General features: G+C 46.1%; 1 protein-coding gene across 1 annotated transcript; it reads left to right on the top strand.

The window, feature by feature from the left end:
• Positions 1-49,116: 49,116 nt before the first annotated feature.
• Positions 49,117-127,633, top strand: LOC146856390 (retinol dehydrogenase 16-like). The gene is made up of 5 exons (XM_085654516.1): positions 49,117-49,293; positions 64,697-65,022; positions 65,409-65,667; positions 67,904-68,067; positions 126,290-127,633. The coding sequence occupies exons 2-5, from the start codon at positions 64,707-64,709 to the stop codon at positions 126,508-126,510; spliced, it is 960 nt and encodes a 319-aa protein (XP_085510642.1). The 5' UTR covers positions 49,117-49,293; positions 64,697-64,706; the 3' UTR covers positions 126,511-127,633.
• The last annotated feature ends 16,546 nt before the right edge of the window (positions 127,634-144,179 follow it).

Below are 144,179 nucleotides of genomic sequence, written 5' to 3'. Positions count from 1 at the left end.
TGGGATGATTGGGGAGTACCAAGCATCTTCGGGGAAGACCTGTGCAGAAATATAAACCTTCTCAGGGGTTTCACTGATACACCTGCTCCTTTTAAACCAACAAAGAAGAGATTGGCACAGAAGCTGTAATATAAAAACAATGCATTTATTAAACCTCACATGAGGGAGATTGCGTCACACAGTATCCTCAAGTCACTGTAGGAGGCATTCTAAGGAGTACAGAGAACAGGTGCCTTATATATGCATAGGTTACATTAGTCAGCATAAAACCAAGGGGAGGTCCTGGCACATACAATAATACTTACTGACTAATATGGCTATACAGAATTTGCTTGCTCAACAAAGTGGGAGGAGAGATATTTCTCCTTACATCAGCAAGAATAGCCTGACAGTTATAACATAAGAGCAGGTGCTTTCTACTAGCTAGTCCTTTCTGAGCATATGCGAAGTTCTGAAAGAGGGAGAAAGCAAATGGCTAGCACATAGCTAACTAAAATGGCTGCCAAGTACAAAATGGCTTTCAGCTCATGCTAACAGATTCCTGCAATCTTTAACAACTGCACAGCATCTCTCACGATGAATGGTCCCAAGGTGTGTCTCAAGATGAGAATTTGATGTTAGTCATTAACTACATTCGTGTGGGTTGGCCTGAGAAAGCTCAATTAAGTAGTGACTTGCTAGCCTTTTGGGAGATCAGAAATGAGTTGTCACTAGAAAGTGGTCTTTTACTCAGGTGTGGCAGATTGATTCCACCACTGGATTTCCGAGACAAAATAAACAACCTCTGCCATGAAGGTCATCTTGGTATTGTAAAGAGCAAGTGCATGATTACACAGTCCTACTGATGGCCCGGGGTGGACAAGGACATTGAAAGGGTTGTCAGGGATTGTGTGTGGTGCACCAATTCTGACAAGAGTTTAGTCATCCACAGATCTCCCTTGCACTCTACTGTGACCCCTAGCATGGCTTGGGAGAGAGTGGGTATTGATATTTTTGGCCCTGTTAGAGACATCAATGGTCTACAAATACTTTTTAGTCTTAGTTGACCACTTCTCTAAGTGATGGACTGGATGCAGATTGTGTGTCGGGTTTGCACACTAGTACCACCGGAGAGTTAAAACAGTGGCACTTTAGGTGTGCATCTCACCATGTTGGTGAACAAAAATACAACTTGTAGTTGAGACGAAAGGTGTGCGCATCACCGTAGTTTGAAGCATCTCTGCCGGCTTATGCGTAAGTCTTGTAACGCTGGCTGTAGATCCAGTTGTCTGATACGCAAGGTGTGCGCATCACAGTAGTCAGAAGCAGCACTACTGGTTTCCGTGTACACGGAGACGTTCGTGGTGACACACAAGGTGTGCATGTCACAGCAGCTAGAACAACCCTTCCGGTGTAAGTAGAGGCTGGACAGCACTCGTTGGAAGGCAGGAACAAACGACACAGCTTCCTAACTTAGATGGCCGCCACGCTGTTGATGTGGCGAGCGTGACGTGTGTAGAGACGTAGCATGTCACCTCGTACCTCTGTCTAGAATACTCTTCCCTCCGTCGGAATCTTGAAGACGTCACAAGGATTGAGCTGTGGGAAATACCTTGTGCGTAACTCGTAAATCTCTAGCGGGCATGATGGTAACGGCCAGCTTAAATGAGGTAAGAAAGTAAAAATTAATAATAAATGTTGAGACAAACCTGGTTATAATGCAAGGAGTTCACAAATTCAACAAGTTTGTAGTAATGCCGCACCTCACGCTGTCACGAATAACATAAATTGCTGTAAGAGGGTGACGATGGCCAAATTAACGAGTGGATTCAATAGGATTCAAGTCACTCGTCGCCATTGTTGCGAAGCAAACAGTCAGAGGCGGTTGCAGTTATATTCATCTGCTTCTTTATTAACTTGAATCCAAGTACAGCGTCGAGGAGAACCGGCAGGAAAGCTCCTCTCACCCCGGTGCTCAGTCCTCTCATGACCTCATTGAATTCCACAGTCGAGGACAGCTCGAGTACTGGAATTCCATTAGCTCACCAGCAGACATGAGCTCACAACACAACAAACTGTAGGGTGATGAAAAAAAAAGTATGACGTGGAACCAAGGCTAAAATACTCTTGGTTTTCTAAAACTGTGGCATTTAGCAGCGCCATAAACAGTTTTCAGCACAATTGAGTCACTGCACTTATGTGTTTTTTTTCTAACATATTAAGCACCGCTTCCTGTGCTCTTTATGATAATTTGATAAAACTAATAAAAGATAATTTTTCACAGTGGGAGGAAGACGGTTCTATCCTCAGCTCATTTATAACTGGTAGTTTCACCATAGCTGGCGTCATAGATTGAAAACTGGAATGAAACACTGGCGTCCATCAATCCACACCCTGTCCTTGCCTCTCTTCTTTCTCTCTCTTATAATTTTATCTTTTTCAGCTTCTTCCCCTTTACTCTCCTTCACTTTCCTTAATAATTTTTACATCTGGTGTTTTTAGGGTCACATGTCCGCTATCTCTCACCTTCTTCTCTTTCCTTCCTCCCTCTTCTCTTCCCCCTTCTTCCTCTTGCCTTTAGCTCCTCTTTCCATACCTTTCTTTCTGCCCTCTCTCTTTACTACCCGAGTGATTCCCTTCTTTCGTGCAGCTGGACAAATTATAACTTCGGCTGACACAAAACTCGAGAGTCTGACTTGCTTGCCTAGAGCTAGCGTGCATGTGCTGCTCTGCGAGACTTATTGTAGAGGAGTAGGTAATAGAAGCCACGCCCACTCTCCGCCCTTATTTGCAATTGACTTGTGTCATTATCCATCCTAAATACTGGCTTCTGATTTGTTAACAGGCTTGTTAGTCCCTTCTTAGTACCGCCTCCTCTTCATTTGTCACCTCCTATGGCGACTGGCCCCTTTACTTCGGTTGTTACACAGTACGTGTTATTTAGACTGTAAGCACTATTTTCTTTAATGAGATTCTCCTACTGCAGGCACCACATGCTTTGCTACCTTCTTTACTCCCCCCTCTCTCCCGTTGTTGTGCCTTCTTCCCCCGCCCTCCCTCACTTTGTCCGTGCCTTCTCCCCCCTACCCGCTCTCCCGTTGTCCATACCTTCTCGCCCGCCCTCCCATTGTACGTGCCTTCTCCCCCCGCCCGCCCTCCTTCCTGTTGTCCGTGCCCTCTTTCCCCCCCCCGCCCCGCCTGCCCTCCCGTTGTTCATGATGCCTACCAATGCCTGTTATACGATATAAGGGAAACAAGCGTGCATAATTTACAAAGGGCACGCCACATATGAAATACGTTTTACGGCAGCTGCGTATTTGCATAAAAAGAAGGCAATTGTGATAAAAGATTGCCTGAAAAGTAATTTATGAGATGGTGTGCAAAAGTTATGTGTTCTGTAGCGCCCTGCCCAAACAATATTACTTTTATCCTGCCGCTGTGAGAGGAGGCTGATGTAGGACAAGAAAAAGCATGTGGCTTCAAACAAAAAAAAAAAGATTTGTTAAGCAGCTAGTGCAAAAGCTAATTGCTCTGGGCTGTTGATGTACAAATCCTTTCCAATATTTCTGGCAATATTCCTGCGATTTCTATAGTAAAGAAACGGCTTTTCCGCTGGGAGGCATTTCACAAACAGAGAACTGTTTGCCAAATGTTTAATCATACCAACTAAATATACGCTATTTATATACGGGTTAAAAACATGCTGCAGCCAGCACGTCGAGGTCCACAAACATGAAATACATCTTTAATAGTGTTTATTACAACGTGTTCCACTGGCTTTTCGAAGCAGCTACAATCTGGCATTGTAACACACGTACCCTGCGGAGAAAGCAACCAAAAGTGCACACAGTGTACTAGTCACGAGCCATACCTGCACGGACATTATGTGCAAATAATTACACATTTAAAATGAGAAAATACAACATAACCTGTAAAACTCTTTGGGGGATATTCTCAAGAACATGTGATAACTATTGCAAAATTTACTTAACGCAACTTTGCACATCGCAGTCTATCGCTGGAAAATAACGCCGTGTGAACGTTGTATTATCAACCCGGCGGCACCATGCAATAGTCTCATGATAACACATCAAATGACCGCGTGAAAAATAACGCGACGCAGAGTGCCACAAAAGTGATGCTCCGGTGACATAAAAGTGCAACAAGGGCATTGTAAATATGCCCCAAGGAACATATTTACAATATTTTGGCGTAGGGAAGTGATGCAAGCCTTCTAGCTGGGTTGCCCTACATCAAAAGAAAAGGGCAGGGATGCGTCGTATCTACAAGCTGTGGTGCATTCCTGTCCTTTCTGCCCGCGCACAAACTGCAGCCGAGCGCCAACACAGGCACCCTTGTACCATGGCTTGGCAGTTCGGGCTGGACTGTTCCCACAAGGAACAGGGTCAAGACTGATTTGCATATGGCTGGGTCCAAACTGGGGTAGTGTGGTGAGCAAAAGAATGATGGATTTAACCCAGATCCTTGCAACTGGGGCTGAATGTTTGCATTGTCCAGCATTCTGTCCATCAATTGTTTTTTTTGTTGTTGCATATGTCGCCCCAAGAGGGAAAGGTATGCCCAGACGTGGGTCCCGTGCTCACCACACCACTGGATTCAAGTTAGCCTGGCTGATGAAGGGTGATGCTCTAAAACAAGTCTCATGATGGTTGTTTCTGGTCCAGGGAGGACCTGGCTTGGCAGTTCGGGCAGGACTTTTACCACAAGGAGCAGGGTCAAGATTGATTTGCATATGGCTGGGTCCAAACTAGGGTGGTGTAGTGAGCAAAAGAATTATGGATTTAACCCAGATCCATTGTGACTGGGCGTGAATGTTTGCATTGTCCAGCATGTCCGTCCATCAGCTTTTCTTTGTAGCATATGTCGCCCTACGAGGGAAGGGTATTCCTAGTTTGGGTCCTGTGCTCACCACACCACTGGATTCAAACTACTCGGGCTGATATAGGGTGATGCCCTGAAACTGGTCCCAGGATGCTTGTTTCTGGTCCGGGGATGACCTGGCTTGGCAGTTCGGGCTGGACTGTTCCCACAAGGAACAGGGTCAAGACTAATTTGCATTTGGCTGGGTCCAAACTGGGGTGGTGTGGTGAGTAAAAGAATGATGGATTTAACCCAAATCCTTGTGACGGGGGGTGAATGTTTGCATTGTTCAGCATTCCGTCCATCAATTGTTTTTTTTGTTGCATGTGTCGCCCTAAGTGGGAAGGGTATGCCCAGAGGTGGGTCCCGTGCTCACCACACCACTGGATTCAAGCTGGTCTGGCTGATGAAGGGTGATGCCCTGAAACCAGTCCCAGGATGCTTGTTTCTGCTCCAGGGGTTACCTGCTTTGACATCTTGGGCTGGACTGTTCCCACAAGGAACAGGGTCAAGATTGATTTGTTTATGGCTGGGTCCAATAATAGATTTAACCCAGATCCTTGTGAATGTTTGCATTGTCCAGCATTCCATCCATCAATTGTTTTTTTTTGCACCTGTCGCCCTTAGTGGGAAGGGTATGCTCAGACGTGGGTCCCGTGCTCACCACGCCCCTGGATTCAAGCTAGTCTGGCTGATGAAGGGTGATGCCTTGAAACAAGTCCCATGATGCTTGTTTCTGGTCCAGGGAGTACCTGGCCTGGCAGTTCGGGCTGGAGTGTTCCTACAAGGAACAGGGTCAAGATTGATTTGTTTATGGCTGGGTCCAAACTGGGGTGGTGTGGTGAGCAAAAGAATGATGGATTTAACCCAGATCCTTGTGACTGGTGGTGAATGTTTGCATTGTCCAGGTTTCTGTCCATGAATTGTTTTTTATTGCATATGTCGCCCTAAGTGGGAAGGGTATGCCCAGACGTGGGTTTCGTGCTCACCCACACCACTGAATTCAAGCTAGTTTGGCTGATATAGGGTGATGCCCTAAAACCGGTCCCAGGGTCCTTGATTCTGGACCAGGGAGGACCTGGCTTTGGAGTTCGGGCTGGATTATTCCCACAAGGAACATGGTCAAGACTAATTTGCATGTGGGTGGGTCCAAACTAGGGTGGTGTGGTGAGCAAAAGAATGATGGATTTAACCAAGATCCTTCTGACTGGGGGTGAAAGTTTGCATTGTCCAGCATTCCGCCCATCAATTTCTTTTTTTTTGTGGCATATGTCACCCTAAGTGGGAGCGTAATGTCCAGACGTGGTCACCACACCATTGGATTCAAGCTAGTCTGATTGATATAGGGTGATGGCCTAAAAACTGTCCCAGGATGCTTGTTTCTGGTCCAGGGAGGACCTGGCTTAGCAGTTTGGGCTGCACTGTTCCCACAAGGAACATGGTCAAGACTGATTTGCATATGGCTGGGTCCAATCTCGGGTGCTGAGATGAGCATAAGATTGATGGATTTAACCCAGATGCTAGTGACTGGGGGTGAATGTTTTGCATTGTCCAGCATTCCGTCCGTCAATTGTTTTTTTTTGCATATGTCGCCCTAATTGGGATGGGAATGCCCAGACGTGGAACCCGTGCTCACCACAGTCCTGGATTCAAGCTAGTCTGGCAGATGAAAGGTGATGCCCTGAAACGGGTCCCAGGATGCTTGTTTCTGGTCCAGGGAGGACCTGGCTTGTTAGTTGAGGCTGGACTGTTCCCAAAAGGAACAAGGTCAAGACTGATTTGCATATGGCGAGGTCCAAACTGGGGTGGTGTGGTGAGCAAAAGAATGAGGGATTTGACCCAGATCCTTGTGACTGGGGTTTAATGTTTGCATTGTCCAGCATTCCGTCCATCAATTGTTTTGTTTTTACATATGTCGCCCTAAGTGAAAAGGGTACGCCCAGACGTGGGTCCCGTGCTCACCACACCACTGGATTCAAGCTAGTCTGGCTGATTATAGGGTGATGCCCTGAAACCGGTCCCAGGATGCATGTTTCTTGTCCAGGGAAGGACCTGGCTTGGCAGTTCGGGCTGGACTGTTTTCACAAGGAACATGGTCAAGACTGATTTGCATATGGCTGGGTCCAAACTGGGGTGGTGGGGTGAGCAAAAGAATGATGGATTTAACCCAGATCCTTGTGACTGGGGGTGATTGTTTGCATTGTCCAGCATTCCGTCCATCAATTGTTTTTTTTGCATATGTCACCCTAAGTGGGAAGGGTATGCCCAGACGTAGGTCCAGTGCTCACCACACCACTGGATTCAAGCTAGTCTCGCTGATGGAGGGTGATGCCTTGAAACCGGTCCCAGGATGCTTGTTTCTGGTCCAGACAGGACCTGGCTTGGCAGTTCGGGTTGGATTGTTCCCACAAGGATCAGGGTCAAGACTGATTTGCATATGGCTGGGTTCAAACTAGGGTGATGTGGGGAGCAAAAGAATGATGGATTTAACCTAGATCCTTGTGACTGTGGGTGAATGTTTGCATTGTCAAGCATTCGGTCCATCAATTGTATTTTTTTTCATATGTCGCCCTAAGTGGGAAGGTTATGCCCAGACGTGGGTCCCGTGCTCCCCACACCACTGGATTCAAGCTAATCTGGCTGATGAAGGGTGATGAACTGAATCCCGTCCAAGAATGCTTGTTTCAGGTCCAAGGAGGACCTGGCTTGGCAATTCGGGCAAAGTCAAGACTGATTTGCATATGGCTGGGTGCAAACCTGGGTGGTGTGATGAGAAAAAGAATGATGGATTTAACTCAGATTCTTGTGACTGGGGGTGAATGTTTACATTGTCCAGCATTCTGTCAATCAATTGTTTTTTTTTGCATATGTCGCCCTAAGTGGGAAGGGTATGCCCAGATGTGGGTCCCGTGCTCACCACAACCCTGGCTTCAAGCTAGTCTGGCTGATGAAGGGTGATGCCCTGAAACCGGTCCCAGGATGCTTGTTTCTGATCCAGGGAGGACCTGTTTCAGCAGTTTGTGGTGGACTGTTCCCACAAGGAACAGGGTCAAGAATGGTTTGCATATGGCTGGCTCCAAACGAGGGTGGTGTGTTGAGCAAAGAATGATGGATTTAACCTAGATCCTTCTGACTGGGGGTGAATGTTTGCATTGTCCAGCATTCCGTCCATCAATTGTTTTTTTTTGCATATGTCGCCCTAAGTGGGAAGGGTGTGCCCAGATGTGGGTCCCGTGCTCACCACACCACTGGATTCAAGCTAGTCTGGCTGATGAAGGGTGATGCCCTGAAACCGGTCCCGGAATGCTTGTTTCTGGTCCAGGGAGGCCCCGGCTTAGCAGTTCGGGCTGGACTGCTCCCATAAGGAACAGGTTCAAGACTGATTTGCATATGGCTGGGTGCAAACTGGGGTGGTGTGGTGAGCAAAAGAATGATGGATTTAACCCAGATCCTTGTGACTGGGGGTGATTGTTTGCATTGTCCAGCATTCCGTCCATCAATTGTTTTTTTTTGCATATGTCACCCTAAGTGGGAAGGGTATGCCCAGACGTAGGTCCCGTGCTCACCACACCACTGGATTCAAGCTAGTCTCGCTGATGGAGGGTGATGCCTTGAAACCGGTCCCAGGATGCTTGTTTCTGGTCCAGACAGGACCTGGCGTGGCAGTTCGGGTTGGATTGTTCCCACAAGGATCAGGGTCAAGACTGATTTGCATATGGCTGGGTCCAAACTAGGGTGATGTGGGGAGCAAAAGAATGATTGATTTAACCTAGATCCTTGTGACTGTGGGTGAATGTTTGCATTGTCAAGCATTCGGTCCATCAATTGCATTTTTTTTCATATGTCGCCCTAAGTGGGAAGGTTATGCCCAGACGTGGGTCCCGTGCTCCCCACACCACTGGATTCAAGCTAATCTGGCTGATGAAGGGTGATGAACTGAATCCCGTCCAAGAATGCTTGTTTCAGGTCCAAGGAGGACCTGGCTTGGCAATTCGGGCAAAGTCAAGACTGATTTGCATATGGCTGGGTGCAAACCTGGGTGGTGTGATGAGAAAAAGAATGATGGATTTAACCCAGATTCTTGTGACTGGGGGTGAATGTTTACATTGTCCAGCATTCTGTCAATCAATTGTTTTTTTTTGCATATGTCGCCCTAAGTGGGAAGGGTATGCCCAGATGTGGGTCCCGTGCTCACCACAACCCTGGCTTCAAGCTAGTCTGGCTGATGAAGGGTGATGCCCTGAAACCGGTCCCAGGATGCTTGTTTCTGATCCAGGGAGGACCTGTTTCAGCAGTTTGTGGTGGACTGTTCCCACAAGGAACAGGGTCAAGAATGGTTTGCATATGGCTGGCTCCAAACGAGGGTGGTGTGTTGAGCAAAGAATGATGGAATTAACCTAGATCCTTCTGACTGAGGGTGAATGTTTGCATTGTCCAGCATTCCGTCCCTCATTTTTTTTTTTTTGCATATGTCGCCCTAAGTGGGAAGGGTGTGCCCAGACGTGGGTCCCGTGCTCACCACACCACTGGATTCAAGCTAGTCTGGCTGATGAAGGGTGATGCCCTGAAACCGGTCCCGGAATGCTTGTTTCTGGTCCAGGGAGGCCCCGGCTTAGCAGTTCGGGCTGGACTGCTCCCATAAGGAACAGGTTCAAGACTGATTTGCATATGGCTGGGTGCAAACTGGGGTGGTGTGGTGAGCAAAAGAATGATGGATGTAACCCAGATCCTTGTGACTGGGGGTGAATGTTTGCATTGTCTAGCATTCCGTCTATCCATTGATTTTGTTTGCATATGTCGCCCTAAGTGGGAAGGGTATTCCCAGACGTTGGTCCTTTGCTCACAACATCACTGGATTTAAGCTAGTCTGGCTGATATAGGGTAATACTCTGAAACTGGTCCCAGTATTCTTGTTTTTAGTTCAGGGAGGACCTGGCTTGGCAGTTCGGGCTTGACTGTTCCCTCAGGGAACAGGGTCAAGACTGATTTGCATATGGCTGGGTCAAATTTTGGGTGGTGTGGTGAGCAAAAGAATGATGGCTTGAACCCAAATTCTTGTGACGGGGGTGAAAGGTTGCACTGTCCAGCATTCTGTCCATCAATTGTTTTTTTTTTTGCATATGTGGCCCTAAGCGGGAAGGGTATGCCCAGACATGGGTCTCATGCTCACCACACCACTGGATTTAAGCTGGTTTGACTGATGAAGAGTGATGCTCTGAAACCAGTCCCAGGATGCTTGTTTCTGCTCCATAGAGGAACTGGTTTGTCAGTTCGGGCTGGACTGTTCCCACAAGGAACAATGTCAAGACTGATTTGCATATGGATGGGTCCCAACTGGGGTGGTGTGGTGAGCAAAAGAATTATGGATTTAACCCATTGTCCGGCATTCCGTCTATCAAATTTTTTTTTTTTTGCATATGTTGTAAACTTGAGGCAGTGTCAAAAACCAAGGGGGATATTCACAAGGAGCTATCGCTGAGTTAACAGCACTTTATCGCTGCCAAAGTTGCGTTAAATCGATCGCCCCATTCACAAGCTGGAGTAAACAGCCCACAGCACCAGTTTACCTGCGTTAGAAACCGCAAAAAACATCGCCACAGAAGACCCCCACAACTATCGCTAATGAGATGCAGAGTAGGCGTTCCCGTGCCCAAATCGCGACAACACCACTCCACAACATTCACAAGGACCAGACAGAACTGCGATAAGAACACAAAACAGGCGATAAGGCGGGTCAGCAGCAGGAAAATAACACCTGCTCAGACCTGGTGCTAAGTCGGACTACAGCCTGCACCACAAAATGGAGACCAGCCCAGAGCCACACCTTAAGAACAACAGATGCACCCGGGCAACTGAATATGCAGCCCGGAGGGCCGAAAGGGAAACAACACCCGCCGCAACCACCCCCAGGACCCTCCTCCCAGGCACCCCCCGACCAAAGACATGCCACATCAGCTACACCCAATCACGTACAAAATTATCCGCATGATGTCGCAGAATCACAACTGGTGACATGCATGTGTCGTCACAAAAATGAGCATCACACATTCATTTCCGAAGCAACAAATCAAACTTTATTAAAATGAACACTGAAATGAAATGAAGACACATTGTGGCTCCCCTCGGGCCAATCCATAGGTCACAGCCTGCAAGACAAAAATCATGATGAGAAGGTGTGTTCTGCGCTCATCAAAGGACAGAGAGAGAGAGAGAGGAAGCGAGGGAGAGAGAGAGAGAGAGAAGAAGAGAGGGGGAGAGAGAAAGAGAAGAAGAAGAGAGGGGGAGAGAGAGAGATAGAAGAAGAAGAGAGGGGGACAGAGAGAGAAGAAGAAGAGAGGGGAAGAGAGAGAGAGAGAGGAAGAGAGGGGGAGAGAGAGAGAGAAGAAGAAGCGAGGGGGGGAGAGAGAGAAGAAGAAGAGAGGAGGAGAGAGAGAGGAAGAGGGGGAGAGAGAAAAGAAGAGAGGGGTAGAGAGAGAGAGAGCGCTGCCCCTGCGCACCCAGGCCACAGTGCTCACCTGCTGCAACCGGTGTGTCTCCAATCACTTGCCGGCATGTAGTGCAGTCCATTAGGTCACACATCTGAGACAGACCCGTCATCTGAAACAGAGTTCAGATACATGTTTGGCACAGTACACACAATTGCACAAGATAACATCGCCTACCCGCCCATGCACACCCAGACAGAGGCACCCCAGCCTTCCCGCCACCCATCGGAGCATGCCTGCCCATGCACACCCAGGCGGCACTGCTCACCTTCCGCCACCGGCGTGCAGACAGGAGGTCCCACCACGCGCCGCTGCAGGCAACAAACCCGGGGCCCGTGGACATAGCACAACTCCACACCAAGATGCCCCGCTCCGCAGGCCACCAGGTCTCACGTTTGGTGCTGGGTCTTGATTACTCCATGGCAGAGGACATACCAGGGCACCCGGCCTCATCGCAGGCTGCAGACTCGCTCAGCCCAATAGGTGTAACCAACTCTGTGATGCCGGAAGTGACGCCACGTGGTGGTAGGCCCACGCCGCCCGCTGGCTCTGGCCTACACTGCGGTCCAGCAGGGCACACAAAACCTGAGCTGTCCAGCCCGCCAGGACGGGGCATCATCGCAGGCTGCACACCCGCTCAGCAGCTCAAGGTGCCCCTAACTCAGTGCACCCAAAGTCACCGTCCCGTAGCGGGGTGCCTGTGCTGGCCGCAATGCTCCAGGTGCCACTAACCCTGTGCAACCCCAGTCAGCGGCACGTGGCAGCAGGCCTGTGATGGCCGCAAGGCCTCGGGTACCACTAACCCTGTGCAACCCCAGTCAGCGCCATGTGGCGACAGGCCCGTGACGGCCGCAAGGCCTTGGGTGCCACTAACCCTGTGCGCAACAACTCATGGGCCCTTTATGAATGCGAACCGTGGAGCGTCCGTCATCCAGTCACCACCGGCAGAGGGGAATGTGATGTCGTCGGCCACTTATGTTGGCGGAGTCACATGGCCTGTGATGCCTGTGCCGGATGGGTATGGTGTGCGTGCAAACCTGCCCTCAGGGAGTGGCTGTGACATGCTGACAACTAGACCAGTGAGTACGCTTGCGACGGGTAGCAATGAGGGCCCCCGTCGGAGCGTAAGAGGAGTGGTCTGGCCTGCTGTACGCCAGACCAACGCAGAGCTTGCAACAATGACTCGTGGGATCTGGGCGTGGTTCAGTCCATGTCCGAACATGGAAGTGGCTGATGAGTGTGTCCCTGTTGTAGTGTTCACGGGACCCGGTACACAATATGCAATGTAGCACCCTCTGACTGGCATCCCACAGGATGAGCATCATTGACGCAAGGGACATCACTGTCCCTACATTCACCCAAACATTCATACATGGATGATGAACGACATAACACAGCAGTGCGTCACTGGATGGTTATTGCACATCCAGTGCAGTCCTGCAGCTGGAGCGGTACAGGGCAATACCGAGCACACTACACAATATGGGCCGTGGAGGGCCAGCCAGAGTCCATCCGGGGATGACAAGTACTGCGGAAGAGGTAGGGTACAGTCCGCAGTCTGGTAGCCATGTCATTGGTCATCAAACAGGATATGGCAGTCCATGTCGCTGTCCAAGGTGAGTGCATCGAAGTTGATTCGGGGGTCAGTGGAAGGTCATGGGGCCATGTGCGGCACCAAGCAGGAACAGGCCAGGTGGCGGAAATGAAAGCTAGTGCCTCCTGATCACAAACCCATCCACGTCCTCTTCCCCGGATGTGTGCTCTGCACCACCTGTGGGTGTTGCAGTACCGGCTGGGGCAGTGTGTGCCACTGACACATCAAGGACCAGAGGAGGGTTGTCGGCCGCATTGTGTGGCAGTGACACATCAGGTGCCAGAGTGGATACGCCTGCCGCACTGTAGGGCACTGACACACCAAGGCGCGGAGATGTGGATGGTGTGGGGTCAGCAGCATTCATCAGCGCCACACCTTGTGGCAGCAATGCTATGATGATGGTATGCAGAACATGGTAGATTCCAGCTACATTTCGCTGATGTACAGCAGTGGCTGCCATCCTTTCTGCTTCCATCTGCACCATGTTCTCCATGAGCCTCCACATGTGTGCCAGCTCACGGCTGCTATCGCTGGAGCTCCTCTAAGCTCCCGCACTGTCATAGCAAACGGCAATGTCCCTGGGGTGGGCACCCCGGGACATTGCAGGAGCCGGCCCTAGGGGGTGGCGGTCCCCAGGGCCATCAAGGGCTCCTGGAGTGGGGCCCCCCTTCTGAATGTTTCTAAAGCCCCGCGGAGGTGGTGGTCCTCGGGGCCTGGCCCAACCGGGGGCTTTTAAAAACGAAGCGTGGGAGCAGGAGTATGTTCCGTATTAACAGTATGGGGCATGTTCTCAAGGACCTATCGCCTAGTTATCGGCACTTTATCACAGCCAAAGTAAATCTATTGCCACATTCACAAGCTGGTGCTAACAGCTGATATCACCCGTTTTCAGGCGATAGCATCCTCAAAAAACATCGCCACGGATGACCCCGGCAACTATCGCTAATGAGATGCAGAGTAGGCGTTCCCGAGCAAAAAGCCGCGACAACACCACTCCGCAACATTCTCAACGACCAGCCAGATCTGCAATAAGAACGCAAAACATGCGATAAGGCACGTTAGCAGCAGGAAATTAACACCTGCTCTGACCTGGTGCAATGTCGGACTACAACCAGCACTAGAAAAGGGAGCCCAGACCACAGCTACACCTGAAGACCAACAGATGCCATGGAGCCACTGATCATGCAGCACGGAGCCGCAACAGGGCCACAGAGTTTCACAGCCAGCCCTATCAAAGTTCATCAGTCTGGGAATGCACATGTCACAGTCTCACATTCAACATGCCAAACAACATGCCCACCCACCAGACACGACAGCATAACTTACTGCGGCAACCTGGGCTAGCCATGTACATGAGCAATCAATGGCATGGCACCTAAGCCACACAATGGCTGTATGTGGGGAGAGGTGGGAACCAGGCATGTGCAACGGAGGCAAGTGACCCATGAATGAGAAGGTACACAATGCCAAGTGTGGCATAGATGTGTTGGACAGACTCCAGTATGCAGACCACAGACATAGCCATGTCCACATGCACTGCTGGTGTATGGAGTGTAGTAGACAGTGGACGCAACCATGTCACCCCAGCCAGTGGGGAAGATCCCGGAAATGTAGCTTGTGACTTCCCCCCCTGTAAGCGTGTGCGGAGCGAGCTGGCCCGGCGTACACCAGGCCAGTGTAGGGGTGTGAATAAAAAGCACATAGCTCTGGGTGTAGTTCTTCTCCGGAATGCCCAACGTCTCTGCCAGGGCGGCGCCTCCCATCCCGCCATGAGGCCGACGCCGAATCCGTCGCCGTGAGCGTTGTTGCCTGCGAACCTGTGCGCCTGCTGCACCCCGGGCCGTTGGTCCCAGACCCATCATGCCCGCCCCTGCGCAGCCAGGCCTCACTGCTCACCTGCCGAAACCGGCGTGTGTCAAGGAGGACCCACCATGTGCCTGCACAAGCCCCAAGCCCGAGGCCCGCGAGCTTAGCAGTCTCCTCAGACCAGCACGGCCTCCGCGACACAGGCCCACAGTGCTCCTTTCTCGTTGACATACTCCACCAGCCTACACAGCTGCCAGGTTGGTCACACAGTTGGAACTAAGTCTTGATTTGTGTATGGCAGAGTTCATATCATTGAACTCATGGAGAGGAGTAATAGGAAGACGTGGTGCAGTCCTAAGGAAAAAAGGATCCCCGTTACAGAGGTGATCGAACACTACCAACAACTGCTCTGGTGCCACTAACTCTGTGCATCGCGAGCCAATGACACGTGGCTGTGGGCCCCTGCAAACCGCTGCCTCGGGCCTACACTGCGGTCAAGTAGGACACACATTGGGAACTCAGTCGATTTATTTATGGCAGCTTTTATATCATTGTACTGGCCTCATCGCAGACTGCATTCCCCTTCAGCTCCGGTGCCACTAAGTCTGTTCCCCGACAGCCATGGACACTTTCTGGTTGAACTTTGGTGGCGACTGAGTCTATGGACTGGGGGTTGTCTTCATCATCATGTCGGTGATACTGATTTTTGGGCGAAAACGAGGCAGTAACATTCCACTCCTCAATGTGCCGCTTCCGGATGGCTTCTACCCTCTGCATCATGCCCTGGAGGACACCTTCCACTGTCCCCCGCAACCCTCCACCACATTCACCTCGGACATCGATGAGGACCCGCTCAGCTCGCGTGGCCCATCTCACTGCACCACAAGTCTCCGTCCCGTGGCGGTGTGCCTGTGCCGGCCGCAGTGCATCCAGGGCCACTAACTGTGCAGCTCAAGTCAGGGACCCTGTCCGGTGAGATATTGGATGGCATCTGAGACGATGGCCTTGGGCTCCTCAACGCCATGTGTCTGCGGCCCTGCGCTGTCCGCTGCCTCTGGTCTCAACTGCTTTCCACCAGGGCTCACACATTAAATCGAGGGATGTATGACGTTACAACGCACACTTTTACAACGCATGCACTTACAACGCATTTTTTACAACGCATAATCCATTACAACGCATGACATTACAACGCATGACACTACAACGCATTTTTAAAAAATACCTTTACAACGCATTGCCATTACAACGCATACTACCTTTACAACGCATACCATTACAACGCATTATATTAAATTACATTTAAGGTAAGTATTAGATAGTATAGGGGCAAAAATTACTATTCTAACTCCAGGGGGTGCAACAGTAGGGTAAGTGTTGGATAGTATAGGGGTAAAAATTACTATTCTAACTCCAGGGGGTGCATCAGTAGGGTAAGTGTTGGATAGTATAGGGGTAAAAATTACTATTCTAACTCCAGGGGGTGCATCAGTAGGGTAAGTGTTGGATAGTATAGGGGTAAAAATTACTATTCTAACTCCAGGGGGTGCATCAGTAGGGTAAGTGTTGGATAGTATAGGGGTAAAAATTACTATTCTAACTCCAGGGGGTGCATCAGTAGGGTAAGTGTTGGATAGTATAGGGGTAAAAATTACTATTCTAACTCCAGGGGGTGCAACAGTAGGGTAAGTGTTGGATAGTGTAGTGTAATATTATGCGTTGTAATGGTATGCGTTGTAATGGTAGTATGCGTTGTAATGGAATGCGTTGTAAAGGTAGTTTTTAAAAATGCGTTGTAGTGTCATGCGTTGTAATGTCATGCGTTGTAATGGATTATGCGTTGTAAAAAATGCGTTGTAATGGTAGTGCGTTGTAAAAGTTGCGTTGTAAAGGTTGTTCCCCTAAATCGAGTTCTGACCGGCCCGGACGTCGCATCACCGCAGGAGGCACATATCACCACCGCCAGAACCACCTCCAAACGCCAACTGCCAGAGTCAAATCAGCTGTACTGGCAGACTAACGGAGTTGCTCACACCTGTCGTGGATGCCATCATCTGCCTGATACTCTGCTCAGCACTCCAGGTGCCACTAACTCAGTGCACCACGACTCATGGACCATTTCTGCATGAGTTGTGTGCTGTGGTGAGCTCACGCAGCAATGTCACCTCAGGCAGTGTGGGAGACCTGCGACGATGATGAGGAAGATGACGCATGCGTAACACACCCCGCTGCAGCTGCATCAGGAATAAACCGAAGAGAAACAATCCTAGACATTATTTTCACATGAGCACGCTCATCTCTAGTGACCCAACCTCAGTGCACTGCAACTCACGGACACTTCTGTTTGCAGATTGGGTGACCTCTGTCCTTGCACCGGCTACCACCATGATGCTCCGTAGTTGTCTCTGTAATGCTGGTGTTTTCTGTTTTCGTTTTAATGGTGTTTACTGTTCAAGTTGTTGCCAGCACCAACCACTCCGTGCAGGCTGGCTTACACTTAGCCCACACCCATCCACCACAGGAGTCACTGTACATGTGACCCTGCCAATAAAGGGGCCGGGCACACGTGCCCGTAGCCAGTTCCCCAAACTATCTGCTTGTGTCCGTGTGGTCATGATGTATGCATGAGTGTCCCGGGGCCTACAACATTACATTTTGCTGTGTACAGCGGATGCAACCATGCCACCGCTGACAGCGGGTTAGACCTTGGACATGTAGCTTTGTCGTCACCCACGGAGGTCCAGCATGGGGGTGTGTATGATGAATCCGGGGCTCTGGGCGTGGTTCATTACAGGAAATGTGCACATGCATGTGTATCTGTCACGGTATGGGTCTCCTTTGTGGGGTGTAGGTGGTCCCTGATTAAACTAGAACACCAACGTATGTGATCTACTTTGGCTTCCATGAGCTCTGACCCCACCCGCACCTGTTCGGCCACCTCCTTTTGGCATTCTGACACCTGGCATTGGAATACGATGTGTGCCTAGGTGAAGTGTTGGGAGCCAGCCGTGGTGGCGGGTGCTTCCTGCTGTGTGGTCTGTGCAGGGGCATGGGTCTCCTCTGTGTAGCTTGGCTGCCCTGCTCCTGGGGGTGGGTTGCGTAAGATGAACATGGGCTGTTGTAGGGCGTCGGTGTCGAAGGTGTGGTGGTCCTCTCCAGCATCAGTGATGAGTAGTCAGGTCTGCTCTGTTGGAGGTGTTGTTTGTCCCTCTGCAATGTGAAGGGGAGATGAATGTTGACATTGTGTTGACATGTATATTGGTGCATTGTTCTAGTTTACATGCAGACTGTATGACTATGTACATTGTGGCTGTTTGGGAGGTGCTGTGTATTTGATGCGGGACAGTGGACATTTGGACTACATGACGGATGTGTGGTTGTACAAATGCATTTCCATCTCACAGTTTCCTGCTATGTTAGATGTGATTTGCCTGTTTCTGCTCATGAGCGGACCCAGTTGTGTCCTCTGTTCTGCAGTGTCGGTGTTGCAATTTGTGCCACATTGTCGACGGATGTGCTGTTGTTGCTATGTGTGTGTGCTGCAGTGTGCCACGGGGATCAGGGACATGATCCAGGGTCATTGTGGGTGTGCAGTGTGCTGCACATGATTGTGCATGTGTGACATTGTGCCCTTTTTCCCCCCGTACCCCCAGGCCCTGGTAATTACTCACCCTGTTGATGTTGTGTCAGGTCCTATCGAGCTGTGTCCGGACTACCAACTAATTGCGCCGTCTCCACCCTGATGACTGTGGCCTCCGTTTCCTCCAGCTCCTCCTGTGGCGCAGGACTCCCACCTCCTGTCGCCGTTGCTGCCCTCCTGTTGGCAGCGGGTTTGTGCTTGGTTTGGCTTTTCGCATCATGCCAGCGCTTCTTCTCCTCTATAGACCTCCTCGACACTCCGACTGCATTCACGTTTGTCATTTTGACGTTCAGTGGGTGGTAGTGTTCTGTCACCTCCGTGACGCTGATCTGGTTTTCCAGCGGACTGCACCCCATCTGCCTCTTCCTCTTCTCCTTGGCCTTCCCTGACCACGAGGTTCCTTGCTGGTGGTCTGTAGGGCTTGTGGGGTTCATGTTGGCTTCTGCACTCGGTCCGGGTGCATCCATGGTGCTACGCAGTTTCTTTTTTTCTCCCTTTTTTTCCTCTGCTTTTATAGTGCATTTTCCCACATGACGCGTGGCAATTGCAGGCCTGGCGCTGGTTTTCGCCGATTTTTGTATCACGCTTGGCCTCATCACAGCTTTTTTTGCATTCGTGTTATGCATTTTTGCTGCGTCGCGTTGACTTTATCGCAACATTTGACGTGTTATCGTGAGGCTATCGCATGGTACCACCGGCTTGTGAATACCCCGTTACCACGGTGTTAATGTCCAGCGATAGACTGCGATGTGAAGAGTTGCGTTAAGCTAATTTTGCAATGAATATCACATGTTCTTGAGAATATCCCCCTATGTTTTCTATTTCTACTTGCACTAATCTTTACCAATACCTTGTTGTGATTGGCCGCCCTGAGTATAAGTGTAGTGATTCGTCACCAGCTTATCAGGTGATCAAGATCACTGTGGTGATCGAAACGCGTCTGGGGCGGACACTTGTCTGTTTCACTTGGGTGAATACAAAATAAATAATGGAACTTTGAACCCGTGCCCTTGGATTCATTGGAATACGTTGATGGTCCGATCCTGTGGTGTTTCCCTCTCGCTGGAATAAGAGGGACGGGACTTTGGTTTGTATGTATATGTTACTCTGCATAATTTAATTTTTTTTATAGCATAATTCAGTTTTTCCTCCGTTGCCACATAATTACAGTGGTCTTAGGGATATTTCAATTAGCAAAAAAGACAAAAACATGGGTGTAACCTCACACAACCAATTGATGAACAGGAAGACATTTTTATTACTAGACAACTGGACTTTAGGACTGAAACCAGATCTGTAAAAATCCTCTACTTAAAGGAGCAATATTTCTTGTTAAGAGGGTCGTGTAAATTATACAGTCTGCAGCACTATCTCTTATGTACAGAAAGCCATTGTGGCTGAAGGACATTACCAATATAATCCCCTATTTGAGGTGGGCACAGGGCAGACAGGGGCTAACGGGCTCCAATCATGGTTGCTATGGTTGTTTGCCGCTGGTGTTACTGGTCCATCCTACAACTCACTCTAAACTGGGCAAAGTACAAACCTTTCTGCACTTGATTTTCAGGATGGCTAGGGCGAGCAGTCAAAGGCTTCTCAAGATAGCAGCGTCAGTGCAATAGCTCAAAACTCTCAACAGTCAACCGACAGACACCATACCTCACTGTCCAGCCCAGTGTTCATCTTTTGATTTAAAAGAAACGTACTTTGATTACACATCATATGTGAAGAAGTGTGGCTCAATGATTAGAGCGGCAGACCCTGATGCAGAGGTCTAGCCCGGGACCAGGGTTCAATTCCCCGCCTCGGCGGGTTTTGGGCTCAAAATATTCCACGGACCTGATAATTCTTGCCTCGGTGTCTATTCCAATCATGGAGTCCCACTCTGCAACTCTGGGCAATAGCTTGCTTAATCTCCACAACGGCCCCCACAACGCTAAGGATGCCTGGCCTCCACCTTGGGGGTGCCCAGGAGTGGACGCCTCACAGGGAAAGCCAGGATGGGTTCCACAGCGGTATTCGTACAAGCGCCTTGAGACCCTTGCGGGTGAGTAGTGCGCTATACAAGTATCAATTTACAATAATACTATACAGTATAGTTAGGGAATCAGGCACAGGGTTGTAATCTTGTTTTCCATCCTTCTTGAGGCGCTACACCCTTCGGTATACTCCCTCCCAAACATGGAGTTCCCCAGGGCCTGTAAACACCAGTGTACAACTCAGGAGTAGGTCTTTCAAATCACACCCACGGCATAGGTGCACCCAACAGTTCAATTTGCTTTAATCTTTTTACGATTACAAGGTAACGGTTTTAAGTATGTTCCAAAGACCTCGGTCTGCTACTCAGTCTCTCATTCACTCACAATCTTTAAGCCCCACAGTTACTCTTCTTCCATTGCTTCAGAATGGGACAGAAGTTTGCAGTGCAGTGGTCCTGCTTCGGTGGTAGTAACTTGAGCTGGAGTGGCAATAGCTGTGGCCTCTCTTAGAACTTGATGACTGAATATTTCAACGCTATGCCTCTTGCGGCAAATCTCATCTTTAGCAGTTGTGGTACACCTAGGCCAGGTGTAGATGGAAACTAAAATGGCAGGTGCCTCCTCTGGGCTGATCTTGACCTTGTGGATGTTTCTGCGCTGTGCCGCTGGAACAATAAGGGCTCCCACCTGGGTAGCAACAAAGAGTTCCGGCTACAACGTCGGCAGCAGCATCGCCAGTCTCTCAGTCACAGAAGAGTGGTCCTTGATACTTGCAGAAGGCTAGATGTAGTTCATTGCAAGAACCATGCAGCAAGACCGGGACACGCCATGCACACCTGTCAGCCACTGCAGTGCAATCAATACACTTCCACTGCCTGGGGAAATTGTATCCATTCTCCAACTTGTGCCATGCTAAACGAGTGGCCAACCACAATGGAAACCACATGTCCTAGTACTTAAGACTCTTTTCACATGCCAAGTACCACTACCATACATTGCCACACAATTACCTCAAATAAAGGCACTGGACACACACTTGAGACATACAGTAGGATGTCAACACATGGGTCTGGAGTTGACATACAACCAGATCTTTATATGTGCGGGGTTGAAAGGCCAGCCTCTCACTGAGACAGAGGAAAAGTCTGGTCAAATTACTGATTTACTAAAACTCAGTATGCTACTACCTCTGCTACACATGACTTACCCTTGGCATAGACAGTAGTCCTGTGCCACCCCACTCCCTCCCCCAGGCACAGTATAGGTTCTGGACCTCACATTACCAGGGATAGGTCTCTAAGCACACCAAAGATTTGAGTGATTCCAGGGCCAAATAAAACTCATGAAACCAGTGTTACAAGCAGTCCTGTACAGGGATACATGCTCGTTTTGCAAGCAGGGGCATACCCAATTCCAACAATAAGCTAATGGTGCAACTCAACCCAAGAGGCAAGCCGCTGAATGGAAATTACCACTGTCATTCAGATCTCAAAGTAGATACCAATAGATGCAAAAAGGGGCATTTCTAGGCCGCCCACGTGCCCAACACCATAGACCAGAGATCTTCAATCTGTGGGGCGAGACCCCCAGGGGGGCCCTGGAGTCCTGGGAAGGAGGTTGCACCTTTTCAGGCCTCACTTCTGCCTGGAATCTAAAACATGTGCTCTTCCTTTTGAAAACCGTGACTCTTCATTCTGCTCCTTAAAATGCTTCAGCTGAGGGTAATTGAGTCTCCCGTTCTGTGAAAGGAAGAGGCTGGGCAGACAGGTGAAATAATCCTTCATTCCAGGGTGCCTGCTTGCCTGAATGAAATGCAAATGTGCGTTTTGAGTTAATCTGCAAACGTAAATGGTGCTTGGGAGCGGTGTGGCTTTAATTGCTATTGTGTTTTTTTTACTGGTAGTAAGAAGAGTTAACAACTGGGTGGTAAAGTGTTTTTAATCACTAAGGGGCATATTATCAAGGACGGCGTTAAAATTATCGCCGCTTTAGCAGCAGGAAACTGCCGCTAAAGCAGCGATAATGGGCTTGATAATATGCCGCCGAGAATTCCAATAGAAGCCCATGTTCACACCAGAACATGGGCTTCTATTGGAATTCTCAAGGGCATATTATCAAGCCCATTATCGCCGCTTTAGCTGCAGTTTCCTGCCGCTAAAGCAGTGATAATTTTAACGCCGTTTCTTGATAATATGCCCCCAAGTACCTCTGAAGAGGTGTTAAAGGGAAAGTTATGCAAAAAAAAAGCATTACTTATGTTCTAATTTTATTAAAATCTCCATATGGGAAGCTCCATTATATCCTAAAACTATTTTCACAGTTTGTAGCAGTCTACCTTATAGTGTGTGATGCTAGAATAAATTAATGACTTACACTTTCACAGTGCTTTCTGTCACAGGCTGTGACCTCGTAGCACTTAAAATCCACAGGTCACTATTCTCCACTGCACCAACCAAATATAAATCTGTGGCTCTCTGGTTACACACAGACCTCTGCAGTGCATTAACTAATAGAGGTTTACTAATGTACTACAGTGCATTTCCCACAGAGTAACAACTTTTTAAAATATATTTTTCATTTAAGTTACCCATTATTTTATATGTAGCTACCTAATGGTGAAAGACCTAAAAAACTAGCAAAATATTTTGGGGCTGATTTATGAGAGGCTTGAACTGCTGGAGCAACATTTTTTTTAAGCTCCAGCTGCACAATCGTCGCAATCGTATCTATGAGGTGACGCAAAGTCACCCTGTGTGGCTGAGTGGCCACATACATATGGAGTAAGACAAAGCAGTGCAAGTCGCTGCCTTGCTTTAGTCTGTCAAGTAGGAGTTCTATGGGCACTGCGATGGGTGTTCCCACACAACACCCATGGATTTTGACACTGCCCCAGATTTTAAAAAACAAGTAAACCTGGGGTAGTGCCAAAACCTTACGCATCCCCACTGCAGGCGTAATGAGGAGAAATGTTTTCATGTCTCCTCGTATTTTTTCATCTTTTTATGTGTGCTGCATTCTGCAGCTCACAAAGAAAGAGGGAAACCCCTCTCGGGGCACGTTCCTGCACAAAAACAATCCTGCCTATATTGGCGCTAGGCAGCAATTTGTGCCCCAACACTGAGGGAAAGGACAGTAATGCACCATATTTCATAAATAAGGTGCATTCCTGCCCTTTCACATTGGCATAGGGCAGCGCAGCAAGAAGACTTGCAGCGCTGCCCTAGGCCAATTTCTCATAAATAAGGCCTTTTGTTTTTAGCCACACCTTTGACCACGCCCCCTCACTCACTGTTATTTCGTTTGATAAACACTGTTTAATAATATTTCCCCATTGTAAAAATGATTTGCTATGGGAATTGGGGGCTTTTATGGTTGCCGATAGTTGTCAATGATGAGGAGTACCAAGTTCTAGAAATATTTGTCAGGAGGGGGCCTTATGCCTAAACATTTTTGACAATGGGGTCTCAGCATCAAAAAGTTTGAAGACCTCTGTCATAGACTTTGCTCATTCTCCAGCTCTGTCTTTGCTCTTAAACTATGACTTGAATCTGTAGGGAGTATAAAACAGTGTTACCCTGAATAGGGTGTCCTTGTGCCGATAATAAAAATAGGCACGAAAAGTCAAAAGGCTAAAAAATAAGGGGAGGAGAAAATACATATTTTCTGGACTTTCCAGGTGCCATATCTTACAGGGTGACCTTAAGGAAACAAGGAAGTGAGTTATGGAATGATTCAGGTTAAATAAAATCACATTCCCATAATGATGTCACAGTGATTCTGTTCACTAGACAGTGCAAAAGTCAGGCAGAAGGTGTTAAATATGTGCAGCAAAATAAAATTTCGCTAAACAAATGTGCCTGTTGTTGACAAGTTAAAATAGGAAGGTCAGTTTTTACAGTGGTCACCACTTTGAGGTATTTACATCGGACTTGCCTTTACATTGCATGGCATTACATCGGGAGTACATTTACATCTGCAGTCCTTTACTTTCCTTCGATATGACCATTGAAGTAACACCAACGAAGTAGAGATAATATGCCTAAAAAAGGTACAATAATTACCTCTGAAGTTTAAGACCATAAATAAAAATACCTGTCCCCTAATCCATATCTATGTGAATCTACTGCCGACGAGCAGGTAAATAAACAGGGGCGGCTCCTCCACTAGGGTAGAGGAGCGTCGCCCCACTGCTTCTCTCAGTGCAAGAAGCAGAAACATAAAATGGTAATAAATAAAATGGTAATACCTTTCAGTTATTACCACTTGACGTTTGGTTGCGTGCAGGCGGGTGGGGCTGCTCTGAGAGCAGGGGAGGGGAGGAGTGGTGTGCCTGCCCACTCTCGAATGCGCAAAGACTGTTTGGTCGCTCCCCTGGGGCCACCAAAACCAGTTATGCGTACTCTGCCTTTTTTCCATGTAGGCTACATGCAGCCTACATGGAGAAAATGGCCTTCCCATTAGCCCCTGGCTGATCAACGTCCCGACCAATCACAACGCTGCTTGAGCAGTGTTGTGATTGGCTTAGGGGAGGGAGGGAGCCTGGATGCCTGCTTTGGCTTCCTGTTCCTGGAGAGCAGGAGAGCAGAGAAGACGTGGGACCCGAGATCCGGGACCCGGCCGTCGGAAAGGTAAGTTTCATTATCTTTATTTTTAAAGAAAATTAAATTAACCCCCCTGCACGACCCCGGGAGTCGTGCCAGCTGCAACTGTAAATAAATACAGTTTAAACTTCCTGGAGAAATGACAGGGCCAATAAATCTTTGAGTGAGCACTGTGAGCAACTCACATAGCCTCTTCAAAGACCAGAAATGGAAGAGGCCCCACTTTTAAGGCTATGCAGAAATCTGACTGCGGTATTTTGGCGAGGCACTGAACGTGATAAGCATGGGGGCTAAGGTAAAGTCAGTTATCGTTGTCTAGGCGGGCCAAAAACAAGACCTTAGAGTACTTATTGTGCACTGCATGGGAACACCATAAACTACCTCCTTTACGGGGGAGTGGAGGAGTGGTGTTCCTGTCCACTCTTGAATGCGAAAAGACTGTTTGGTCGCCCCACTGTGGCCGCCCAAACCAGTCATGCATACTCTGCCTTTTCTCTGTGTAGGCTGCATGCAGCCTACATGGAGAAAATGGGCTCCCCATTAGCCCCTGGCTGATCGACGTGCTGACCAATCACAACGCTGCTTGAGCAGTGTTGTGATTGGCTTAGGGGAGGGAGGGAGCCTGGCTGCCTGCTTCTGCTTCCTGTTCCTGAAGAGCAGGAGAGTAGAGAAGACGCGGGACCCGGCCATCGGAAAGGTAAGTTTCATTATCTTTATTTTTAAAGAAAATTAAATTAACCTCCCCCTGTGCAACCCCGCGAGTCGTGCCAGCCGCAACTGTAAATAAATACAGTTTAAACCTGCCTGGAGACATTACAGGGACAATCACTCTTTGAGTGAGCGCTGTGAGCAACTCACATAGCCTCTTCAAAGACCAGAAATGGAGGAGGCCCCCACCTTTATGGCTAAGCAGAAATCTGACTGTGGCATTCTGGCGAGGCACTAAAGGTGATATGCATGGGGGCTAAGGTAAAGTCAGTTATCGTTGCCTAGGCCGGCCAAAAATAAGAGCTTAGAGTACTTATTTTACACTGCATGGGAACACCATAAACTACCTCCTTTACAGAGCCGGCCTTTGCTAAGATAGCACCCTGGGCAAAGAGAAATATGGCGCCCTTGCTGATGCTAATTAATTATATTAAGCAGCAGGGGGTCCCTTTTGTGTTCACTGATCAGTCGCTGGATCAGCAGTGACAGGCCCTGAACGCAAACATCCCCAGACACCCCCAGCTCACCTAAATCACCGATAGCTTAGCTGCCTCACGGAGATGATCGTTTTGTTGGTGTGAGTTAGCAGGGGTGAGACATTGAAGGGAGGGCACAGAAGGGGGCTAAAGGGGTGCCATGGCGGCCGGCATGGATCTGGGGTGGCAGGGCGGGGGGCAAGAGAGTAAAGAGATGTAAAAAAAAAAAAATAGACTAACTACTCGCCGTCAGTCTCAGTCTGCCAACCAGAAAGCAGCCAGGCTTCCTCGAGTCAATCACAATGCTACATTGCAGCGTCATAATTAGGCGCTCAGACAGGGACTGGGAGCCTGGGCATGTTCTCCACCCAGGCTGTAATACAGCCTGTATGGAGAACATGCAAAGTGAGCAATGACTGTTTGGTCGTCCTGAGACGGCCGGCCAAAGCGTCATGCACACTTCAGAGTGCCCACCACTCCTCCCCTGCCCTATTCTGTGAGCAGAGAAGCCCCGCCCCACCCTGTCCGGATACTGTTGCAGCAGGAAAGTGTGAGAAGTTGCCTGGTATATGCTGTCCATTAATTAAAGTGGGCACCTTGCACCAGTCCAAACGACCCTTAAGCTGTATGAGGTCAAAGATAACCTTTAGAAAGCTATCCTAGTGGTAGCTGTGGAAAGCAGCCTTCAGGCTTAATCTTGAAGGAATGTAAAGCAGCTTGTTTTACCAGAATATCACCTCCTAAATGATTAAATGAGGGAGAACCACACAGTAGTTATATAAAAAAAATGGATTTATTAATATAACACTCTCTACTATTCAATACACGAGGATAAAACTCAAAGCACAAAATACGAGATCAATAGAACAGTTGTAAGTAACACAATACACAGTGTGCTCCAGGGGGAGACCAAACCATATACTAAAATAGTGGTATAACAATCACGGCTTGACTAGAGACAGTGCCCAGTGCACGTAGAATCACTGGGACCCCAAGGAACCACCCCAGGTGATGACAGAGGGAGCCCACGGAGGACGGGTGCAGTGAGTAAACACAACTGCTTGCTCCGTACAACTCTATGGGAAAGTCGCGTTGGAAAGTTAATGTTTAAGGACCCTTCTAGGAGGACTTCGAGCAAACCCTTTGGAACTTAAGAAGTTGGAGAGCCACCCCATCCGTGGATACCGTAGTACCAGAGTTACCTATCCCAGGGGAGCCGGGTGCATAGGTCTGAAGTGGTGTCGGAAACCTCAGTTGTTCTCTATGGAAGGAAGAGAAGAAGTACTGCTGCCGTGAAGGTAAAAAGGGTCCGGTGGAATCCAAGCCTGGATTCTAGAAGGAAGGAACCTGAAAGCAGAAAGGACTGAGTCTGGGTCACTTCAGAGTGACCAGGGGCTCGGTAGACGAATGCCCACTGATGTCGGGTGCTTCAGGTGCAAAGAAGAGATGCTTCACTCTGCAGCCACGAGGACCAGGAGACATCGAGGACAACCAGGAGCTGGATGCGAGCTGTCCCACGAAGGATGTCGAGTGCTGAGGGGTTGGTGTCTGGCGGGAGCACCAACTAGCCTTGGCAAAAGCAACCCACGCAGGAAGGTCCAACAGGTTACGGTGTGGACCAGCAAGGTCCAGGGGACTCACCAAGCAATGGGGAGTCAGGGCACATCTGGAGCAACCAGGAAAGCCCAAGAGAAATCAAGCTGACCCTCAGGAGGACCCACAGGCCGAATGACCAGGAGTCGCGAGGGGACCTTGAGCAAGATTGCAAAGCACCAGCCCACGGAGCACTCGGTGCGAGTAGGCTTGAGTTCTTTGGTGCAAATACTGCTCAGGATCAGGACTACATGGAGTACAATGCACAAGCTCAGGAATTGCCAACAAGCATATGCAACAAATGGACGCGGTGCACAGGGGTCGGATTATGCAGTCCCCATGAGGGATACAGGCCTCAAACTTGGTGAGAGGGCAGATTGACCTCAGGGACCTTCAGAAACCCACCTCCTGTGTTGATGAAATCTTCGGAGTCTGCAGGAGCTCATGAGCAGCAGACCGGTCAGTTGCGGTTCGGTGCCTTCAAATGCAGGGGAGTGACTCCTTCAGTCCAAGGGAGATTCTTCAGTTGTCTTAAGTGCACCATAGATCCTGCACAGAGTCTGTATGGAGCAAAGGCACAAACTAAGCTTTGGACGGAAAGGGAGACGAAGTCGAGCCCAGTCGAGGTCCAGCAAAGTCCAGATTGTCCAGACAGCCGAAGGTCAGTGGTTTCTTTCTGTCGAATCTTGTCCACGTAAAATCTAAAGTCTTACAACCAGATAAGCCCTTTTGTACCCATGGGAGAGGGTTGGACAGATTCAGGGGACCCTCCTAGGGGAGGGACAAGGCAGAGGGGTGGCTACACCCATGTCCTTTGTCCAGTTTCACGCCAGAGCAGGAGCCAATTGCTTCCAGAACTGGTTTGAGCTGGACTATGCACAGGGACACCAAATGTGCCGCAGGTGCAGACTTTCAGGCACTCTCAGAGTGCACCCACCCAGCCCCAATACACTAAACCCTGTCTGGGAGATGGTCACACCTCCCTGTGACAGGATGCCTATTGTGCTGCCTTCCTCTGCTCGAGCTTGGCTCAGCAGCAGGAGGGCAGAAATGTGTCTCTGGCTGGCATCATCCATTATGTCTGGGTTTAGAAGGCTGGCACCGGATAGACCAGTGACCCCAAGAAGCTCACTTCAGAAGGGTGGAATCATACCTCCCACACCAGTTACAGGTGTGGAGGTATGATTTCAAGGTGTTTGATACCAAACACGATATGTTTCTATGCAGCTGTTTTCGAGATGGCATTTACTGCAAGGTTATAATGCACCTCTACCTATATGTCCGTCACAGACAACCCGGGAGAATGGTCTCCGAAGGCTGCAGAGGGGCTCTGCTCATGCAGGGGCACCCGCTCACATAAAACCCAGCACCCTGCCTTCAGGATTGTTAAGGCCTGCTATCAGGGTGACTTATAAGTTTTAAGTGTAGTGACCAATAGATATAGTGAACCTATATCTAAAGTAAGTGGTACAAGTACCATCTTACTCAGGCTGCAGTAGCAGACCTAGAGTTCTATTTTGCATGGCCTCTTATGCGTGAAATAATACTTGCTTCAGCCCATGGGAGGCCTCTGCGGGACCTATGCCCTGGGTACATGGGTACCATCTACTAGGGATTGACAAGGGAACCCCGGTATCCAATCTGGAGTGTATCAAGGTACATGTATGTCAATTTAAGGGAGAAAGCAGGTAGACTGGGGTCCTGATTAGCAGGATCCCAGTCAGACTAGTCAAAAACAGTGAGACATCAAGCAAAAGGTGAGGGTACCATAAGAAGCAGATCCTACTCTCCTACAGAAGGAACAAATAAAATGATAATAACGTTGTTCTCATTTTCTTTTTTCTCTACTTCGCTGCTGCCACGCAGTGGGGCGACGCTCCTCCGCCTTAGCCGAGGAGCCGCCACTGGAGGGGTGTTGAAGACATTGCCCGCCCTATGATAATGAAGGATAAAAACACTTTAAACTGGCAAATCAGACAGAAATGAACAGGCACGGACAAGTACATGGCTGGAGCAGGATGAGACGGGCGCTGCTGGTGGCATAAACTTAATGCACACAGCGCCATGCGTCCCTCCGAAAATTGGCGCCCCAGGCCTGGGCCCAGCGCGCCCACGCCTAAGGCCGGCCCTGCTCCTTTCTGGCCTTGAGCTTCGGGAGTTCCGTTACTGATTTTACACCTACCGCTCCTTTTGGACGGTAATTTCTTATGTCTGTGTGTTTCAAACGGTTGTACGATTTAAAGTTGAGAAGAGTCCTATAAAAAAATATAACACAAATCATAAAAACCTGCACACACACTGCTCTCTGTTTCCCTCGGCCTCTCGCGCGCCCACACACACAGACACGCAGGCACCTACGTGTTTAATTCTCACCTCCCCCTGTCCAAAGGCAGCGCCTCTCAGCCTGGCCTCTGCCCCTGAGTGGTCAGCCGGTCAGCCGTGGTCACCAGACCGCGTTCGGTGCCCAGAGTTGTATTTGCCCCGCCCAGGCCGTCAAGAGCGGGCTGCCGCCGCGGGGTCCGGACAGACCTCCAAAGCCTTTCTGAGCGGTGCGAAAAGCAACATTTGCAGGTAGGTTTATAAATATTGCCCCCCCCCCTCCTCTTCATTTCTCTCCTGATGTCACCTACTTCAATTCTCCCCCGTCACCCTAAAGTCTCTCGCTGACCTTTGTCTCACACTGCGCCAAAGTACTGCAAAGTTAAAAAAAATTATCTGAATCTAAATTATGAGTCTCCTTTCTAGACGCAGGAGTCAATGAACTGCGTGCTCCGACTGGGTGGCATCCACGCGTGAAATAAATCAAATGTTAAAGTCTGTGGATGGGAAATGTAGCACGAAACATAGGCTGTCTGTATTATTGTCTATTACAGCATGTGTCTGCATCGTGAATTTTGACCAGTCAACAATTTAACAAAGAAAAACAATTACACCAGTCTAAAATATCACATTTTAATAAACATGAATGAATCAACAAATGTAAATAATTACTTAGGTATTGTAAAGTCGACCTCATAAAAGCTAAAAAACAAAAAAACGTATCTTGATTTCTTTATCGACTCTCAGAAAGAGGGCCATTATTGCAATGAAGGATACTGAAGGTTGGTGGGCACGCTGAGTCAAAGAACAAGGGGGCATATTATCAAGCCAGGCGATAAAATTATGATGTTAAGACGTCCTTCACATTTAACATGGGCTTCAATTGGAATTCCATAGAGCATATTATCAAACCCATTATCGCCGTTTTAGTAGAAGTTTTCTGCCTGGCTTGATAATATGCCGCAAGCTTCTTTAGTCACTGGGTACCCTCCAGGTAATTATTTACGTATTGAATTTGTAACCATGCCATGAAGCTAAAAGCCACCTAGAGAAGAGGATAGGGTGTGGCTGTATGAGAAGTAGCGATCTGACCACTGAGGGAGGATGGGAAACCCATGAGATAGACCAGGAGGGTCATGCACGGTCAATATAATGGCTACACGTTGGGATTGACCTTAGGTATCTGACCAGACTGAGGTGCTTTGGAAAATCTCCAAGGGACTGAATAAAAGAGAACATTGTAGTCATAGGCTAAAAGGAAGCAGGGGCGGCCTCCGACCATAAGACGGAGGAGCGTTGCCCCACTGCTCTCTGAGCCGGAAAAATAAAATGATAATAACATAGTTATTTTCATTTTATTTTTCGCAGGTTTGAGGCTGGGTTAGGGCAGGGCTGAAGGCACAAGTGAGCAGTGGTTTGCACACTCCAAGTGCGCATGACTGCTTGGCCGGCTGTCTTAACCCGGCCAAACAATTATGTCTGCATTACACAGCCTGATAGGGAACATGCCCAGGCTCTCATTCCCTATCTGAGCGCCGATCCATGGTGCTCAGACCAATCACAACACTGTATTGCAGCGCTGAGATTGGCTTGGGGGACCCTGGGTGCCTCCTGGTACCAGGACTCGCTGGAGTAGCTGACGAGAGACGCGGTGGACGGAAGAGGAAGTGTTTTTAATTTTTTTTTAATTTTGTACCCTCTACCCCCGCCTCTCCACCCTCATTCACTGCCAGCTGCTACTGAATGGAAGACGTGCGTCTTCAGACTGTTTGTAAACTTCAGGAAATCTTTGTTTAGTCTCAGGTATATACAATGTTGATCATTGAGAATCCTTGCACACAGACCAGTCTATCACCATAGTAAGTCTATCTTTAACAATTAATTCGAGAAAGCTGCATTTCATGGAAGCCCAACCATGAACACTCACACACCCGATCCTTCCTCATGAAACCTCAAAATCACATTACTCCTCACATACATTCTACCAGTCTCTCCACATTCCATTGTGTATTTTCAAATTTCACACCTAAGAAGGGAAGCACAAGGCATGCTTAAGGCACAACCTGCCATTTTCCTCATTAACAGCACAATATGCAGGACACAACTCAAGAAACAGGACACATTGCAGCACCACATTTAGGGTTCTGTGCACGCCCAAAAGCGCATAGGGATATAACTGATTCAAGTTCGACATTCTGACTGTTATATTATGATCTGATATGTTATAGGTTCTGTTATGTTATGTCTATATGTAGAGTGCACCATCAACAGGGAGAATATCTAGGTGCTGAGCAGGTGTGAGTCGACCTAACCAAGGGCCTAGTGGGATTACTCCAAAAACCAGGTCTTCAGCTTCTTCCGGAATTTAAAAAGTGAGGAGGAGGCTCTTATGTGTCATGGCAGGTCGTTCCATGCTTTAGGAGCGATGTATGAGAAGGATCGATTTCTAAATTTGGTTTTCCGTATGCATGCAGTGTGTGCAAGTAGACGTCTGGATGAGTGAAGGTGTCTGTAAGGTTTATGAAAGCAGATGTGATTTTTGAGGTATGTTGGACCAGTGTTATATAGTACCTTGAAAATGTGGGTGATGATTTTGAATTGTGCTCGTTTGTGTATGTGAAGCCACTGGAGCTCCTTCAGGTGATGCGTGATGTGAGTGCTGTGTTAGAGGTTGAGTGTGACTGTGGCCGCCGAGTTCGGAATGGTAGCAGCCTTCTGATGAGTTTTGTTGATCCCGGTATAGAGGGTATTCCCGTAGTCCAGCTTGCTTGTGATCGGGGTGTGCATGATTGTTTTCCAGGTACTGATTAGGAGCCATTTGAAAATCTTCCTCAGAATCTTCAGGGTATACAAGCATGAGGCGGTGATGGTATTGACTTGGGCAGTCATGTCAAGTTTTCGTTGATGATGATCCTGAGGTTCATGGCGTAGGTGGTGGGGTGGGTGTCAGTCCTAACTCTGTTGCCTACCAAGTGGAGTTCCATGGTGAAATGCTCTTCCCGAAGATCATAATTCCGGCCTTGTCGGCGTTCAACTTCATACAGTTGGTCTCATTCAGAGGGCAATTTCAGTCATGCTGGTACTGAGGGGCAGATTTACAAGCCCCTTGCGACACTTTTACACCCCCGTTGCGTCACTTTTCTGACGCAGCGGCGGCGTAAACCATGCTCCACGTTGCGACTTATTTACAACGTGACGTATCTAGCCAGATGCATCACGTTGTAAAGCCCTGCGCCACATGAAATCTGCGTCAGGTTTCATGTGGGTGTTCTGTCGCAGGGTGGGCGTTCCCTCACAGGAAAGCCCCGTAAAGCTGACGCAGTGAAATCTACAAGATTTCACTGAGTCAGTTTTATGACGCTGCTGCATCAAATCCTTACGCCTGCTTGAAGCAGGCGTAAGGAGTGACGCACCACGTTAAGTATGGGCAGCCCCTGTGCATTGCAGGAGTTGAGTCGCGCTTGCGACGCGACTCCTTCAATGCACCGCCCCTACGCCACAAGATGCGTCATGCATCTTCCCCTCCTTGCACCATGGTGCACCGCATTGTAAATGCGACGCATCCGTGGTGGCGCAAGGGGGGATGACGTGACGCATCTGTTCTGGCCCATCCTTGCTGATTTGCAGAGATGCGCCAGAAGTTGTAAATCTGCCCCTGAATGTTTTGTCCTTAAGGGAGAGAATGAGTTGAATGTCATCAGCATAGGAGAGGATGTGGATGTCCTGAGATCTGAGGATGCTTGTTAGAGGGACCATGTATGCGTTGAAGAGGGTAGGGCTCAGGGAGGATCTTTGCAGATAAGGCTGATGTGTACGGTGCCAGGCTGACTGACTGCTTCTTTACAGTCAGGAAGGAGCAGATCCATTGGAGTGTGTGTTCTTGGATTCAGATGTTGTGTAGGCATTGGATGAGGATGGGTTAGGAGTCTGTGAAAAATGCTGCAGAGAGGTCCAGGAGGATGGGGGCCACGGTGTCTCCTCTGGCCAGAGTCATTTGGATGCCATCAGTTGCAATGATGAGGGCAGTTTCTGTGCTGTGGTTGGGTCTGAAACCAGGTGGAGTGGTGTCAAGGAGTTGGTAGGTCTGTTCATGGCAGTTTGCAGCCCATATACCACCAGTTTTCCTGCCAGACTTTCTCAACATCGAGTCTGGGGTGCGACTACGTCCCCAAGACTTCACAGTGGCAAGGTGGGGTTGGAAGGGGCAATCAATGAGCTAAAAGAACTCTAAGGATCCTGCAGCACATGTGTATAATGTCGAATATGTAAGTTGTGGGATGTGGTGCCTGAATGCAAAATAACGCTAAAGTAAAACCAGAGACTTACAGTTTAAAAAGCATTATGTCACATGCTCTTAATATCCGAGAAGACACTTGCCAAATTGCAGAGGGACTAGAACCATGTGACTCAACTCATTTAGCTTAAGAAATAGTCAAATTGTGCCTGCCTTAAAGTAAATACATTGGATCTTGGTTAAAGAGATAATTGAATGCAAGACCATTTCCATCAACCACAAGTCACTCCAATCACTCCCCAGGTACCTAATTAAACACTTTCGTCTTCAAACCTCCAAAACAAGGTATCTCTCCCTGAACCTACTGGCTACCTACTTGCATAGGCGCAGTGTTTGGCAGATCACTCCATGTGCATTGATGTACTCTATGGATGCCTCCTCGCTTCTCAGCTTCCCTTCAGCTCACAGCCCAATTTCCTCTACAGTGGCTCCTTCCCCTACTCTCCAACAGTAGGCTACTTCTAACAGTCCTCCTGAAAGGCAGCCATTTCCCTAGGCCTCACTGTCATTCCCCGAGGTTTGGGATTATTTATTGTGGGAGGAGGTGCACATCATTCTGTGCTTGCTGAGGCCGGCCACTTGTCATTCTGCATATGACAATGAGGAGGCTGGCTATGTGAGCATGGTCAGACTGACTCTGTGCATACTAACCCTAAGACTGTAGGATCTTTTTGGGTTGTGCACCTGCGGCCAAGCCAGTCCAAGCAAAGAGCCCAGTTTATCAGATGGACTCCGTTGGAGCGGAGGAATGTCACCCCACTTAAAATTACCCGAACCCCTGAAAAAAAAAAGGTTAATTATTACCATTTTCCCCCAGTATCAAACAGAGCATCAGGATGTAGGCGGGCTGAGGCTGAGTGACAGCAGCATGACACTCAGCAGGGAGGGTGGGCTGGCTGTGCACTGTTTAAAGTGTGCATTTTTTTGGGCCAGCCGTCTTGCAACGGCCAGCCACACATGTGCGCTTTAAACAGCTCTAACTCAGCCGTCTTAAGACAGCTTGATTAGAGCAAGCCAAAGCCTTCAGAGCGCAGTGGAGTGCCAAGTGAGACCTCTCCCTCCAATCAGGGTGCTGCTCTCCTGCTGCAAGAGGGCAGCGCCCTGAAGCCGTGGCCAGTACGTTGGGGCTGAGGCCACACCCCTCCACCTTTTGCCCCTCACGAACAGTGTCTGTCAGTCTGAACAAAAGTCAGCCTGACAGACACTGTTCATTTGTAGGTCAGGCAGCCAGGAGCCAGACATGGACTAAATGTGCATGCTCCTGGCTGCTTGAGCTGACCTTTGCTGGGCTGAGGAAGTCACAGCTCCTGTAGGTGTAACGTCCTCAGCTAAACAAAGGTCCCGGAGGCCCTCACCTCTGTGATGAGGGGTAGCGTCATTGATTGCCTTGCACCTGGGTGATTCAGTTATAAGCCCTGAAGCACCCAGGGTTGAGCGACAAACAGTGACACTTCATCACAGAGTGGGGTGGGGTCAGCAGTCTCACTGACCCTATCTCACTCTGCAATGACGTTGGGACTGCTGCCTTCCCTCATTGGCTGACCTTAGGTCAGCCAATGAGGGAAGGCAGCAGTCCTAAGGCTTCTGGAACCTCAGAGGCAGAACTGGCTGCAGGTAAGTGTATGTTTTCTTTTAAATTAATGTTTGGTGCATGCGTGTATGTATGAATGTTTGGTAAAGAGTGTTGTGAATGGATGTGTTTGTATGTGTGTGTGCGCGTGTAAATACATGGCTGTGAGTGTTATGTGAATGTGTGTGTGTGTGTGTCCCGTCTACCACCCTCCCTCCAAAACTTACCGTCCGCCTCTGGCACCCTGGTTGGTCAAGGGAGTTGCTGCATCCAGTTCCGGTGGTGAGAAGAGGACTGGAGCAGAGGACGTCAAGTCGCATTCAGGTAAGTTTTTATTATTTTTATTTTATTTTACGTGGCTCTGCTCAGGTCGAGATACTGTTGGAACCTCGAGCCCAAAATGAGCCAAGCTTCCACAGGAGGTGACGTGGCCTAGTGACTACAGCTGTCCACCATACATGAAGAGGAGCCAGGCTTCAATCCAACTCTTGGCTTAGCATCCTGTGAATCCAGAGAAATCTCTGTGCTGGAAAAAAATGAGTGTAGTCTGTGTCTGTTTTGAAGTGCTCTTATGTTCATGGCCAATGTTCGTGCTAAGTAAAAAAGTCAAAAATACAATGTGGACCCTGCCTGTCACCCAGACTCTGGTCTCATGCTCCAAGAATGGAAGATGAAGCTTTAAGCTTTAATGCCATAAAACATGGGTACTCACAAACATTTCCCCGGGGGGGCACAAACTACTGCCTTTGGCACGCCCGAGGGCCATACTGATGCCAGCAATGTGAGGGTTGGGGTGATGAAAGGTGGATTTAGGTCAGAGGTCTTCAAACTGTGGGGATGTAGCTATCATCAGTGTATCATGTGGTGTTGCATTAGGGTCCATGAGTGTGAGGGGCTCACGACTCACCCAATTATTGGGAGTAGTGTTTGTTGATAAATTTCAGTTTTTGTTTCAAGCATTTACTCTTTTAGAAGTCTCACATTACTGTGCATTGTGAGCTACAGGAAAAGTACCCCTGAAATGGTCTCACAAGCCCAAACCTTTGTGCTCAGCCCTGACCCTCCAGCTATTCCAACCCTTGCTATAAAGTTTTGGAGAGGGGCCCCACTTCAAAATATTTAGCTTAGGGGCCTCAAAACAACAAAGTTTGAAGACCTCTGACGTAGGGCGACGCGAAGCAGCTGCATGGTGTGGACAACAAACTGAGCCTTCACATGAATTCTGTCTGCCACCAATGCTATAGTCTCATGCACCAAGAATTAAAGTCAAACCATTAACTTCTAATTTAAAATATGAGAAGAAAAGAGATAACCACCTGCTGGCTGAATTACAAAATGTGAAAGCAGAAAACCTGCATCAGTCCTGGCTTCCCCACTTGATGAAATTGTGTGAGCCTAGGCAATTGGTTAATTTCACTTTGCCTCCTATTTCTTCATTACCACACATGAGAGCCCCTTAAAAAATATGAGTTCAGGATGTGTGTTGTACATAACCTCCTCTTGTGTTTTATTAAATAAACTATAATGTTGTTCCAATTATATAACAACCAAGACTACACATAAGGTGTGTCTGACAAATGTACTTGCCTCTTGGGTCACTGATGGCATTTTTTTCAGAATGGGGACAGCCTGAATGTTTCCATTGTCATGTTTGAAAACTATCACTGCTAATACATTCCTTTCAATGCAGTAATACAATCTGATCTACTCAGGTAAAACGCTCATGCTTGTTAATAAAATACACTTTTTGAAGTATGCAGAGTTTATCATGATTTTACATGTTTAGTGCAAGTTGTCTTTAGATAAGATAAGTTGTCAAGGACACCTTCTTTTCTTCTCTACCGTTACTTTAGTTAACGTGTAACTTAAGTATGCCCGTTTGTTTCGCAACTTTCTGAATAGTCCTGTTCTGTCAAGTGAACAGTCGCCCAGTGCTGCTGTTCACCTGGGGGCTGCACCAAAAAATGGTCAGAAGGGCAGTATGAACCACCCGAGCTGTACTTTGAGTATTCTTGCCATAAAGGGATGACAATGTAATGCATGGTGAGAAACCAGAAAATCTAGGATCAATCATAGCTTCCCTGCTTGACCAAATTGTGTGATCCTAGGCAAATGCTTTACTTCACCAACCTTCGGTAGGTCCATTTTCGCACATCAGAGCACATTCAAATATGTGCAGTCAGAGTGTGTGCTGTACAACTCCTCTTGTGTCCGATTTAATAGAATATACTTTTGCTGCATGTTTAATAATAGTTTAGACCACATATAAGGTAAACAAGAATTCTGACATGCTTCTTAGCCAGGGCCACTGGAATTACTTGTTTTTGCAGTTCCTGTCTTTTCCACATATTTATTAATTTGCTGCATAAGCCATCTACTGCATAATCTGCAGCTTTAAACAAATAAAAGTATATTTTTTCTAGGTCAAACGGATCAAACATCACTAAAAACACGGCAGCAATACTAGTTGCTTAACAGTGGAAAGCCCTTCCCAAAGGTTAACTGGTCAACTTTCTGTTGCTTATTGCTGTATTTGGGTAAATGACAAAACCATGAGGTAATACTATCACAAAATGTGCTGCATTATGACAATAATTTACCTCTTCTTGCTGCATAAATTCTGACACCTAATTTGATCCGTTCTTGCCAAATAATTCCAGTGACCCTGATCTTAGTTCACTAATTCCATAATCATCGGCGAAGGGGCAGCATGGTTTCTCAGTTCACGTTTAAAAACTATTACTTTTATTAAATACATCTCAATCTAGTAATAAAATCCCATGCACTAAGGTAAAACTCTTCTGTGTGTTAAACAAATGTGCTTTTCAGAACTTTGATGATGCGGTCTCCCTCCTAGGTGATGGGACATGATTCTTTTTTTGTGAGCCGTGTAGGACAACCTGCTTTACAATCATGCAGGGGCCGGACTCACTTCACACCTAACAGTACTTCAAGCACCCGTCTAATTGCGGTTATGCAGATGCAGTGGTTAGATTTCCCATGCCCTTTAAGCCTATGGCTGCGAGGCTTAGGAGAGGGGGCTCACTCCCTTGGCCCACGCAGCTCTGCACCGCTCCTGCTCCTGACCTTGGGCCTCATAACACTGATGTGTTTTGAAAAGCAGTGCGGGCCCCTAAGTTATGAGCAGGAGTGGGGCCCTAGGCTGCTGTCCACACTGCCCATGCCCAGCGCCGGCCCTGTATAGAAGGAGCACCTGTCCCAGCTTTCCAAGGAAATGGTCGCAGCTCGACCATCAACCATATCTTGGTCTCTGAAAATGGTCTGGGGTTGATTGAATCTTTTGAGGTTGCTCCAGGCTCCTTTAGTGACCACCACCACTGTTGGTGGTCTTTAATATTAAGACCAACCTTGAGGACGGACTGCAACTTGCAGCACACATTGAAACCTACGGCAATAATGGTGTAAGACTTCGTTGGACAAGCATAAATTTAATTGCCCTCTTAGAAAGAGTAATAAAAGATAATTCCACAGAATGTATTACCTGCACCTAATGGAATACTACCACATGCCAAAATATATCTGCCTTTTGTAAAATAATGGTCGCAATTGCTGTCAATTTAAGATCCACCAGCACGGCTACTGATAGAAAGAACACTGGCCGGTTTGACTATAATTGCTCGCTTGCGAATCAAAATCTCAAGAAAGCCCAACAGACCATACCCAGAGATAGGGAAAAGGTTAAGATCCTGAGACGTATTTATGAACAGGCATTGGATAAGAGGAGAGCGGAGGTGCAAGAAAGGGCTCATTGTATTGTAAAACTATTAACCAGCAGTTTCTCAACGACTCAACAGCACCTAGGGTCGAGGCTCTTGTTCAACAGGCAGTTTGGATAAGACATTATGGTGGGATTTTTAACCCTAATGACGACGGTGCAGAATTGCCCATTGACGCTATGTATCCTGTATCCTGTAGGGCCCTCACACCTAAATCCACTTAGTCTTGAAGAGGCAACCATTGTCCTGGAAAAAGAGTGCCATTGTAAAGGCTTTTGGCCCCGAAGATGTACCCATAAAGACTTTCTCTTCGGGCTCCCAAATTGACGCAAGTATGTAATACAGCAGCCAGCGGATACTTGCCCATAACTTGGACAGAGAGTATTATCGTACCGATTTTTTAAAAGGCTGTGTTCTCACCCTCCTTCTGTTTTTACTTTATATTAATGGGGTGGATGAAACATTGTAAAAGGTGAATGCCGATGCCACCAAGGTTGGCAAGCGACCAACTCCTATCCTCCTATAAGCAGACAATGCATGTTGACAACTAAAATGGATAACGGCCTCCAGCACCTGATAGACAACTTTGTCTTGTATATGGAGAAAAAAGAGTTGAAACTCAATCTGAAAAAAACCTTCACCATGGTATTTAGGAAAGGGAGAGCCAAAAAGAGGACCCACCAAATCAAGGCAGATGAGGCAGCTGAAACTCAAAACTTTACATAATTAGGTATACAATTCTCTAGAAGTGGACACTGGGGGCCCCAGTTGAAAGTTGGGAAACTTAAATTTTGAAGATCCTCAGAAGCCCTCTTCAATTGGCAACCAAAATTGGGATAAAACCTATTTAAGAACTAATCATATTCTACAAAAGCAAATGTTTTTCCAGTGTCAGCTATGGGGCTTTTCTGTGGGTATGGGCAAACTGTTCTATCCTACACATACAGGAGAATATCTTTTTATGTAAACTCTCGACAGTGCCCAAATGTTGGAAAGCTCCCCTTTTTGCATGGATACCCCCCCTACTTTTTGCCTGACACATAAAGTACTTTGGCTTGGTGTACCCTGGATTCCTGCCAGTAAGGTTCCCAGGGCCTGTGTTATTTCCTAAAGCTGTGCTTTTGTACCCACAAGGCCATAGGTAAGCCCCTTGTAAAAGGTACCATGGGTACCAAGGGAACAGTGGCCAGGGAAGGCCTCTAAGGGCTGCATCACCTATTGTGCCTGGTTGACTGGAAGTAAAGTGCAGAATTATGAAGATCTTTTTAATGTGTTTATGAAGGAACACAACTACAACAATGAAAAGTTGCATCAGTATCTGGTAGACCTAGGACCAATTTCTCCCCAAGAATTGGGAAAGAAGGCAGACCACTGGGTCAAGACAAAGGTGAACAAGATGACCACTGGGGATGACCAAAAAAAAGGGGTTACAAAGTCTTCCCAGGGGAGAGAGGGTGAGGAGCCCAAAGATAAAACACAAGAGTCTATTAAAGGCCCCCCCAAATCCTGTCCAGTTGGTTGGGCCCAAGAGCTCTTCCCAACCCACTGGTGGGTATAAGGGGAAATACTTTGATCCTGCTAAGGTCTGGTGTTTCCACTGTAACAAGAAGGGATATCGAACTGGAGATCCTGCTTGTCCCAACAAACCAGCCACTAGTCCCCTCCAGTTGTTACTGCTGTGGCAAATCTCCAGATGAGATCAATAGTGTGTCCAGAGTAAATCAGGGTCCACACTGAGGCTGGATTAGTCTCAGAAAGGGAGGGAGGGTTAGCCACTTTGACTGTCTGGCTCCCTAATTAAAAACAAATACCTGCAGTACCCCTTAGTGAATGGGACTAAGATAGAAGCCCTGGGGGATACAGGTGCCAGTGTCATCATGGTGAGAGAGACACTGGTTTGCCCAGAGCAATACCCGACAGTAAAAAAAATTCCAGTTACCAGCTTTTCCACAGCACAAGGATCAGGACCCCTCTCTCCTCAGGGAGAGGGCTTGTCAGCCCTAGAGGGAACTGAGCCCATGGAACTTGAACCGTACGAGGTAGAGCTCTTGCTCCAGGGGACTTCTCTAAGGAGCAGCTGTGCCTTGGGCAGCAGGTCTGCCCCACTATTGAAGGCCTGAGGCAGCAAGCTGCTGAACAGGAGCATGGATATGTCAGTGGCTCCCACAAGGTCTATTGGGAGGAAGGGCTCTTGTACACTGAGGTCAGAGACCTCAACCCTGGTGCCACTAGGAGAGTGGTAGTGCTTCAGTTGTATAAAGAGTTTCTACTCACATTAGCCCACGACATCCCCCTAGCTGGACATCTTGGTCAGACAAAAACATGGGAAAGACTTGGCACCCACTTCTATTGGCCACAGATGTCCCGAAATGTGAAGGAGTTTGTAAGTTCCTGTGTCACCTGAAACCATTCCCCTTAGGACTACTACAGCCCCTGTAGTACCCAAGGCCCTCATTGGTGTCTTCTCCCGGATAGAGTTGCCTAAGGAGGTAGTATCAGACTGAGATTCCAACCTCATGTCTGCATACTTAAAACACATGTGGGATGAGTGTGGAGTGATCTATAAGTTCACAACACCTAACCACCCACACACCAATGAACTTGATGAGAGATTGAACAAGACATTGAAAGGCATAATAATGGGACTCCCTGAAAAACTCAAAAGGATATGGGATTTCCTGTGGCCCTGTCGAAACACCTTGATGCCATCCAAGAGCTTCAGAAGCTCTGGTATGACCGAAAAGCTGCACTAGTGGAGCTTCAACCAGGACAGCAGGTGTGGGTCAAATGGAGTGGCCCTTACCCTATCCTAGATAAAAGAGTGAGGTCACCTAGGTCCTAGCAGGTACCCCAGAAGGGTGATACCGCCTAAAACTCTACTGTAAAAACAACAGTTGATGGACAGAATGCAGAACAATGTCATACATTCACCCCAGTACAGAGATCTGGGCCTAAATCCATCATTTTTTTGCTCACCATGCCATTCCAGTTTGAACCCAGCCATATGCAAATCAGTCTTGATCCTGTGCCTCATTGGAACAGTCCAGCCCGAACTGCCAAGCCAGGTCCTCCCTGGACTGGAACAAAAACTCTACTGTGACAGGGCTGATGTAACCATGCTGATGGGTACTGATGAGGATCAGGAGACAGGGAGTGAACCTCCCCCTGACCTCCTCTCTTACAGCCCCTAAGATGGTTCTGTAGAAGGAGTTGTCTATAAAGACACCCTCTCTGTCGAACAGAAGGCTGATTGCAGACAAGTTCTGCGACAGTGTGCACAACTCTTTTCCTTGACCCCTGGTCAGACTCCCTGGTGTACCCATGATGTGGACACTGGAGACAGCTTGCCTGTCATAACCACAATCTATTGCCAGTCTGACCAAGTTAAGGAAAACATCAAAGCTGAGGTCAGCAAGATGTTGGAGTTGGGGGTCATTGAGTCTTCTGAAAGTCCCTGGGCCAGACCAGTGGACCTAGTCCCCGGGCCAGACCAGTGGACCTAGTCCCCAAACCTCATCCTGCAGAGTGGAAAGAGAGAAATTCGGTTTTGTGTGGACTACAGAGGCTTCAATGCTGTCACCAAGACAGATGCACACCACATCCCCAGAGCTGATGAATTGATAGATAAGTTAGGGGCTGCAAGATATCTAAGTACTTTTGACATAACTGCAGGGTACTGTCAGATTGGCCTGGCCCCTGGATCAAAAGAAAAGACAGCATTCTACACACCTGCTGGGCACTTCCAGTTCACTGTGGTGCCCTTTTGTCTAAAGAATGCCCCAGCCACCTTCCAAAGGTTGGTGAATCAAGTCCTTGCTGGGTTGAAAGGTTTTAGTGTAGCTTATCTTGATGATATTGCTGTGTTTAGCTCATCCTGGCAGGATCACCTGGTCCACCTGGGGTAGGCTTTACAGGCCCTGCAAACTGCAGGCCTAACTATCAAGGCATCCAAGGGCCAGATAGGGCAGGGAACTGTTGTTTACGTGGGCCACCTTGTAGGTGGAGGCCAAGTTCAACCACTACAGCACAAAAATCCATACTATTCTGGATTGGGTAGCTCCAACCATTCAGACCCAAGTCAGGGCATTCCTTGGCTTGACTGGGTATTACAGAAGGTTTGTGAAGGGGTATGGGTCCATTTGTAACACCCTTTACAGAACTCACATCCAACAAGATGCCCAAGAAAGTTAACTGGACAGTTTGCAACCGAAAGGCATTTGACACCCTAAAGGCGGCAATGTGCTCAGCACCCATTCTCAAGGCTACAGATTACTCCAAGCAATTCATTGTGCAGACTGATGCCTCTGAGCTAGGGGTAGGAGCAGTGCTATCCTAGACCAATGATAATGGACAAGACCAACCTGTTGCTTTTATAAGCAGAAGGCTACTACCCAGGGAGCAGCGTTGGAGTGCCATTGAGAGGGAGGCCTTTGAGGTGGTTTGGTCCCTGAAGAAGCAGAGACCATTCCTGTTTGGTACTCACTTCCTAGTTCAAATTGACCACAGACCTCTCAGATGGCTAATGTAGATGAAAGCGGAACATCCAAAACTTTTGAGGTGGTCCATCTCCCTACAGGGAATGGATTGCAAAGTGGAACATAGATCTGGAACTGCCCATGCCAATGCAGATGGCCTTTCCAGATTTTTCCACTTAGACAATGAAGACTCTCTTGGGAAAGGTTAGTTTCACTGTCTTTCATCTGGAGGGGGGGGGGGGGGGGTGTTGTGTACAAAATTGCCCTTTTTGTCTGGTTACCCACTTTTTGCCTGACACATGATGCACTTTGACTTGGTGTGCCCTGGGTCCCTGCCAATCAGGTTCCCAGGGCCTGTGCTCTTTACCAAGGCTGTACCTTTGTACCCACAACTGGCACATCTCTGGCCACAGGCAAGCCCCTTGTAAAAGGTACCATGGGTCCAAGGACATTGTGACCAGGGAAGGCTTCTAAGGGCTGCAGCACCTATTGTGCCACCCTTAGAGGCCTTGTACCTTAATACCCACACAGTGCCTAAGTCCATTCATAGACATTGTAATTGTAGTAAAGCCATAAAGAGTATATGGTCTAGGAGTTGGTCATTATGAACTCCATAGCTCCATAATGGCTTACTAAAACCTGGGAAGTTAGGTAGGAAACTTTACAGCACATTAAACAACATCTTATGTCAGTGTGGCATTTAATTTAAGCTGCCCTTAGAGGGCATCTTAGAGATGCTCCCTCACAAACGACACACTCTGCTTTGGTTCCAGAATGGCTGCTCGCAATTTGTCACCAACAGACAGGTTTCTGGACCCCTGGGTAGAGGGCCTCAGCTCTCTGGGTCCAGAAACAAATGCCATCCTGGGCAGAGGTGTCATGCCTCCTCCCTCAGGATGGTCTGGGCAGGGCTTGCCGCCTTTGCAAGCTGTCTCTGCTTTTTGCTGCACGCTGCAACTGGCTGCCACCGGTTCTGTCTCTCATTTTGGGTGGGAGAATCGGCAGGAAAACTAAGTTAGGAGGAGAGGTGTTCCCACCTTTGCATACCCCAACCCTCAGTTGGGGGAGGTGCGGTAAAGCACACACCTCAGTCCCCTCCATCTTGAATGTGAGGGGACCCAGCCAATCACTAAGAGGGTCATGCCCCCCTCCCACTAGAAGGTGGCATAATAGGGGTGTAACCACCCCAAGGAAGGGACATATTGGTCCCAACCTGCACACCCCTTTAACACCCCTAATTTTAGTATGTAGGGGTAACCCTGAACCTTGCCTCCTCTGTTTCGAAGAAGAAAGAAGAAAGACAACGAGCCATACTGACCCAGGAAGAAGAGGACACCAACTGCTTTAACCCCAGCCCTACCAGCCTGTTCCAACTCTGACCTACCTACAGTAGAAACAACGGCATGTCCAGTAGCCCCCAGAACCTGGAAGACCTGCCGTGCACTCACCTTACAGACTCTGTCTCCCGTGACCACCGGATTTGCTCAAACAAAGACTCACAAAGAGACTACGGATCCAGTTGGCTCCGCGATTTTGCACCACTCTGCACCCAACGCCCATGGCCCGAGTTCGAGTGGCCCAAGACCACGAGGGGGTCTCCCCAGTGATCCTGACCTGGGATCTGGTGATCCCCGACTTCTCTCAAGCTTCAAGTTGACGCCTGCAGCCTCAACTCAAAGGGTTCCCCTGACCGCGACCGGAGCAGGTAAGAAGACCCAAAGCCAAACGACACCCCTGCACCCGACGCCCCACGTCCTTGGGTGGCCCAACCAATGGTGTCCAGACATCCCAGAAGAACTCAACTTATCTCTCCAGCCAGGGGTCGCCATCAGGAACTCTCCTTGCCCGAGCCTGCAGCATCTTTGCCGAACCAAAGATCTCCATTAGAATCCCTAGGGTCCCAGATGTCACCTTGGCACTGTGCACCCGTTAGCCCCTGTGCCGCTGGTGGTGCATCTCCTGTGCTGATTGTTGGCCCCTGCAGTGAGTGCTGACCTTAACCCCAGGAGCTTTGCTCCCATGCCCAAGTGTCCTGCTCGTAAGCAGCCCCTGACCAAAGGCCCCCTTCGCCCCATTGGCTAACATTTGGCCCCTTCACCCTGCCACCCCATTGCTGCTGGTGGTGCAATTTGAGTGCCTAACTGAACCCTGGGGAACCTTGGCTCTAACCCCCCAAAATTATTCTTGCAGATCGTTTACTTACCTGCAAACCATTAACCTTCTTTTTACCATAGGATTTAATGTTGTGATGTTTTGTCTCTCATAATGTTCTGTCAAGCTGAACTTTTGCATGAAAGAAAAGTAACTATATTGCAAGCCTAAAGAAGTCTTACTTATACCCTACCACAAAGAGAGCTGGTAGTACTTGTCTAATTTAGCCTCTGCTACACCTCTGAGGACTCCCGGGGCTCTGTACACACTATACCTTACTTTGCTATAGTATATACAGAGCCAGCTTCCTACACCAGTTCAACTCCTGTCTACATCTTACATAACAAACAGCCTGTCCCTTATCTAGAAGATAGCATCCAGATAAGGTCGATTGCACTTTGGTTCAGTTTATGGAGCAAAGTCGGCACCAAGTGCACTAATGAGATTTTAGCAAATTGTCTAACAGTTGAGCACAGAGAGAAAATCCCATGGCTGGTGAATAGTCTCCTAAAGTTGGTGAACGGGAACATCAACATTGAGAACCCCACCAGTCTTTTATGCTACAGCAAGAAAGAATTGAAAGCTGTCCTCACGGGAAACAGAGAGGCCGAAAGGGCAAATAGAGAAAGCTCCAAGTCAACGGTGCTTAGTTACTGTTCAGGTTTTGTACAACAAGGAACTCAAAGCTAACTGCTAATTGTACCAAATATGCAACATAGATTTTACCTCACAAGATTGCAGATGGAGATGTTGCACTTTATGGTAGATTTTCCTAAAATGGGGGTTTGGACTCCTAAGATTCCCAAATGCCCATGCGATGGTAAATCTCCCCAATCAATGCTGCACTTTATTGTCTTCTGCACGTTTTATAGAGATATAAGAAAACAAGCTCTGCAACCATTGTTTATGCCTGAAAAATTCAGCCATTATCAGGACGCCTTTAATTTTATTTATTAACTTGATAATGTAGACATATGCTATGCAGTCTCTGTTTACATTTTAACTGCTATTAACAGGAGGAAACCTTATTCATATTTTGAATCTCTAACGTATGAGGTTGAGTAATGAGCTGATCTTGTCTGTGATCCGTATACATGTACCAGCGTTTTTAGTAATGATTGTTCATTTTATTTTTGCATCTTATTTGAAACATAATCCATAATATTTTTTACTATTGCATAGGTCCTGTCTTTTGATATCGCCTCTGGACCTTGAAGGATTTACATATTGCAATTAATGCACGTCATTATTTTGCACTGCAAACATGCTCAAACTGTAAAGAAACTACGATATTGTTAGGCAACCTGGTTGAGGCTGATAGACTATGATTAACCCTGACACCCCCAGATTAGATGTTTTTTTATATAACACTGAACATCATGTATATTTATAGCAATGTCCCCCAGATGGATTCTGACCCCTGTTTATAGACCCGATGCTGTTTATTTGAACTTTTGTTTTATTTATGATGATTTATTGTGCTATTGAGCTGTAATTTAAAGAATTTTATTTTACCATATTCTGTGATTCTTTCAGGGGTTTTTAATCCGAATAAAGATTTATATGATGATGGGTGTTGAGATATTCAGTGAGGCCTTGATCCAAAATGGTAGCAGGGAGATTGGTCTGTAGTTGGAGAGTGTGGAAGGGTCAGCAGAGGACTTCTTAAGCAATGAGAGGACAGTTGCACGATTCCAAGTGTCTGTGAAGGTCGCTGAAGTGATAGAGGCATTAAAAATGGGTCTGAGCATGTTGTGCCAACATTGAAGTCCTCTTGAGTATGGCTTGTGGGGGCAGAGGGCCGATGGGGCCGGTGAGTAGATGGATTTCACTGTGGCATCGGGTTCTTTGGGGGGAGATGATGGACCTGTGGTTGGCACTGGTTCTGTGGCGTATGGTGAAGTGAGTAGGGTCTGGTTGGAGGTTGAAGTTGCTGTAATGGTACTGATATTATTGCTGAAGAATTGAGAGAGATTGCTGCAGAGGTCCTGTGAGGGACTGACCGAGTTAGAGGTGGCCGCTGGTGAGGTGAAATCCTTCACAATGCTGAAGATTTCTTTGCTTCTGCTGGTGCTGACATTGATGTGGTCTACCAGAGTGGTGCGTTTGGTGGTCCGAATCTTTTGGGGGTAGGGTTGCAGGGCTCATTCTCCAACTGCCCTCCTGGGGCCGTATTACACAAGGTGCCCCGGAACCTCAACAGGCGTTTGCACCCACTTTGCAAGCCCCAGGGCGCTTTGGTATTACAGAGGGCCACAGACGCTTGTGTGTCCCCTTCTGTAACACTGAAAGCGCTGGTGCACATACAGAGCCAGCATTTCCACAAGAGTGCGTTCCCTCATTTGCATGGGGGTGAGGCACAGGGTCAGACTGATTTGCATATGGCCATGTCTGAACTGGGGTGGCAGAGTGGGCTAAAGAACGGTGATGGATTAAACCCAGATCAGTTGACTGGGGGTGAGTGCTTGCAATGTTCAACACTCCGTCCATCATTTCCTTTGGTTTTTGCTTTGATAGTGGTTTTGTCAATTTGCTTGTGGTCGCAGGCGCAAGCAGGCACCTGTGCTACTTCTTACCGAACGTTTTGGTTATCTTGCCGAAGATTTGTGATAAAGTCCACCTGCTTGCACTTGTACAGCCTTCTGTTGGAGGTTTTGTTTAAGTGTTTATGGTCACGACTACCTGCCTACCTTTGTGACCTACATAACCTGTCTGTTTTTTCATTCTGCGCAAACAAATGATGGACCGAATGCTGAACAAATCAAACATTAACCTCCAGTCAATAGATCTGGTTAAACCCATCCTTCTTTTGCTCACCATGCCACCCCAGTTTGAACCCAGCCATATGCAAATCAGTCTTGACCCTGCTCCTCATGGGAACAGTTCAGCCCAAACTTCATTTTTTTTTTATTCAAGCTTTTTATATGAATGCCCCCCTGAGGAAATCTGCAACTCCTTCTTCAGAACGTCACTGATGGGTAGAAGGACAAAATTGGATTGAAAAGGTCAGTGAATCCCTGGCTGAGCAAACAGTTGTAAATAGTTTTTATGTTACTGGTATTTTAACATAAATCTATAGTGCCTCAATCACAAGCAATATTCTTCTACTTTGTCCTACGCAGAGCTGGACAAGCAGGAGATCTGTGATGGAGTTTTGTGGAGAGCAAGATTAACAAAAAATAGGCTTTTTTAAAGTTGATTTTTTAAGCATAAATTTTTTCTGCGAAAGCTGGCTCCAGAGACTTTGTGGAAAGGAGTGAAAAACCTTCTCTATCAGCAGGCGCTTGGGATACTGTAGAGTTTGTAATAGATACCCATGACAGGTGTCGATCTGAGAGCACAGATCTTTCCTTCTCAGTAGTTAGGGTTTCGCAGTCTTACATGCAAGGCTTTTTTTCTTTTTTTGCAACCTTTGGGAAGGATACAGTTTCTAGCTTTGCCGTGTGAAAATCAAAATGGTTCAGCATAAACTGTATTTCAGTTTAATGCTATTCTGCTGCTCAAAACCATTGTGCACATATATCACAGTATAAGTTGGACTGGCAAAAAATAAATTCTGAAAACTTTTGACATTGTTACCAGAAAGCATTTTCAAAAGGTAACCTTGCATTGAAAAATTCTGTACACATTTTCTCGTTTGGCTAAGTACGATTAGAGAAACATTTATTGAAGCAATACAGAAAAAATCTTTTGTGACGGCAACCGTTAAAACAGGCTCCTCCAACAGGTAGCTCATGAGCTGCTGGTTTCTCTGACCTTGTGCACCCCAGCCTATTAAACTAGAATCTTTCTTGGTTTAATAATATGTGTACACAAATTAAAAAGTGTGTATTCAAGATAAAAATGTGAGTATTTTTAAAACTTTTTTCAGAACTTGATGTTTGAAGAAAAATGTATGAATTTGCAAAATATATTTAAAGCTGATATGTGTGAGAAAACATGCGCCATTCAGGAAGCTCATTGCTCCCTTATTACCTTGGAGCCACAGGCATTGCACCTATGGCTCTTATGTGTTGCCCACGTGGAGGCATTACAAATTGACAAATCATGTTTTACATTATTGCTAGCAGCCCTGGCTGATACACCGAGGGATCATTACTGACAATCTTTAATGTAATTGTGTTTGATATGTTCACTATTACAACACGAACATTACTAGTTGTAGCTCGATTAATTTTGACTGAACATAAGTAGCTCTTACTACAGAAAAGATTGGAGAGCCCTGCAAAGTTTGCAAATTTAACGATTTATAAATATCCTAAATTTTGCGAGCAGTAAAAAAACAACCTCTGCACACCCTACCAAGGAGTTCTGACCAAGCAGGGTGAATTGCACTGGAGGGCCGAACAAATTGTGTAACATTTAATACGGAATTTCAGAAACTTCAAAAATTCCCATGCAAGGATTTCCGATTTGTCTAGTTAGCAAATGGATGCCGAGCATCTGTGCGTTACACTTCACAGCTTCAGCGGCCCTGGCTTTTTATGCAACAGACCGATGCATTTTTTGACTTGTAGTTTTATTTTAAACATTGAAAATATAGGGCTCAAACACCAGCAAACAAGTGCTGTTAGGAAAATAAAAACAGAGCTTTCAGAGGTGTTTATATAGCTTAGTCTAGGGATAAGAAAGAGAAGGGGCACATATGCCAACTATGGTATATTTATATCACCAGGGGACTTTAGAAAAGACTATCATACGCGTGGGAGAAGAGGAAAACATATGCAGGTCGCCCACAAAGGGTGGAAAACGTAAGTGAAGGCTGACAGCAAATTGGAAACCAGTTCAAGATTTAGAAATGCCTGTAAAAGGCACAGGATAATTGTAATGTGAAATCAAAGGCACATTTGGAGACTGAGTAAGGGGTGTGGTGTGACCCAAGAAATGCCAACTGGACATTTTGATGTCCTAGAATACCAAACACCCGTCTCCATGTAAGCTGACCCCTCGCACGGTGCGCAGTGCTGTCCAAAGGTCTCTGTCTGTTGACAAATCCACTATTGCATCACGACTAGGCTGTGAAAGCTGAAATATCTTTTTTTTTAGGCTTACCAGTTATTGGGACTTCAGCATAAAAGTTTCAGCTCAGTCACACACCACTCGAATCTCTTAGTAACGTCTTACCCCTCCAAAAGAGCTTGCACTTTTGTCGGGACCGTGCTTGATTAGCACATGATGTAGGCTAAGTGTTTTCTCACTTTTCTGGTTCTTGTAGTTGTGTTGACTCCACCACAAACCCGTCATAAATTCAGAATTGAACGTACCAGAATGCAAAATGGAGTGGAAGAACTACTGATGTTTGGGATTGGGTATGTAAAGACCTGTTACAAAATATAACATTTCCATAGGCGTCAGTAGGCCCCCCTCCTTAGAAGCCTGCATCACTCTGCCCACAAACCTCGAAAAAGCAAATACTTCTTAGGTCGAGCCTGGGCAGCGCATGAAGTGCTCTGCGAGGCATGCTGTATTCAGGTATGGACTTGAAGATCCGCCCATTCCCCACCCATCTTTTCAATTGGCTGCTGTGACTCTCCTTCGTAAATGGTGGCCTTTGATTAGTTAATAGGCTTATTAGTCCCTGCTTAGTACCTAACTGACTTCTTTTGTAACCTCCCATCAGGACTGGACCTTTTACGTGTGTCCTCATGGTATTGCTTGCATCAGCTCTTCAGTAGAACTCTTTGCTTAATTAATCTAAAGAGCACTGGTGGGACGCCATCTTTAGCAATGGTGGCCGCTTTTTTTTGTATTTGCAGCACTCTATGCACACTTTCACTTTCACAATGGGGCCACACGCCCTCACGGGACAGGCCCCGCAGCTCGCCCAAATCATTGTTTTTTTTTTTACACATTATGGCGGCCGCGCGTCTTGTCATTAGAGATTATTTTGTGCAGCTCGCGCTTCCATTTCTGGCAAGGATTGAAAGAAATCTTGCCCCATGCGTGTGTGGAATGTGAAGAATTGATGTAATGCAGCTCTGCTCATGTAAAATGTACTCCCCTGCCCAGCTCCACTTTTCTCAGCCACAGAGCATGGTTGTGCAATCTGTGATGCTTCTTCTGACTGTACAGATGCTTAGGTTTCACATCTGTTTAACCGTTGGCGGGAAGAACATAACTAACTGCTTAATATTCATTAAGGGAGCCTGACTCAATCATGCCCCAGGCCCCTTTCTCCAGGAAAAGAGCAGCGTGGTGGCTGCTTAATCTTAAGAATGCTTCTAGAAGTTACCACGTACCTCTCTCACAGGTTAATGTTTGTAAAAAATCACCTGACTGGAAGAATTGTACATGATTTCTGTTCACAGATTGGGGCAAGTGATTGTGCTAGAGTAGACGCTTTACATCAACTAATGTGTGAAGTAACTATGTTTTAAATTCTTTCTTCTAAGCACTTTAGATTTGACCAGGAAAACTGTTTCTTGGTTTCATTTCCCCTTTGATGTTACTTCCTCATCTTTAGATGCTTTGTGTGCCCGTGTACATTTGTGTGGACAAAAAAAATCACATAAACTTGATTGGCTGTTGTTGTGTATGTGTGTTCATGATGTGTGGATGTATGTCAAGGATGACTGGTCCAGATCCATCTGCTTTATTGTCTGCAGCTTGACTAGTTCATTGCCGTGAACGTTGAGAGAATTGTCAGTTCGTCCAATTAGCTTTACCCAAACTGGCATATATTCTTATGTACATAGTAATGTTAATATGCAGGGAAAAGTCAGAAATATACACATAGTAGGTAACCAACTATAGTTTGTGAAGATTTAAAATGTTGTTTTGTTACAGTGCTTCCTCATTGCCTTTCCAGCCACTTTGTGAAGCTGAGTAGATAGGATAACACCAAGCGCCTAGTAGTTACCTGGTAATTTTGATGCAGAGGCTCCTGTGAAGTAGATGTAAAAAGCATTACCATTTATAATGCCAATAGCTCTAACTCAAACAAATACAAGACCTATTGCATTTCCAATGCTTGTTTTTAGAGTTAATGCACACAGTATCAAAGAACATATGACACACGCAGACAGACAAAGCTACCACCATCTTCACCAACAAACAAAGAGGCGTCATTGCGAAGAGGCAATACAGTGAGCATACAGACATGCTCACTGGAAACAACCAATAAAGAAGTCTCATCCACTGCTCATTAGAGGTAAGCAATCACAAAGTCCCATCCACAGGCAGACGCAGACCAATCGAAATTGCTGCAAAGAAGCCAGCCAGGAAAATCCACATAGCACAACACATCGAGAGAAGAACACAAGGTCCTGCTCATAGTAAGTTCTACCTATAGGAAGGATTAGAGCCAGCACCACTCACTGCAAACAATGAGGAAGCAGTAGGAAGTACCTTTCACCCTCAGTTCTCACCCCTACATAGGGCCACAAAGAGCCAAACCAAAGCCAACACCATTGTTAGAAGCAATCAATAAAGACACGTCAACCACTAAAATTCCCTCTCCCAAGTAATCTCATATAGACCCAGTCCCAACTCAACACTACTCATTTGAACCAATCAAGCATGAGGCAATAGGAAGTCTTATTGAATATAAGTTTCATCCACAGTATGTGCTATAAAAAGCTAATCGCTCACTAGAAGCAGAGAATTAGGATGCCATTTCCACAGAAAGTCCTGACAGCAGGAAGCACTATAAAGAGCCATACCTGCAACAACTAATGCAAACTAAAGGAAGTCCCAACCACACGAAGTTACATTTCCCCCTGACAGATTTCACGGGTCAAGCGCCTACATTTATCTTGGGAAAATGTACAGGAAAGATATGATAAAATGAAATTAGTGCAGAAAAACAAATCTGCAATGAGGTATATTTTCCACACCATTTAAATTCCTCAATCCGGGTGCAGTAGATACCCCCCTCTATTTCACCAAACTCTTAATTAGGTCTTTTATCCAGTCACTAATCAGCAGTCACGGGACACACCTTTTAGGGAAGAATCAGGAAGATCGAAGACAAAGTCCCACCCACAGGAAACCGAGAAACAGACACCATCAAGCCAACTTCACTCACTAAAAAAACAGTTAGGAAGTAATAGGAAGTCCCACCCACATGAAAGAAAATGCAGAGCCACGTCAGTACCAGTCACTAGATGCAAACTACCAGGAAGCACCATCCACAGGGAGTCCTGTTCACTGTAAGGAATATATGAGTCAAGCAAGTACCAATCACTAAAAACAAAAAGAATTCTTGGCAATAAGTTCCTTCACAGGAAGGACTATAGAGGCAATTCCATGCCAACACTAGTAACTTGAAGCAATGAAAGTGGAGACAAAAAGAACCTCATTGAGTATGCCCCATAAAGAGCGATTCCAAACCATCCTCACTCACTGGAAGCAACTGCTCTGTTAGGAACAGGACATTCCATCCAAAAGAACGACTAGTCTGAGCTAAGCCATAGCCTCTCACTAGAAGCAGCCAATCAGAAAGCAGTAGTAAGTACTATCCACAGGAGATCCCGCTAACAGGAAATCCCACAAAGAGCTAATCTGTAGCCAGCATCAGTTACTAGATGTGAACAATTAGGAAGCAATGGAAAGTACATTTTAAGACAGTCCTACCCGCAGAATTTTCAACCCAAATTAAATACTTTATAGATCAAACCATCAACACTAATTAGAAGTAATCATTCTGGAAGCAACAATTCTTATTAGAGACAAGGTTGGAGGCCCCTGCCCTAGCAACTACCTTCTACCTACTAGAAGGACTTATGATCCCATCCAGTACCTTTCCTACAGAAAAGCACTCAGGCATGAACCACAAGTCCCAACCACAGATGTCCCACACACATAAACGGGACTTCCTGTTGACAGGAGTTCTGTGGATGAAACTATAAATTACCAATTCCAACACGGCTTTACTCACTAGAAGCAACTAATCAAGAAACAACTGTAGTCTCTGTAGGAAGTCCAAAATACATACAGCACTTTAAAGAGCTAATTCCAAGCCACCACCAATAGGTAGCAGCAACCAATCAGGAAGCAAGAGGAAGTACGATTTACTGGGAGTCCCAACCCACAGTAAAGTCTGTAAGTCATCAACCTGAGGCCTGCACTACTCATGAGAAGCAGTCGATCAGGATGCAATGGGACACCCCCTTACAGAAAGTCTCAAAATATCAAATCTTAAGCCAACATCGCACAATAGCCCTAACCAGAAAGCAACAAAATATCTTATTCACAGAAGTCCTGTCAACAGGAAGATCCATATCGAGGCACCACAATTGTGAGACAACAGGAACTCCTACCCCTAAGAAGGACTGTTAAGGGTCAAGACAGCACCACACGCTAGGGCCAACCAATAAGGAAGCAAATGGAAGTCCCACTCACAATAAGTCTGAATCAGAGATATGGCTTTAAAGACACAACTGTTTGGAAAGGCTCAACCAAATTAGGTTTAGCCCACAGAAAGGAATTTTATACAACAAATAAAGAAACAGCATGAGGTTCTATCCACAGGAAGTCTCATGAAGAGCCAATCAATGTCAAACTCCCTCACTTAACACAAAGAATGAGTGAGCAATTGACAGGAAGCCCTATTCTTATGATTTCCAGCCCATAGAACATTCCAGATGCAGGAAGTTTTTATAGAGACAATTCCAATCCAGTAACAATCACTTGAAGCCAAAAATCAGGAGCCAACAAAATGTACACTGCACAAAACGCCTGACAGAAATAAATAGTCACAAGCCACTATCACTGCTAGGCTTTGATTACCAGGTTAGATTAAAATTCCGAACCCAGCTCAGTTTTCCACATGGGGTAATTATCGGGTGCGATAAACAAGACACACCCACAGATTTTCTCAGACCAATATCAGCAGAATAAGCCTTCTGAAAATTTGACTGGAAATGACTGGGAAGCACCAAATAATGCATGATAATGCCACATTTTTGTGTTGAAACTCAAAGGAGGAGCTATTATTGGTTTTAAATACCTCGCTTTGCGGTATTGGGCGCTGAAAATACCTCAAAAGAATCACTACACTTGTAATTGGAGGTCTTAGAAGCAACCAATCAGGAAGCAACAGATTGACTCGGTCTACAAGAAGTTCCACCCATAGAAAAAACAATAGAAAGCCACTCTGATGCCAGCAGTGCACACTAGAATAGATAAACCAAACCAACAACCTTCATTCACAGGAGGTCCAACCAACAGCAAAGGAGTATAAAGAGCCAATTCAGCACCAGTTGCTAGATGCAGTCAGGAATCAAAGGTAAATTGTGCTAGAGGAAATTCCACAGACACCAGAAAGGAAAATATAGAGGAAATCCCAAACCAGCATGCACCATTGTGTTATGAGAGCTCAAACTTGTTTTCGGGGTCACAGCCGGGTAGATTTCCCTAGATCACAAATGAAACTGTGACCTACTGGTAAAAAATTATAACAAACAGTTATTTCTTACCTTACCATGGAATTGTGCATAAAGGAGAGCAAGGGTGTTAAACACTGTTCCTCACATGTTCCAAGCCAAACAGTCTAAAACTCCCTTTTAAACCTGCGGTATTGCATTATTACTAGTTAGTTTGTTGCTGAGTCAGTAATACACCTGGATACTTATAAACCAAAATGCCTTCAATTCACTGACCAACTGACAGTATTTCACCCAACACTTATTTTCTCTCTCTCTGCTCCAGTTATAAGAGGATTTATAAATTTTTCTCCTTACTCACATATAACCTATATTTTCAACACCAAGCTGAGAAAAATGCCTTCGCTGGAATCATTAAGAAGCGCAGAGGCAGATCACTAACATAATATCGATGCATGCAATAACGAAACACAAAAATATCGGAAAATAAATATTGTAAACAAAAATATTGCCTTCCTATACTTAACTAAGAAAACCACAGATATAGATTAGAGAACACAAATATAATTGTTGAAAATATCAATTTTTGCTTACATAAAAAACACAAATATCGGAAACAAAAATATTGTCACCTTTAAATGAGCATATATTATACCAAAAAATATTGATTCACACAATATTAACTACAACAATATCTACAAAATAATTACATTAAAGTAGTAAGCATTAAAAAATTACTTTTTACATAAAAACAAATATTTAAAGTACACATAAATCATTTTCTACATGTAAAATGAAGATATTACATCACCAAAATAGTTGCAATTCACCCCAACAAAATATCTAACTGAATTCATAATAATGTAATCCCCAAAAATATTTCTATTAACTACCAATATATATATATATATATATATATATACAACACACACACATATATAATTTAATACATACAAAACATTTATATTCAAAACTATACATCAAACATTATAAATCAAACCTAAATAAGTGTTTACCATAGAATTCCATTTAAACTAAAACGTACTTGTAAATTAATGTAAAAATGTAAAATAGCAAATAATTAACCAAACACTCTCCAACCTTTATCGCTTTACATGTACTTCCTAAAAGAAAATACTACGACTTTGAATACTGATAAGCTGCCAGAAAAATGACACACATCACAAAACAGCAAAAGATATAACAATGGAGGTATACATAAATTATTAAAAAACATTAACTCATCCCAATAGCGAGGAAAAATAAACCTAACAACCTCAACATCTACAAACTAACAACAAATAAACATTTAAAATGAAACTCACACTTTTCTTGTAACAGAAAGGAAAGTACTTGCTCCACATTAGAACACCCCCGACAGAAAAGCTGCATTAGAGTGTGAAACATCCAAACATAACATGCATGTTAATATATAAAATCGGACAAGTTAAATAATTTTATATGTAAATAACAAATTTATAAACTTTAAAAAATTTTATTAATTTATATTACGCTACTTTCTGATACAATGACAGAGAGAGCCACATACATAACATCCTAGAAAGGAAAACGATTACTAAGTCACAAAGGTTACATCCTCAACCAAGAAAGTGCATCTACAGAAAATGTAAATTGGAAATGTACCTGATATTATTTTAATGCATGCAATGGAAGAGTCACTACAGAAAATGATGTTGTAATTCATGTAAGAGAAGACAACCACTTCCCAAGTGTGACAGAAATAGAAGCAAGGCAGTGATTGGAGGATATAAGAGAGGCAAGCACTAGCCTAAAAGTTATACTGCATAAAGTCCCCAAACACATCACATGCCAACTACAACCTATACCGACTTTAAAACATTTAATTGCTCGAACAAAAAAGGACACCAATTATACTCCTCCTGCCACAGAAGGTAGCAAAACATTTAAATACCTGAACATTTAACAACAACACATTATGAGGAAACTTTCCTTTAATATGACATCCTAAACAAAGACAAACCAATCCTGATATTCTCTACATAAGATACTAAAACTATGCAATTATCAAACCTGGGTGATGGATGGGACCTTCAAAATGTGTCCCAAATCATTCACTCAGATATGCATCACACAGTTAATATCAAAACACAAATATCCCTTTTAGATATGCCCTTCTAACAAATAAACAAAGCAGCACTTACTACGACCTCTTAAACCACGTCAAACATAAAATAAATAATTAATGCCCACAAAAAAATAATTATAGTCTTTGAACAAGCCATGACTCAAACCATTTAAAAAATGTATCCCCACACAGCCATACAAGGCTATTACCATAATTTCTACCAAAGCATATACAGACATCTCCAACAATCTACACTAAGGGCCTCATTACGACTTTTGGCGGTGCAGGGGCGGGTGGCACGCCACCAATGGGTCCCCACAGCCAAGAGTCGATGCTGTCTGCACACCGGATTATAACTTGACAGTGGTCTGACGAGCAGGCGGTGTGGCGGTTTCCTCAGTGGTGCCTCTTTCAACAGCGGTGGTACCTTTGAAAAAAGCACCACAATGGGCACGCCACACAAGGTTCTTTCACAGTATTGACGGTAACGTCCATGTCATGCAGGACCTGGTGTGCATAAACAAAGGGGGACATATGTCGTCCCCCACCCCATGTGCATCCACATGGCGTGAGGCACCAGGGGTTTTCTTTCCTCTCTGCCACAGTTTTCATGGAGGAGGAACCACCATGGAAAGAGTGGAGGAGAGGAATCTCATAATTTGCTTGGCAGAAGCATATTGCGGCCACCGCACCACCACCAGGGAACGCAGCGGCAGTCCCATGGCAGTCCGACCGCCCAAGTCATAATGGGGTGGTTGGACTACCAGTGTGGCAGTGGCTGAATTGCCACTGTCATGAGTCTGGCGGTCCTCAAAACTGCCAGACTCGTAATTGTTCCCTGGTGTAGAATGTTCTACAAATAGCCAATTTGCCACTAAAATAAAAAAGCTAATGATAGAAGTAGCCTATGTCCAGGTCACAGCGGTAGCTAACCACTACAACGTACTATTAGTAAACCCTTTCAACAAAATGAAGACAAACCAAGCACCTTAATGGATTATTTGGAAGAGACTTGGGTTAGCAGACTGCATCACTCTGGACACAGTTGCCAACCCAAATTCCAAATACCATTGTGCAATGTCTGGGACAGCACCTTGGCACAGTAAGCCAAAACAAACAAAGCAGCAGAAGGATGGCACCATGCCTTTCAATCAACACTAGGCAGAACCCAAACTACACTCCATAAATTTCTAGAACCCTAACAAAAATATCAAAGCTACCAACAACTATGAATGGAGTGATTTGTAACCCAAATTGCACCTGAACATAGCAAATGAACCAAAGGAATGTACGACATGCTACAATGTAAAGCCAACATCTTCATAAACAACAAAAGGGGTGGATTACTTATTAGCATAAAACTTATTATAAAATAAATAATAAGCCGCAGAAGTCCCAAAAACTGTTAAAAAATCTAGACCAGCATGACAAATCATTTTTGATATAAATAATAAGCATAATGTTTTATTACATTAGTCTAAACATTAACTAAAACTCCAATGATAAAGAAGACTGAGATAAAATAATATACAAATTATTTCAATGAAAATGTAAACCTCACCAACCAAAAACCTCAAAGGACAAACTCAATCAATCATATAAAATAAATACAACACATAAACCACACATTTAAAAATAACAAGTCACATAATATTCACACAAACAATACAAAGAATATTATTTGCCTCAGCCTAATCCTGTAATCTCTCCATTAATACCCTACCCAGTAATTTGGCTGAAGAATCCAACAATGAGATAGGTCTAAAACATTTTGGGTCCTGCCTAGAGCCTTTTTTATATATAGGTATTATTATAGACTCGGACCAAGACGGTGGAATACATCCCTTTGTCACTGCAGTGTAAACCTGGGTAAGAAGGTTAGTCATAGTGTTGTTTTTTGAGCATTTAGTGATATTCAAAGTAGTTTTTTTAACTAGTGTATAGTTTGGAGTTTTTCTATGCTGTTTTAGTAGTGTATCGTTATGTGGTGGTGGTAGGTGGTACTGGTGGTGCAATGGGTGGTGGTGATATTGGTGTTGGTATTGGTGGTGTTGGTATTGGTGGTGGTGGTATTGGTGGTGGTGGTATTGATGGTGGTGGTGGTAGTATTGGTGGTGGTGGTGGTAGAGGTATTGGTGGTGGTAGTGGTATTGCTGGTGATGATATTGGTGGTTTTGGTGGTGGTGGGATTGGTGTTGGTGGGATTGGTGTTGGTATTGGTGGTGGTGGTATTGGTGGTAGTATTGGTGGTGGGTTTATGGTAGTGGTGGTATTGGTGGCGGTATTGGTATTGGTGGTGGTGGTATTGGTGGTATTGGTGGTTGTGGTATTGGTGGCAGTAGTGGTGGTGGCATTGGTGGTGGTGATATTGGCGGTGGTGGTATTAGTGGTGGTATTGGTGGTGATATTGGTGGTGGTATTGATGGTGGTGGTGGTATTGGTGGTGGTGGTTGTATTGGTGGTGCTGGTATTGGTGGTGGTGGTATTGGTGGGTATGTTGATAGTGGTATTGGTGGTGGTATTGATAGTGGTATTGGTGGTGGTGGTATTGGTGGTGGTGGTGGTATTGCTGGTTGTGGTATTGGTGGTGGTGGCATTGGTGGTGGTGGTATTAGTGGTGGTATTGGTGCTGGTATTGGTGCTGGTAGTATTGGTGGCAGCTGCGGTCGGTAGTAGGAGTAACTGCAGGGCGGTGACGTGGGGAGGGGGAGGGGCAGGGCGTTTGGGGATGCAGTGCACGCAACGAAATTTGTTTTATTAATGTATATGTTAACTTACCTGTAAACTTCTGGAATCCATAGTTTACTACCCCCCACCCTGCCCCTCCCCCTCCCCACGTCCCCGCCCTGCAGTTACTCCTACTACCGACCGCGGCTGATTGGTGGTGGTGGTGGTATTGGTATTGGTGGTGTTGGTATTAGTGGTGGTGGTATTAATGGTGGTGGTGGTATTGGTGGTGGTGATGGTATTGGTGGTATTAGTGGTGTTGGTGATATTGGTGATGGTGGTATTGGTGGTGATATTGGTGGCGGTGGTGGTATTGGTGGGGGTGGTATTGGGGGAGGTGGTGGTATTGATGTTGGTGGCATTGGTGGTGGTGGTATTGGTGGTGGTTATATTGGTGGTGGTATTGGTGGTGGTATTGGTGGTGGTGGTGGTATTGGTGGTGGTGGTATTGGTGGTGGTTGTATTAGTGGTGGTATTGGTGGTAGTATTGGTATTGGCAGTGGTATTGGCGGTGGTGGCATTGGTGGTGGTAGGTGGTATTGTTGGTGGTATTGGTGTCAGGGGTGGTATTGGTGGTGCTATTGGGGGTGGTATTGGTAGTGGTGGTGGTATTGGCATTGGTGATGGTATTGGTAGTGGTATTAGTGGTGGTGGAGGTATTGGTGGTGGTGGTGGTATTGGTGGTGGTGATGGTATTGGTGGTGGTATTGGTGGGGTGGTGGTATTGGTGGTGGTGTTGTTGGTGGTGGTGGTATTGGTGTTGGTGGTGATATTGGTGGTGGTGGTATTGATGGTGGTGGTGGTATTGGTGGTGTTGGTATTAGTGGTGGTGGTATTGGTGGTGGTGGTGATGGTACTGGTATTGGTGGTGTTGGTGGTGGTGGTGGTATTGGCGGTGTTGGTATTGGTGGTGGTGGTGGTATTGATGGTGGTGGCATTGGTAGTGTCAGGTGGCTTTAGTACAGAGGACATTTAACACAGATGTGCTGTTGTCAGCTTCAGCCCATTAGCACAGGATTATGTGCTACCCGGAAGTCACATGACTTAATTTACTAATCATTTCTAGATTCATTTTACTTGGGGGGGGGGGGGCGTTGAAACAGACACGAGATAATGCCTGGTTAAAGTGATTGAAAGCTGGTGCCTGTGTTAAGGGGGCGGGCGTGCTGCTTCAAAAAACACAAGCGGTTTCAGGTGAAGCAGCGCACGTTCGCACATCCGGCCTGCAGTAAGAGAAACTCAATAAAGCAAATAGTGCTTACAGACTAAATAACAGGTCCAGTGAAACAACCAAAGTAGAGGGGCCAGTGGCCATGGGAGGGTACAAATGAAGACAAGGCTGTACAAAGGAGGGACTAACAAGCCTATTAACGAATCCGAAGGCAGCATTTACGAAAGAAGATGACACAAGCCAATGAAAAATATGGGAGGGTAGGCGGGGCTTCTCTCCCATACTCTACTACAGCAGTCTCGCAGAGCGAGCAGTGCATATGCGATGCCGCTAGGCTCGACCTAAAAATAAAGGTGTTTCTCAACTTCAGTGGTGCACGACACCTTAATTACTTCCTTTAACTTCAGTTAAGCTGTAAATAAATATGTGCCCCTTTATTTAACATATTTCTTAACGTTATCCCAGTGCTGCTGTTTACCAGGGGGCAGCATGTAAAGGTCAAGAAGGCTGCATGCAGCATCCAGGCCGTACTTTGAGTATCACTGACCTTGTGGGTGCCCTCAGCAGAAGCTATGGACCCCACTCCCCTGGCAGCGGACCGACCACCCGGCAGTTGGGGTTCTCTGTGCCTTTAGTAAAGTTGCTACTGCTCTGGCTCCATTGCAGGCACTAATCCTTTTCTGATTGTGCACCATAAGTGATTCGCCTCACTCTGCAACTTTTTTTTTGTTTTCTGTAAACAAACTCCTAAAGCGGGAGTTTATTTTATTTTTCAAATTAGAAAAAACACAAATGAGCAGACGTACAAGGAGTTTTGAAACTAGTAGGCTTGGGCCATTATGGTTTCTTGGTCTGGAAAATGAGCAATGCAGTTGGCCCTACAAAAAACAGTGAGATGGGGTGGTGGTGGGGGGCGGCTTGCCTCGGAATGGTGCCAGAGGAGAGTTTGTACCATTGAAGACCATCTGAGCTCTGCCAGGGTAAACCAAGCACTTCCCGGTGATCTTCGATTTATGATTGGTAGAGATCACCAGTGATGTACAGTGGTGCTACTGCTCCATTAAACTCTAAATTACCCCCTTAGTCTCTAAACTTAACCCCAAAGAACCATCATGCTTTTCTTATGATCAGAATCTCAGTGTGTTCAGCTTCCAGTCTTGCTGTAACAACTTACTGTACGTTACCCGCTGACAGATATCCACCACATTCACACATCGGTCCCAAGATCTGAAGCCGCTAACTACTGCCCATTCCATCTAGCAAACCCATATGTTGTCCTCTGTTCTTCCTTTGATATCTAGACGATACAAAAAGCACTATTTATTTAATAAAAGTATACACTTTGATACTACAATGTGGTACCCCAGAAAAAAGTCAACGAATATACTTTCTTTTGTACATATATTTTGTAAAATATACACTAACTATTTCTCTGCGCTGCTGTATCTATTATAACGGTCAGAATATTCTAGAGAAACTCAGAATTGTAAGTTGTTAAATTTGTGCACTTGGTGTCTGGTCCAAGCTACACTAAAACTGGCCACTGGTCACTTGCTGTGTACCTTTTACCGACCACCATTACACTGCCAGCCCTCCACAGCTCAATTAACCGCATGATTGAGTTTCCATCTCCCAGTGCCACACTAATATGCCACTACTGCCATCCACTACCACCGTGCCACCTACAACGTAACTACTGACCCAGCACCATCTGTAGCCACTCCTTCACTTCTGCATGTTCCACCTTCTGCACCATAATACTACCCCAGAACCGCACTATAGTGACCCAGAACTCTTAATGGCCTTACCCCTCCCCCTTTTCACTATTAAAAAGGCAGACGTATTGGGTTTGTTCACGATTCTTCTTTATCAAGGTGCAAAAATAATGGCGTTTGGGGCTTTCTTTTTTCAAATGGAAGCACATTCAATTTCGAGATGATATTATTGCCCTCTGTGTCTTGCTTCTATTGTTTTGTTGAGCTGTTGATACAGTGAAAAAGTCTTAAACATGTGCCTAAGGTGAAGCCACTGTGGTCCCCACAGTATCACTTAGATCCACTCTTTCGACTTCTTTGCAGCGGAGGGTCCATGATGTGGCTGTACCTGGCGACCATCATAGGTCTGTACTTTCTGCTCCGCTGGTACTGGGCGAGGCAGATGGTACCAAACCTCACAGATAAGTATGTGTTCATCACTGGCTGCGACTCTGGCTTTGGAAACCTGCTGGCTAGGCAACTGGACCAGCGTGGGCTGCGCGTGCTGGCAGCTTGCCTGACACAAAAAGGGGCAGAGGGTCTAAAGAAGGCCGCATCGCAGAGACTGCAGACAGTCGTCCTAGACATCAGCGACCATGCAAAGGTGGCCTTGGCAGCCCAGTGGGTGAAGCAGCAAGTTGGAGACAAGGGTAACTAAGCTTGCAGTCCTGATGTTTAAATTATTTATTTATGAGTTTCTGGTAGATGTATAAGTTACTCACTGGAGGGATGTCACAGTCTGAGTACAGGTTCCTAGAGTGATATCACACTCTTAGATCAGGTTCCTGGATTACTGCCAGTCTCAGATTTGTGAAGTGATGCATAGTTTGACATCTGACTACTGAAGTTATATTACATTCTGACATCAGGTTCCCGAGTCATGTCACAGTCTGAGAGCAGGTTCCTGAGACATGTCACAGTTTGACATCAGGTTCCTGAGTCATGTCACAGTCTGATGTCAGGTACTCGGCGTGCTGTTAATGTCATGTCAAGTTCCTTGAGTACGTTCATTGTCTGGGATTATTTCTCTTTGCAGGACTCTGGGGCCTGGTGAATAATGCTGGCACCGGCATTCCTGGAGCACCCAATGAGTGGTTGACCATGGAGGACTTTACGCGGGTGCTGAACGTGAACCTGCTGGGGACCATTGACGTGACACTAAGTCTGCTTCCACTCGTAAGGAAGGCCCGGGGAAGGGTCGTGGTGGTGACCAGCTTTGTGGGCAGGATCACCTTCTGTGGAGGTGGATACTGCATTTCCAAATTTGGACTGGAAGCTTTTTCAGATAGTCTCAGGTTGGTGTGTTGAGGTGCTGAGTAGATTGTTCCTTGCAGTTATCGGGGATGAAATAACATACAGTATGATTTTTTTTCCCAGCGTTTTATAAGCGTGAACTTGACCCAAAGGTATTGGGTATCAGAGCGCTTTACATGAGCACCAGTTAAGTTACACAAGGACACATTCATTTTTGTTAGGTACGGGGAGATTAAGTGATCTGTCCAGAATCACAGGATGTTGAACGTCTTTGCCGAGACACGAACACGGTTCCCCAGATTTTTTTTAAATCGACCACCCTAGCCTGTTAGGCCACATCCTCTCCCAATCCCCTCAATGATTATATATCCTAGGGGATAGCTCTACTGGCTGAGGCCCCAAGCAGTGTACGACGTGTACATTGAGGCATATAACCGGTGTCCGTGGCATGAACGTGCAAGATCTTTATGAAACTGAGAAAGCCTGGCTGTCTGGGACTTGTGCTCAATACACGTAACCTGGGATAGAGCTCTGAACTCTAAGACCTACAATTGCAAAATCTGTATACTCGATGGTGTAGATTTGTTATCAGAGCCTCTTAGATATGTGTAATAAGATGAAAGGTCCATTGTCTAAGGGTAAAGACTATGAGATGTGTGGTATCTATATTTCTGATGTGTAAGATAAAGGCTATAAGGTAAGGTCCACAACACAGCTTTGAATTCTATCAGCCTGCCTTTAAAATGTGTGTTGTCGGACTGGGACACGAGAGCAGCCCCCCTGGCAAAAATATTCATACCAGCCCCATGGCTCACATGAGGCGAGCTTAATGAGCAAGTCTGGTCCTTCCTCTGGTGTAGGGGACAGGAGAAAAAGAGCAAGGGTGGTAGGGACTCCCAAGATCAGAGCTTAGTTTGTGAAAGAATGAATATCGGTGCCCAAACCTCTGCTCTGGTGGTACTAGCAAAAATCAGTGCTCCGAGTACCTAGGGTGATTTCACCTCCAGCCTCTTTCATCTACCACCGACTCTCCCTGCCCCTTTATCCCTGCTTTCTACCTTTGTGAGGGTTCTTCCCTCTTTCCTTTCCTCTGTCTTTCCCCTTTGTGTTTATTTCCCTCTCTTGCTCTTGAAATGAAATGAAATGAAGCGCCTTGACACCCTCGGGTGATTGTTTCGGGCTTTACAAATCACCTTTTCATTTCATTTCATTTCCCTCTCTTGCTCTTGTACTGCTGGTCCCCAAAAATGAGTTCCAGTGGCTCCCACCTGCAACTACCAACTCAAATTAGGCACTGCTCAAGATCAAGGTTTCTCCATAGCAGAAAATCCTTTAGGCACCTATGAAGAAAATCTTAGTGCCCATTGCAAAAAAAACTGGATGTCCAGAAGCAAATATCTGTGCTGCAGGAAAACCTGTATTCCTACACCAAAGAACATTGTCCATGGAGAGTCCTATGCAGAGAGAAGCAGTGCTTGCTTTCAATTGAGTGCCATGACGTAACATCCATTGCTTTTCCCATGCCAGTTAGTGACTCCCTCGAACTGTCTGGGCTGCTAATAATATGATGCGCAAAGTGTCAACCTATCGAAGGCGATGCTCGAATATGCCTAATGTTGTTCAGAACTGTAGTGTTTCACCCTTTCTTGCAGTCAGCGGCCTCATTCCTCTGTCATGCTTCTGTTAGAGACGAATCCACTTCCCTAGTTTTTAAGCTTGCATCGAATGACGGTCCTCAAACTTCCCAAGTATACAAAAACGCTAAGATACTTTTGGCTGCTCCCCCAAAAAAGATGACTGGAAATGAACCGTTTGTAGAATCTGTAATGTTTCTAAATGGATTAAGCCAACATGAGCAAGTCACGTGAAGCAGGCCTGCTACGTGATTGGCTAATGTCAATCAGCCTGGCAACACTGGTAATTCTTCCTGAATCCTACTAGCCTAGAAGAGACACATTACTTCTTCCAAAGGCTTGCAGATTCACCATAGGTGAGTGTAGTTAGTTTCTGCTAGGTTCCAGTACCTCTGAGATCTAGTTATGTCAGTAACACAAGCACTGGCTTAACCTGTCCCCAAATCTCGCTGGTTGTGTCTGAAAAATGGTTTAAAAGTTAGCCTATTTGGTATTCTGCATGGTGGACCACATCCATTTGACGAATTGATGCTCATATTTAAGCTGCATTTTCTAGGAATGTACTGATCTAGTGTGCTCCAAGGTGCATCCTTCTTACCTGTGATGGATCGCTTGATTGATTGAATGTGTTTTTCTCTTCTAGGCGGGATTTGGCCCCTTTTGGTGTTAAGGTCTCCATCGTGGAGCCCGGCTACTTCAAGACCCAGCTGAACGTGCTGGACAATATGAAGACCCACCTCAGGGACATCTGGCGCCGCCTGCCGGCAGAGGTGAAGGAGAGCTATGGACAGGAATACTTTGAAGGATGTAAGTCTCCTATTTGTGGCAGCTGGGGTGGACTGCCAGCAGAAGTGGTGGGAAGCTCAGTATGCATGCTTTTTGTATTAGCTCTTGCTGACTCCAAGGACTTTACTGGTGATCTTAGGGTTTGCATGAGCTTGGAGTGAATGTAGGGCCTTGATTATATTCATAGAGGTCTGTGCTTATCCCATGCTCACCTGTGGCCGCATAGCCTAGCAGCGGCATTCTTTGGTCTGTCTCAGTACCGGAGGGCTCTGTATGGTTTTTGATGGCTCTACTGATTGGCAGTGATGATCTTATACTTCAAATTGGGTCTAACAGTAAACAAAACCGCCCTGCCGGTACAGTAATGTAAGTCAGACTTGTGGATGTCACTGTGAATCTTAGATTAGGACCGACTCTTGAGATTTCAAAAGGATGGAGATATTTAGCAAGACATGGCTACCTTGAGCTATGGTGTGCAAGATCTCCCTAAGCAAAATCTTTGGTCTCTCTGTGTATTAGACCACACTGACCCATTAAGGTTAACAATGGGTTAGTTTTCTCCATAGAGATGTGAGAAGTCTTTTAAAGGCTGCACAATAACTCAAGAAGCAGTGAAGATAAATCGTGAAGAGGTGTATGGAACAGCAAGAGGTTAGGGGCACTCTACATTTTACCACTAATGGCTGAGACTGAAAGCATGCCAGTATGTTCATAGCTGTGTGACTAACTGAGAGAGCAAATTTAATCGGTCTTTGCATGATAAGGATATTCTGTCCACCCCATCCAAAGAGTGGCAAAATGATCAGATTGGTGCCTAAGAACCTGATTAACGGGTGCCTATTAGGTGACTACAAATCCCAGAAGTCTTTGGGATTCAGGGCGGAAAGGAAAACCTGATATAGCCCTGGTCTCCCCATCTATAAAGCCCCTCACCTTCCTGAGGTCGGAGCTTGACAATTTTACACTTCCTGGTTGGATTCTCTGCTGTTCCGGATTGTATCCAGCGCGGTGCTGGGAGTCGACACACGGTGTTCAGTGAAGTTGAGCAGGCTATTCCTGACATCGTTTTCGCTGGGTGTTCCTGCCCGGAGACGGGGGAAGCGAAGGATTGCTCCGCCCGCATTGGTGACCCGTATGGTACTCTCTACGCTGTGAGTTGTAGGAGCGTACGAGCTTTGGAATAATTAGGTACATTAATTGCTTTCTGTGGCTCGTCTCTCGTGCTCTCTGCGCTGTGCTCCTTAACAGCGAACGAGTTTCAAATACGCTGTGATTCTAAACAGCTAACTGCTTTAGAATACTTATTGGTCTCAAAGCAGCGGGGGAGCTCTGAATCAGCTCCCGAATATTAGAGACAGTGGTTACAACTAATTTGTTTCTCGAGACTGTGCGATGCTATGATTTAACCTGGATTTCGCTGTAGAGTGTAGGGGTTGTGACATTGTTTTTCGCGAATTGAATGTTCCTTACTCTGAACGAGATGTGTACACGGCACTCGGATGACTAATAACTCACTGGTTCATGAAGGTATCTCCATCAGAGGCAGTAGTACTGCTTCCGTCAGGATGAGTTCATATTGCTGCTTGTTTTTTTGTGTGAGTATGCTTAGTAGTCATGCGGATCTCAGTTAATGATTGTGTATGTTGTCAATAGTGCTGTACCTCACGTTTCTCTCTTCCTTCCTACTTACAGTACCTTCCTTTTGGGTGGTGTGGCTTCTGAAGATACACCTATACGTTTGACCAGTGTTAGGTTCAAAAAGACACCAGGCCTTGCAGCATTGTTTATTATTTTATCCATTCCCCTTTTCCCCGGAGTGTTCCCTCTCAGAGCTGTGTGATAGGATTCTGTGGGAGTTTACACTGAGGGGAGTAGGGGGGCTTTCTTCGGACCATCGTCCCCGCTGGTTGGCATCAGAAGGTCAGTGGCATATTTCTGTTTGGCATTCCCTGACACCGCCACCCAGCCCATGATCTTTGAAAGATTACTTTAAAAATCAATTGAGGCTATCTCAGTTCCCCACCTGGTCAAATGCCTGATCAGTAAATATCAGGAAGGAGAAGCTAAGGGTAAAGAGTTCCCACTCGGCTCCCAAGCATATGTCAGCAAAAATCAAACAAGAGTGGGATTTGTGTCCAGGGAATCCCTTTGAAAAAAAATCAATGGGACCGTCAACAACTATTTTCGGTCAGTGGTATGTGCTGTGCCCTGGAGATCCCTTTAGAAAAAGAAAATCTGTGGGATCCTCATCAACTAATTTTGGTCAGTGGTAAATGCTTTGCCACTAATGTACTGATAGTTGATAGCATCATCATCGGGTCTTCCTTCCTTCAAACAGGAGGTAATCTATTTTGCTCAAAGAGATTTCTTTGTGGGGATCCACAACAGAGTAAGTGATCTAAAATGACCTCTTGTCTAGCATTAGAATTTATAAAAAGTTAGCCAAGGATAAGGTTAAAAGAAAAGTAGATGTGTAATTAATCCATCACATCTTTTAGTGAGGTCAAGGTCTACATGTTTCAGCATTCCTGTGCCTATATCAGGTCGGAGGCTTTAGTCAGCACCATTCAAAAATTTGTCTTTGGAGGATCCCTTAATATTGGTTAGAACAGGTGGAACACCGTCCCCTGAGTCTCGTTAAGGTATGATCAGCTATTTGCTTCTGGTTCCGTGAGTACTATCTCATCTAGAATGGAAGAAAAAGTAGAATGGAGACAGACAATAGTTCCATTAGATAGTGCTGTCTCAAATGTATGAATATGTATGTTTGCTAACACAGGTTAATATATCAGTGTTGTGTTTTCATCACGATGAGTGCTAATCACATCAAATGGAATATTGCCAACATTTTTTGCCCCATTAATGTAGTCGGCTATATTAAGCTGTCTCTTAAGTATATTTTGTCTACATATCTACTTCTGTTTTTTGTATTTGGTGAAATCTTTCTTGTCAGTTCCTAATGAGATATGGTCTTGTGTGTCAAATTGTGTTTTCTTTCTATCGCCCCTGGTATCCCTCTTTGAGAACTGTCTACGTTCTTGTTCTCGCTTGCACTTTTTATTGGACTCATATTGGGTGGTATTTTGATTTCTATGTTTTGGTATTTTATGTTTGTCAGACCCGGGATCCCTGGTTGGTTGAGGTAGGTACCTTTGGCCAAGTAAGGACCCCCGTTCCAACGTCAGGGAAAGGAAGGTCACTTTCTTAGATAGCCCCGCTCACCCCCTCGGTAGCTTGGCACGAGCAGCCAGGCTTATCTTCAAGTCAAATGTGCAAAGTATTCGCAACCACTCTCACAATAATCCAATGAAATAGAAATAGGCTTCACACGAGTTTTATAAACTTTATGTAAAAAGATATACGATAAGACCACACAATAAAATAAAACAAACATATGAGGTTGTGTAATATTTCTCCTGGCCGGTTCTTGGGCCAGCCAGCCCTTGTAAATTCTGGCAATCTCAATGAGCACTTCTAAACATTCTCCTGTACTCCTAATATCATGTCATACAGTTTGTAATGCTAGAATCAGGCACTTTTGCAATGTAAAAATACTGTAATGCATAACGTAGCAATCGGACACTCTGCAGTGAAAAGAATACAATGCGTAACGCAACAATCAGGCACTTTGCAAAGTAAAATAATGTAATGCATAATACAACCACCAGATATGTCGTTCTGCAAAAATAAGGCAACGGGTATACACTAATCGGGTCATTCCTTATGCAGGAATAATGCAATGCGCAATACGCTAATCAGGTAAGTTTGTTATGCAGAAACAAGGCAGTGCGTCATACGACAATCAGGTAGCTCGTTATGCAGGTAATAATGCCATGCGTCATACAATAATCAGGCAGTTCGTTATGCAGGAATAATACAATGCGTAATACTCTTATCAGGTACTCCGTTATGCAGAAATGATGCAATGTGTAATACGACAGTCAGGTACTCTGTTCTGCAGAAATGGAGTACTACGTAGTACACTCAAGCCTCGATGACGGGGCCTTAGGTGGTCTCTCCGCCTCTCCTTCTGACTCGCAGTCAGCCTAGCACTCCGGCCCCTGTACCGTCACTCCCTTGGCAATACGGGCCTCGACAGGAGCCGAAGCAGAGGCTCGCATTGCCAACATGAGAGAGGGGCCGAGAGCATCTCTCTCCGAGCCCGTGCCAGGAGACGACACACATTACCTGGGGGGCGCGAACTCACTCTCCTCCCTTCATCCAGCTGCTGGGCCTCCAAAGCAGCTTTGTGAAATGGCAACGGTGGCTCGGGCAGGCAACTCCGCTCCTCCGGGACTGCCGGTCCGGGCAGCTTCAGTTACGAAGATCTCAGACTGCCACAAAGCACACGCACACAGTGTCGCTGAGTCTTCCTTCATTCCGGGTGCACAAACACTGGGCACTCCACACACAGGTCTCAGGCTGCACGAAGGTCACGCGCACAGCGTCGCTGAGACTCACTTTACTCCGGTGCACACGATAACAAGGCAAATCCTCATGAAGGTCTCCCAGTGCACAACGCACCTGCACACAGCAGCGATGAGACTCACTTGGATTCCGGTGCACACAATTACAAGGCAAATCCTCACGAAGGTCTCACGGTGCACAAAGCACCCGCACACAGAGGCGATGAGACTCACTTGGATTCTGTTGCACACGATCACTGGACAATACTCACAAAGGGGTTCAGGCCGCACAAAGCACACGCACACCGCATCGCTGATCCTTGCTTGGACTCCAGGTGCCCCCGATCACGGACCGATCCTCCTGAAGGTCTCAGGCTGCACAAAGCACACGCACATAGCGTCACTGAGACTCACTTGTAAACGTTTGTGTTCCTGTGTTTCTGAACAGGGAGCCAGCTCACCTCAGGCCCTTGGGGATAAGTTACTTCAGGACACAGCACACAGCAAAGTCCTTCAAGCAGGGGGACACAGCACACATCAAAATCCCTTTAGCCTTTCCTTGGTTGAAACAGCAAACTGCAGGCCAGCCCCAGATCACACAGCAAGGGTCATTCCTATCCTTCAGTCTCTTCAGTTATTTCTTCCTAGGTAAAGGTCCTCTTGACCACGAAGTAGTTCCAGTCTTGTTCACACTTGATCAAGCCATTCTCCAAAGTTCAGGGGCTTCAGCTCTCATAGTTATACCCCTCAATGGCTTTGAGGTTTTTGTGTTTCAGGGGGCACTGACCCCTGTTCAAACCAGTTCTGGGTGCCTCCCTGCCAGTGACACCTTTCTTCTTTTGATTAGTGGGGGTCTGGATTCTCAATCACTCAGCAGGAGATGCGCCCAATTGTTTTATAGCAGCAACTCAGGCCTCTTCACCTCTAGGGGCATCTCCACCCCCTACACTCCTGATGCAGGTCAGCCTTTTGCTGTCTCACCTCCTCCCCAGGGTCAAGACATTCCCCAGATCCTATCGCTTTCAGATTCAGACAGTCAATCCACAGCCAGGCAGAGACACACAGAAATGTTAGAACACAAAAACTCAGCCACTTCTAAAAGAACACACAATACAAAAACCACCTTCATAAAAAAGACGTGTTATTACATTGTGAGTTCAGGCATACTAAACTTCACCTTTCCATCTTAAGCCTTTGGGAAGATAGGCTGGAAAACATATTACCCAGCCTTCCCATTCTGTCCTATAGGCAAGATGGCCTTTCAACAGTGAAAAACTAAATGGAGATTATTTCTCTGTCAGGACATGACACACACCTTAGTACATGTCCTACCTTTCACATGCACTACACCCTGTCCAGGGGGTACCCTAGACCTACCATAGGGGTGTCTGATGTGCCTAGAAAGGGAAGGGTAAGGTCTGGAAAGTGAGTGCACTTGACAGAACAACATGGCAGTTTAACAAACTGTGCGCAGGCCCTGCAATGACAGGCCTGGGTTTCCTTTTTAAGGCTACTTGTGTGGGTGGCACAAATAGTGCTGCAGGCCCACTAGTAGTATATGCGTTACCAGCCTGGCACAAATAGTGCACTGTACTAGGGACTTTACTAGGAAGGCAAAAATACCAATCATGGACAACCAATTACCATTACTTTATACAGGGAACACTTACACTTTGACACTGTTTAGCAGTGGCAAAGTGTCCAAAGCATCTAAGTTGGCAACACCATGTCAGAAAGGTCTATGGGGAAAGCAAAAGGTTTAGGGACTTTAGCCAAAAAGGGCCAAGTCCTACAATGTTAAAACACCGATATAGCAATAATTATTTGTTGTATAGCGTGATGCTTATATTATTCATAATTGTGCTTACCACTAGACTTTAGATATTATCTAGTGGGTATCCAGTAGTAAGATCTCTGTTAGAGATCGCTGTTTCTCCCCTCAATGTCACATTGGTCTGTGAGCTTGTCCAATGAAACATTAATTCTTAATCTAGACATTTAAAAAAAAAAATATATATATACCTTCACTTTTGTTCTATGAGTGCCCAATAGGCAGGGAGGGAAGACGATGCTGCCGCCCTCCAAAAAGAAACAAGCATTGGCATAGCCAATAGGTCTCGCCTTTGCGACCTTATAAGTGTTTAGTTATCCTGCACAATATCCTTGGTGCAACAACATCAACTGTTGCATGGCTAAACACTTATAAGGTCCCAAAGGCGAGACCTATTGGCTATGCCAATACTTGTTGTATGATTCAGTGTGACACCCTTAGTGGGGTGGTTATTCCCAGACATGGGTCTTGTGCACACTGTGCCACGGGTACCAAGATATACATGACTGATGAGCCATAATAAGGCCCGACCAGTCCTGGATTGCTTGTGTTCCAGTTCAGGGACGACCTGTACTGGCAGTTCGGGCTGGACTGTTTCCATTGGAGCAGGGTCAAGTATGATTTGCATATGGCTGGGTCCAAGCTGAGGTGGCATGGTGAGCAATAATGATGGATGGAATGTGGTCCTGAGTAAGTACCAGTGCCTGTTATTAATTCAAGCTTTTCATCCATAGCTTTTTTTGTATACTTTTTTGTATTGATCAGTGAAGTGGGCAAAAGAAAGGAAAGACCACAAACATTCCATTATTTTAATAAATGTCAGCTACTATTTTCTACTATTTTTGTAAAGTATATGTTGTATTCAATTCCTCATAATTTTTTTAAGTCAAGGGTGCCTGTCTCAGAGAAGTGACATTAGCTGCTTACATTCTGATGTGAGCTGAATTGAAAGCTTCTTGGGAGATTTATCTGAAATACTGACCATGACCAAACAAGAATGGAGCCTTTCACCCAGAAATCCTTCGCTGCACTTCCTAAAGAAACGAAGGCACCCAGATGTTACGCTGGAATCCTACTTGGCATTACGTAATTTCAGAGAATGACGTGCTCTCTGAATGGCCAGTGAACCATTTGCAATGGGTGCGCCAGCATGTGCTCAAGCCTGTTAAATAAAGAGTATATGTATGTAGGCATCTGTATGTATTAATGTATATATACATCTATGCATTTATGTCTGTGGTATCTGTTTAACAGGAACCTCGCTAAAGAGCATCTCTGTGCTATCCAAGTTCAAATGTCAGCACAAGACTGAAGGGGCAGCTGGATTCTTGGAGCAGAAGTGAAGTGTTATTTCATCGTAATGTAGTGCCACTCACGCTATGAGCACTGAAAGAATGACCACAGAAAAAATAGTGTGTTGTTACAAGCCCAACAGAATCAGGGCTGCATAAACAATAATAATAACAATAATTATTATAAAACATGCTCCTATGGATAATAACAAAATACTGACACTGAGCACAGCACTATCAGATTTGATGAAGGCGTATCAAGAAACCGACCACACACCGTATTTGCAGAGATAGAAATAAGACCTCATCAATTTAATTTTTAGGGGTAGACATGGGGGGAACTGTTCCTTGAAACGCTGGTGAAAGAACATCCTGGGAGCATTTTCTACAGCAGTAGCTTGGTTGCATTGTTTGCAAGGAAGGCGTGGCATGATATTCTGCAGGAACAACATAACGGCATTGTGTGCAGGAATCACACAGCCTTTTATGCAAGCTTGCCTTGTCGTCTTTACTGCCGACATAGTATCATGTAAACCTATGGGTACCGGGTTCAGCGGGAGTAATATAAAACAAGCTTGGCCGCGTGGCCGTGAAAGAGACACGGCCGCGAAAGTGAAAGTGATCGCGATCAAGCGTGGCGAGCAATGCGCTTAATGAGCATGACGAGGAAAGCCATATGGCGCCTCTGCTCGTAAGCGCGCGCCCGCGCCCGTAACCGCAAACTGTAGGCCACAGTGGTAGCATTTTGTGATTCTCTTACTAAAAGGCTCGCCAGAGCAGCGTATGCGCTGGCTCAGGGAAGACCTAAAACAGTGAAACGTCAGCAAAAAGTGGGGGTAACCATAAGAAGAAGATCCTACTCTCCTACACGATCAACCAAACAATTACATTTAAAGCTTTGACACTAACGTTAAGGGCCACCCCAAAGAAAGGCCCGACGTATATCTGCGATAAAATTAAAAGATACCATCCTCGCAGAGCACTGCACTCAGTCAATCACAATTTGCTATACATTCCTAAGATCAACAAAGCTAGAGCAGGTGGTCACTCCGTTTCTTAACTGGGCCTGAAACTCTGGAACCTTCTCATTGAGCATACTAGAAGCTCATCTTCATTTTTTTTTTTTTTAATATATTTTTTATTTTACTTTCAACATTGCACATTTATATTCATTAATACATATTTCCCCCGATAGAGGTATCATACACAACATTGAGACTTATCCAACAAGTTTAAATTTAAATAATCATATCATAATTTAACTTAATCAAGAGAAGAAAACAAAACCCCCTCAGTCTTCTACTCTCTACCCTATCCCATCCCTCCACCGTGCTAATGGCTTCCATATTCTTAAGCCTAGGGCTCTCCCGGTTCTTCCCTTCCTAGCATATATAGGTTTTTCTAAATTAAATGTGGAGATTAAATTCGCCAGCCATGTTTGCATGGGGGGGGGTTTATCTAACCATGCCCTAGCTAGAGTTAATCTATACACCGCCATAGACATAAATAAAAATTCTTTGTCTAACTCGATATTTCCAATTCCCAATAAAATCAACAAGGGGTTTAGAGATACCTGTAACCCTAATGCCTGGGCAAAAAAACTCTCAATATCCCTTATTAGCGTGTATAGTTGAGGGCAGGTAGCAAACATGTGAATAATATCTGCATCTGATGAGCTACAGCGAGGGCAGGTAGTCCCACTAGTACCACCCCATTTAGCAATTCTGTCTGGAGTATGGTATAATGAAAATAATGTTTTATAATGCTGCGATTGCAGGGAGTGAAGCACAGTATAGTACATCCCAGATCCAGCGACTCCTGGAAATCATCTATTCCTCCTTGAAGTTTCTCCACCCACTTATGTTTATGTTTATCTAGATCATCCACTTTAGTTTTAACTAGAATAGCATACGCTGATCTAATCGTATGTTCCCCGCCAGAAATTAAAATCTCCAGAAAATCATTGGTTTGGTACCCTGCTGAGCCGCCCTGCTTTTTACCCAAAAAACTCCTAATCTGTAAATACTTGAAGTCCCTATTACTTAAATCAAATGCGCTTACAAGTGTACTAAACACTATTCCCCTTAAATCTCTTAAATCCCCAAGTTGCTTAATTCCCTTTTGGTCCCATACAGCCATGACTGAGTCCGAAAAAATTTCAGAGGGAAAGGATCTATTGTTATACAGTCTGACATATCTGTGAAATCTTCCCAGCCCCATTTTTTCAAAAAAGCATTCCATACTTTAATAGCCGCATCTAAAGTTTTGAATTGTTTTCTTCTGAGACAACCAAAATCTGTATGTTCTAATAGACGATTTTCTGTCTCCTGACCCAATAAAATTGCATAGACCTCCGTCGATGAAGAGTTAACTTTCTGTAGAATCCCCCCTCCTCCAATTAAACCCTGCATGTATTGCAGGGCAGATGCCAAATAATATAATCTAAAATCGGGAGCTCCCCATCCTCCTCTTTCTCTAGGTAAAGACATGAATCTATACGCTCTGCGTGTTTTTCCGTGTGCCCATATGAACCTATTAAGTATACCCTCCAACATGTTGAACCATTTAGATTAAAAAAATAAAGGAATTGCTCTGAATAAGTAGAGAAATTTTGGCAAGATTGTCATTTTCACCACATTAGTGACTCCGACTAGGGAGAGATGTAAATTATTCACTCTAAGTCTAATTTTACTTTAGCCATGACAGGGGTCATATTTGCCTCAACAATAGCATCGATGTTAGCTGCAATTACAATACCCAAATAAGTGGCTGACATAACCACCCTAGGGTCAGTGCAGACGGTGTATTTATTCTTGACTATCATGGTCTTTGATTTATTTAAGCTATAACCCGACAAGTGCCCAAACTTGGTGGCTTCTCGTTCCACCTCCATTATAGCCATAGCAGGGTCGGGTGTTAGTATAGCCACGTCATCAGCATATGCTAGAATTTTAACTGTTCTACCATTCAAGACCATTGGGGGGATTCCACCATTTCTCTCCAGGTGTCGTAATAGTGGTTCAAGAAATAACACAAAGAGAAGTGGGGATGAGGGACAACCCTGTCTTGTCCCCCTACAGATTTTAACTACATCTGAATACCCTCTATTCACTCTAACTCTGGCTGTGGGTCCTTTAAATAAAGCTTGTATAGCTGTTATGTAGCCTTCCCCTATACCACACCATCTCAGGACTGCCCAAAGGTATTCCCAGGCGACCCTATCGAAGGCTTTTTCTGCATCTAAAAACAATGCTGCAATAGGGTCGCCCAGGGTTCCTGCGGCATCAAACATTGTAATAACTGTCCTCACATGTTGGGTGGTTCCCTTGCCTGGGATAAAACATTGTTGCGACTGGCTTACAAGCTGCTCTATGTTCCGCACAAGCCTTGTCGCGAGAATTTTAGAGTAGATTTTAACATCAGAGTTCATGAGGGTAATCGGTCTATATGAGGCAGGGAAAATAGGGGATTTCCCTTTTTTAGGGATAACAACAATATCCGCCCCCCCCCAAGACTCCGGGGGGGGTACCTCCTTGTTGTGTATAAAGCATTATATGAAACCTCTCGACGAGCAGGATGTCCTGAAAAATTTTATAAAATTCCACTGGGATTTGATCCGGCCCAGCAGCTTTCCCCGAGGGGAGACTTTCCAGTGCCCCTCTAATCTCTTCTAACTGTAAAGGGGCGCCTAACATCTCTCTATCCTCTGACAAAAGAGCAGAGGCAGAGATGTCAGTGAGATATCTTTCTATATCGGTTGGGTCCCTTATGTCTTCTAAAGAGTACAAGTCGGTATAGAACTTGTGAAAAACTTCTCTAATAAAATCTGAGTCAGTACCCAGATTTCCCTGAGGGTCTTGTATCTCCTTAATGTCAGCCTTTGCTGCACGTTGTCTAGTTCTAACAGCCAAAATATGCCCGACCCTCTCGCTTAGCTCGTAAGTATCCCGTTTATGTACAAGATATTTTTCAGCGGCTTTTGCGATAATGCCCTCCGTAGCATCCCCTTTAAGAGTGACCAATCTGAGTATATAAGGGTCGAGTGGTATTCCCTGCGTTATGGCTATAGCTAAATTTTCTTCTGCTGCATATAGCTTGAGCCTTATATCTTCCAAATGTCTTTTTTCCCTTTTCCGCCTTGCCATTACAAAACTCACCGTTTCCCCCCGAAACCCGGCCTTAAAGCAATCCCAAACTGAGCCAGGGGACGCCGTATCTTCCCAATAATTTGTTATCCAGTTCTTCATATGTTTCTGGTATGCCTCATCTTTTAATAAGCTACGCTCAAAAGTCCACTGGGTTTTTATAATATTTATCTGAGTGGTGTTTAAGGTTAAAACAAGCGGATTATGGTCGGATATAATCCTAGGTTGTTTCTCTATTTTTGAATAACAAATTAAAGAGTTGGAAATCAAGAAATAATCCAATCTGACCAATACTTTATGTGGTGAGGAATAAAATGTACTACCATCTATAAAGGGATGGTACTTCATCCATGGATCCCCTAAAGAGTTGTGCTGGGTCATGGCGGCAAGAGCTCTATGTGATTTTTTTCTTTCTCCCTAAGTACCTCCCACTAGGTTCTATAAAGGAGCTTCTCGGGTCATGGATATTGAAATCCCCACAACATACAATAGGTTCTGGCCACTGTGGCATTTCCATATCCATATACTGCCAAACATCCGGGTCATCTTCAGTAGATCCATATATAGTAACTAATGTGAACCGTGTCCCTTTAAAACATAGATCGACCATGACCCATCTTCCCCATTGATCCTCCTTTTTCCTATAGACCACAAGATCCCTAAATCTTCCTAATATTGCTACCCCCCTGGTTCTAGTGTTTTGTCTACTTGCTGCAATTACATCAAATCCCAGTTGTTCCAGCAGATATAACTGCGATGCTTCAATATGCGTCTCCTGAAGACATACTACATCTAACTGTGAGAATCTCAACAGCCCTGCTACCTTCGCTCTTTTCATTGAGCCCACATACGTTAATCGAGGCTATTTTACAGGGCATTGAGAGGTATCAAAAGATTCTTACTCCGAGTCGGCCAAACAGTGGGAGTATAACAGTCTACGTTCTTCTGGGATAGTCTACACCATCCAACTTGTACATACCATGTCCTCCATCCGAAAGATAATGAAATAATGTGCTTTATCCTATTCCGAAAGTACCAAAATGTTACCCTTGTGATAAGGCCCCCCACCCCCACATAAGAGTGAAGGGAAATCTGTGCGCTCTCTGAACTTCTGTCCCACTGCCACTGGGACTCCGGAAATGCACCCTTAAGTAAGTTAATCACATAGCGTCTTGCGTCCAGCCCTTCCACCCCCTCAGCCACACCCAAAATTCTGATATTATTTCGCCTTTGGCGATTTTCAAAATCCTCCATTTTCCACTGGAAGTCCTCTGCCATCTTCTTGTGCGCTGTTTTAAAGCTCTGCCAGTTAATGTGATCGTCTTCGAGCTTGCTGGTACGCTCTTCTACTTCGGTGACTCTTCCCACCAAGTCCTCATATAATTTGTTTGTCTTTCTTAATGAAGATTGTATCTTTTTGGCATCCTGTCTTGCCTTCCGACTCGAAGTTCTAGCCTCTGTTTGCATCTGTTTCAGTGTACTAAACAGAATGTCGAGAGAAGCGGACTGTTTCAGTGGCCCAATAATATCTTCAGCCTGGTACACCTGAGAGGTGCCAGAGTAATCCCAAAGCAGCCCCCTTTCAGTGTCTCCCATTCCGCTAGTTTGTAAGTTATTTAACTTTGGCTTTCGCTGTCTCTTTCGCAGGGTCGAATCTTTCCCTGTACCTATATCCTCTTCGGAGGAATTGGTGTCAGAAAGTGATACTTCGTCGTCATCTTGATCCTCTGAGGGCTCCTCACTTATCTGTGCAGAGTCTGAGTCTTCGTTAAGAGAAAAAAATTTCTCTCCTTCACCTGAGCCCACCTCAGCTTTTTCAGTTGCCGCCTCTCTAGGATCTTGTAGTCTCTGTTTGGTTATCTCTTTTTTTTTTCCCCCAAGCTAGCAGAGCTTCCCCAAGTAGTGAGGGTCTTGTTGGATGGGGTTTGGGAGTTTTCGGGGTTTTTGGAAGCCAGTATTTCTGCTTCAAGTACCATAATGGCACCCAATATATCAGTGTCCTCATCCTTACTCCCCCTATCCCCCCTATTCCCACTCTCACCAGGTGTTGTCAGTCCAGGCTCAATGCAGGGAGGATCTACAGGAAAGTCCAGGTTAATCTGCAAAGCCTCACTCTCGCGTTCTCCCCCGAACTGCTGCTCCTGCTGGAGTTGTTGCTGTAGGTTAGCAGCCGAAGCGTCTGCAACTGACGTGCCTCCCGCGTCTCCCGCGTCCTCGAGGACGCTCCCTGGAACGCTGGATCCGACTCTGTTGCGGCCGGTTTCGCTTGGCGTTCGATTGCTTGCTGGTCCGGAGAACGCTTCTGTCAAGGTGGGTTGCCTCAGAGAGGTCTCTCTATATTTTGATTTAATTTTCGTTTTGTCCGTCTTATCCGTGCTTGCGGTATATTTCAAAGGTGGCTTATTCTTAGCCTCGCCTGAATGACAGCCCGCTCCAGTAATTCCGATGATGTCAGTTTTTCCCCCTCTTCGTGTCTCCGTCGTCTTTTTATTAGACTGCAGCACCACCTTTCGAATAGCCCCTTGTTCCTTCACTCCAGCATCCAGGGTGGCTGCTTCGGTTTGATCCTTTAAGGAATAGGTACAGGTTTCTGTTTGTTCCTTCGTCTTCATCTTTTCTTTCGTTTCTTTCAATTTATCAATTTTAGGGGGCCGGGGCGGCATTCTGGTTAGCTGTAGATATCGTGCCTTTATACAGTCCACGGCCCTGGTGAATCTTCCCCAACTTTCTTTCAGCCAGTCTAGTTCTGCCAAAATGTAATATTTGATCCCCGTGATGAGTATCGGCATCAGTAGAGTTTTTAGAATCCAGTTACTCTAACCATGTTAAAGCCGAGAGGAGGATAGTAGAGAACCCGGCGACTTCATCTGAGATGGGAGAGAGATCCTGGCGACTGCTTAGCACAGCTCACTCGCGGCCATCTTGCCACAATTGCAAACCGGCACCCTAGGAGAAGCTCAACTTCAGAGGATTCTTTCAAGACCCTTCTGAAAGACCCACCTCTTTAGAGACCCAACTCTGGCCTGCCCTTATATTCCTTTAGAGTCTCCTTGTTGTGCCTTACTATTACCTAGCACCGGGATGCTCCTTTTAGAGCAGCTGTTCTCGCTCTATGAACTTATTTCATTCATTCATCCATCTTATTAATGTTTAATTCACAATCACATCTTTGGAGACTTGAAACATTTTCAAAAGTAATTATTCACAACACAATTATTAGTACTCATTTAGCTGGTACTGTTAACAAGGATTGGCAATGTGAAAAGATCTGGATTGTTTTAAGCCTGTTCATTTTTTGTGATATGTCTATGATATAATAATAGAAAACTCACAGAGATGAGTCAAATACTACTTACTGCAGCTATGACATTTAAGTGCCTCTTCATGGTTATGATACAACAGTACTCCACTGGAAAGAAGAATAGGTTTTCTCCCTAGAGAACAGCAAGCAACGAAGCATGGACTCCAAAGTAAGAAATATTTCAATAAAAATGTAACACGTACATTATTTTGGACATAAGATGTGCATGGCCGTGTAGGTTTCAAAATGCTGTAAGCATATTTTGCCTGACCCAAACGATATCTTTCAAATGGGATTTAATGGTTTTCTTTTATAAACAACAACAAAAGAATGATAAACAAGCAGAAAGGTAGGCATACATGCACATTCTAATATAAAACGACCACAATAACAGCAGAGACATCGTTAAACCTAATGGCTAACCTCTTCAGTGTAACCTAATCACTTGGGATACAAGCATTGGCATAGCCAATAGGTCTCGCCTTTGGGACCTTATAAGTGTTTAGCTATGCAAAAGTTGATGTTGTTGCACCAAGGATATTGTGCTGCATAAGGTCCCAAAAGCGAGACCTATTGGCTATGCCAATGCTTGTTGACACCAGGGCTGCAAATTTGTATTTCATTCCTAATAGTATACAATCACCAACTTTCCTCTGAAAACACAGTTGATGAAGTCAGAGCTTCCCTTGAAGTGGGAAAAGGAAATCATTGTTTGCTATTGTGCAACAAGTTATTTCGTAGTTGCTGGAAGTATGCTGATAGTCATGACCAATTCAAAACAAAGATGTGCTTCAAAATGTATTGGAGGCTATTCCTAATGTGCCAGTATACTACCTGAGGGATTTATTTTGTGCTGCATAACCAGGTCAAATGTACTAAAATATCATCCACGCATAAATATAATACGTTTCTGTACCCTAACATTTACAGACTTGTAGCTCTACAGTAGATTGTAGTACTGGAAAATATTTTTATTTGTCAAAAATTGAGTTGACTATTATTTTAGTTACAGCTTAAAAAATATATAGAATGCAGTTGCTGGAGCAAAGTATATTTTAGTGGAGAGTGACATCTCGTCAGTTCCAAATCCTGCCCATAAGTTCCACACTGTCTTACCCAAGAATAAATGCATGGATGAGGCATCTGTATTAAATAACATTAATAATAGTGTTGGGGAAATAATTAAGAAAGAAAGCAAAACGAGCATTCCTAGCATACACCTGCGATATGTAGACCCCCCTCCAAATCATTCTGTATGCTCTGCATTAGGTGTTAATTGTCATAGTGTAAAGCCTATAGTTTACCACAGAAAGGTGTATCACCAAAGAGATCCCAAAATCAAACAAAACAGGTACACTAAAGGTGAATGCTCGGTAGACCAAATCTACACCAAAACAATCTTTCTCTGTAAATACATCAAAGATCTCGAATGTTTTATCCACCATGATTTAAGCATGGCCCTACTTTTTTCATCTTCTAGAAGATCATTAAAATATCTGATCCTGTGCCACAGAATCGAGGTTTGTACTCCTCTCTGAACACATCTCACTTATCGCCTCTTCAGTGTATTTCAGATGCTGCACTGCATGAAGATACCAACTTGCAACTAACCGCTTCAACTGTCTCGTACTTTGTCAGAAACTGTTGTATCATGTATATGTAGCTTAAGTTTTTGTAATATTCTGCTTTCAGACTGGTATGTTTCATGTACGCTTTAGTTGTGCTGGGCCAAGCACTCGGTCACCCTATATTTTGTGGGTCTAATTTGTGCCACACAAAAACAAATAAATATGGAGGACTCCGAGTCAAAGGAGCATAGACTCAAAACTGAACTGAACCAGCCAGGCAGATGCAAGCATAGATGATCTCAAATGCCATCTGCAAGTAAAGCCATCTATAACCAAACATTGCAGTACATTTGGCTCTCAAACGGTGGTTGTATGTGTACTATCAACTATACCCTGTAACTCTGTTATGGGAGCTCTACTTGCACTGCATCCATCACTCTCTATTAATATGCACTCATCCGCAGTGCACGCCACGGTGTCTTGAAAGCATTGCACACCACGGTGTCTTGAAAGAGCCTCGGCATTATAGGACTCTAGTGGAAGCGGTAAATAATTCTGCAAGTCTGTTATCAGTGGATAATGCCTGAAGGCAATGAGAGAGATACACGCACACCCCACTGTTCTATTTTCCCTTTATTATGGGCAGTTTCTACTAGCGAAAACCATTGGCACTCAGCTCTTAACGGCACGAGTGTTAAACGAGTACAAGTACAATTTGTGCTCATTTCATCTCTGCCTTCCACTAGGGACGACTCCGCCTTTCAACATGCTGACATCGATAAAATGAGTGCCACTAGCTTAGATGACCATAACAATGCTAGAACGATACATTTGCTAGAATAGAGAATGTATGACTCCAGATGATATTGTTTAAAACACGACTTTAAAGAGAGTTGTCTTCCAAGAAAGCAAGGAGGCCTCTGTGGGGGAGGTATCTGGCTTTTGAAATGGAGTCTGGGCAAGAGAAGTCAGAGGTAGAGAGGCCTGCTGAACTCATTAGAGACCTCAGCTGTGAAAAGAAGGGCTTTTCCTGCGGCAGAACATAAGGCCTGGGAGGCTGCAGGAATGCTCTCCGAGCCAGAGTACAACAGAGCATGGAAAACTTCAAACTCTGCCTCCTTCCCGTCCGAGTGGGGTGGGTCTCTGGCCGTCACGCAGAACGACCCCTCCCTTCAAAGGGCCGACAGCTGCAAGTCAACTAGCCCCCGGAGCGGCCGGTGGGTAGGAGGAAGGCAGCATCCATTTGGAAGTGCTAATGGATTCAAGTGTTAAAATGGCAGACCACTAAACTGCTGAAATACGCAGTAAAAACCATGGGCAGTGTCTTAAGTAAACTCGACGCTCGGGGAGGTTGCAGCACAGCTTTAAGGCTTACACAATGAGTTTTATGGTCAGTGTTGATACCTTTACTCTTGTATACTCTAGTTTTACCTTTAAAAATACACCAAAGTCGCAGGGGAAAGACCCCGTTCTTCTGTGCCGAGATTTGAGGCCTCCGCTATCCAGCTGAGGTGGACCCACTTTGATGTGGACTAAATAATCCAGCACTGTTTTCCCAGCGGGTCTGGTTTGGTTTCTCCATGCAGAAGGACTCGTGACTTCTTCCCTAATCCCTATCAAGGGAGAGGAGTTGGCTTAACTGTTAGGGCGCTCGACCTCGGACCTGGGGGAACTGGGTTCGAGTCTCGGGAACGACGCTAAATCTCCTGTGATTCTGGGCAAATCACTTAATCTCCCCGTGCCTAATAAAAAAAATTAATGTGTGTCCTCATGTAACGTAACGTAACTAGTGCTATGTAAAGCGCTCTGATACCTGATTGGATTCGGGTCAAGTTCACGCTATACAAAGCTCTGCTAAAAAAAAAGGGCCCCTCTGGTGTGATCCAACGTTGGACAGACAAGGGGTTGCATTGAATAAACATGGCTCAGCAGACTTCTCAAAGAGTCTTGTGCATAGCATAATATTTTTATCAAGCAATTAATAGCCAAGACATCAACCCAAAGAGGGCTTTATAATGCCAAATTCGAAATATATAAAGTAATATAAAAGTACAGGTTTAAATTGCCTTTTAGGTTAAAACAAAAAATACATACCATTAGGGCCACTGGGATTTTAATATTTCTTTGTCCTGACAGCATAATTTGTGCTTTAACACATTGACTGCATATTCATCTTTCTGACATATAATCATATAACCTCCTTTTGCCACATTCACCACATAATCTCCTTTCTGACATCTAATCACATAATCTCTGTTCAAGCACAGAAATGTTTGCTAGTCAAAAGAAACTAGGAGCTTGCATGTGGTGTTGGGGGAAGCCTGTGCTTAAAGAAAGCTCTAAACATATTAATTGAATGAGCATCGGGGATGCCGTACAGAGAAGACAGCAGCATCAACCCCCACTTCCATTCCAATACACAGGCCTTTGCAATCATGCGCTCCGCTCGCTGCTGCACTTCTCTCGCTGCTTGAATTTTAATTTTCAATGCTTTCATTTCCTTGCCTTCCCCCACCATTGCATCTCGTCTCCAGTCTTTATTTAAAATGTTCATTTGTGCCTGTGTGCTGGGACAATTGCAAACCATCTGCTGTGTAAATTGCACACAAAGCAAGGCAGAATCATTGGAATACAATGAAAATAAACTACGACGGACCATACAATTTTCTCTGCGGAAAAACAACGAGGCAAAGGAAGACAAATTGAACTAATTGAATGAACTAAAACTAATTTACTCTGAAAGGCGGAGAGGACATGCCAAGGACAACATCAACAAGCATTGGCCGCGCGGCCGTGAAAGTGACACGGCCGCGCGGCTGCGAAAGTGAAAGCGATCGCATGGCGGCTGCGCGCGTGCACACTCGCGTGCACGCAAGCTTGAGGCCACCAAAAGCCTGTGGTGTCACTTTCAAATGCCGCTTACTAAATGTCTCGCAGTGCAGCGCATGCGCTGGCTCAGCGAGACCGAAAAAGGGAATAATTCCGTACATCGTTGAGGCGGTCTGTAAATATATGACCATCGTGATTTTCTTTGTGTTTTTTTCAAACGCTTAAAGCACTCATTCAACTTTCTTGCTGTTACCCTCACTTACTTGTTGAATGGCGCTTCCGTAGCAAGCTTCCAGGATGTTACCCGGCTCGGTCATCGGCTCCTCTTCTTTACGGAAGTGGTCTGGCGAATGGCCGTGGGTGTCGGTGTGGACATAGAAAGAATACTACTGTTTGCAATCCGGAGTCTTTTTTTTTGTTGATCTGGATGACAATTCATAGCAGGAAAATATGTAGTGTCATTGGAAATGTTTTTTAACAGATGGTCGAGGCTATATTGGTCTATTGAAATATTGGATTAGAAACATATGGGTCAGGAAAAATATATACATGTCTTGTTTTTATTGTCTCCTTATAAAAAGAGAAGTGGATGCCTTATGTTTTTCTATGGGTTATTGGACGCTACTCTCTGTCTGTTTTACATGTTGTTAGCTCCCAAATTCTCAAGTTTGTATCTACAACTGATGTTGTATATGAAAATGTCTTTGTCCCGTATATGGTTTTCATGATTCTTGTGGTACAGGTGGATGGTGGTATTGCTTGTGCTATGTCCCATTTTAACATCCACATGCCTGTAGAGTGAGTAGGAGCTCTTGTTCCTGAAGTTATCTTCAGAGGCTGGGTATATTTCTGTGCACTGCAATCTTGTTGGTTCTATGTAGGCAGACCGTTTCCTTTGAGGTGGTCCTTTCACTTGTCTTTTGGGGTTATTCCATGTGCCTACATCTATATCCATCCATGGCAATCGTATCGATTTTTTGCTGTAGTGGTCCATTGGTTTGTTAACTCTTGATCGCAGCTTTGCTACTTCTTATTTTCTCATTCTTGTGTTAGTTCTTGTATACAAATTAGAACCACTATTTGATCTGCAAATCTTCTTCTAAGTTGTCCATTAGTATTTTTTATTATTGAAATATTGTGTCTTAATTCTGAAACCGTTATCTACACTTTTCTTTATTTAGTTACTTGATTCCAGGGGATCTGGTCGTTAAGCTCATTGTTGAATATTCCCAGATTGTAAATCCATCTTTGTTCCATTTAGAGTAGGGTCTTCTCTGCATTGGTGCCATACTGAGCAGTTACCACAGGGATAGTGGCCTACTACAGAAGGAAGACCCTATACTGAGGTGATGGCCTCCTTGGTTGTCTCTTCTCTTTGGTTGGGTGTACCAGTATATCCTTCAGACTTCGCTCTCTCTTATAGGCAAAGCATGTTTTCTGACAACTCAAAATGCCTCTGTTAACAATAATAAAAATTTTCTGAATTAATTTCTTCACAAGGTTGGATGCTGAGCTCTATGTTGATACACAGGTAAGCAGTACTTGACTCTCTGTTGTTGGTTTATCTAGGAGTAGGATATCTCTGTGTTGGTTCTTTGCTCTTTTATAGCATCTGTTTACAATGTGAGATGAATAGTTCCTGGATTCAAATTTGTTAGTAAGTGTTTTCACCTGTTCCTTAAAATAACTTGTGCTGCTGAAATTGCGTTTGAGGTGCAGATATTGACCATAGGGTATAATTCTCTTTTAGAGTATGTGGGTGAAAGCTGTTGAATAGGAGAAAGCTGTTTTTATCTGTTGATTTCTGATATGTTTTTGTACATAAATGGTCATTTTCTGCGAAGATGGTGAGGTCCTGGAAAGCCAGGCTAGTGCTGCTTATTGGGCTGGTAAATTTAAGATGTCTGTCTAGGGTCTTGATCCATGTTAAAAATTGTTGCGCTGTGTCCTCCGTGCCTCTCCAAATGATTAGGATGTCATCAATTAATCATTTCCAAAGCACTATGTGTTTGGAAAAGTTGTCATTGCTTAAGATGTATTTTTCCTCTAAATCGCTAACATATAGACAAGCTAGACTTGGGGCAAAAGTGCTGCCCATAGATGTGCCATGGACTTGGAGGTACAGGGTGTCATTATATCTGAAATGGTTTTCCATTAAAGCTAGTCTGCAGCATTCTAGAATAAAGTGTCAAGGTGTTTGGAAATTCCATTTTGTCCTAAAGAATATTCATTCAGTGGTGTCCAAGGCGGCATCCTGAGGTAGGCTCGTATACAGACTCTTTATATCTGATCCTATGAGTAGGTGATTTTTGGGTCAAAAGTCAGGTCCTCCAATAGTTTTAAGATGTCACATGCATCTTTTAGGTAGGTGGGTGTTTTTTAACCAAAGGTCTTAAGTAGTAGTCTGCAAATTGCGACAGGGGTTCCAATGTGGAGCCAATCCTAGATACTATGGGACAGCCAGGTGGTGGTATTTTTTCCTTATGTATTTAGAGAAGGAATATAAATATGGAATTTCAGGCTCCTTTGTTCATAGGAAGTCTGCTTCCTTCTTCGAGATCCAGTTAAGTACTTCTGCTTCTTCCGCCATGTTTTTAATAATTCCTTTCAATCTATCAGTGGGGTCCTCGGTAATGATCTGGTTAATATCTGGTATTAATCAGTAGGACCATACATTGTTTTTCATAATCACTTTTATTTAGTAGTACGATCCCTCCTCCTTTATCGGCGGGTTTTACAATTAAGTTTGGGTTGTTAGTTATTGTTTGTAAGGCTGCTCTCTCCTCAGTGGTCATGCTGTTAAGCGTTTTTGGGACTTCCAATGTTTCAATCTCCTTGAACATTGCTTGTTCAAATGTCAGGATTTATATGGGTACCATTGAGGTTGGTTGACTGAGGGTAAAATTCTGTTCAAGGTTGGTGTCTCCTTCTGCAGTTGTTCTTTCCTTTTTTAAAAGAATGCTTTAAGTTTTATCTTCTGACATAATTCCGTCTACACGGAGAGATAGCGGAACTTATCAAATGTAGGATTTGGAAAAAATCCTAATCCCTTGTTTAGGACTGAGTTTGGATTCTCATTCAAAGGTGTGTTGGTCAGATTGAAAATTAACGATTGTTACTGCTTGTACCTGGGATTTGTACTTTGGATTTGATCTGTGTCTGTACGCCACTGTTGTCCTCCTCCCATCGGACTTCTTTTTTCTTGTCTCTCTGTTGTTGCTGGTCCCTTCCTAAAAAAGGTCTTGATGTAGATTGAAAAGGTGTAGGTCTTCCTCCCATGTAGGGATTGAGCCAGCCTCCCAAATGTGGGGGTGTAGGGTTGAAAGAAAGGGGGTGGTTGGTCGAAATATGGTTGTTGCCAGCCCCTACCTCTACCTCTGTTGCTACCTCAAAATTTTCATTGTCCTCTATTTTATTCATCTATACTTCATCCGGTTGAGTCAGTGGGAGCACAATAGTCTTCTCTCGTGTATGGATAGACCTTCTGTTGGGAAAATCTTTGGTGATTTTTCCCTAATATCTGTATTTTGCTCTGTGTCAAATAGTCTTTTAGTTCAGACATTTCTTTGTTTCTATCGTCCAATTGTTTTCTTGAACACATAGATGTGTACTATCGAATTCAGTTTAGTTTTACTGATCTATATCTTGAAGGTAAGGGCTTCCGATAATCTTGTTGCGTTCTTTATTATTAACACTAACCAGTTTCTGGTGTAACGCCAGGAGATAGATGCCCAATCTTTTTGAAATATTAAATCCTTCAGGAAGAAATGTGGAGCGTTATTTACACATAATCCTCTGGGTGCTGCATTCACACGAAGATATTCTGTCATCTTTACTCTGTGGATGGCTGTTTTTCTTAGAGTATTTTTCAATTCTGTAAGTTAAGTCCCAGTCTTCTGTTTGGGCCAAAGTCTGTGGTACCTTCAGGTCTGTTAATAAAGAGGGGCCTGACAGGATTGAGTCGATTTCTTCATCTGTATAGGTGAGACCCAGATTTTCTGCCATTGTATCGTTTTCTGCGGTGAGTCTAATTTCTGAAGAGATTCCAAGTAAATGAAGATCCAGCTGTTATGTACATATGCACACAGAAGATATGTCATGAGTGTGTTCTTACTCCTTCGTGATAAGAGATATCGAATTCCAATGAAATATTGAGATTTACCACAGCTGTATGCTGCTGTAGAATCAGTAAATATCATAAAGAAGAAGGAGAAGCTAAAAGTAAAGAGGTCCCACTCGGCTCCCAAGCATATGTCAGCAAATATCAAACAAGAGTGGTATCAGTGTCCTGGGGATCCCTTTAGAAAAAGAAAATCTGTGGGTTCCTCATCAACTAATTTTGGTCAGTGGTATATACTTTGTCACTAATTTGCTGATAGTTGATAGCATCATCATTGGGTCTTCCTCCCTCCAACCAGGAGGTAATCTCTTTTACTCAAAAAGATTTCTTCGTGGTGATCCACAAACGAGTAAGTGATCTAAAATTACCTCTTGTCTAGCACTAGAGTTTTAATAAAAGTTAGACGACAATGAGGTTAAAAGAAAAGCAGATGTGTATAATGGACGTGCAATGTATCGATCACATCTTTTAGTGAGGTCAAGTTCTACATATTTCAGCCTTCCTGCACCACTAAAGGGTTGGCAGCTTTCGTCAGAACAGTTCATAAGTTTGTATTTGGAGTATCCCTTAATGTCAGTTAGAGCAGGTGGAACACTGTTCCCTGAGTTCTGTTAAGGTACAGGTCAGCAATTTGCTTCCGGTATGGTGAGAACGATGTTCTCATCGATAATGGAAGAAAAAGAAGAATGGAGATGGACAATAATTCCATTAGATAGTGCTGTCTCAAATAGTAGTGTTGTGTTTTTATCACGATGAATACTAATCACATCACTTGGCATAGTGCCAACATTTTTAGTCCCATTAATGTAGTCAGCTATATTAAGCCGTCTCTTACGTATATTTTGTCTACGTATCTACTTCTGGTTTTTGTATTTGCTGATCAGTCATTACCCAGGACAGTGTGTTCCTCCTGCCAACTTGGGAACTGCCAGCTTTTCCATCAGCTTTAAGAGGAGCAGACTATTCAACAAAGGTCTATAATCAGGCATTGGTATATATGCTCTTTATAGTTTTTAGGATTGAAATGTCGCATAGATTGGGTGTGCAGCACTCTATGCATAAAACTTCTAAACTTTGAAGAATTGTCAAGACAAGTCAAATATAGTCTTTATTTCATTTGTCATAATCATTAAAGACACAATACAAAAAGTGACTGAGAAAATTCATAATGTATAAAAATACATCCTATTAAAAACAGTTAAAGTTGATTAAAAAAGTACAGATAAAAAAATTCATAGGTGATGATACAAATATTTACACGACTATTGGCAGATGCTATTTACCCCCTCTTTGATGCATAAAACAAAACACATACACCTGGTTTGAGTATCAGTGACAGCCACCCATACCGGGAGAGAACTTACAATGCCCATACACTGAGGATAGAGTCATAAATTGGGACTGGCAAGAATTAGGGTGCCCTCATTGTAGCGGCTTGGATGCCCCACATCCAGCTCAAAAATTTAGCTACAGCAATTACTATAGGTTCATACGCATTAGTCTTCAAGATCTGTAGCGCCTCGGTGCAGGACCTTGTGCCCAGAATTAAGCATATTGGTTTCAACCTTTTTGTTTCTTGGTAACTTGTAAGCTGGACATACAAATAAAATGTGTGCTAATGTTTCAATATGAGCTGGACATGTTACATTTATCATCCGTCAAGGAATGCCATCTACTTGTATATGATTTAATTGGGAGGGAACCAACCCTAAATTGATGGAACAGCTTCCTATCACTTGGTTTAGTGATAAAATCCCAGTAACATTCAAACTCAGTATCTTGTTTAAACTCCAAAAATGCCCGGACAGAGTATGCCCCAGAGTAGATGAAAACTGATTAGTCTTGACCATATTCCAATACGCTGCTTTAAAATCTATTTTCGAAGGGAATGTGCCACTTGCTGGATCTTCCCACAGGTTGCTCAACCCCATATTGGTCAATGAGCTTTTTATCTTACATAACCAGGCGATCTTACACGAACGGTCTGCCACCCGAACATCAGATAACGCCTCGGCATAAGCAGACAACTCGGGGGTTGACCAAAGCCTTCTCCAGAATGCTAACGGTCTGTAGCGTGCTATGTCCTCTATAGTATGGCAGCCCAAATCTAAATAGAGGGGCTTAAGCGGTGTTAACTGCGGAAGGCCTGTTATAGCTCTCACACATTTGTTTTGAGCTGTAGTCAAGGGTGATAAATCATCAAAGCCCCAAAGTTCAGCACCATAGAGTGTAGAGGTACTGATCTTGGAATTATAAATCTTTAATGCAAGGATTATTGGCTTAGTCTGTGAAAGCCTTAGTTCTTTTGTGAGTACACCAGCTAACTGGGCATGTTTTAGAGCCAGTAAATCAATCTGTGGCTTCCACTGTAATTTCCTACCCAAGGTAATTCCCAGATATGTAAAGACATCAGTCTGTTCTAAAAGTATGTTGTTCATAAAGACTCTCCCTTTAATGGCTTTATGTTTGTGGAGGACCATAAACTTGGTCTTCTCCACATTGCCCACAAGCTCATGATCACAGCAGAACTCCTCAAATCTAGTCAGGGCAGACTGCAACCCCTTTTGTGTCTTAGAAATTATCAAGGTAGCGTCTGCGAACATGAGCAGGGGTATCTTCATGCCAGCTAATGTGGGGGCATCTGTTGGGTGGGTAGAGAAATATTGAACAACCCTATTGATAAATAGAGAGAAGAGGGAAGGTGCCAAAACGCACCCTTGACGTACGCCCTTAGAAACAGGAAACCTGTCCGTGACATTCCCCTGCGAGCCCCAGCGAACCTGTGCATAATTAGAATCATGACGTTTAACTAAGATTGCCACAGCACTCCACATTTTGTTACAAGGGACCAAATCAAAGGTGGATTTAAGATCAATAACAGCCACGAAAATTGTACCCCCTCCAATGATAACAACCCGCTAATAGATTAACATAAACCTAAAAACCTGGTCTATGATGCCAGTGTGTTGGCGGAACCCTGCCTGGAGCGTTGTCAAGATGTCCTTCTCTACTATCCAGGGCTGGACTCTGCAAAACACTAACCTGGCAACAATCTTTTGGATAGAGTCTATGAGGCTTATCGGCCTATAGTTGGCTGGTAGGGATCGATCTCCCTTTTTATAATTTGGGAGGATTTCTGCACCTCTCCATGTATCTGGGATGGGGGCACCACTGGCTATTGCGTTGTTCAAATCTGTTTTATTGAATTTTACAGGTACATACAAAGAAGCATATTTTCACGTTGTTCATGCATGTTGCCACGCATCGACAATAAATTGCATGTAAGTTGAGCCCTTTAACATACACGGCGCAGTCGATGACTGGTTAGTTACGGCAGTCCCACAAGTACAGTCTTTCAGTTAATTCAGCGTGGACTTCAATACAGACAATGTAGAATAATAACAATTCTGAACAACTAACCAACTTAACGTAGACCGGTATTAGCACCCCAATTTCCCTTCCCCCCCCCGCCCCTTTCCCCGCCTCCCCCACCACACGTCCTAGCATTTCAGATTGACTGTTAAATTCCTTCAATGGCGACCACCGTTGTCTTCACAGATAACTATACAAATCAGCTCCCACATGAGAACACCACAGCTGCACACGGTGGGAGACTCCAGTATCCACCCTGCGTCCCCGTCCTCCCCTTCAAGCTGACCGCCTGATCAATCTTCCCCGGTTCTCTGTAGTGCCTGAATCAAAACCTCCCATTGGGTAGCTATGGGTTCCTTCCGCAACCCCATCGTCTCCTCCCTCCTGATGGCTGTTCCCTCTGCTCTGGCCCATGCAAGCAATGAATTTCTCCATGCTTGTGCGTGAGGCGGATCCTGCGCCTTCCATCTCTTGGTGAGCAATCTCTTAGCGACTATTATACCCAGATCTATAAACCGGGACACTACCTTCGTGGCCGGAGTTCTGCGGAACAGGTGTAACAGGTATACAGTCCATTCAAACGGTAAAGTACGGCCAGTGCTTACATGCAGTAACCCGCTGATTGTATGCCAGTACGTATGGAGCCGGCAACAGCTCCATAGCATGTGGACTATACCCACCCCCAGCTCGGCGCATCTGGGACACTCTGCATCCGTGCGGTGGAAGTACCTATTGACTCATATTTCTGGGTATGCGCACTGGGCTCCCCAACACTCGCTCCCATTCCTTATCTTCCAATGGCCTCCCCATGTCTGCTTCCCACTTATGTCTGAGAGGTTCCAGCGCTGACGCTGCATGGGTGTGTAGTGACGCCGCAAACCAGCGGATCAAATGCTTGCCACGCCCCATAACATGAAGGTATTGTATGGTAAGGTGCTGATGAGGCTTCGTGGACATGTCCCCCCCCCATTTCGCTGTCAGGGATGCAACAAGCGAGTGATGCAGAAGGAACTGGCCTGGTGGCAGTCCCTCCTCTTCCATCAGAGTCATATGATATAAGCGCAGTCCCTCCTCTTCCATCAGAGTCATATGATATAAGCGCACCATCGCGATACAAATCTCCTAGAGTCCATATATCAGCATCCCACCAGTTTGTGAGCATGCGAGTGGCGAGTGTCCCCACCCCGCTTGGGGAGCCCTCCAGTGGCCGCGCCGGCACGTATAGGGGTTAGAGCTCTGGTGAGAAATAGGCTTCTGCGGTAACATTTATATGCCACTCGCAAGAGAAGCGGCGCTGGCGCCGCGCGCTTGACAGCCGGGTCCAGTGAGTAGGGGGTAGCGCTGAGGCTGTGTCCTCTCGGCCTTTATCCGCAAACCAGCGAGCAATCCATTGTAGCTGAGCAGCCAGATAGTAGTGTTCTAAGCAAGGCGCTGCAAGTCCCCCCCTGATCGGTCGGAAGGTACAATTTTGCTAGTGACAGCCTATGTCGACTACTCCCCCAGATGAAGTCCCGAAGTGTTCTGGAGAACGTGGCAAAAAATGCTGCTGGAACATATAATGGCAGGTTGGCAAAATAATACAAGAGTCTGGGAAGAATCACCATTTTGGATAATGCCACCCTGCCCGTGACCGTCAGCGGTAATGTGCCCCAGAACCGCATCTGTGACTTGATGGCTGTGAGAGCCCTGCCCAGGTTCCCGTCGAAGGTCCGACGGCTGACGATATATCTGTATCCCCAGGTATCGGAAGGTATCCCCCTTCCACATACCCTTGTTCCATTAAGGATATAGCCCGAGTCCTGCCTCCCCTCCCCGAACGCATAAAGACAGGACTTACTGGCGTTTACCAGCAGCCCTGATACGGTAGCAAAATCCTGCAATATGCGGGCCAACTGTGCTGGGATATTTTCGACGTCTCTCACATAGACCAGCAGATCGTCCGCATACAACGACACTTGGTGAACTGTGTCACCCAGCGATATGCCATCTCCCATCAATGCGCGTAGGGCCACCGCCAGGGGCTCAATCACCAGCGCAAACAGGAGTGGCGACAGCGGGCACCCCTGTCTGGTGCCCCTGCAAATAGGCACTGTCTCTGATAGGTACGGGCCCAGCCGTACCCGGACCGAGGGATTCTTATGCAACAGGCCAACCATTTGTAAAAATTCCAACCCCAGATCATATCGCTGCAGCAGTGCTGACAAGTACCCCCACTCCAAACAATCAAAGGCCTTTTCCAGGTCCAACATTAAGCAACCTGCCTTAGGCCACTCATTTATGCTATCCGTCGCCAATCTAAAAAACCTCCGCAAGTTCAGCGACGTGCATCGCTTGGGAACGAACCCATTTTGGTCCCTGTGGACCAGAGTTGCAACCACTGGCGCCAGCCGTTCCGCTACAGCTTTAGCCAGTATTTTATAGTCCGCGTTGAGAAGTGCCAACGGTCGGTAAGACCCCAAGGCTGTTGGGTCTCGGTCAGGCTTCAGCTACCAAATACGCCTCACGCATCGAGGGGGGCAACGTATTTTCCTCCAGCGCTGGGGTGAAAAGCGTGTGCAATTGAGGCACTAGGGTCTCCCCGATAAGCTTTATAAAATTCGGCCGGCAGGCCGTCCGGTTCTGGTGTCTTTACAGACGCCATGGACGCGATTGCCTCCCCTATCTCCTCCAAGGTGAGGAGTTGGTTAAGTTCCTCCTGTTGGGCGTCCGAGGCTGTAGGCAACTGGAGCTGCTCGAGAAATTCCGCTATCTCGAGGTACGTACCACTAACCCCCGACTGATAGAGCCTCGCATAATGTTCCACCTTGACCCTATGAATCTCCCATTGCGTGTACACCAATTCTCACGGGGTGCGGGGGCCATCTTGTTTTAGCAGCCAGGCGAGTAGGCGGCCCGCCCTATCTGCCGTGGCGTGTGTGCGGGCTGCATAGTTATGACATCGCAATCGTTCCAGAAGTTCTGCATGTTGTGTCCGTAGCTCCTCTAGTCGATTGGAGTGGCTACCCCCTCCCTCGCCATCACGTTCATGCTGCAACAGCTGGGATTCAAGGCAGACGAGAGCCTTCGATAACTGCTTCCGTATATTCCACGTGGCCCCCAAGCAGAGACCTCTGAGTGTTATGTTGAGGGCGTCCCACTTCACCAGCGCGTTACCCGCCGTGCCTTCGTTAAGTTCAAAATATGTTAGTATAGCTGCCCCTAATGAGGAGCGGTATTCAAGATCCTCCAGCGCAGCTGGTTGAAGGCACCATGTAGGGATAGGGGGTCGGTCAGCCTCCCATCGGAGTTGAATCCGTAAAGGGTTATGATCGGAGTGTGTCTGACCCAAATACTCCGAACACTCCACCAACGGTAGGAGGGACCAGGATCCCACCACCCTATCTAGTCGGACATGCAGGTCATGTGTCGCGGAGTAGTAAGAGTAAATGCGGTCAGCTGGGTGCAGGACCCGCCACTCTTCTAATAACGTCCAGTGTGAGAGCCAGTCTGTGAGCGCCTGTGCGTTGGACACCGCCGACGTGGCACGAAGGGGGGGGAGGGATCTATCCCTGTGCACGTCCAGCATTGAGTTGAAATCGCCGCCCAGCAGCCAGGGGAGGCCAGCATACGGGGTGACCGCCAGCGACAGCTGCGTCAGGAACGACGGCTGATCAACATTCGGTGCATAGATCGAGGCTAACAGTATGTTGACCATTGAGTGTTCCCCGGACTAGAGTGTATCTGCCCTCCGGGTCCACTACCACCTCTGAGCTAACGAACGGAACTCCCGCCCTCACCCATATGAACGTGCCCCTGGCATGGGCGGAGTACACCGTACCATACACATCTCCGCGCCAGCGCCTGCGCAGCCTCTCCACCTCGAGCTGTGTTATGTGTGTTTCCTGTAACAGGGCGATTCCAATCGAATGTCTGTGAAGATAGGCATATATAGAATATCTACGTGTTGATGTGTGCATACCGCGGATGTTCCACGTGATTATGTTAACGTGCGTCATTGCTGAGGTGTGCAGATTGGCGGAAGGTCTGGGGCGGGGTGTGCTCTAGTGAGTGCCGGGCACTCCTGAGCCTAAGTGAACCGGTCTGTCGTAACCATAACAACTTGTAAACTGTGACCAACATAACTTTAGGGGCGAACTTTGCTCGTCCGTTACCGTTACCACTTGCATGCGATGCGCCACCCAGGATGCCATTGGCGGAACCCACCAAAGCGGTGGTATTCCAATGCTGCTGCGAGCCATCTTCACACGCATGCATGCCCACCACACAAGGACCCAGCGGGTTCTGCAGTCTCAGATACAGCCTGTCACGGGCATCACTCAGCCAAATGCGCACGCACAATGTCCCTGCTAAATCCCCCCCGCTTATTTAACAAACCCCCATGACCCACAATGCAGTACTTGCGTGCATGAACGTCCACAATGTCCATTACAGCAGCGACGTCCTCCTAGGATCTCATCGCCGTTTGCGGAGTAAATACTGGCATGTGTAACTCCTCAGAGCATTCGGATGACGGTGTCGACAGTCCACTCGACCCTCCAGCGCGTTGCGTAGGAGAGTCCAGGCGAGCCGGAGCACTCGGGGAGCCAAGCGTCATGACTGCCTCCAATACGTTTTGGCGCTCCAGTCGCATTCTCTCCGGGCTGGGGGCCACCTGTTTGGATGCTGCCTCGCGGGCGCCCTCTGCCTTTGGCGACGCCTGCTCCTTCTGCCCGATGTCGCGATGTCAGTCGGATCCCTTGGCCTCGACCCCCTCCATAGGCCCGATTCTTCCAACCAGTTCCACGCCTCCGCCGGTGTGTCGAAAAAGTGGGTTTTACCTTTCGCAGCCACACTCAGCCTGGCCGGGAACAGCAGCGAGTACGGTAGTTCCTGCTCGCAAAGCTGTCGCTTCACCGCCCTGTAGTTGTTTCGTCGGCGCTGCACCAGGGCGGTATAGTCCGGGAAAAGCATGATGCGGTTGCCATTGACAGTCAGGTTGTCCAGTTTCCGGGTTTCCCGCAGCACCGCATCTCGGTCCCGGTAATTGAGGAGTTTGAACAGAAATGGGCGCGCACCCGGCCCAGGCCTTTGGGCGGGCACTCGGTGAGCCCTCTCCACCGCAAATTGTCGTGAAAGTGTTCCCTGCGTCAAGAGGCCTCGCAGCCAGCTCCCGATGTACTGCTCAGGATGCCTCCCTTCTTCTCCTTCTGGCAAGCCCACTACACACACATTGTTGTGACGCGAGCGCCCTTCAGCATCCTCCGCCCTGTCCTCAAGGGCATGTATCCGCTCCATCATATCCTGCAATGCAGCATCGTGACTGTGGGTAACCGGCTGGAGATCTTTAAGTACCTGCCCCTGCGCAGCAACCTTCTCAGTTAATTTGCGATGATCCGCATGGAGGAGTGTGAAGTCAGACGTGACTTTATCGATCCGGGTTTCCAGGGAGGTCCTGGTGTGTTCTAGTGCAGTCCCTAGCTTCTCCACCGCAGCGAGGACCGTGTCCATTTTGGCAGCGAGCGCCATGGTCGGCTCCGTTTCACTCGACTCCCTCTGGCGTGCGGCATCTAGACATCCAGCTCGCATCTGTCCCTGCTGCGCCTTGGCCCGCATATGGCCCATCATGAGTTGCAGCGCCGTGGGCATTCACAGCCAGTGTCCGGTATAAAAAGGGGGGGGGGGGGGGGACTGTTAGCTACTTGTGGCAGCAGCCGTCGCCCGACTGTCCGTCGCCTCTGAAGCACAGGATGCAGGTCCAGGCGAAGCACGACGCGTGGCAGGGCGGCAAGCGCAGGTCCGGGCACTTCTTCTGGAGTCAGTTCATGTGCCACGTAGCACACTCTGGAAGTAGCAGCACAGGCGGCAGGGTGCGCGGCTGCAATAGAAGGAGTGCGTTTCCCCTGTACTTCTCCCGGGTGTGCTGTTGGGTGCCCTTCGTGTCTTTCAAGTTTCCCATGCACCAGCTGGAGACGTCCTGAGTGACTCCGCCGCACACCCAGCGGTCCCCGCACTTCCCTAAGGTTGCTGTCCTCTTGTGTGATTAGCACTGCCCAGTCTTCACCTCATGCTGTCATGTGGGCTGCTTCTCTCATCCAACACTTTATTTCAGAGCGCTCGGGCCTCGGTGCTCCCCCGTAAACTGCGCCACTTCACCCACGTCTTGTCAATGCAGGCCTCCACAGGCACCCCCACCACCTCGTGGGCCATCCGCCCATCCAGTCCTGCCACTAAATCTTCCCTCGGACACAGCCCACAGGTATCCGCTCTGCGAAATGCAGGTGCCGGTCGTCCGTCGCGGCGCCAAGGGAGGGCCAGCTGCGCAGTTTCGCTGGTCCCCTCAGTCCACAGGGGCACGCCTCGGCCAAAGCCCCTGCTCCCCTCCTCTGCTGTCTCCACGATGCTGCACCTCCGCACTGACTTTTCTGGGCCGCAACGGGACCAGCAGGATCACGCGGGCCTCAGGCCACCCCGCGGCGCCGCCTCCATCCGAGGTGGGGTCGTCTTCACCTCCAGGACCGCCTGTTTGTCTCCCCTGCGCGGTGCTCCAGGCCTCAGGTCTCCAGGAGGCTCATGGGTCCCCCCATGCCTCCCGCATCCGCAGGGCAGGCGGGTCACTGCTCGGGGCGGTTAGGGGGCCGCAGGCGTCTTCCTCACAATTACCGCGGCGTCAGCCGCCGTTGCCGCTCCGATGTCCGCTCTCCAGTGCAGTCCTCCCGGGCCCCAGCGCGGCAACAATCCTGTGGCCTGTCCTCTCCACACTGGTCCGCTCACCGCAACACCGCTCGTAGGGCCACCCCCGAGATCGGGGCAGGGAAGCACAGGGCACACCAGCAGGGCGTCAGCAGTATTAACTGCCGCCGCGGCACCAGGGACCGCCGCCCAGTAGGGGTTTCCATCCCATCGCCTCACCTCGTGCAGGCCGCGATCTCGGGCATAGCCGCCTCCGCTCCCGTGAAGATCACGGAAGCATGAGTCTCCCGGCGACCGCTGCCCTTCCACTTCCTGGCTCAACAGGTTGCGGGCACGGCGGCGCACTCCGAGGATAATTTCACGGATTTCCAGGGATGTCAGCCGGAGCACTACGGACTCGCGTCCGCCATGTTGGCTGGCTAGCCACCTACCCAATTTCTTTTATCCTGCAAAAACAAATCAGCCGATATACAGTCCAGACCTGGGGCCCTACCTCTCGGGATTGATTTTAAGTACGGATTCGATCTCTAAACTGTCAAAATGCATAATGGTTTCCGACGGTTGGAAACTGGAATTGTACTTTACTATTCAGAGTGGCAGCAAACTGGGCCTCATAATGTGAGGTCCACAGCTCAGGGGCTACATGATTGACTGGTGTTTGGATGGAATCGCCACTTCCCCATTTGACAAGCTGCCAAAATCTTTCCATATTTTTCTCTTTGCTGGGTAGAAGTAAATCTTGCCAGCGTTTTTCATCCCAGTCCTTCTTTGCCTGTTGTTGGATTTTTTCGTACCTTACCCTTGCTGCTTTAATTTCACCCATTACTTTTGATCTAATGGCTCTAGATAGAGACTTATAAGCATCTCTACAGAATTTATGAAACCACGATGCTGCCCTGGGGCGAGATTTCTTGTTCGGCTTTTGAATTTTAATAAAAAAGTTCTTAAGTTCAGAGAACATATCAATATGGACCTGCAAAATGATAGAATTGATGTCCTCCTGTGAATCTCAGTTTTGGAGGATTGCTAGGGTGCAAACGACCGCACCCTTCATCTGTTCCATAGCCCTATCATTATCAATAATCATGGCCCATCTAACTCTCCTCAAATCATTGGAAAGCATGACATCTGCTGTTACCTTCTAGATGTTACCTTCTAGACTATCTTATTATTATGGCTGAATAATCCCTCTATCTGCAATGATAACATTAATGGATTGTGGTCACTTTCAGTCCGCTCCTGTACTACCATATCTAAGAGGGAGGACCAAAATTCGATGTCAAGAAATATATCGTCTATACGACTACTTCTCAACCCATTACTAAATGTATGAGAACCTGATCTGTCCGAGTGTGACCTCCCATTAACTGCCCTGACTCCCCGTTCCAAACTCAGACCTTTTAATTGTAAAGCGGCCTCGGTCCATTTTTTAATCGGACGTAAATCTAGGGATGGGATATTCCACTGTGCATCCTCCTCTGCACTAAGATCTCCATCATCTTGATCTAAGGGCTCAAAGAAACAATTAAAATCCCCAGCAATTATCAAATTACATTGTCCCCTGTTACTTTTTGAAAAACTACTGAGAAGGGTGACTGTGTTAGATCTTTTACCACCGGGCAACCCTCTTGCATATACATTGATAATCCTTATATACGGTGCGTTTGCCAGACAAAGCCGTATAACCATAATATCCGGACTGTCAATGAATTCTTCCTCCGCATTATAGCCTGCTTCTTGTTTAACCCAAATGGTAAGTCCACCTAATGGACGACCTCGCTGTCCCCAATGCTGCTTTGAAAAGTTGAGAAACCCAGGATGGTAAATTTGGTCCAATGACCATGACTCCTGAAAAGCCCAAATATCATGTTCATCAATAAATGCTGACTATTCTATTGATGCTATTTTTGAGGGTAGTCCCCCTATGTTCCAGGAGACAAATGACAAGTTTGACTTTTGGCACCCCTGAATCAAAGCACTGGAGATTACCAGGGTGTAGAGTGGATGAGCATTGGCCAACACTTCCGTACCAGGGTTACAAATAGGCATAGACAGATTGGCCGAAAGGGTATTAATGGGGCCTTCCTCCCTTGTCTCGGTACCCGCTTCCATCCCACTTGGACCATCAACCCCAAGGGCCTTGATACTACAACCAACTTCATCCCCTATCTTAGTGGTGTCCCTAAACTGGGTGGGTAATTGAAGGTTCCTTAACCTTCAATCAACCTTCTCTAAGGAGGACCTCTCATTACCACATACGTCTGATTTGTTAGAACAGTTGCTAATGTTGACTGTAGGAGGGTTATTTTTAATCCTAATATTATAGGTACTCATGTGGGAGGTTCTTATATCAAATGCCACTAAGTTTTGTGCTAGATCAACAGACCTGAGTAATAGGCTAACACAGTCAGTGCTATATTCCTGAGACCCAATCCTTTTGGCGGAAATGATATATTCTCTAATTAATGAATGACAGTTCCTAACGTGTCGGAGCAAATGAATGCTTTTGTTAATCAAAGCCTGCTCGTCTTCATTGAATGAACTAGGTGGTGCTTTCAGGATATTAGTCAAAAAGACATGGCGTTTTGAAAACCCATTAATAGAATCTGCTCGCCTTTTAACAGACCCCTGCAGCAGTAGACTAGAGCTCCTAATATCGGAGGAATAAGACCTTGCACTATCGGCAGAACCCTTATTCTGATCTCGGTAATCACTCTGATGGGCCTGTTTAGCACCTACAAAGACATACCGTGTTGCCTGGCTAGGTTGTCGGCATACGTTGGCTGGCAGGCAGTAGGTTAGCTGTGAAAATATTGGCTTGTTACCCAGTCTGCCTTTATAAGCACTACAAGGAGTACTATCAATTATGTGACTGTTCTGGAATGAAGTGGCTAAGGTAGCTACCTTGTCAATGGTAGCTAGAATGGGGGAATCTTTCTGTAAAATACTTTTTGTGATGTCAGTTAGTTGCTCTATCAACCCCTTCACTAAGCTTACTAATTCAGTGACCCATCCTATATCGGCTACAAAGTCAGCTGACTGTTTATTTAAAGAGCCCAGGCACTTACAGGTACAAAGATATATCGATAAACGCAGAGAATACCACACCCAAATTAGGCGTGCCAAAACCAATTATTTCTCCGGTAGAATAGTTGAAGCCAATAACTCCACTAAGGAGCTTTTTAAAATCTACAAGGAGATTGCCGTTTGTGGTTCTTCGGCTGACCCGTCATTGGTCTCGGAAGATTCCTGCAATCGTTATCGCTGCCTTCTTTTCGGATAAAGGGGCTACCATTTACTCCACTTTCTCGGGAGGAAAAACAAGGGGAACAGCTTTCAATGAGAGCAAATCAGTCGAGATAGGAACGAACAGCTTGATTAACTTTCTTGTTCCTTCCTCGAACGAGCTACAGCGGCTATGTCGCTCGATTACGTCAGGATCCCCACGAGACCCTGCATCTCCTAAGCTTCTGGCAGAGAGTATTGTGACCCTTGAACCTTACATCAGAGAGGTTTTGGACCTCTCTTTTAGCTCCGGCAGCGTACCTCAAAGCTGGAAACAGGCTGTTGTACTTCCGCTCCAAAAGAAACCCAACCTTAGTTGGGACAGGATGGATAATCTCCGACCCATCTCACTCCTCCCCTATATGGCTAAAGTGGCAGAAAAGGTGGCTAATCTTCAACTTATGGCCTTTGTGGAGAAAGCCAACCTGCTTCATACTACTCAGTTTGGTTTTCGGGCCCACCACTCTACTGAGTCTGCATTACTTTTGGCCACCGAGACCATTAGGAAAGGGGCTGATGAGGGGCACACTATGGCCCTCCTATTACTGGACCTTAGTGCGGCCTTCGACACTGTAGCACATTTCACCTTGCTACAGTGTCTTAATAAAGGAGGTGTCACTGGTTCGGCACTTAGGTGGATTCAATCTTTTCTCACTGACAGGAGCTTTCAGGTTAGACAGGGAGAACATTACTCTCGTATGTTCTCTCTTAATCAAGGGGTTCCCCAGGGCTCTGCCCTAAGCCCCACCCTGTTTAACCTTTATGTCTCCCCTGTTGCCACCATTGTGGAAAGCCACGATCTCCAACTAGTGTCATACGCCGATGATACACAGCTGGTCATCTCGCTGTCACGAGCTCCTGATGCTGCAGCATCCAGTTTCAGTGCCTGCATGCAGGAGCTTGCATCCTGGATGTCTAACAACTGCCTGAAGTTGAATGGGTCAAAAACGGAAGTGCTCGTGGTGGGAGGTGCACCGAATGTGTGGTCATCGGCATGGTGGCCTGACTGCCTGGGACCCACCCCTGTGCCTTGTCAGCAGGCAAAAAATCTGGGAGTGGTGTTTGACATCGAACTCTCTTTCACTGCCCAGATTAATCGGGTGGTCGGAACCTACTTTGGCATGCTTAAAAGCCTTAGGAAGACTCTCGACCTACTTCCAGTCAGTGCTAGGCAGACCCTTGTTCATGCCTTAGTCACATCCAGACTTGATTACTCAAATCTTCTGTATCTGGGCGTGACAACAAAATGCCTTAATCGTCTCCAGGTTCTTCAGAACGCAACTGCCCGATTGGTATTGAGGCTTCCTAGAAGAACGTCATCTAAAGCTGCCTTGAAGTCCCTCCACTGGTTGCCCGTCAGGGAGAGGATTATCTTCAAGGCACTGTGCTTGTGCCATCGCATCATTACGTTTAGGGCGCCTACGCCTCTCTGTAATCTTATTACTCCCTACAGATCGGAGCGGTTGCTTAGATCCTCGGGCACTGGACTGGTCGCCATTCCCAAAATTCGGAAAGCTCGAATGGGAGGGAGATCCTTCAGATTTCTGGCGGCCAAAAAGTGGAATCTACTTCCGATAGAGCTGCGCCTTGAATCCTCAGAGACCAAATTTCGTAAAGCATTAAAAACTCATCTTTACCGTTCCGCACTGATATGATTTCTTGCATGACTCGCCTCTATCTTTCCTCTCAGCGCGGGGACACGCCGAGGTGCGTAACCATGCGCTCTACAAAATTCCATAATAATAATAATAATGTCACTTGGGTTACTGAATCAACCGATTCAACTGGTGGCACAGGGCTAGTGTTCAATTGGGCAGACATATGGTCCTCGATCATACTCGTCAGTGGGTTAAATCTGTTGGTACATACTACGGCGAACTCTGGCTGGAAATCACTACTTACAGTGGGTGAGGAGGAACCTTGTATATCCAGACCAGCGCCTACAACAACCCCTGTGTCAGAACTTATAGATGTTCGCTGAATGGACTTTTTAAACATGGCTGGTATAGATTTTACAATGCGCGGGGAGGCGGGATGATTGATGGCTAATGTCCCAGAAGTGCATACATCTGAGCCCATGGGAGCTGTCAGGACCTCCTCACACTCGCTTATTATTTCATCTATACGATTCATAACACAATTATTCCCTTTAGCCAAGACACGTTTCTTCAGCTTTTTAGACTTCTTGCTCTTTCCTACCCCTCCCTTTCCCAAATCGTCCACAGACTTTCTTTTGCCCATACTTAAGAACAATAAGACTATTAGAGAGGTACACTTGTATCCAAGTTTATTCTGTAAGTTTTTGGTAAATAACACAGAAAGTTCTAATGAGATAGTCAACCAAATTAGTTCCGATTGCAGGTACAAAGACCGATTGGTACAGAGTTCTAAAGTATGCCGTAAGCAGACGGATTAACAGTACCTCTAGTGTTAAAGGAGTTGTCCTGGAGCAATGTTAGAGGTATGGCCCTGCCGCTTCCTGCCAATGACGGGCAAGGACAGGCCTGCCCTTGCTCGGGCACGGCCTGCGCGTGTCTCACGCTGCGGGGGGGGGGGGGGGGGAAGTTGGCGCTTTTGTAGCGCGACGCAATGACAGCAGGCTCCTCCCGCCTGTAATGAGGCACCCTGGGGCTTGAAGTTCCCCTGTGAAGGCAAACCGCAATCAGTGGTGTGGCAGCGTGTCCCGCGCTGCAGGGGGAAGTTGGCACTTTTGTAGCGCGATGCGATGACAGCAGGCTCCTCCCGCCTGTAGTGAGGCACCCTGGGGCTTGAAGTAACCACAATTCGTTAATGGAGGTGGTTGGCGCCTGAAGTACACCTGGGAGTCTGAACAAGGTTGATTAGTAACCTCTTTATCGATGAAGCAGTACAGGATGCCAACCAACAGCCCCTGGAGAGAACTAGATAATATCAAAATGGGGTAACCCAGTATCCCTCAGAACCTGGGCGGGTAATCAAAATATTACAAACGGTTCTGTCGGGTAAACAGTATTGCTTCAAGAAAAATCATCATTTTTATGCATATATGAACACACATGGAGACCATAAATAATTTTTCAAAAAGGCTTTATGAATTGCATCATTCATAAATAACTAATGGCAATGGCTGTCAAATGTAAAACATAGTTGTGACAAAGTGGCATGAAGTGACATAAAGTGCTCAGTGCTCTGGTGAAAAGTGCGTAATATATACAGTGTGATTTTTGCAGGATACGAATAATTTGCAAAGGTCAGTCTGAGCGAATGATCAAAACAAACTGCAAGTCGATTGAATCAGTCTTTTATGCAGAGTATTTCAACTGATCCTTCAATAAGTGTCGACGTTTCAACCCAAGATAGCGTGATTCGCTAGTCAAAGCGGGTCTTCATCAGGACAGGGATAGACAGCCTATGAAATAGTAATAAATATGGTCAGGTGTGTTCGAAAGACTGAATGGCGTCTATAATTGCGCATGCAGGGTGAGGACTCACCAAATTAAGCAAACCAAATGTTGCTTGAGGGACGATGTGAAATGGAGAGGCAAAAGCAGTAGTATCCTGTTCTCCCTGATTGAAAATTAAATAAAAATTAGGATAAGTAGCCCTGTCGTGGCTAATTGAAAGATCAAATGAGTATGGAGATATGGAAAGACTTACTTTGAAAATGCGTGAGTTCCGTTCAAATTTGGAACGAATCCGCGTAGGGGAATGATCGTCCTTTGCGGGAGCATAGACGAGATTCTGGTATTCAGACGGACGATTTACTGTCAAAACAAATTAAATTATACTCAGTCAGGAGTTCGAGTCAAAACGGGCAGGCGGCTGACTCATGGAGGGGGAGGAGAGAGGAGATAGCGCACACTCACCATCTAGTTGCTGCAATTAATGTGTGATCAGAAGCGCGCAGGCAAGCGTCCTGTCATTCGCGATGTCTGTCAGCGAATGTGACAAGCGCTGTCAATTAAATGAGCGAGGAAATGCACCGGATTTGGCGCGTGCGGCCGCGTCATCTGTCGGTTGCTTGGAAACGCTCGTGACTCGGATCTCAGAGTCCTGATTGGATATAGTGGCGGATCATCATTGGCTAGAATGAACGTTGTTAGGGTAACGTCAAACTTGGTTACTAGGTGCGTCGTGTGTCGATTACATGGAAACACTCGTGACTCTGATCTCTGAGTCATGATGTGGTAGCAGATCTAGATTGGCTAGAATGGACGTTGCTAAGTGATAACGTCAAACTAGGAGCCCCGGTGTGTGTAATCAGAAGGGGGCGACGTCAAAGACGTGACTCGAAATAATTAAATAATTAAAAGGAGAGGAGAGAGCGCTGTGAATTGGAGCGCGAACGGTGATGTGATGACCCTCATAGTGAATAAAGAGGCAATCAATGGATAAATTGTGCATTAGAAATGTAAATAAAACAAAATTGAAAACAAGCAAAACATGCAGGCACAATGAGGATTTTGCTGTAAGTATTCAAAATGTATACATACATTTGGTGTTTAGGAGGCATTGGTGGAGATGATACAATAAATAGATTTTTACACACCAATGGCTATTAGGCTAACATTTGGTTCATGTGAGCGTTTGGCAATGTTGGGATTATGTACATATAAAAGGTTCAACAAAAATACAGGTGGTTATGACACATCTGACTGGTGTTTATGAACGGATTAAAATTAAATTAAGATTCTTGTCTAAAGGCGTGCCAACCGTCTCAAGCGTTTTGGATGTGGTTCAATAAAGCTTTTAACTTAGGAATTCAAAACATAAGAGGCTAAGCAAAGTGTAGAGACATATCTGAATGCCTTAATACAACCTGGTCTGTGTCCTGTGTGACCAAAGCGGCACATGGGGGTATGTACGAGGGATTCATGTTGCAGTGTTACCCATAGTACTGAAGATATAGACTACAGTTGCCCCATCTGTTTTGCCGTCTCCTCAATTTCGTTCAACCCGGTCTGAACAGAGTTTATCCATTGATTGCCTCTTTATTCACTATGAGGGTCATCACATCACCGTTCGCGCTCCAATTCACAGCGCTCTCTCCTCTCCTTTTAATTATTTAATTATTTCGAGTCACGTCTTTGACGTCGCCCCCTTCTGATTACACACACCGGGGCTCCTAGTTTGACGTTATCACTTAGCAACGTCCATTCTAGCCAATCTAGATCTGCTACCACATCATGACTCAGAGATCAGAGTCACGAGTGTTTCCATGTAATCGACACACGACGCACCTAGTAACCAAGTTTGACGTTACCCTAACAACGTTCATTCTAGCCAATGATGATCCGCCACTATATCCAATCAGGACTCTGAGATCCGAGTCACGAGCGTTTCCAAGCAACCGACAGATGACGCGGCCGCACGCGCCAAATCCGGTGCATTTCCTCGCTCATTTAATTGACAGCGCTTGTCACATTCGCTGACAGACATCGCGAATGACAGGACGCTTGCCTGCGCGCTTCTGATCACACATTAATTGCAGCAACTAGATGGTGAGTGTGCGCTATCTCCTCTCTCCTCCCCCTCCATGAGTCAGCCGCCTGCCCGTTTTGACTCGAACTCCTGACTGAGTATAATTTAATTTGTTTTGACAGTAAATCGTCCGTCTGAATACCAGAATCTCGTCTATGCTCCCGCAAAGGACGATCATTCCCCTACGCGGATTCGTTCCAAATTTGAACGGAACTCACGCATTTTCAAAGTAAGTCTTTCCATATCTCCATACTCATTTGATCTTTCAATTAGCCACGACAGGGCTACTTATCCTAATTTTTATTTAATTTTCAATCAGGGAGAACAGGATACTACTGCTTTTGCCTCTCCATTTCACATCGTCCCTCAAGCAACATTTGGTTTGCTTAATTTGGTGAGTCCTCACCCTGCATGCGCAATTATAGACGCCATTCAGTCTTTCGAACACACCTGACCATATTTATTACTATTTCATAGGCTGTCTATCCCTGTCCTGATGAAGACCCGCTTTGACTAGCGAATCACGCTATCTTGGGTTGAAACGTCGACACTTATTGAAGGATCAGTTGAAATACTCTGCATAAAAGACTGATTCAATCGACTTGCAGTTTGTTTTGATCATTCGCTCAGACTGACCTTTGCAAATTATTCGTATCCTGCAAAAATCACACTGTATATATTACGCACTTTTCACCAGAGCACTGAGCACTTTATGTCACTTCATGCCACTTTGTCACAACTATGTTTTACATTTGACAGCCATTGCCATTAGTTATTTATGAATGATGCAATTCATAAAGCCTTTTTGAAAAATTATTTATGGTCTCCATGTGTGTTCATATATGCATAAAAATGATGATTTTTCTTGAAGCAATACTGTTTACCCTGGAGAGAACTAAGCAGAAGTTCATAGAAAAGCTTTATGTAACTTAGAGTCCCTTTGGCTTGCTCTTCAGGCACCGCTGCAAACACCACCTCATGAATTCCTAGAAAAGGTATCAGTGTCAGCGTAGACCTTGCGTAGACCTTGCGTAGACCTTGCTAATCGGTCCGTCCTCGAACTGCTCCTTCTCCATTGAAGAATTGTAATGTTGGATTAATTATGTGACCAGGCTTTCTGCTTAAAAATTCAAAATTCATGAAGCATTAAAATCAGTACTGAGTCCAGGATTTATGAAGGACTGAAATAATACATCTATTGTCCACACATTCTGCATAACAGTTTAAGACTGATGGAATGAAATGCTGCAATAAAGACAGGATCCACACAGTCTATAATTAATCTGCAGTCACTAGAGATGGAGTTTGTCATTTATTGCTCTCAATCCCTAGTAAAAGTCTTCTAGACTGTGGCAGCCCCTCTATAATCAGGAGAAGATTGTGCTTTCCTACTGGTGGGTATGGAGCTCCAAGCTCATCTTCTTTCAGATTTTACTTGTGACATCTTGAAAGCTTCCACATTTGCTGCTGTGAATAATTAAGCAGCTTGTCTTCAAAAACTGGAAAACTGAAGGAGCACAGAATGCCGTCTCATATGAATGTCATTCCTGAGATCCCAGCTCTTTGGGGATCCGAGTTTTCAACAATCACAAACATGCTCAGGTTTCAAGAGTCAGTCTAAGCACTAGGAGCCACATTGCCGCCTTCCCTGCAGGCATAATACCAGATGCCCTCATTTTCCAGCTGGCCATAGTTTCAGCCCTCATTTTTTAGTTCCCAAGGGAGTCAAAAATCTGTCTTTTCTACCACCCAAACAAACCAGTGATCATGACTATGCCATTCCTCTGCACAAAGTGCCAATGGGAGGCTGTATTTTGCTCTTCATATATGTATGGAGAGAATTTATCTCAGAATAGTGGGTGTGATAGCATTTGAGCAGTACTGAATTTAAGACCCAAGATATTCTTGGGCATTAAATCCAATAAATTTTGGTTGCAAGATTAACTTGGTTCAACTTCCTCCAGATTCAGGAGTAGTTCCCAGGGCTGAGTCCAGGGACCCTGTTCACCATCTTTCTTTACTGCAGGACTTATCGGAGCTGGTAGAGAAACGCGTTGTGATACCAGTTCTATCACAACAAGGCAAGGGGTCTATTTGCAGGTACCTTAAAAGCATCAGGGTAGTTCTGATTAATCATCAACTTCAAAAACTAGAACTGTTTCCCCAAAAAGATTAATTTCAAGACGAAACCCTTGCAAAACATCATTCCATGTATGTCTTTAGGAGATTGGTTGTTGATCATTAGAATACCTATTTACACAGCCCAATACATCCTTCACACACCTGATTTCTGAGAGTCTCACTAAAGGGATTTCATTGACAGTTACAAGTGTTATTCGTTGGGCTGACATCTGCACCAAAGATATATGCCAAGGTGTTGGCTAATAGCTGTTCTTGACAGTGTAGGGATCCTAATTCACCCTTACTTAAACAATTGGCTAGTTCACCCCTATTCCGCAGTTACCTTCTTCAGGACTTGATGAGTTTGTTATCTTCTTCTAACTTATACCTGTGGTATAAATCTCAACACGTCCTATCACACACTAAATCAAGATTTGAAATTCATTGGGACTCAATTCCACACAGAGAAGGGAGTTGTTTCTCTTCCTAGTCACATAGACTCCAGACTCAAGTTCACCTGTCTTGTTGTTGTACATGAAGAAACCTTTAGCCAGGGAGAGACTACAGGTGAGGTTACACTTTGAGGTCATTATGCAGGTATTCGGGGATTAAGCCCTTGCTCCCAGGACAATTGCCAGTTTTTACTTCTTCTCAAGCATCCTTTGTCTTTTTGATGCCTGAGGCTTGTCTTTGCTTGGGTCCTTCAGCATTGGTCACCATTTCTGCCAGGACAACAACACTCTGAAACCAGATATTAGCAACATCAGCTCGGATCTAGAACAGAGCAAATCTAAAAAAAAATGAGTTGGTCTTTCTTTCCCCGCACCTATGTTGGTTACAACAGATGCCAGGAAGAAGGGAAGTACAGCTAATTTGGGGTCTCTGAATACCCATGGATTATGGCTCCTTGTGGAACATGGTTGCTTCTCCATTTGAAAAACTCGAGCAGTTCTCAGAGCCTTCCTTTGATATTTCTCTCTTTTACAAGCACAAGTGGTCTTGGGCAGAACCCATGTCTCAGTAACAAAGGCGTCTACCAACAAGCAGTTGGGATCAGATTCCTGTGCTATAGCCTAACCAGCAGTACAGAGCAACAAAAGTGCAGAGTATGCTCATGTATTAGCTTTGTCAACATCCTACATTTGGGGGTGAACAGCATAAATGCTGGCAATTTTAGAAGGCTGTTTCCTCAATCTCAAAACTTTCATTTGCACTGTCCGATTTTGTGGAGGTATGCAGAACGTTTGGGACCCCAGCTATAGAACTTTTTGCCAGTGCCAGAAATACAATCCTACCCTGTTTCCCTCCTGGATTCTGGAGATGGGGACATGGGGAGCTGATTCTCTAACTTCCCCTGGCCTCCACTTGTATTTAGACCTCTTTCCATTCTCCTTTATTCACCAGTCTGTTGGTGTATTTTCTGAGGCAGAGAGCAGATCTAATCCTGATGGCCCATCTTTGGCTTTGCACAGGATGGATTAATCTGCTAAGGAAAATGACTTTATTTCCAGTGGATCTTTCCTCCTCTCTCCTAAACGACATATCAACATCTTCATCTATTGACCTGGAGATTGAGAAGGGGTTCCAGTTGTTGTAGATATCCTCTGCTGTGGCAGCTTCTGCTCCTGAATCTCATACACCATCTACTTGTCATTATTACAACCACCACTGGTTTTCTTTTCCCTCCTGGTGTTGGGACATTCTCTCTTAACTTGTAGATGTGCACCTAAATCAGCTTTGCAGTTGCTGCAGGATATATTCAACGTAGGTTAAGCAGTTTCTGCCCTTCTTGTCCAGTGGGCAGCTGTCAGAGCTATTAAGGTTTGGGGTGGTCCTTTGAAAGAGAAGGGCCTGTGTTTTAACGCTTCTGAGGGGTTTTGCACTTCATCATCCTCCCCTTAGCTCTCCGGTTATAGCATGGGACCTGCCTTTGGGGCTAAGAGCTTTGCAGCTTTCAACTTCGGAATATCTAGCTGAGGTCTCCCACAACTGTTTTTATTCTAGAAGTACTTTTTCTAGTGGCCATCACTTACAGTCGCCAGATTGAAGAATTGCACTCTATTTCCATCCTAACTTGTTTTCTGCATGTCTTCCCTGAAAGGTGGTCTTTGGAGCTAGTTCCTGGGTTTGGACACCAGTCAGTTTCGTCTTTTCAGTTAAGTAAGGAAATTACTATTCCTTCTATTTATCCCTCTATTTTAGCTAAGGAAGAAGCTTGGTGTCTCCTGTATGTTTTCCCAAACGGTTCGGATATTCCTAAAATTATCCTCTGACATGCAGGAAGTGGCATAATTCCTTTTCTTCATCTTTAAATCGACGGATCAAGAAAATGGTTTCCTTTGCTTCTTTCTTCCAGTTGTTCTCTTCGCCAGGAAAACTTCAAAGACAGTCTACCCTTGTAATGGCTGGTTCCTAAGCTGAGGCTGCAAGAGCTTCCACCAAGACATCTTTTTTGGCTAAAGCTTTGGCGGCTCTATCCATATTAATTTTCTTCAAAGGTAGAATGAAGGAATCAATGATCATTAGACTTGGGGATCAAAGTAATTGTGACTGTCTCTTCTTTGTTAAGTGATTGCCTGTAGTGCTATATTCTTTATTAAATACGTGTGTGCCATTACTCTGGGGCATGCGTCTTTTGTTATAGAACGAATGGAGTCACAAGTTGCAAGCTTTGGTATTTCCTCATAAAAGTACAATCTGGACCAGGTAGGATTGAGGAGGTAATGTGATGATTACTTATGGTACTTTTAATTACTATGGTTATCCTCCCCCCGTACTTTCTTCCTATCTGCCCTGCTTAGTGACTTCGATTCCAGATACTTTGGCATGACAGAATGCTTTTGGGGGGAGGGCTCCTCCTATTTGGGACTCATGGGAAAGGGACGAGGCTGACAGGAAGGATGCACATGGCAAGGAAGAAAGGAACGTTTTTTATTTCAGCCAGATCATGTGGTGCCTGGAGGAAGGCGGGCACCTCATAAAAGTAAGTGCTGGGACAAAGAAGGGTGTTTTCGGCACTTTCTGCACCTGGAGGTAATTTATTTTGAACCATAGTCATTTAAAAAGCAATGGATAGGGCGCCATGTAGGCCTGCAGAAGAATGGGGGGCTATGTCTAAGCCGTAGTTGGGGGATTCTGGGGAACTGACGGAGGAGAAACCAACATGCCCTACATCAGAGCCCCTGAATAAGCTAAAAGGGACGCCCACCGAAACCTGTCAGCTGTTCATAGTTCATTTGCTCTACCTCATTGACACCCCAGATGGGACATGGCTCAGGGGACTCATTTGATGGCAGAGATTCCTTTATCAGTCAATTCACCCAGCATGTAAAAACTGAAGCCACTACCTCCACCTGCAAAGGACCGTTGTGGCCTTAGCGCAGCCTTCTTCACGGGAATCACCGTTAAGGGATTGACCGAGGAACTCCGTTTCCCAGTGGCAACTCAAAACTTGCTGCAGGCTATTAAAAAAAAAAAAAAAAAGCCATTGGAGTCAGATTTCCAACAACAAGATAAGCGACCTGACCAACAGGCTCTTCAAAACCTACCAGCTGTGGCATGCAGTCACTGCAGAGATATATCACACAAGAACCCCCTGAAAGAATGACTTGTGACCGGGAGTCTCCTGATCTTCTGTCTGTTAAGTAACCTGTCTTTCTATGCCCTACAGCCTCTACTAAGCATGCAAACGCATTATACACACCCAGAGTCCGCTTTAAGGCAGTGCGACTGGTGAGGGGTGGGGTGCGGGGCATCCTGTGTTTAGCAATAGCTTAAAATAAAAAAAAAACACACTTCAGCAGAGTTCCTTGTGCGTCCAGTTTTCAGGTAGCCATAAAAATGTCAAGCTAACTCTTGTGATTAATGTTTCTGCTAGAGAGAGCAGAGTTTTGTGTAGGGGCAGTTTTGACTCGCCATAAACTAGCGCAGATGGTTAATATGCGTTAAGAACGCGCCCTGTGCAGATCACAAATCTGTATTTTATGTGGATAGCTGAGTGGATTACTGCTTTAGTCACAGAGATCCTTTTGTTACTGCAGTTCATAAGATACAACCCTAAAATAGAACAGTGACTGTTACGAACGGTCATAAAAGAGCTGCATGCAAACTACATAAAATAGGTTATGACCTGTTTTTTTTCTGCAGTCTTTCAATATCTATTCCTATTGTTGCTGAAAAGTGTTTGGCTAGATAACCATTCTTAGTAAGTCAGACTTTACTAGTGCTTTAAAATAAATTAAATGTATCTGAGAGAAGGGCTATGGAGAGATGAGGGGCACATTTGCCTTGTGGTCGTGAGGGAATCAGAGAAGGTGGTCATGTTAGGGGCGCCAAAAATGATTGTCGTACAGAACGCAAACAGCTATAAAGCCGGCCCTGCATACACCTGCAATGCCATGCCTGCATTTTCACTCTCTCCGCTTGTAAAGTAATCTAGCGTTTCTATAGCGCTTCGTACCCCTATGCTGGGCAGCAAAGCTCTTTCTGAGACTACAGCAAAGAATTCTGAAGTACATTTTCCTTAAACAGTAAAAGCCTGGGATTAGGATAGCCAAGAAGGGCAGCAGACTACCCTGCCTTCCACTGCAGGCTAAAAACAGTGTGTAAGCACAAAGGCGGAGCTGACACTTCACATTTTGATTATAACCCTCTGGGAGTGCTACAGAGGCATCTAGCAAGGCCGCCATCCCTCCTCTACCAAGGATGACGTAACTGGGGGCAGAATGGATATAAAAGGACCCAGCTCGAGGGCTCTAGCCTATTTTTGTGGGGAAACAACCTTTACAACGCAGTCATTACATCACAATATCCTTTACATCGCATGCCATTACAACGCATGTCACTGCCATTACAATGCATACCATTACAACGCATAGTTTTTACCCCTACACATTCCAACACTTACCCCACTGTTGCACTCACTGGAGTGGGAATAGTATTTTTAACCCCTATACTATCCAACACTTACCCTACTGTTACCCCCCCAAAATTATGCGACGTAATGGCATGCTTTGTAATGGCATGTGTTGTAAAAACATGCGTTGTAATGGATGTTGTGATGTAAAAACTGTATTGTAAAGGCATGCGTTGTAAATGTTTGCGTTGTAAAGTCATGCATTCATTTTTGCGGTCAGCCTTAAACGAACCTTGTAGTCAATAAATGGCGTCTATCTCTTGTAGGCACTGGGGGTCACATCTTACCCCAGGAAATCAGTAAGCCTTGCTACCGGCCCTAGACTGATATTTATCACTCAATGCGTCATGCACGTTGCAGTCTTTGTTTGCTTTTACTGAACTAACATATCTAATAGCGGGCCTCTGCAGCAGAGGTAAGTGATTTAGCTCTCCGTGTACACCAAGAGCACCATCCTAAGCCCCTTTGCATCAGGCTGTACTTGCAGCCTGCCCTTCCCGTCTCGAAACCTGGAATACCCCTTCACCCTACTTTGCAGACTGCCGTTCTTCTTGCGCTTGGTTGTCTGCCCCTTTGCGACCTCTTCTATCACGTTTTCACCCTGCTCACATCCCTTCCACCCTGCTCTCTGACACGTGTGTCACGCACTCTGACCCTTGCACTATGCTCTCTGACATTCCACCCTTCTCTCTGACTCTTGAAACCTGCTCTACGACCGTTCCACCTTGCGCCTTGAACAGAGCTCTCATATTCCAGGTCCATGCGGAGTGGCACAGTGCGTTTGCCCAGAGCGATTGCCGGTGGTTTATTTGCAAGCACTCCTCCCATCACCTTATCTGTGCTTCATGTAGCACCATAGGTGGCCAGGAGTATGATGCCCAGACATCAGTCCCTTGCTCACTGTGCCACAATATCCTGGGCAGTTAGTTTCAGTTTATTTACGCCTCACTGATGAGCCCTGTCTGTGGGTGCTTCTGTACGCGTCTAGGGGGGCCTGGTTGCTTGTGTACGGGTCTAGGGAGGCCTCCCTTGGTAGTGCAGGTCAAACTGTTCCCAAGAGGAGCAGGGTCAGTATTGATTTCCCTAAGGCAGGTATCTGTCAGGAGTGGCACAGTGGGCAAGAAAATATGGGCTGGAATGCTTCCCAGACCAATTGTCAGAGGTTAGACTATTTGCGAACATTCCTCCCATTACCTTATGTATGCTTCATGCATAAGTAGCTCACACAGCCCAGGTTTCTTTTTTCCATTCTGGGACTTGTAGTTCCGATTCAGAATATATCAAGGGATTAAGAGGACTACAATTCGTAGACTGTAAAGACAAACACCTCGACTGGCGAAGCAACCCATGCATCATAAGGAAAACATGAGAGCTCTGGTCACATCACGCACTCTGAGCTCTCACTGCTTACTGAGGGTATTCCGGCCTGCATTGGGTTGCTCAGCCTACGTTTCAAAGACCTTGGATGAAACTGCAACCGTGGGGTGGGATGCATCATACAAGAGCAGAAATACCTAGTGCTAGAAAGGCCGCATGAGGTGATACTCTCATTGGGCATCCCCAGGCGGGTGTCTCTTAGCAGTTATCCCACCACGGAAGCTGCTGCGGGGCGCAGTTCAATAAAACTTGTGTCTACCTTGGAAAGAAACTGCCCATCAAACGTTGATCCATTTCACGGAGGTCTCTATGGCCTTTGGCTGCCTCACACCTGCACCGGTTATCTGAGGCACACAGGAAAAGGCAACACTTTTGTCAATGAAACCTGGATGAATAAGATGTATATACAATGCGGGAGATGGGCAAGTAACGGTACACCAGGGGTGGTTGAGACAATGACACAAGTCAACAGGAGAGGATGGAGCACTGAGGGAGTTGGAAGGTGTAGGTGAAAAGCATCAGAAGACATCACTGAAAGTATAAGATATTTCAGCATGGCATAGAAGTGGGCGAGCCAGAGAATTTATGGGATGAGCCAAGACAGAGCTGAGACCGATGTCCGGCATGGTTCTAACAGCCAAAGAACAAGCCAAGCACAATCATTATCAAGCTGATAAAGGTTACGTTATTAGGGAAGGGGAGCAGGAGAGGTGCACAAGTGGAAGACGGTTGGAGACCGGCCCATTGTTGATATGGCCATGGAGTGACAGGCTAACCCTGACAGGACAGGATTGCAGGCAGTCCCAGTCAGTCCCCTGCCATACTACTGACTGCCCCAGCCCTACCTGCTTTCACACTGGCCTGGTGCTATCTGACCCCTCTTCCACGGTATGTCTTTTCCCCCCTGCTTTTTCTCTGCTCCCCAAGCCAAATTTCCCCTCCCTTCTCGCTCATGTGTCCCTCACCAGGTTGTCACCATTATCCCTCTCTGTCCTGGCTCATCCTCACAACTGTTTGTCTTCCTCTGCCCTGACTCCTTTGCAGCCCTTGCTCAGTTTCCTCCTCCCCAGTCTCTCTTCCCTGCCTCTCTGGCTCATACCTTGTGCTGGAGAAGTGAATCATTTCCTCACAGTCTGACTCTTTTTGGTTTTAGTTCAAAGGTCTAAGAGGACCTCGGGCTGAAGAAGAACAAGTCACTTGGCTCGAGTCAGGCTTGGGCCCTCAGTGGCTCACCCACCTCTAGCATGGCAGTGTGCACTAGTGTAAGTCAAATCACTATGCCATTCTTCAGCGCAATGCTTGACAAAGGCAGGACTACTTAGCAGAAGGAATTTAGATTTTTGGCTGATGGACATAAAGAAGAGGCGTAGGATACAACGTTTTGGGGATTGCCCATACCTGAGTCCCCTGTTCATCATGCACAACTGGAATACTTATTTGGCATCTAGAGGCTGCACCACCAGATTCCAAAATGTAAACATGTTATTGTGCAGGTACCACCGAAAAAAATAGATCCTCTTCTGCCTTCAAATCCACCACTCGTCTTCTGTCTCTACAGATTTATGGTGATGTGCTTTAACCACATGGAACACTCAGGTACTCTTTTTCCTCCATAGTCCTACCCAAACTTTGATCATATCCACCAAACCATCTAGTTATGATCAAAGTTTGGGTAGGACTATGGAGGAAAAAGAGTACCTGAGTGTTTCATGTGGTTAAAGCACATGGCCATAAATCTGTAGAGACAGAAGACGAGCAGTGAGGCAAACAACAGCTTTGATAGGAGAGAAACAAACAACCTCCACATAACAGGTAGGAGATCTCCTGGAATTTAGTTGGGGTTTAGTTTTCTACTCTAGGGTCAAGGGACCCAATTACTGAATCCTAGCTCCCTACTTAACCAAAGCATGTAATCTTCAACAAATCATGTACTCTCCCCTTCAGCCTCAGTTCACGTTTTTTTACACATTTATAATCACTTCAGAATCCTGTTCCTGTGAAATCCTAAACAAAAAAATGCACAATCGAGAGGAAAAACAGAAAAAGGAAAAAGAAAGGTAGACCGATAATAGGGTTCACCATCTACGTCCTCCTTTACTTGCCTGTTAAGTACAAGGAACAGCTTGTGCTGGCCAGGCCCATGCGCGATGCTTGCATGAGAGAGGAAAGGGAGTGGGCATTCAGCGTGTCATTGTGGTGGTTCCAAATTAAAAGAAAAAGGCATTGAAATGATCTCCTTGTCTCAAATGAACAGGCAGCGCTTCAGCTGACATCATTCTTTTTTTAGGCCTCGGCTAACGTGCAGCGCATGTGCTGCTCGCTTTGCGAGGCATGCAGTGTACACTATAGTGGGGAAGCTTCGTGGAAGCTCCGCCCACATTCCGCCCACATTTCTTATTGGCTTATTTCTTCAATGCAGCCTTTGGATAGGTTTTATGCTTGTTAGTCCCGCCTTATGACGACCATGTCGTCATTTGTATCCTGCCACGGCTACTGGCCCCTTTACTTCAGGCACTATTTAGGTCCCTTCCCTCCCCCGCATGTCCGTCCTTCTCGGACCCTCACACCCGCTCTCCCGTTCATGCACTTTCTTCGCGTGCGCATCATGTGAACTGACGTGGAAGGCAGTTGTAATTATCCATGTGTGCCACTTACTGCCGTTTGGTGGGCACGTGAACGAGCTCCCCTGGCTCCAGCACTCTCCTTATCCGGTGCGAGCCAGGCCGTTTGACAGCGGAAGCATGAAAGCCTCAGTGGCAGTCTCATATGTGTACACAAGAACACATGTACGAGAGCAGCACCGCCACAGTAGTATCTTGAATATCAGTTTCCTCTTCTCCTACCAGTGCGCCGTGTGTCCTGGTTCAGTTTGAATAGGGCCGCCTCTCCGGAGATGCTCTGTGGAGGCGGCTGCCAGAGGCTGTCTTGCCCGGTGTGAGTGCGCCGCGGCAGTGGCAGGAGTTAGCACCGGCGTACGTACCATACTCCCCGCGTTTCTGGCTGGAGAGAGCTGAGTGTCCGTGCGCCCGTGGCTGCATCAAAGTGCCAAAACCTCTTTTGTGTCGTGCACTGCGTGACTTTCCTTCAACATTTATCTTCCTAGATAAGTCACTTCTCGAGCCCAGGCCTCCACCCCGCTACTTACGGGGTAGCCATGACGGAAGAGGAGCAGCAGGCACCTAGAAAAGTCGGGTTCTCACCGCCACGGCCGGCCACACCAACGGGCTGACAAAGGGCAGCGGCGGTTCCCTGACAGCAGCGAAAGCTGCAGTCTCAGGGGGATCCAGTAAACTAATCTTCAAGAATTTTAATGGTCGATCCAAGCTGTGCGGGTGTGTTTGTGTCTGAGTCAGTATGTCTGTGTGTGTTTTTGTATGTGTATGCCTCTGAGTGTGTGTGTGTGTGCCAATGCGCGTGTGTTTCTGTGTCCATATATGCGTGTGGCTGGGTCTGTGTGTGTGCCTGTTTGTGTCTCTGTGTCAGCATGTTTGTGTGTGTGCTTATAGGACTGCATACCTGCATATTCTAACTGCTTACATACCACAGGCAGAAATATCTGCCCGACACGTGCTTTAAAAAGTTTTAACGACGTGTGATTTTTAAAGGCTCGGTCACTTCTTTGGGTTTTCGGGTCTCCGTTTCGCTCCAGTCGGTTCCTTGTCTGGTGTTAAAACAAGTTATACGTTATCTTTCTCTCACCCTCACTCTCTGTCCCCTTTCTCTCACGCATGTTTCACAGTGTGTGTATATGGGTGTATATAGCGTGTGTGCCTATATATGGTTATAACACATGTACATTTTGAAAATGGTCATGCACACACACATTTAAGTTCCATTACCATATATTTACGATGCATATTTTACAAAAATACACTCCGCCCATTGTTGCAGTACTGTATGTCTTTTATACATTCATATACACGCGAGTGCCCATATGTACAATGTGTATGTGTGTGTGTGTGTAACATATGTGGTTATATACCAATAAAAACAAATTTGTGTACGTGTGTAGATGGATGGATGGATAGATAGAGTATGGCATGTCTGGATAAACTAATCTGCGTGTGTGCCAATACGTATATGTGGATATATGAATATTGTATACATGCACACTAATGCACTAAATGCGTGTTGATGCATGTGCTCGTGCCAAACAATTGAACTACTGCAAAAAGAAAGGTAGTTCGATGTTAAGGATATATGTCAACTACAATATGTTTGGCGCACGCTACTTTGTGGAGACATTCAAACCTATAGCTCCTGTGAGACACGTACTGGTTAGCTTTCTGTCTTTATTCTTTTTATTTTTGCAGGGACACTGCGGAACGGAAATAACCCCTTGGGTAGCCAGATGTGGTTTGAAATCTGACATTCACCTTCGGGCCCCTCACGGAGCGTTTGAAGTATGTCGTGGCTAGCATTGCTTTTGGATCTCTGGTGCGAACTAGCCACATGTGTGTAACACAGTAGACATCTTCCGGCGGGCCCAGGGAGGGAGGCCGCGGTATTTACATGAGTTTATGATGCCAAGTCTGGTGACAATACTCTTCCGGTATTAGCCAATAAAGCAACGCACTATATGGCCGGCTGCGGCCTTGTGATTGCAGGCTGAGGGGAGCCCACCTCTGGACATCAAAGCAGGCCACACTTAATACCACGTTCCTAAAACCAAAGCTATGTCCTTGCAAGAGGCAAACTCTAAACTGGAAAGAGTCTCTAAAAACAGGGGTTGATTTTCACTGCCACCGGATAAATAATTCTGTGTATGATTATTTGCGTATTTAGTTTGCACAGCAAGAATGCGAACACGAAGCTAGCTTCTGTGTTTCCCGCCGCCAGGAACATAACCATTGCAGAAGAGGAGGGTGGGCTCTTAAAATAACCTCTCCACTGAGGTTTACCGACTGCCCTGTTTCCCACGAAGGGACACCTCGGCTAGAAGGTGGAAAGGGGCAGGCAGCATGCCCCCTGCACAGAGCACATGTGCAGAACAGATCTGTGCAGGCAGTCGGCTGTGGCTGCATGGCGTGCCGTCCGCTGCCAGGTGAACGCCAAGGGTAAGCAGGCCTCTGAGGGCCCGGCAGGAACACTTGACAAAGCCAATAGCCTGGCTTGGTGGCGCCAACACATGCTTTCACAAATGCTGATTTTTACAAGTGGTACGAAAGGGGGCTTGACTGATCACGTCACTTTATCACCGTGCATGCTAACAATAAATGTTGGCATGTATACAGTGCTTTAAGTGCCGGGTCTTGCCGGTGATGAAGTTTTAACAAGCATTTGCAATGCAATATGTCTCCCATTTACGTGAGTTTAAGCTATTGGCATTGTAATTGACAATGCCTTTTATTTATGTTTTAAAAAACAAAAATAATACCTGGTGTGTCACGCAGTTTGGTGCTTACTTTCCCTCCATGTTAAAGAACAATAGATGTTTCAGCACCCAGACTAATGTGCTGCATAGCTAAATACATATAAGGTCCCAAAGACGAGGCCGATTTGCATTGCAAATGCTTGTTATCTGAAGCCAGGACCTGGTACTTGAATGGGAATTTCCGTAAATTCATCTATTCTGTTTTTTAACGTAGCAATTATTCAACTTGTTGCTTCAGTAGTCAATAATGGGTAGTTTATGTAGCTCTAAAATATTTCTAATCATGTTCTTTTTGTATGTTGATTCAACAAGCACTGGCATCCCTAACAGGCGTGGCTTGCATTTCGAGTTCTTAATAAAATATATTTAAAAAGAGTGCTGCAGTAAAAATATTTATTTTCTGCATACAGTGCTTCTTTGAGATAAAGAATTTAATTTGTTATGATTTGGTATACTTTTGAGAAATGAAATAGTCCCACGTGGATCGCAAAGGGACTACTTTGTAAGAGATGAAATGATACACCTAACAACCAATAGCATAAGGTGAAGAGTAGTCAACTCTTATGGGCAGAGGATTGCTAATAACGAGTCGATGGTGTCAAGCCAGACCTTAAAACGGGAAAATACTGTCTTTTCTGATTTTTCAAATTTTGTTACTGAGTCTTAGTAAAATATAGGCCAGGAGACAAATCTAGAGGGTTTATGGCGTTATTTCCTAATGTTTAGAGCGTGCGTTTACATGGCACAAAGCGACACAGAGCAATGCACTGATTTACTTACTATTAAAAAGTACCGTAGGCGCAGTGCAAATTAAGCAGCAATCCTGCAATCCTTAGTAAATGTAGACCTAGGTTTTGGGGAGGAGGTGAATGTGTATGTGGAGCATGCCAGGAGGGTGTGTGGGGTATGAAGGTTGTGCCCAAGAATGAGAGATGTGCCTGGGGTGAAAGAGGTACACCCTAGAATATTTTGTATGAAGTTTAGGTAGCTCACTGTAGGCTGGTCTGCCTGGGGTGAAAGTGTTACACTCTTCAGCGGTGAATCTTGGCGGTGCATGTGACATAAGTGATGGATTACAGTGTTGTGGAGGGATTTGTACTGTGATGCCAGATCATTAAATTGAATAATATGTGCTATAAATTGGAGACACTAGTGTGTTAGTTGCCGACTATACAGTGTATATGTGTGTAAAACCTATGTGAACTTATTCATACAGTGATGCGGCAGTGGTGTGTTGGTATGTGCAGTGATGCTGCAGTAGTGTGTATGTGTGTGCTTTTACTTAGAGGTGGGCGAACCAATGAAAGCCCGAGCCAGACTCGAGCCTGAAGCCTGGCTCTGGCTCAGCTCGAGGTCCTGTTGAAACCTCGAGCTCATAATGAGCCGACCTTTCAAGGCATCTGTCTGCCACCCTCCCTGTAGCTAAGTTCATGAGCAAAGAAGTCAAAACAAAGCATTAACATTTAAAGTTAAAAGAAGAGACCAATAGATACCCATTTTGTGCTGATTTGTACAAAATGAAACCAGAAAACCTGGATTTATCGTGGCTTCCCCGCATTATCAAATGTGTGATCTTAATCAATTATTTTATTTCACCGATCCTTCTTTTTCCTCACTATTGCTTATGAAAGCCCCTTCAGTTACTTGAGTTGAGAATACCAGTTGTACAAAAACCTATTATGTTTGATTTAACAGATGATAATGTTGCTCTATCTATAAGAATCTGGCCACATGCAGGGTTAACGTGACAACTGGCTTGCCTCGTATTTCACTATTGGCACTGTTACCAGGGCGGTGGTGGGTATAGAATGGTTCTAAGTTCATGTTTAAAAAATTTCACTTTTAATAAGTACTTCTCAGTGAAGTGCTATAATGGGATGTATTAATGTCAAACCTTCCAAATGTTAAGAAAACCCCTTTTTGGCTTTTGAAGAGACTTTATCATATTTGATGTTTGTTGTATGCTTTAGGAACATTTTCAGGGCTTGGCTCGTGCACAGGCTCTAAGAGCCTGCCAGAAGCTTGGCTAAGCCGTGGCTTAGCTCACCCTGTTCATTTGTTGGCTCGCCCACCTCTAGAATTACTATATTACTATACTAGGGTAAACGTGCCGAAAATAGTACATCCAGCAGTTATAATCCCTGTTCTCTGCTGTCTCTCTCTGTTTCTGAACCCCAGATGTGGCAGACATGGAGTCTAGCTTTCAGCAGCTGTGCAGCTCGGACCTGTCGCCGGTGGCAGATTGCATGGAGCATGCCCTGACTGCCAAGCATCCTTGGACGCGGTACTCAGCCGGCTGGGATGCCAAATACTTCCTAATCCCCCTCTCCTACATGCCCACGGTGCTGTCCGACTACGTGATGACGCGGACATTACCAAAACCTGCCACAAGCATTTAGAACGGCACTGAACACCTGGAATTCAACCAGATGAAAACAAGGAGTATCGGAGGTCAAGACGCTCTAGAGATGTCACCCTGGGGCAAGCTTCCAACATAAACATGGTGAAAAAATATGCGTCTGCTGACTTTCAGAATCTGTCATAATTCTCTAAAATTGGAAACTTCTGTGCAATAAAATAAGATCAGCTTGTGGTCTGTCGTGAAATCTTTTCCCTATTGAGTCCCTGGTGATGGAGGTTTGAGAGACTGCCCCTACCATGAGCAGTGTTGTAATGAATGATGTAATTACAGATGTTGAAGCGATGCTAGCAAAGATGTCACACAACATGTCATGAGTGATGTAATATGTGAGGCCATAAGCAGCTCATGGTGAGAGTGTGAATAATAGTTACTTTAGGGCACAAGATACAGTTACTTGAGATAACTATAACTGGTGAATTTCAGTGGTTTTAACCTGACTATAACATCCCCTGACTGGGGGTGAATGTTTTGGTTTGTTCTGCATTCCGTTCATCAATTGTGTGTCTTTTGCTATAACGTCCCTTTAACCATTGTTTGTCAGTGAATTTCCATGGTTTACTTTAAATACCTAACTATAACAGTCACGTTTACCCTTTGTTTTTGTCAGTGAATTTATATGTTTTTTTTAACATAAAGTAAAATGTCCAGTGCCGTACACAGCATGGGTTTGGGTGCCGAGTCTGGCCTGAGGCCAGGCCCTGAACCCAGCCCCCTGTGGGCGCTCAACCCCACACTGTGCATGGCCAAAGGCCGTGCAGGCAGTGGGGTTGGGTGGAGGTCTGGCCAAAGGCCAGGCCTTGCACCCAACACCTCCTCACCCCTGCCTCTGTGCCATGTCATGAAACACAATAAAAGAAGCCATCCTAAATAAGGCAGACCTACTGGCTTTGTAAAAAGCTTAAATACCAAAATAATAGAGGCAAAGTATATGGACTTTATCAAGGGGTCAGCACATTGACATATAATAAGCAGGCCTATTGGCTTTCTCAAAAAAAGTCACTAATAATTATAATAAAATGTATATTTCATCAATTCAAACATTGCAATGTTTAATATAAGTGGAATGATAACATGTTTTCAATAAAGTCCTTTAAAAACCATTAAGATGTGCATGAAATTTGTAAGCATTTTTTCTCGCCACAAAGTGCAGCCATAAAAACAAACTACTAGAGGTTCCTATGCTCCAGCTGAAGAGCATACAGCTCTAGTTTGAGTACTTTATAAAAAAAATATGGTAAGCTCTTCAGGGATCATGAATTCAATGACCCAGGAGACTTACAGTGTAATTTTTAAATATTGTTGAGGGGGCTGCTGCACTCACTGCAACCCCCCACAACCTTAAAAATTAAATGGTAATACCCCTGCCCCTTCTAAATGCACCACCAGGATCCGAAAAAATTTAAATAAAAAGCCCTCCTTCTCTGGGGCAGTAAATAATAAATGAGTGCCTCCTGCCACTCATTTATTTTTCACCTTATTGTTTTTTCATAACATTTTTGGGTGCTCTGGTGCCCACCCGAGGCACCCACACTTATGCTTTTGCACTTGGGGACTGCTGGGAAAACCCCTGCCACCCCTCACAGCGACCCCCGCTGGTACTCATAACTTGCATCCTCTTCGCTCTAACTTTAAGACCCATTTAAATTGTTTTAGTCATCACCGCACTCTTAGTATAGATATTAGAATCCCTACTGCAACTGATTGTGAACTATAGCACATTTCTGGTGACAGACATTGAACTATCCAGGCCTGACGGTCGTGGTTGGAGACAGAACAGCATCTATCCGAGAAGTTCTTACTGACATTGGTGAGGGACAATTCTACAAACTTGAAGATCTGTTTAGACAAGAAAGCCAATGACAATGAGATTAAGACTGCCTTAATAAAACTTACCAACAGTATAAAGGATGCACTCACTGTTCAAGCAGGTGGCAAAAGCCGGTGCCCTTGAGCTTAGTTTAACAATAACTGTGTCTAATGCCTTAATGGATTTAAAGAAGACTCTCAATAGGACTATGGGAATTTCTGAAGAAGTTAGAGCATGCAGGCAGAAAGTTAAGAGGTAGATAAAGGTAAGGAGAAGTGCAGTAAAGAAAGAGGCATGGGCAGCACTTCCTTGAAGCAAGTATCCACAAGGAGAAAATAGCTTTCTGGCAAGTTATTAACAAACCCTTATTCAATTGCAATATCTTAAGAAGAGTTGGTGGCCTATTTTGGTAACGTATAGTCTGACTGAGGTCAATAATCAGGGTGAGGGATGCAGAGGATCCTCTAAGACATCTGTTAAATCTCAACAAACGAATGGCCCTCGTATTCCCCCTAGACGAAGTCACAGCAGCAATTCTGAGCGATTGTTCCAGAAAGGCCCCTGGTATCAATGGAATTCCCATCGATCTTTTTAAATAAAACATCGATCTTTGGAGCCCTTTGTTAATCTTAGTGTTAAGATCTATCTGTAGGACGGCTACACTGTGTCTTATCAGCCCAATTTTTAAGGAGGCTTGTCACAGTGACCCAAAGTGTTATCGTCCGATCTCACTTTGGATTCTATTTTTAAAATGGAAGAATCTTGTTAACATGGTTACAGTACTGGGCAGAGAAACAAAGTTTTTGCAAAGGTATTGGAACTGTGAGCAGTGTCACAGACTTGGCCTGACCATAGAAAAATATATTGTGGCGAAAAAGGACCTATGTATGTGGCCTTTATGGATTTGTCAAGTGCTTTTGAATTTATCAATCACAGTAAACTCTGGTGCTTGATGTTAGAGATGGGAGTAGACAAATCTATTGTTGTACCCTTATGGAAATTTATATGGAAACAGGACTAAGGTCAGATATGGAATTAACAGGGAATTTTCCAATTTGTTTGGCATATTCAGGGGAGTTTGGCAGGGGTGTATGCTTGCACTGTTCCTTGTCTCCCTCTCCATTAACAAAAAGGAAAGGGTGTTAGTTGAGGGGTGCAGGGACATGCCAGAAAGGTCATTATCCAGGGCCGGGCCTTCTGTATGCCGACGATGCGGTGCTAATGCCTCATACCACGATTGGGCAACAGGCTTTACTGATTGCATTCACAGATATTTTACTGGGCCAACCTTGACCTTAAAATCAATTTGGAGAAGTCTTTTATAATGAAATGTGGATACAACACCAATAAATTTGCTTAAATTCAGATTATGGACGCCCATTTACAACAAGTAAATACTTGTTCTTATTTGGGGTATATTGGACGTGTGTGGATTCTGCAAATACTTTCTCAGGCTAGAAAGCATCAGTTTGACAAATCTGTTAAAGGACTTTTCTGATTTGTAGCCAAGTAAGGGAAGAAACCGCTGAAGGAAATGAGCCTTATTTAACAGGGGAAATTTACAGTGATAGTGACTTCTGGGGGAAGGAGTATGGGGTGGGGGTATGTTGATTCTATAAGCTTACCTTTATCAGAAATGTTTTTTAGGAAACTGCTTGCAGTACCAAAGAGCTTTCCCAGTTATTTGCGTAAAAAGGCACTGGGTTTGTCCTTCCTGGAGAGCTGTATAAGGATCTGTCCTCTACTATTATGGCAGAAGAAGAGGTCAGCTTTAAAAGATTGATAGTTAGTGACTGTTTAAAGCTATCCTTTACTCTATATATTCTATTGTTAAATTATATTAAGTACTGATGCGACAAGCTGGCCAGACCAGACTTTTTGTATGCTCCGAAGTCATCATTGCAAATTAGCAAAAAGGAGCTTAAGACTTTACTGATGATATTCAAATCAAAACAATATTCATTCGCTTGACAACAAATCATAAAAGATTAAAACAAATACACACAATTACAGAATTGATAAAATAATAAGATAATTTCGAAATCAAACATTTTAAAGCCCTCTTCTATCATCTTAATATTCCCAGGCAAAACGCATAGAGGCCAAATTAACAACAGCTCAGTTGTAAAGGCTCTCTATCTATATAAACAGGTTAACAGCCCTCCATTATTTTCCTGCTTTTTACTGCTGATTTAAGAATGGAGCATACGCTAAAACACACATCTTGGCTACCTAAAAGCTGCAGGTACTGTATAGCTTCATTACATTGCTCAGTAGCTGAATATTTTATTTTTTATTTTTTTTATTAGTTTTTACAAGGAATACAACCAGAACATTGTGGTCACAGTGCAACAACATCCATCATCCGGTGTGCATTTATGATCTAAGGCCCATCGCACCCCCCGCAAAGCACTCCATTAACAAAACACATTTCATTTCATCTGAGACTGCAATAGGTATTGGGTTAGGTACTGCCAGTAATCTCGAGGTTTCGACCCGGTAGGCAGTTCCTCTTCGTACGTTTTTAGTGTATCCTTACAATACGTTAAATCAGCGAGCCAGTCTTTGACTTTTGGCGCACTCCTGCCATTCCAGCTGAGCGATATTCTCCGCTTTGCCATCAGTAGGGAAATCATACAGAATTTGCGCTTTTGAGCTCTTACCCCAGGCAGCAGACCCAGCAAACATATACGAGCCGTGCAGCCCAACTCCCCTCCCACCATTTCTCCCAGCAATTGCATCACCTGCACCCAGTACTCCATTATCGCCCCACAAGACCATGCCAAATGAAGAAAGTCCGCCCCTTCTTGATTACATCGCCCACACCTAGAATCCAAGCGTAACCCATATCTGTGCAATCTGGCGGGTGTGTAATAGGTCTGATGCAGGTACTTGAAGTGAAGTATGCGTAGGTTGCCATTAGGCGTCAGCATACCAGTCAGTGTGCAAGCAACCGCCCAGTCCTCCTCTGTCAGCGGAACATCGAGGCAGCTATTCCACCTCTCCATGGCCTTGTGTGTGTGTGCCGCAATGTCACTTTGTAGTTTGGCATAGAGCGTGGACACCAGGCTTTTGGCCTTCGGTGTGGTGATTATCCACTGCAGGGCGGACATCGCCGGGGGCTCTTCCGGGTACGTCGGGAACAGTGTTTTAATAGCATTCTGTAGTCTGTGGTAGTTAAATTGAAACAGTAGTGTCTTATTACTAATGAACGTCAGCTTGTCAAGCGTTTTGAATGTACTGTCCTCATAGAGGTCTCCCAAGGTATCTATACCGACCTGTCTCAGCAATCCCACCCCCACCTCTTCTTGGGTTACCGAGATCTCTGGGTGCCAGTGGAGCCGGAGTGCCGGGGCGTATAATGGCAGTTTATTTGCCTTCCTAGCCATCAAGTGCCATGCTCTATTAGTGGCATCGATCGTGTTGATGTCATTCTTATGCAGGAGAGGTCTATGATGCGTGATAATCGTATCTAGTGGGATCGGCAGCGCGTCCCCTTCTTCAATTGCCACATGTGTGAGGTATGGAACTTTGTGGTACCAGAAGTGCGCATATTGCGACTGCGCACAGAGGTAGTATAGCAAAAAATCGGGAACTCCGAATCCTCCCCGGGAGTAGGGTAATGTCAGCGTCTGTAAGTCAACTCTTGCAGTTTTCCCCGCCCAAACCAGCTGGAGTACCAGCGTGGTGATGCGACGGAAAACCTCCTTAGGAGGCTGGATGGGTATGTTGTTGAAAAGGTAGAGCAGTTTAGGCAGTATCACCATTTTGACAATGGCAATGCGATCAGCCAGGGACAGCGGCAGCTGTATCCACCTTCGCACTTTCCCTTCCAGGGCATCGATCGCCCTCCCATAGTTTGCCCGGATGACAATCTCTGGGTCCCGGTGATACCACACACCCAGATACTTCACAGGCTCGGTCTGCCACTCCAAGGGGTACTCCATGGGGTTCGGTTGTGTGCTGTCTGTCAAAGGGATAATCAGAGATTTATTCCAGTTTATAGTTACACCCGAGTGATGAGCGAACTTAATATATTCCCGCAACAAAGGATTCAGATTGCCCCCTGGATCCCTCACATACAATAACATATCGTCCGCATACAGTGATATGTGCAAAGGCCGTTGTGGAAACTGCAAAGCTGAGTAGGATGCCCCTGTCTAATTTTGCATGCTAGCGGCTCCAGCGCTAGAGCAAACAGCAATGGGGACAGCGGGCACCCCTGTCTAGTGCCCCTGCGGATATCGATGGGCTCTAAAATGTATTTATTCACCCGGACTCGCGCCACCGGCGCGTCATACAGCAGCTGTATCCACCGGAGAAACATGGGCGGGAAGCCCATCCTCCGTAGCACAGTATTTAAATATGGCCATTCCAGCAAGAAATTCCAGGGACAGGAGCACTGGATTGTGATCCGACAGTGTCCGCGGTAAGTGTTTAACTTCCCTAGTCCATAAGGCAACGTCACTAGACACTAACCAGTAGTCGATGCGGGCCCAGCTGTTGTGTGCTGGCGATGCGTGTGTGGCCTCCCTCCCCTCAGGATTCCTACACCTCCAGATATCAATAAGTCTCCTGTCCATCATCAGATCCTGTAGGACATGTAGCGCTCGTCTATGAGGCTCAATCGTCGCCCCCGATCTATCCAGGTCGTCAGAGAGTGCTACATTGAAGTCTCCACCCCATATCACATGTTCAGCCTGCAATTCCCTCAGCTTACCCCACAGTGAGTTGTAAAATTGCGGGTCGTCTACATTCGGCCCATATGTGCTCACAATTGCCAGTCGCTGTCCACGCAGTAATCCAGTAACAATAACAAAGCGCCCCATGTCATCTGTCACCGTGGTGTCTACCCTAAGATGCAGTCCCCGTCTAACCAATATGAGCACCCCTCTAGCATAGGAGGAGTACACAGAGTGATGTACCGACTCAGACCACCGCCGCCCCACGCCAAGCCCACGCGTTGGCGCACAGTGTGTCTCCTGTATGAGTGCAATATCGATGTGCAGTCTATCCAAGTACGCAAGTGTCTGTCTTATTTTTTGGGGGTTATTAAGGCCCCGCATATTCCAGGTCAGTAATTTGAGGCATCCAGCCTCTACCCTATCGCCCCCCATGTATCGAGGACTTTGTGCAGGCCGGTCCAACACCAGCAGCCAGGTAGTGCGAGACTAAGGGGATCCGGGCACCCACAGACCTCGTGATTCCCTAGCACAATTTTCCGGATTTCAGCGATGCGTCTTATGCACCATGACCAACAAACCAACTTTGCAACTCCATTCCCCCTCCCCCCACCCACTTCAGCACCCCAACCATGCCAAAGACATACCCCCTTACAGTAAATCAACATAGAATGACTAGGATTGGGGATCACCCGCTTTGGGGGATCACCCAGAGCACACATCTCCATCCAACTAAATGGATGTGGACGGGATTACATTAGGAGTTGGGACCAAAACGCAGCATGTCTACACAGGCACCTGACCGTCGCCGGACATAGCGCACAATTATCGGGGAACCGAATGTGGTCAGTCTCTCCAAAACAATACAAAATCCGCCGGGCGGTGGGCAGCACCCCACTGACTTTCCCACAGTCATTTCCAGGACCCCACAGATGACATCGGTCCTCAACCAATGAGCCACCCAGGACCTCCCAAGTTAGGGCCAACATTTCCCATTCCCTCAGGCCCGTAGAGCCACATGCCAGTCAGCAGCGCCCATCAGAACATCAGTCTCGTGTGTGTGGTGCAGCGCTCCCTGATCAATCCTCCACCTGAGCATGAGGCAGTAGGGCCAGATAAAGCGTGTGGGATGTTCGTGAAGACAACCTAGTTCGCCCCACTTGTACTCACAGCTCACAGCAGTTCAGAAGAGTCCCACTGGCAATGTAAGTCAACGATGGACACCCCTCGAGGCCCAGGGACCCGGCGCAGTTGCACCACCTTACCACATGCTGAAGGCGCGGCAGCTGTACACCACCCGCCTTGCCGCTCTCCGAAGTCCGCACATCAGCTGCCCTCTAGTCCGCATCCGGATCCTGATCCGTTCGCTGTCGCTCCTTACGCTGAATGCCAATGCGCTTGACAAGATCCTGCGCTGCCTTAGGTGTATGACAAATCGTCGCTCGGCCCTCGTGCGTCACTCGGAGCCTGGCTGGGTAGAGCATCGCATAGTCAATCCCAAAGTCGCGCAACTTTTTCTTAATGGGGTTGAATTCCCTCCTCGCTAGTTGGACAGCGACGGTGAAGTCCGGGTAAAACTCCAGCGTGTTGCCCTGATGCGTTATTTGCCGTTTCTCTCTCGCCAGCCTCAAGATGACATCCCGGTCTCTGTAATTTAGGACCCGTGCAACTATGGGGCGTGGAGGGGCACCAGGCTTCGGTCTGGGCGCCAACGATCGGTGCGCTTGCTCAATTAGGAACATTGGGGAGAGGTGGTCGGCACCAATGACATTACGGATCAGCTCCTCCACATATGTTTCCATACGCCCCACGTTGGTGGACTCCGGAACCCCCGTGATCCATACATTGTTGCGCCGGGACCGCGCTTCCAAATCCTCCGCCTTGTTTCTTAACACCTCCAGCAGCTGTTCCACCGCCGCACAATTTTTGGTCGTAGCCTGGGTGGCATCCTCCACTACCCCAATGCGAGTTTCCGCCTCCGTCAGTCGCTCCCCATGGCCATCCAGCTTCGCCGCCATGTTATCCACTCGGATTGTAATGGTGTCCAGCTTGCCGTTGATGTCCTGCAGGCTCTGCTGGATAGCCTGCAACACCCCCTCCATACCCGTGTGCAGCGCCTCTCCCGCGCCTAGGGCAGTTTCCGTTTGCGACGTGGCGCCCTTCGTCTGCCTTTTGGACTCGAACTGGAGTTTAGGTTGATTCTTGTCAGGTTTCCCCATCGTCTTGTCTGCACACAGCGGCCACCAGAGACGTGATCGACAAGCGGCAGATACCCCCAGTGAAGGGGCCACAGGCGGCGTCTCACAGTCACTATATGTCCTGAAGCAGTCCTCACCGGAGGTATGGGTGGGCACTCAGCCGCAGCGCCCCTCGCCCAGTTCACGCACCTTCTACCTCCACTTGCCCTTCGTGCCCCGGGGCCAGGACAGGCACCCAGCTCTCTTCAGGCACAGCCACGATCCCAGGGGGCCCACAACAAGCGTTAATGTCCTCCAGCACCACACTCGCTCCAGGGCCGGCTACCCAGCACAGCAACCTCCTCAGCGCCGGCCCGGTCCCCAGACGGTAGCGCGACAGGCGCCGTGCAACTGACCTGCACCCTCCTCGGCGCTTCGGCTTCAGCGGCCGCCGAAGCTAGCAGCCCATGGGTCGCCCTCTCGACCGTCGCAGTCTTTCCAGGCAGCCCTCCGGTCCCCGACAGCGCAGTGATTCGGCGCACTCAGGCAGGACCCCACGCGCAGACCAGGTAGTGCTCACCGGGTTTCCGCTCATCTGTCCTCGTCGCACGTTATTGTCCGCCATAGCGGGATCCGAGAGTAGTCTCCGCCGCCATTTCGCGTCTCTCCTCCGATACACGCCAGCCTCTCCTGTCGGCAGCCAGAGACAGCAGCGCAGCCTCCGCCCTCAGAGTCCACGGCCCGCACATATGTTTCCACACTCCAGGGCATGCCGGACCGCCGATCTCGCCAGTGCTTCGTCACCTCGGTTCCCGGAGACTCCGAGCGGCGCCATCTTGTGTTCTGAGAGTCGCGTCCAGGGCCCAGAGTTCCGCAGCTCGCCCCCGCTCTCACATCACCTGGAATTCGCACCACACCGCATCCATGCGTGGACGCCCATGTCCGACAGTCCGTGCGGCAGTTTTTAGCAATCTCCTGGCCCCTTACATGCTCTTTTACGCCGCTATTCTTGTCCGTCCGGCGGAGCTGTCTCACCAGGCAGCCATTCCGCTGTGCGCCCTCTAGCGCCACCCCCAGTAGCTGAATATTTTAAGATTGGTGTAAGAAATTGAATAAGATAGTTCCTATAAAATTTACAGAAAAAACAGGAAGTGCCACAATGATTTGGAGGAAGCCCATCACATAGGCAGGCAGGCAGGCAAACTGGATTTTCATTGATGAACTTCCGCTCTCAGGCATAGTAATTTTCACACTGTACATGCCCTAAATGGAAAAAGTAGCAATATTTCCCATCTGGTCGGCATCGAGGTAAGATAATACGTTAAATCTAATGATGCTAAAGTTAAAAAAAAACCTTCAAAGAGCTTTTAGTGTATTCTCGATTCAAACCCCGATTTAAACAAAGGACCCTGAAATTGTTCTTCACCAGCAATTTATCGGATTTAACTAAAGTGAGCGGTGCACAAAAAAAAGATAAGCCTACTTCATTAAAAGACATGTATAGATAATGCAGCCAGGGAACAAAGAGACCTCTTATATGTTTTAGGCAGTCTAGGATTACCTCCCTATTCAAACTAGCCTTAGTGTTGGTCCAAACACTAGCCCATAACAAAAGCAGGGCCAACCTTATCCTTTGAGAGATATACGGTAAATTTCAATGTAAATGTAAAATAAAAGGTAAGTTTGAGGGCAGGAGATTAAAAAGTTGCCTGCAGATACGATTTTCTTCGACCTGCAGAACGGATGGATTTTGATAACCCCCAAATCCAAGTGCCATGCACAACTACTGGGACACATTGTTGGTTATATATTTTTTTTAATGACGAAACTGAGTCCCTAAAGATTGTATGTGTAAGATTTAAGAAGGCCCCGGCAGCCCTGCTTAATTTTTAATTTCATACGTGAAGTGTTAAACTGTAGCTGCCAGGAATCACCTGAATTAAAAGTAATCCCAAGATAACAAAAAATACTCACACAGCTCCTGGACCTGTCCCTAACTGTCAAGGTTGCCATACTTTTCTTACGTGGGCCACACACCATAATATGGGATTTCGCAAAGTTTATTGCTAAATCCTGACAACCCATAAAGGAGACAAAGGATTCCACTAAGCTTTGCGGGGCTCTCGGGGTCCTAGCCATCAAAACAACATCATCGGCGTACAATAATGCCGGGACTGATATATTTGCAATTTTTGGAATCAACTATAAATTCTCCCAGGTGCAGGCATAAGTTGTTAACATGTAAAATAAAGAACAAAGGAGCCAAGATGCACCCCTGTTGCTCCCGGGGGGGCTACAAGAAAAACATCTGCGGTATCTACAGCAGGTCCATAATGCAGTTTGGCAGCTAAATGTTTGTGCAAAACATAGAGGAAATGTACATGGGTGACCTCAACACCCATATCCAACAGTTTTAACCAGAGCTTAGTCCTTTTGACAGTGTACCTTGTCTAGCGATCTTGTATTTACCCAAGATCAGTTGTAAATTTAGACACTGTTCCACCCTGCCCAGCCCATGGTAAAAACCATATTGAAAAGGGAATAAGATGTTATTTTGACATGACCAAGATCTTATCCACTTGAAAATGACCCTGCCAATAATCTTAACTGTGCTGTCTATGAGGGATATCGGGCGAGAACATTTAGACACATGCCGATCACCTTTCTTAAAGATGGGAACAATATTAGTTAATGCCCAGGACCTAGGGAACTTAGAAATAAGATAGTTATTAAATAAATCAGTGAGCAAGGGGCCCCAGAAATCACTGTTACATTTAGAAAGGTCCACAGGTACCCTATCGGGTCCTGGAGCTTTCCCTGCCGGACTTTGTTATATTGCATACTCAACCTTACACAGAGTACTGATGAGATCGCTAGACAAAGAAATATGCAATAAGGAATGTAACAAGAACAGTATTAGGGCACATACCTTCCTGCTCATTAAAGATGTTTCGCAACCTTACCTATAGTATGTTAATAACATTAATCACAGGTTTGGTCTCACAAGATTAAGATGTAATTCTGTGTTTCACCTGGTGATTACTTGCTAAATGTTCCTGTGATGACCTATCAGAGCAAAGTACTTCACACTTTCTGTTTCTTTGTAAATGTTACGATAAGTGTAAATTAAATTTATTGTACCATTAATTCGGAGTTTAAATTTAAGCAATTTATACCTGCCTTAACATTCCTGCAACAACTACACACAATTGAGATCTGTAGCTCTGCTGCTACATTCAGTCATCAGGCTCTTTACATATATGGAAAAGTATGGGAAATGTGTGACTAATTCTTGAAGATGTATTTATTTAAATTTGTTTATAGGGAGACTATGTCTACAATATTTTAGCCATTGAGTATGATGTTGGCTAGTGACTGTGTTTTAATGCTTTCAATACTGTTGATTAATAATACTTTATTATATGTATTGCTCTTTTATGATTTTGAGAATAACCAAGTAAACGTTCCACTAATGAACGATAAGTCAAGCAGGGGTCAAGAAAAAGGGGGTCCCAAAATGTGCTTTCTATATGCAATTTCCCATCGGTTTCTAGAAAGTGATACAGAGAAAAAGGATTTACAGAATTACACCAAGGGGCATATTAACAATGTGCGGCGATAATATTATCGCCGCTTTAGAGCCCGTTTTCGGGCGAAAAGCGGCAATAATATTATCACATTATCAACAAGGACACGCTAGCGCGTGTATCCTTGCATTAACGCCCCTTGTCAGCACGCCTCCCATCGCATCACTAATGAGATGCAAAGGAGGCATGCCTGACCAGACTCCCTTGGGTAAATATCGCTAACCCAGCTTCCTCATATTAACAACAAGGGTTAGCGATATTTAAAATCACGTTAAGTATGCCTTAACGCAGGAATTTAACGTCTGTTAAATTCCTGACTAAGGCATACCTAACATGGGGGGTGGATTGTGTGGCTAAAACCACAGGCCCTATCACCAAGGATATCGCCGTTTTCCATGGAACATCGCTGGAAAACCAGTGATGTTCCATGGAAAACATCACTATCCCTGGAATAATTATCGCCATGGCGCTATGCGTTGTTAATACAGCGCTAGCATGGCGATAATTATCTGCGATATCCAGCGATAAAATTCCTCACGCTAAGAGAGGCCAGCGATAATTATCGCTGCCGCTTGTTGATATGCCCCCAAATTTGGCTGAAAGCTAGATCTTTACTCAGAGAGCGTGCTCTTTGTGAGTTGGTTTAAATCTGTTCAGTGTGTTTTGAGAAAGTATGGTTCAAATGTTAATATCTCAACAGTTGTCCCCGTGGGAATCCCACAATATTCCTGCGACACCTCAAATTTAAAAAATAGAGCATTTTGATTGTGCAAGATGGCTTTTATTTTACCATTGGCCATCTCAGTACTGTGGGTTTCGAGTGGTCCCACTCTACAGAGAAAACTCAGCTGGCCACTACGCAAACAGAGATGTTGCAGCAGCCATTATAGAACACTGGGACTCAGTCCGTGTTTCCTGAAGTATAAAATAATAATAATAAGATGTTAGTGGGCAGTGTCGGGGTAACCTGATCCCTTTACAGTTACTGGTGGGGATAGGTGGTCCTAGAGCAACTCCCTCAGGGGTAGAAGAAAAAAAGATATTCAGCTTGTCAATCCGCCATTACTTCCACAGGAGCCAGCATTGACCCTGGGACTCCTGCACAATCACACAGGGGTCCACTCTGGCTCCTGTGGAAGTCACGCAGGACTGGTAAAAAAAAAATTCTAAAGAAAACACATGCTTCCTTAGGTGCCAAAGCCCCTACTACACACATCTTTCGCCTTGTACAGAAGTCTTCATCGAGAGCTCACTACCTCCAGACACCAAGCCCCATTAGGTGGCTAAGCCCCTACTACACACACCCCTTGTTTTGTACAGAAGTCTTCACTGAGAGCCCACTCCCTACAGACATCCAAGCCTCATTAGGTGTCTAGGGCCCTACTGCGCACACTTTTCATCTTGAACAGAAGCCTTCACAGAGGAGCCCACTACCCCCAGACACCCAAGCTCCTTTAGTTGGCAAAGCCCCTATTACACACACCTCTGATCTTGTACAAAAGCCTTCACAGAGAGCCCATTCCCTCCAGACAGCTCATTCCAATTAGGGTGCATAGGCCCTACTACGCATACCTTGTGCAGAAATATTCAGAGAGCCCACTCCCACAAAACACTCAATTTCCATTAGGTTGCAATGCAACTACTTTTCACACCCTTCGCATTGTACAGATGTTTCACTGAGAATCCACTCCCTTCAGACACCCAAGCTGCTTTAGATAAACAAGGCCCTCCCATGCACACCCTTCACCTTGTACAGACGTCTTCATGGAGAGTCTACTCTCTCAATACACCTAAACCGCTACGACACAATCCCTTCGCCTAGTACAGAAGCTTTCATAGGAGCTCACTTCCTCCAGACACCCAAGCCCCATTAGGTGACCAAGTCTCTACTACGCACACCCTTCGCCTTGCACAGAAGTCTTCACAAAATATCCACACCCTCCAGACACTCTAGCTCCACTAGGTTACCAAGCCCCTACTATGCAAAGCCTTCACTCTGTACCAGACCCTTTGCAGGTAGGCGACCTCTTGTGTGCAATCAATGAGATGGGGGTGGCCAAGCACCTACAAAGCACAACTTTCAATTTGTACAGAAGTCTTCGGGGAAAGCTCAGTTCCTCCAGACACCCATGCTCCATCAGGTGGGCAAGCCTCTACTAGGCACAACTTCACCTCGTACAAACTTCTTTACAGTGAGCCCACACCCTCCAGACACTCAAGCGTGGCCAAGCCCCTGCAACATCAGCCTATGCCGGGTACTGGACCCTTTGTGAGTATGTGACCTTTTGTGTGTGTATCTTTTTAGAGGGAAGAGTGGACGCTAGAGAGCGTGTGGCAAGATGACCACACCTGTGTGAGGCTCTGCCAGCCGGGCACAATAATCCGACATTAATACTCCGTAATGCAACCGCTAAGTCACTAAAAACGGGATGTCAGCTTGACTAGAACTCGCTACATCTGCTGGTGCCTGAATTGTCCACGGCGGCTCTCATATTGCTGATTAAATGATGCAAGCCTATCCTGTGCAGGGCCTGGCAGAGGCGGAGACTAGGCGTCACACCAAACAGAACAGTAGCGGAGGAGGAGTTGCCAGAAGGGACAGCATACAGCCATAGGATGAGATGAGAATATCCTGCTGGGCCTGCAGAAGGGGTCGAAGACTCGGTGACACCATGGCAGGAACGACAGATGATACAAGACAACACCCACACTACCCACAGCAGACCACAGGAGCAGGCAGTGAGTCGCGACCGGCTGACGAGTAGCTGGGCGTGGTGTGCTAGTCCTGGCTGGGTTGCTGTGGAGTGTGGGCCACAGATCGGGCGAGCCCTGTAACTCCACAACACCGAGGAGTGGTGGCAAGGGTAGAGAAAGACCAGCCAGCATGTGTGCAAGGTGATTTGATGGCCAACAACAACACAGGGTATACTGAGGCAAGATCTTGTCCCCGCACTGCAAAGGACACAGACGAATTGTTGGCCTCTGGCACGGCCGGACGTGGCACCAAGGCAATCGGCTGAGGGAAGTACGCCCTATGCTGGGAACACGAGTTACATAAGGAATGAAGAACACTAAAACAGGGCACTCGAACGCCAGGCTGATCGTGGAAGAAGCAACAAGCTGAGGCCGACGCCGAGACAGACAGGACGGGCGGCCGTTGACGGAGGTGGGCGCTGGCCCGACCTCCCCAGGCAAGCTGTAAGGCACCTAGCAAAGATGGATGGTAAAGAATAATTTGCCTCTTTTACAATTCACTGATGAGAGACCAGCCCCAACCCCCAAAACTAGCACAGCAAGACAATACAAGCGCTGTGACACGGGAAGCAATACCTCTACCGAGGTAGCGAACGGTGAGCGGCAATCTCTAATATAACATACCAGTGCACCACTTAGCTATGGTGCTGCACGGCATAATAATAATGAAGAACCTGGCTGTTGAATATAAACCCACAGTAGAGGCACAAATAGTGCCACATTGCCAAGCCCTCAGGGAGGATGACAAGCCACCACACAATACCGCAGTAGCGAGAGACTGGTGATCAGAAACTGTAAAAAACTCACTCAGCAACGGGAGGCCTCCAGAGAGGACCTCTATGAGGCATAAAGACAAGAGATGAACCTGTGGAGGCATGAGCATAACAGACAAGAATCAGCTGCGCATTATATTTGAGTCCAAGAAAACAGCTACGGCACAGCAGGATATGCAGAAACAATTCGAGCCAGACGCAGAAGTGAGTGGTGCAACGGCACTTGAGACCACATTAATGGTAATGCAGCATAGCCTGCAATCCATTGATGGCAAGATAGATTCACTAATCCTAAGAATGGACTATATGGCTGCTAAACTAGATAAACAAATGTAGCGGATCACGGATCACAGAGGCCAAACAAAGAATCTCCACTACTGAAGACACGCTACATAATATCACTGAGAAGAGGTCTGGCATGGAGAAAGTATTGGAAGTGATACAAGCAAAGAATGAGGACTTGGAAGCGTGCTCAAGGCGCAATAACCTGTGCAGCACAGGGGTACCGGAATCAGCCAACACGGGATGAATGGAGGAGTATATTGAACAAATGTTGAACACTCTCTTTGGCCCAAGAATCTTTCCAGCTTACTAGTGGTGGAAAGGGCGCATAGACCCCTGACGGTAAAGCCCCCACCGGAGGTGGCACCGCGGCCTATAATAGCTAAATCACTCAATTACCGGGACAGAGACACAGTGTTACGAATGGCATGGGAGAAGAAAGACCTAAATTATTAGGGTCACCAAATAGCCTTCTTCCTGGATTTCCCTCCTGCGGTACAAGCAGCAAGGAGAGAGTTTCTACCAATAAAACGGCAACTCCAAAAAGCTGGCATAACTTATGCTATGCTCTATCCCACGAGATTGCCCATCGTCCATGAAGGTCAACAGAAGATATGCACGATCCCAAAGGCGGCTAAAGACTATTTGAAAGCGATTACAAAAGTGAGAAGGGCTTCCCAGATAACCAACGATGAAGGCAAGGATATGGACTGAGGCGTACTGCCCAGCAGTATGAAAGACTACCATGTGCAGAAACACGCACTATGAAACAAGGTTGTTGATGGACTGGTCAAAGAGACATATATGGACATTATGGGTGGTGGCTGAGGGACTAAGCTGTCAGGCCGACCACCTTTGTTCTACTGGAGGACAGCGGGCCTCTGGTGGCCATGAGAGGGTGCACCCCATTACAGGGCGACAAGTATATTACAATTGTGGTGATTGTCAAACGTTTGAGACAGTTATGGGTATGGAAGGGTTGGGAGATATCATGTTTTCAGCATGTTTGGGATGCTGAACTGGGAGGGGGAGGGAGGGGTTTGTGTTAAGTAGTTGTGACTGCTGAATGTACCTTGGTAGCACACACGGGGTATTCCATAATATCGGTTGGACAGGTTACATTTCGATACCTTCACAGGACAGGCAAGATGGAACCCCTGAGTACAACTAAAATCTCTCTTTTAACATGTAATGTCATATGACTCAATAACCCCCGTAAAATGCGGAAGGTCATGGCATACCTGGATAGACATCAGGTGAATATTGCACTCATTAAGGAGACGCACCTCATAAAGCTCACAGATCGTAATGTGAGGAAACGATGGGCAGAGACGAGAGGGGCCTCTTCGTACTCAACATACTCCAGGGGGGTGCTGACTCTTATCAAAAAGGGAGTCCCATACACAAATGTGCATACTGTTACAGATGAACAGTGAAGGTACGTTTCCTACATGGCGCATTAAATGGCATCTTAGTTACCATAGTGAATACTTATGGGCCAAGCTTAGATGACCAGGAGGTTTACGCACACACCTCTGGAACGTACTACGCAATATGCCACCTGCAGAGATAGTCTGGGGGGGG

Source organism: Triturus cristatus, chromosome 4_1, assembly GCF_964204655.1.
Source record: "Triturus cristatus chromosome 4_1, aTriCri1.1, whole genome shotgun sequence".
In the NCBI taxonomy this organism is placed as follows: Eukaryota; Metazoa; Chordata; class Amphibia; order Caudata; family Salamandridae; genus Triturus; species Triturus cristatus.
This window is presented reverse-complemented; position numbering and strand designations above follow the sequence as displayed.

What these genes read in the sequence shown, in the direction of transcription:
- LOC146856390 (XM_085654516.1), top strand. Translation starts at nt 64,707, where the DNA reads ATGATGTGGCTGTACCTGGCGACCATCATAGGTCTGTACTTTCTGCTC. An exon ending in GCAGCAAGTTGGAGACAAGG is followed by an intron (nt 65,023 to 65,408) that starts GTAACTAAGCTT and finishes TTCTCTTTGCAG; the next exon opens with GACTCTGGGGCCTGGTGAAT. An exon ending in GCTTTTTCAGATAGTCTCAG is followed by an intron (nt 65,668 to 67,903) that starts GTTGGTGTGTTG and finishes TTTCTCTTCTAG; the next exon opens with GCGGGATTTGGCCCCTTTTG.